Source organism: Erpetoichthys calabaricus, chromosome 2 (assembly GCF_900747795.2).
Source record: "Erpetoichthys calabaricus chromosome 2, fErpCal1.3, whole genome shotgun sequence".
In the NCBI taxonomy this organism is placed as follows: Eukaryota; Metazoa; Chordata; class Cladistia; order Polypteriformes; family Polypteridae; genus Erpetoichthys; species Erpetoichthys calabaricus.
The window spans coordinates 19,413,172-19,541,563 of NC_041395.2; the positions used below are offsets into that span (position 1 = coordinate 19,413,172).

Consider the following 128,392-nt stretch of genomic DNA (forward strand, 5'->3'; position numbering starts at 1 on the left):
TCAGCTCGGACAGGAGTGTCGCTAACCGATCTGCGGTGCCTACTCGATTTACTGTTACGACCCTGCCCGATCTGCGTTTTTTTCTTTTGCGACATGAGTCCCCATCCGATTTGTCTCGCGCACGCTCTCTCTGCTTAATTAAAATTCATTTCACGACGCTGCCCGATTTGTTCAGCGCATGTCTAATGTTTTACGACACACGTCATTTGTCAGGTTTGGCTTGTACTTGCGAGTCATTTTTGTGTTGTCGTTTATCTCCGTATGTAAGTGGACTTGTTACTGGGAAAGATGGAAACTTTTGCATTTTATAACGTCTTGGAAGATGTGTCGCCTGAAAAATTTAACTCCATTCGAATGAAGAGGGAGCGAAATGAAATGTGACGTGTGTCTGAACTTTACAATGGACATGTACAGCTTTTTGTAAGTAAATAATTTTTAGTTGCAATACTTTGTAATCTCGTGGTTTAATTGTAAAAATCACAGCATTTTCCGTGTTTGAGTTAACGGATTAATGTAAGTATGTATGTCATTTATTAAGTAACACCCTATTAGCATTTGGTGGTGTGTTTCTTTTAACATTTGTCCACATTTTTTATCTTAAAGAGTGAACGGCGTGCTAATTATTAAGCAAAACAATGTAATCGAGGTGTCGAATTAGGAATAGAATTAGGAGAGCACGTCTGACACTCGACTGGTGTAAAGTGTGCCCTCCAAAGCCATCGGTATTTTTTATTATGTTGATATCGGATTACATCAATACTGTACAAGGGTATGTTGATGAAGGCTAAAGTACATAGGAGAATAGCACTAGAGTGTTGTGCCGTGTTAGCCATTATGAATGTAGAGAAAAGCCAAGCAATGTGACACCTTTTATTGGCTAACTAAAAAGATTACAATATGCAAGCTTTCGAGGGGCCTAAGTTGCCTCGAAAGCTTGCATATTGTAATCTTTTTAGTTAGCCAATAAAAGGTGTCATTTTGCTTGGCTTTTCTCTACATAGTTTTTGCTATTCTCCTAACTTATTACAAGAAAGAGGGATGTAGATAATAGCATTACAAATTGTTAATGAAGCAGCTCAGAATCTTACATGGTTTAATTATTTTAGTGTGTTTTCCGTTTTTAAAGGTATTTCTAGCATATTAATGTCCATACAGAAAGATGTAATAGAGGGTCTAACATTCTGAACTTTACACTTATGAGTAGGAAATTTATGAATCAAGGAAACCACAGTTACTGCATTTTCTAACATTTAGTATTCAAAATTGTATACAGAAGAAGAACAAGAATTAAACAGTGAGATATTGTTTTGTCATTCAAGATAGTAACAGAAATAAATCTTTATAAAACATTTTAGAATAGGAGCAGAAGTAAGAAATGTGAGAGGTGATTTGTCTTCATTTGTACAAAAACTACATTTTGGGGATAAGTTAATGTCATACTTATGAATTAATCTGTTAGTTGGCTACTATTTATTCATAATTTTGAAATGGATTTCTTTAACCTTGTTTGGTAGGAAAAACTTCTATGGCACAAAACACGCAATTTTAAAATGCATGTCCAAAGCAATCAGAGAAGTGTGGTGTGTGTCTGATGTGGCACAGTGACAGACTGGGCACTTGCTGTTGTCATTTGTCATTAGCTTATCGTTTAAGCTGTTGGTTTAGGAGGAGTACACACACACACACACACACACACACACATTTAACTGAATATAATGGAGAAGGCTTGCTCCTTAGAAATAACATTTCTTATTTCACAGGTGGCGCAGTGGTAGTGCTGCTGCTTTGCAGTAAGGAGACTGTGGAAGATTGTGGGTTCGCTTCCCGGTTCCTCCCTGTGTGGATAGCGCTTTGAGTACTGAGAAAAGCGCTATATAAATGTAATGAATTATTATTATTGCTGCAGTTAGAAAAACAATGCCCCTTTAATATATTTTTTTTTCTTGACCCAACAGGATGCCCAGTGGTAACCAGCCTACCATATGGCTCAACAGATGCCAGTGTACCTGAATACTGAGACACAATTGGATGTTCTTTTCTTCTGCTTTTAAGATTCCCAGTTTGGGATAATGTGCAGTTCATGTTAGATTTGCTATTTCTACAGGTAAGACTACTGCATAATTCCTGCAAAGCCTCCTCATATTTATTACTTGATCTGTAATATTTTGCTGCCTTGAATACTGTACTGTAAGTCTGCTCACTCTGTCCAGTAACTAACACGGCTTTTAAATTTTAGACAGGAAAGCCTCAGAGTGTGAATCCTCGCAAACACAGAGACTGAGGCACATCAGTACCAGCAGTCACAAAACGAGAATGTTGTTCCATTTTGTAAAATAACATTTATTTTCTTAAGTTACTGTGCTTTGTTGTTGGATTTTGAAAGAAGCAAGACTTAATTTTAACTTAAAACTAAGGCAGGAGAGAAAAACGAAGATGTTTTCATGCAAGTAATGACACCTAAGCAACAACGACAACATTTATTTATATAGCACATTTTCATAGAAAAAGTAGCTCAAAGTGCTTTACATAATGAAGAAAAGAAAAATAAAAGACAAAATACAAATTTAAAATAAGACAACTTAGTTAACATAGAAAAGGAGTAAGGTCGGATGGCCAGGGTGGACAGAAAAAAAAAAAAAAAAAAAACTCCAGAAAGCTGGAGAAAAAATAAAATCTGTAGGGGTTCCAGGCCACAAGACCACCCAGACCCCTCTGGGCATTCTACCTAACATAAATGAAATAGTCCTCTTTGTAGTTAGGGTTCTCACGGAGTCACTTGATGGTGATGGTCATACAAACTTCTGGCTTTTAATCCATCCATCATTGTTGGGACATCATGGTGCTTTGGGTAGATGGTGGTGGTTACGCCACCACCAAAAGGACACCGGAAAAGGAAACAGAAGAGAGAGTAGGGGTTAGTACAGCTTTTGAATGAATAGTTATTATAATGTATTGGATATACAGAGTATCAGGATTTAAATTACAGTGAAGTTATGAGAAGGCCATGTTAAAATAATGTGTTTTCAATAGATTTTTAAAGTGCTCCACTGTATCAGACTGGCGAATTCCTACTGGCAAGCTATTCCAGATTTTAGGTGCATAACAGCAGAAGGCCGCCCGCCTCGCCACTTTTAAGTTTTGCTCTTGGAATTCTAAGGAGACACTCAGTTGAGGATCTGAGGTTACGATTTGGAATATAAGGTGTCAGACATTCCGATATATAAGACAGGGCGAGATTATTTAAGGCTTTATAAACCATAAGCAGAATTTTAAAGTCAATTCTGAATGACACAGGTAACCAGTGTAGTGACATCAAAACTGGAGAAATGTGCTTGGATTTGCTTTTCCTAGTTAGGATTCTAGCAGCTGCATTCTGCACTAATTGCAAACAATTTACAGTATGTCTTTTTTGGGTAGTCCTGAGAGGAGTGCGTTACAGTAATCTAGCCGACTGAAAACAAACGCGTGAACTAATTTCTCTGCATCTTTCGATGATATAAGAGGTCTAACTTTTGCTATGTTTCTTATGTGAAAAAATGCTGTCCTAGTGATCTGATTAATATGCGATTTAAAACTCAGATTACAGTCAACGGTTACCCCTAAGCTTTTTACCTCCGTTTTGATCTTTAATCCTAATGTATCCAGTTTATTTCTAATAGCCTCATTGTATCCATTATTGCCAATCACTAAGATTTCGGTTTTCTCTTTATTTAATTTGAGAAAGTTACTATTCATCCATTCTGAGATACAGGTTAGACATTGTGTTAGTGAATCAAGAGATTCGGGGTCATCAGGTGCTATTGATAAATACAGTTGTGTGTCATCAGCATAGCTGTGGCAGCTCACGTTATGTCCCGAGATAATCTGACCTAATGGAAGCTTGTAGATTGAGAAGAGCAGCGGACCCAGGATAGAGCCTTGTGGAACACCATATAGGATATCATGTGTCTTTGAATTATAATTACCACAACTAACAAAGAATTTTCTCCCTGCCAGGTAGGATTCAAACCAATTTAAGACACTGCCAGAGAGGCCCACCCATTGAAGGCGATTTCTAAGAATATTATGATCAATGGTGTCAAATGCGGCACTCCGATCTAAGAGGATGAGTACAGATAAATGGCCTCTGTCTGTATTTACCCGCAAGTCATTTACTACTTTAACGAGTGCAGTTTCTGTGCTGTGATTTGTTCTAAAACCTGACTGAAATTTATCAAGAATAGCATGTTTATTGAGGTGCTCATTTAACTGCATAATGACTGCCTTCTCTAGAATTTTACTTAAGAAAGGCAGGTTAGAGATGGGTCTATAATTTTCAAGAGCAGAGGGGTCGAGATTATTTTTCTTAAGTAGGGGTTTAACTACCGCAGTCTTAAGACAGTCTGGGAAGACCCCCGTATCTAATGACGAATTTAATATGTCAAGAACATTATCAATTAGCACGCCCGATACTTCTTTGAAAAAATTTGTTGGTATTGGGTTAAGGGCACAGGTGGAGGGTTTCATTTGAGAAATTATTTTATGTAAATCAGGTAAATCTATCCTAGTGAAAGACTTTAATTTGTTTATTATGGGGTACAGGGGTTTAGGAGGATCCTTAGTGTTGGGGAGATAAACTATGTTATTTCTAATATCATTAATTTTTTGATTGAAGAATACAGCGATAGCCTTACAGGTTTTACTGGAAGTACTTAGGAGGCATTCTTTTGAGTTACCTGGGTTTAACAGACGATCAATCGTCGAGAATAAGACTCTGGGATTACTAGCATTGTTATTTATAATCTTAGAGAAATAGCAGCGCCTCTCAAGACGGACTGTGTTATTGTATTCTGTAAGTTTAACTTTTAATATTTCATAGTCAATAGTTAGTTTAGTTTTCCTCCATTTACGCTCAGCTCTACGGCATGTTCTCTTTAAATCAGACACTCTTTGGGTCTTCCATGGTATAACAATGCTAGAAGATTTTTTAACTGTCTTTTCAGGTGCAACTAAGTCAACAGCAGCTCTCACTTAACACTTTAGTATTAATGAGCACAGCACATTAGAACTTCAGATATACAGAGATTATAACACAATGTCTACTGTATGCGTAATGTACAAGAAAAAAAATGATGCTATATATAATGAAAACTAGCAAAATACCCACGCTTCGCAGTGGAGAAGTAGTGTGTTAAAGAGGTTATGTAAACATATATCTACATATACATATATATACATATACACATATCTACATATACACATATATACATACATATACACATCCACATATACATATATATACATATACAAATTTACACATCTACATATACAGTATATATACATATGTACATATATATATATATATTATATATATATATATATATATATATATATATATATACACATATAAATATATACATATCTACATATATATACATATGCAAATATATATTTAAATATAGACACACATACATACATACATACATACATTCACATATACATATATATATGGTTGAAAATAGTTTACTGTCAAATAAATGCAAAGAGTACGCGACACGTGTTTCACCCTCGTTATGGGCTCATCAGGCGTACAAACTCCACTGTACTCCCTCTCGGGAATCGAACCTCGGACGTCAGCGCCAGAGGCGATGCCCCTAACGTTGCGCCACGGCGTGTGGTTCGTTTATATATATTATATATATATATATATATATATATATATATAGCAAAATACCCGCGCTTCGCAGCGGAGAAGTAGTGTGTTAAAGAGGTTATGTAAACATATATATACATATACATATATACACATATCTACATATATATATATACATATATACACATATCAACATATATATACGCATACATATACACATATACATAAACACACACATATACATCCATCCATCCATCCATCCTCTTCATATATACATACAGTGGGTACGGAAAGTATTCAGACCCCCTTCAATTTTTCACTCTTTGTCATATTGCAGCCATTTGCTAAAATCATTTAAATTAATTTTTTTCCTCATTAATGTACACACAGCACCCCATATTGACAGACAAAAAAAAGAATTTTTGAAATTGTTGCAGATTTATTAAAAAAGAAAAACTGAAATATCACATGGTCCTAAGTATTCAGACCCTTTGCTCAGTATTTAGTAGAAGCACCCTTTGGAGCTAATACAGCCATGAGTCTTCTTGGGAAAGATGCAACAAGTTTTTCACACCTGGATTTGGGGATCCTCTGCCATTCCTCCTTGCAGATCCTCTCCAGTTCTGTCAGGTTGGATGGTAAACGTTGGTGGACAGCCATTTTTAGGTCTCTCAAGAGATGCTCAATTGGGTTTAAGTCAGGGCTCTGGCTGGGCCATTCAAGAACAGTCACAGAGTTGTTGTGAAGCCACTCCTTCGTTATTTTAGCTGTGTGCTTAGGGTCATTGTCTTGTTGGAAGGTAAACCTTCGGCCCAGTCTGAGGTCCTTAGCACTCTGGAGAAGGTTTTTGTCCAGGATATCCCTGTACTTGGCCGCATTCATCTTTCCCTCGATTGCAACCAGTCGTCCTGTCCCTGCGCTGAAAAACACCCCTACAGCATGATGCTGCCACCGCCATGCTTCACTGTGGGGACTGTATTGGACAAGTGATGAGCAGTGCCTGGTTGTCTCCACACATACCGCTTAGAATTAAGGCCAAAAAGTTCTATCTTGGTCTCATCAGACCAGAGAATCTTATTTCTCACCATCTCAGAGTCCTTCAGGTGTCTTTTAGCAAACTCCATGCGGGCTGTCATGTGTCTTGCACGGAGGTATGTATGGAGACAACCAGGCACTGCTCATCACTTGTCCAATACAGTCCCCACAGTGAAGCATGGCGGTGGCAGCATCATGCTGTAGGGGTGTTTTTCAGCTGCAGGGACAGGACGACTGGTTGCAATCGAGGGAAAGACGAATGCGGCCAAGTACAGGGATATCCTGGACAAAAACCTTCTCCAGAGTGCTAAGGACCTCAGACTGGGCCGAAAGTTTACCTTCCAACAAGACAATGACCCTAAGCACACAGCTAAAATAACGAAGGAGTGGCTTCACAACAACTCTGTGACTGTTCTTGAATGGCCCAGCCAGAGCCCTGACTTAAACCCAATTGAGCATCTCTGGAGAGACCTAAAAATGGCTGTCCACCAACGTTTACCATCCAACTTGACAGAACTGGAGAGGATCTGCAAGGAGGAATGGCAGAGGATCCCCAAATCCAGGTGTGACAAACTTGTTGCATCTTTCCCAAGAAGACTCATGGCTGTATTAGCTCAAAAGGGTGCTTCTACTAAATACCGAGCAAAGGGTCTGAATACTTAGGACCATGTGATGTGATATTTCAGTTTTTCTTTTTTAATAAATCTGCAACAATTTCAAAAATTCTTTTTTTGTCTGTCAATATGGGGTGCTGTGTGTACATTAATGAGGGAAAAAAAATAATTTAAATGATTTTAGCAAATGGCTGCAATATGACAAAGATTGAAAAATTGAAGGGGGTCTGAAGACTTTCCGTACCCACTGTATATACATAGTGCGTTGTAACACGGGCTGTGATTGTTACATGGGAGGGAGACGACAAATCACAGCTTCCCGCTTTCTAATCGGGCCTGTGATTGGTGCTTTGACGGATGCCCAGATCCCACAGTATGTCCCCTTAGGAGAGGCGTTAGGCAAGTGTAATTGAATAGCGGTGCTGCAGGTTTAGCTTTACACCTGTTTTTAAGGCTTATTGACTGAAAGGGGCTTTCATGAAAAAACATAGGGCTTTGCTACAGGATACACCCTCCACAAGTTAAGGAAGTAAAAATAAAGGTATATATTTCTGTTTTATTTAAACCTTTTAAGTTTGTATGCGGGCGGCATGGAGGCGCAGTGAAAGGTGCCAGTTAGGAGACCCAGGTTCGCTTCCCTGCGTGGAGTTTGAATGTTCTCCCCGTGTCTGTCTGGGTTTCCTCCCACAGTCCAAAGACATGCAGGTTAGGTGCATTGGCGATTCTAAATTGTCCCTGGTGTGTGGGTGTGTGTGGGTGGGTGTGTGCGCCCTGCGGTGGGCTGGCACCTTGCCCGGGGTTTGTTTCCTGCCTTGTGCCCTGTGTTGGAAGGGATTGGCTCCTGTATTTAGGATATAGCGGGTTGGATAATGGATGGATGGACATTTGTATGCATACCCCTATTTGCCCGTTTTCTTTTTTTTTCTTTCTTCAGTAATATTTCAGCAAACCCGGAGCTTGTCAGTTCAAATCCTGGTACTGACACCACTGTGTGACCCTGAGGAAGTCACTTCACCTGCTTGTGCTGCAAAAAACAAAAGTAATGTAACAAATTGTACCTCAGATGTTGCAAGTTGCTGGAATAAAGGCATAAGTCAAATAGATAAATATGTATTATACACATAGGAACTATTCATTTATTTTCAGTTAAGTCATCTGCAGCAAACCTTTAGAAATGAGGGTTTCTCCTTTTTAGATGGATGCAAACTGTTTCTTCTTCATTGAGGTTTTGTCTTGGAGAGCTTTTTTCATTTCATTGAAAATTGCCTTCACTCGAGTGATCACTTTGAGCTGACTTGCTGGCCAACCATAAGCGTTACCTCGTAGGTAACCACCCACTCACTTCACTCCCTTACGGGAATCGAACCTCTGACATAGGTAACGCTTATGGTTGGCCAGCAAGTCAGGTAACATCAGCCACGGTGGCTTCAGTTGTGAGAAGCAGATCATAGAGTGGTTGAAAATAGTTTACTGTCAAATAATGCAAAGAGTACGCGACACGTGTTTCCCCCTTATTCTTGGCTCATCAGGCGTACACACTCTCACTGCACTCGCTTACGGTAATCGAACCTCGGACGTCAGCGCTAGATGGGCTTCGCAGCGGTGAAGTATTGCTTTTAAATGTTAATTAAGAAGAAAAGAACACCTTTTTAAATTAAGTCTTAAAAAGAGGTGTAAAGATATTGACAATAAGCTACGCAAACCCACCAAGACATGCAATCGTTTAAATCAAGGCGCGAGTCGAAAAACACCATCCCATACTATTAGTTAACGATTAACACATTTCTATATGTATTGTAAGCATACAATACAACTGATAATATGTTGCGCTTATTTATCTGGTGTACCGACATTTTTGCGCGTTTAACGGCTGAAATCTAACGTGGTTTTTGCCCTTCAGAATGAAAACAGTTAGCATTTACCTTTTTAATAAAAGGCGAGCTTTTAAGCCTGAGAAATCACCCCGTAAATGCACACGTTTAATTGCACATATGTTAATATGTATGCTTACACAGTATTAAAAGACACTCAAAAATTAATGTCATTTACCTTCGTTCCCGCGTTTGACTCGTGCTGTAAATCTCTTCCTTGTTTTTAGTTCACGTGATTACGTAGGAGGCGTGATGACGCGATACGTGACTCCGCCTCCTCCATTAGAGTATATGGACAAAAAACAGGTTCCAGTTATGACCATTACGCGTAGAATTTCGAAATGAAACCTGCCTAACTTTTGTAAGTAAACTGTAAGGAATGAGCCTGCCAAATTTCAGCCTTCCACCTACACGGGAAGTTGGAGAATTAGTGATGAGTGAGTCAGTCAGTGAGGGCTTTGCCTTTTATTAATTAGTATAGATTAAGTTGGGGTTCTTTCAAAAATCCAACAAAAACCACAGTAATTAAAAATATTATTAGTTGGACTTTACTCTAAGCAGGCCTTTATCTATTGTGATGGTTTACTTTGAATTATTATTATTAGTATTATTATTATTACTTTGGTAATAATTGATCTACAGGTGAACCATGAAAGGAGGCAGCACAAGAAGTAGAGTACACTTGATTAATGTTTGAACTCCGTGAGTGAATATCGTGTATCTACTGTGTTTATGTTTTTAACAGTTACAGTGAAGTAGAAGAGTCCGGTCATGTTATGGGGCAGCAGTTAAAGAAGAAGGACGGAGAGATGTGTGCCATGTTGAAGTAGCGGTTGGTCCTCCTGCCCGCTCTTCTAGAATCCTCCATCTAAACCTTTGTTCTGATCTGCTGTGCCTTTGCCAAGTGATCACGAGGTATTGGTCTATTTTGTTTTTTTTCTTCTGAAAACTGTCTCGGTCTCATTACACTGGCTACCTGTCTCACACAGAATTGATCTGAAGGTTCTTTTAAATAATTAGAAGGCTTTGAGTATTTTAGACCCTGCCTGTATTTTGGAGTGTCTGCTCCCAACATTTCTTTTCTTAAACGTTGCTTTGCTTTTTATTCCAAGATCAACCGTAAAAACCGGCAGCTTTCTGTACTCCTGCAACAAACTCTGGAATGCTTTGCCAATAGAGAAGTGCCAGGCTACAAATGTCAAGCATTTCAAAAATCTTCAACAAGCCCACTTTTCTAATTTGTCTTTTTCTTAATTACTTGCATTGGTTGTACAGTAATCCCTCGCTATATCGCGCTTCGCCCTTCGCGGCTTCACTCCATCGCGGATTTTATATGTAAGCATATTTAAATATATATCGCGGATTTTTCGCTGCTTCGCGGGTTTCTGAGGACAATGGGTCTTTTAATTTCTGGTACATGCTTCCTCAGTTGGTTTGCCCAGTTGATTTCATACAAGGGATGCTATTGGCAGATGGCTGAGAAGCTACCCAGCTTACTTTTCTTTCTCTCTCTCTTGCGCTATCTGTGATCCTGACGTAGGGGGTGTGAGCAGGGGGGCTGTTCGCACTCCTAGACGATACGGATGCTCGTCTAAAAATGCTGAAAGATTATCTTCACGTTGCTACCTTCTGTGTGCAGCTTTTAAGTATGCTGCACGGTGCTTCGCATACTTAAAAGCTCAAAGGGCACATATTGATTTTTTTATCTGTCTCTCTCTGCTCCTGACGGAGGGGGTGTGAGCTACCGCCTTCAACAGCTTTGTGCCGCGGTGCTTCGCATACTTAAAAGCAAACAGCCCTATTGATTTATTTGCTCCTTTGAAGAGGAAGATATGTTTGCATTCTTTTAATTGTGAGACTGAACTGTCATCTCTGTCTTGTCATGGAGCACAGTTTAAACTTTTGAAAAAGAGACAAATGTTTGTTTGCAATGTTTGAATAACGTTCCTATCTCTCTACAACCTCCTGTGTTTCTGCGCAAATCTGTGACCCAAGCATGACAATATAAAAATAACCATATAAACATATGGTTTCTACTTCGCGGATTTTCTTATTTCGCGGGTGGCTCTGGAACGCAACCCCCGCGATGGAGGAGGGATTACTGTAATAGATTAGAAATGGTACTGTGTACACTTTGTAAGCTCTGCATTGGGCACTAACTTCTGCTGTTTTTCTCTGTTGTCTTTTTCTTTTTGTTTATTGCAATGGTGCCCTCCACCATCTGTTGCATCAACTCCAACTGCCTGTGATGCTGGAGAGAAGAAAAGTTCACAAGATGTCCTAAAATGGAATTGTGATTGGACTGAGACGGCCACAATTATGTGTGCTGGGATGTGCAGAGAGGGCTGTGTAGGCTTTGGCTTGGGACCCCCAGAGGTTTATTATCTCCAGTATCCTTGAAGACTGCAAGTTTGTCTTTGTCCCCAGCCATTTGACCAGGCAGTGTATTTATTACAAAGGACAAGGACCCCATCCATTTGCTTCTTATTTACTTTTATAATGCCTTCAATTTTCTTTGTAACTATGTTTTTGAAGAGCAAGTTGAGCTACACTTGTAAGAAAAGGTGATATAGAAATATTATTACTGAACAAATGTTAACGGGCAGGTCAGGAAAAATGTCATTTTAAATAGAACACATTTTTAATGGAATATTGCTGCATAACAACTCTTTGACTCTGAGTAGCATCTTGTACATAAAGCTAAAATAGCATTTTTCCTTTTTTGACAAATTTAATGATTCACTTTTACTGCGTTCAAAGCTTTGGCTAACATTTTTTTTAAAGATCTGTAAATATATTTGTGTTGTCCTTCCCTAATAGCTTTTAAAACCTCTGCATTGTTGGCCATTTTCATTGTATTTGTGTTCTAGTTAAATGCATTTACCTTTTATACATCTTTATTATTAATGAATTTTCTACTGATACACACACACACACACACACACACACATTATATATTATAATAATTTGTGTGGATAATTTTTTTTTTGACAAACATTGTTCACAGATATTTCACTGTTGTTATTTTTAAACATACCATTTGTTTATTCAATAAAAAATGTATGAAAATGTATTGTATTTCCTTTTTATTAAAAAAGTTATAAAAATGAACTGGCTCTGTATCAATATGGGTGAATAAAACCAATGACATGAGAGGAGTCTGCACACAAACAACGGTGTGTTATGTTGATTAAACTTGTAAGAAAGAATATCACTGCCCTCTGTCCACATGGTGTTCATCATAAACTGAACTATTTCATGCTTAAATTCTGTTTAAATTCTGCTCAGTTACTGGAGAATATTTTATTTTACAGCTGTTAAATTCAGATCAGTTTTATTGTCTTAATAGGTAAGTTTGGTTTTTTGGGGGGTTTTACAGAGACACTTTGAAACAACATTAAAATCACATCACTAACAAACATATTACAAATATGAACTATAGCAGCAAGCAACTTCATCCATTCATCCATTTTCCAACCCGCTGAATCCGAACACAGGGTCACGGGGGTCTGCTGGAGCCAATCCCAGCCAACACAGGGCACAAGGCAGGAAACAATCCTGGGCAGGGTGCCAACCCACCGCAGGACACACACACACACACCCACACACCAAGCACACACTAGGGCCAATTTAGAATCGCCAATCCACCTAACCTGCATGTCTTTGGACTGTGGGAGGAAACCCACGCAGACATGGGGAGAACATGCAAACTCCACGCAGGGAGGACTTACTGTAAAAAAATTATATAGACTGATTCAAGTGATAACAGCTCACACACTTAATTTAAATCTGTGGATATCAAGTTGAACTTCTTTGTAAGATTAATAGCCGTTGGAATAAATGAGGATTTGAACCGGTGGCTTTATACTCTTGATTTCTTCAGCATCTGACCTGATTGCACAACTGAGAATGAATTAAAGAATTTTAACAAGTGGACTGTCACTGTTAACAATAAGGGGGACAGTCAGCACAATGCCATGCAACAGTGTTAATTCTTTTCTTTAGTTGAGAAATGGCCATTTATTTCTATAAAACTGGTTGGCAACATTAGGTTTTGTAAACATGATGCCTTAAAACAAATGGCAATTTTATTAATAATAATTAATGTCTAAAGATATTTTCAAACAAACACAATTTGCTCATAAGAGGGAAATTGCAACAATAGATCAAAATGGAAAGGAAACTTTATATGATTTATTACGTGAGTGGGAAAATAAAAACACTACATACTTCATATAGTATATACATATATAGATATATAGTACCTGCCAAATAATATAAATAGTACACAGTGTGTGTTTCGCCCTAATTGGGGCTTATCAGGTGTGCACACCTAAGCTTCCTCTTACGGCGATTGAACATTGGACATCAATGTTACGCCACAAAAGCTGCTTCGTTTATTTTGCAGGATGAATATTTTCATCATGGTCAACTAATGTGGAACTAAAATGAATAAACTGTAATGTCAAGTTGTACTGCATGCACAGTTGTCGCTATCCGATCTGCGTGCCTACCCAATTTGCGCGCGCAGGCGCATTGAAAGCCTAACATGCCGTAAAGTGTTCACGCATGCGTTAAACAGAGCACCGTAAAGTGTGCAGCACCGTACGCACCTTTCAATACGCACGCGCACGCAGATCGTGCCAGCAACGGAAACCAGGTAGTGACACACACCGCATGCGCTTAATAATAAAAAACATTAAAAACAAAAAAATCCACTTTACGGTACGGCCTGATCGGAACTGTGCATCGGGTAGCGTCAAGGAGTGCACCACCTTCACCGGAAATTTCGTCTGTCTCCCGCAGAACCTCCCGATGGTCTTCACCGAGGTACATGCACAGGACAAAGTGAGTTATTTTAAAAGGGTTTTCTTTTAACTCCCCGGCACGTACCTCGTGATGGTCGTTAGTCTCTAGAGGCTCCTTTCTCCCCATGTGGCCGCTCCTCAGCTCATCCCGAGTGTCAAGCGTGACGAATTCAGATCTTCCGCTGGCGCGGTCTCTCTGTTTGATCCTCTTCTTCCCCATAACGGACTTGGCGAAGATGGGTTCTAGCGCTGTTGCTGCGTGTCCGGACGTTTATTTTATTTGAACTACAACGTGCGCAAAGCACTCTCCTCTCCGCAATACTCATATAAATCACAATAACCAATCAATAAACAATCCTCCACTCTCCCAGACACTTAGCCACCCTACCTCCCAGCTCAGCTCCCCGTCTGGGATTTCCCATAGTCCTTTTATAGTCCTTGACCCGGAAGTGTTTCACCCTCTCTGTCCACGTGACCTGGAACACTTCCGGGTCAGATAAAAACTCTTCTTCACCCCGGAAGCATGTTATTCTTCCTGTTGCTATGACTATGATGTACTTCCGGGTTATAGGGCACGTAATTGTCTCTGGGCCTTCCTGCAGCGTCCCCCGGAGGTTCCCATGATATCCAGCAGAGCTGTGATGAAAAATCGAGCTCCAGCCTCACTGGGCCACATGTTTTGGGCCTGCACTAAATTAACATAATTTTGGATCAAAATCTTTAAATGCCTTTCAGACAGCCTTGGGGTCACAATCCCTCCTATCTCACTAACAGCGGTGTCTGGTGGGCTCACAGAGGGGCTTAAAGTGGAGAAGGACAAACAAACGGGAATGGCCTTTACTACACTGTTGGCACAGACTTATCTTGCTCAACTGGAAGAATCCTAACTCTTCTCTTTTAACTCAGTGGGGCAACTGATGTTTTATATTATTTGAAATTGGAAAAAATCAATTTCTCACTTAGAGGATCTGTGCAGAACTTTTTCAAAACCTAGCAGGATCTAATAACATTTTAGAATAAGCTTTTATATTGGGGAAAAGACTCCTTCCTGTCTTTACTACTCTCAATAGTTTTACTCAGGCTGTTGGCCTTCCTCTCTTTCTCATAGGTGGAAATTGATTTCATTTTAGTTTTGTTAAGTTTGACTTGATTGTATGGAATGTTATATGCTTTTAATGAATTCAATAAAAGATCAAAAAATAATTAAATCTCTCTGTTATAAAAGAAAATCTTGAGATGAGGCAAGACTATTGCCAAGAGATTTTATCAAACCCCGCTCTCCTCTCAACCATTTATGGTTAACGCCTGCGGTCCTCTCACCTCTCATTCGTGTGAATGGTTTTCTCAGACTCAGTTCTTGCGCTCTCAGCTCTTATAAATTTTTACATTTTCCTCACTTTAAGTTTCCAATTAAAAAAGATGTATTATGTTCAAATCTTATTGAAGAATTTGATTACGAAGAGTTATCAACAGAAGAAATGAGTACACGGGCAATCCTAGCACCGAGAAACAATGAAGTCAAATGAATTAACGCGAAAATTGTCAATTGGTTACACGGCAAATTGGTTAAATGTGTATCAATAGACTCTGCTGAAACAGTTGGTGGTGATGGTGCGGAAGATGAAAACATCAACTTACAATATCATGAAGAATATCTACAACCATTAACATCAAACCGGCCGAATTACTGTTGAAAGAAGGATGTATCGTAATGTTATTGTGTAATTTATGTCTTAGTGATGGGCTGTGCAATAGGACAAGATTAGTTGTATTAAAAATTGGTCGAACAATTCTGACTTGCAAAATTTTAACAGGCGACAAGAAAGGTAATGTAGTACATCTTCAGGGGATAACATTAGACACCAAAGGAGATCTTGATATGCCATTCATATTAAAACGTTTACAGTTTCCCGTTAGAATAGCTTTTGCAGAGACAATTAACAAATCACAGAGACAAACACTCGAAAAAGCTGGTTTATTTATTAGAGAGAAAGAAACGAAATTCACTCACGGGCAGTCAAACGTTGCATTGTCACGATGTAAGTCCAAACACGGAATCAAAATTCAATGCGATATTGATGAAAAGTTAATTCCAAATATTGTTTTTACTGAAGTTTTACAGTAAAAGTGTAAGTTTCAAAAATAGGTGCGTGTTAATTTCAAAGCCAAACGGAACGAAAATGTTTAACGCAACAAATACCTGTAATGCAACATGAAACATAATTTTCTTTCAATTTATTACTTTTTAATATTTTTTACTATGGTTAATTACTTGCTGTAATGTAAAATAGTTAGTTCTATTATGCGTATGTAACAATTCCCATGAAAATAACAATCTGTTTAAATTGTACATCCACTTCCCCATACGCGAGAGGCCAGCGCATAACGCCTGCACAGGAGTTGGCAATGAAGCGAGCAGGGGGCAGAGCCCCATAGTAAATAAAAATAATAATTTGTGCACATTTTACTTCATTTTTTTTAGATTTATCATTTGTTTAGGGGGTTACTTGTGCCCTGATGTTCAATTCTAACATCAGTTTTCTGTTTTAGTGCTTACTTTTGCTTTTCTAAAACATTTTGTGTTATTTTTACCTCCATTTTGTTTATTAAAGATGGTGGCCAGTTTGTCTTCTCACTATAAAGGCAGCCCCCAGATTGTTCAGTGTGTGCCCTCAGAGAAGGAAAAGATCATCCTTATGGTTAGGACCACATCCCAATCCAAGTTTGCAAATTTAAAACCCTTTTGCTGTTCCTTTGCATGTCAAAAGTCTTCTCATAGCCAACGTCCTGTCTGGTTTTTGATTCTCGTTTTCGTTTCAGTAATTGTGCAGCTGATCTCCCGGTCTTGATCTCTATTTTGTTTTTGACTGCATCTCTTCTCCAGATTATTCGAAGAAATCTTTCTTGCTAATTTGTTAGTATAACCAGAATGATTTGCCTGCTTATATCGGAGATGTTCCATCAGTATCAGCTTTTCAAGCCCGGCTTGAGACTTGCGACTTTAGTCTGGTGTACCCTGACTAGAGCTGCTTAGTCATTTGTACAAAAAGTAGTGTTAGTAACCCTTCTTTGCTCTGTCTCTCTTCTCCATATCCTACTATAACTCTTGGTGCCTGTGGGAACCAAATTTTGTATTAACATTTTTTATGTTCTGTTATTTTGAAGATATGTTCAATTTAATTTTGTAGTTCAAGATTAGTTTATGTATTAAGACTACAGCTAGACAATGATTCAGTTTTAATGGGGTATTGTTTCTTTATGAAGGGGTGCTGGGTTGCAGAGGTTAATGGGAACTAAGACGTTATCGTAGGTTTTGTGTGTGGATTAATTGAGCTGTGGAAACACACGGTTTTCTTACCGTGTCGGTCTTGAGTTTGTTTCATTTATAACTGTGGAACTATGTAATATGGAAAATAAACGTTGTTTGATTTACAAAACAATGTAGAGGATTAATGAGGAACGCCAAGGACCATACACACGTAAGTTCCTGCCATAGCCACACATTCTGCTCTACTGTACTGCCAAGCTGTTCTCCTGCCCCTGGAAAAGACACCCGAGATACTGGGAGCCTTAAAATCATTGGATGGAAAGATTCTGTCGTCAGATCGGACAGCCCAGCACAGACTCTACTGCATAATGACCAGCATTGGGTGGGTAGAGTTGGGGTTAGATCATTTTTATAACTCTTGGACTGAGGCTCACAAGACCTTGTAAATGTTTTTAAAAAGCAATTATTGTTGTAAAGGACACGGCTAGTTGTCCTGAACGTATCGTTGAAAGGGTGCCATAAGATTATGATATAACAAAGGCGCTCTGTGCGGATTTTTGTCTTTCTGCTTTAAAGTATGCTGACGCTACTCTGGACCGCAGGCTCTGACCTTGAGTCTAAACACCATAAAGATATCCCGTTACTAAGATTTAAGAACATGTGCTTGCCTGAGATTTGCATGTGTATTATCGTAGTATTTCCTTCTACTTACCCTTTACCTGTTCTCTCAAGGGCAAGTGTTCTCGTCAAGTTTGTTATCGGGTTGGTCTACTGTTGCACTTTAAGATGAACACACACATACAGTGGTACCTCAGTATACATCCTTAATCCGTTCCAGATCCTTTGACTTATACCAAACAGGACATACAGTATACCAAACAAATTTTTCCCATAAGAAATAAAGGGAAAATGATTAATCCATTCCCATGAAAAAAAATCCTATTGTTATTGGCATATTATACATTGATGGGATTGTATAAAATTATTTAAACATTGCTTAATACTAACATACATAAATACAAAAGCAATTAGATGAAATAAATTAAAATTTAACCTCACTTTACTTTTTAATAACGTCTTTGTTTTTCACAATCGTAGATACCGTCGTTCTCGGCATACGGTATGCAGCAGCCATTTCCCAGATACGCATGCCACCTTCATACTTTGCAACAATCAATTCAAATTTACACGAAAAAATGCAAAATCATGTGAAAATTCATATTGAGTTATAGCGCGGGTTGTTCACTGAATGCTAGCAACTGGCGTACTGATGCTCGTGGGCAGTCGTGGCTTTGACTCGAGAGAGATAAACAAGGGTAGCACGCAGTGTTCTAGCACGCGAGTCATATTCCAAACAAAGGTCGTATTCCAAGCAATATTTTTCGCTTCCAAACATGACGTATACCAAGTTGGACTTATTGCAAAGTGGACATATACCGAAGTACCACTGTACATAGATATACGCATACACATAGACCCTAACCACAACAGTGCCCCATGAATGACACACACACACTGATTAACCTTAGCACTTTAAACCACACAAGTGCTTTAGGAATAACTCAGCCAGTCATTCACCACGTCAAGGGACTTACTTATTATCGGCACGAACAACATACAATGTTTTAATAATATCTCAGACCTAAATATTACCTTTGGTCTACAAGAATACATTTAAACATAGCACATAGACTCAGCACTCTTGACTATAGGCCATTTATCAGCCAAGAATACCTTCTTTACGTCCTGTTTCCTACTATTGAGTGGAGCTCTCACCCTCAGCTTTAATAAACCTCGCAGTACAGAGGTAATGGCAAATCTCCGGCTGCACTAGGTGCTCAAAGAAATGTAACTTATTATTTCAATCACACTAAAGACATTAAGACAAAGCATAGAAAGTTAAAAGCAGCGTGGTATTTATTACAGGAGTAATAATAATGCCACTGAAACAAAGAATAATAGAAGATAGGACCGATAGAAAAGTCTGGATATATATAGTCTTTAGAAAAAGCTTACGAAAAAAGTAGAAATGAAAAGGATGACTGTCCCAGGGCGGTGTTTGATTTAGCAATCGATGTTCATGATGCTTTTCTGAGAACCAGGGACGTCTTCGTCCGTTCTTCTTTCTCTCTCCTTCCTTACGTCCTTACTTTCCCTACTCACTCCTCAGACGAGGCATATTTATTCTAAAATTGTACCAGGGGGTTTTGCAAGATGTGATTGATAGATATTCTGATTGGCTGGCTGTTAATATGAAGAATTAATTCACTGTCCGTTTTCCCAAACAATAAAACCTTTTATGTTCTCTGAGGTGTCGGTAGATCTTCCTTTCCCAGGCTGTAAAATAATTAGGCATTGGCTCAGTCTTCCTTTCCCAGGCTATAAAGTAATTGAGCCACCAGCATGTCTTCCTTTCTATGTTGGAACAGCTGTTTTAAAAGTGAGGTGTAAGGCAGCGGTTCTCAAACTGTGGGGCGCGCCCCTAAGTAATAAAAAAGGGGGTGCGAATGTTGCCATATGTGGCGTAATTTCGCTATTCGTAGTGAAATTGTAAACTTGTAGCGGTGTATTGGCAGCAAAAAATATAGGAATACATTTTATTAGGGTTTCAAAAAAACGTTAGGGGGGCGCGATTAAAACTGTTATGAAAACTCAGGTTGCAAATACTTAAAGGTTGAGAAACGCTGGTGTAAGGGAAGAAAACCTGATTTGATTTGTCCTAAATGTAGTTCAGCTGTTGTCTTGTCTTGAACAAAATATAATAGAAAATTAAACCAAAATGTACAGATTTTGTACCCCACAACAGCATGCCATCAGCTATATGTTAATCATGCTCTTGTACATTCATATCTGTTGTGGCCACTAGGGGGCATATCAGAGGCTCTAAAATAACTCATAAATATTCATGAGCAGGGCGGAGCTTCAAACTAAAAACACAATGGAAATGAAAAGCCGTAAAAGCAGTTTTGGAACAAACTGAAAGTGAACCAATGTTCAAATCGAGCTATAGTGATGATGATGATGATGATAATGTGAATTGGTTATCAGACATTGACACGGACAGTGGAACTAATGCATGATACAGTAGTACTGTATGACCAAACCGGCCTGATATGCCCGGTGAATCTGATTGCATGAAGCTTCCGCATAGTGCGTCAGTAGCTGTGTGTGAAAATGACAAAATAATTGCAATCAACTGCAAGGACAAACAAGACGTTAGCCTCCTAAGCACTGGTCACAATGCAGCAACTGTCAACGTTCATGTCAGAGGAAATGTGGAAAAGGCGAAGCCTTATGCTGTGGTAGAGTACAACACAAGGGGCACATTGACTATAAGGATCAGGCTCGAAAATTCTACTCTCTCATCTGCAAACATCAGAAAAAAAGTGTGCAAAGAAACACGAGTATGGTGTCACGATTACAACATTGGCCTGTGTGTTGGCAACTGGATATAAACATTATCACCAAAAGGGTGTGTTGTAAATCCCCATTAGTACAGTAGTAGACACCAGACAGTCCTCTCCTACTGCATTTATGTTGACATCTTGGTATTTACACGTAATAACATTTTTTTCCTGTTAAAAAAAAATGAAACATGTTTGGCTCATTTTCCCTGGATAAACATAACGCTAAGGAGGTTAATAAATCTGACTTAAAAACAGACTCCTAGCACTTAGAGTGGCATACAAAAGTATTCAATCCTCTTGAAAGTCATCATGATGTTGTGCATGATAAAAGCATGTGTCCACATATTTATCCATTCGGTATTTACAATATGAACTCTTATGTTGTCACAATACATTTCCAAAATCCAAGTAAAACATATTCTGTAGAAATGTAACTGAAGAAGAAAAACTCCAAAGTTGATGTTTGCCTAAGTATTCAAAGCCTACACATTCATACTTTGTTGAGAAGCCTTTTGCTGCACTAACTGTCTTCATTCTTTTGGGTGTGTAAGTATGTCCCAGTTTTGTTCACGAGTGATTCTTCCACATTCTTCTTTGCAGAATTGATCGAGACCCTCTAGTTTGGTGGGCTGGCACCTCTAGACAGCAGTTTTCAAATAGTGTTAAAGATCCGCAATAGAGTTAAGATCAGGGCTTTGACTTGGCCATTCCAGAACATTCACCTTTCTGTCACTGAGCCATTCCAGTGCCACTTTGGCCTCATGCTGAGGGTCCTTGTCATGTTGAAAGATGAATCTTCTGCTGAGTTGTACTAAGTTCTCCTGTGTGGTATTGGTGTCCCTTCAACTCTGACAAGATTCCCAGTCCCAGCACATGAAAAGCTTCCCCATAGCCTGATGCTGCCACCACCATATTTCACTTCAGGTCTGGTGTTTCTTGAGGCCTGGGCAGTGTTAGTTTTACCCCACACACACCTCTTTGAAGTCTGGACAGATAGTTCTTTTTGGGTCTCATCTGTCCATAAAACCTTCTCATGCTTTGTGGCAAATGCCACACGTGCTTTTATGTGGACCTTCTTAAGGAATGACTTCTTTGCCGCCCTCCCGTAGACGCCTGTTTTATGAAGAGCTCTTGAAATTGTGGACCCCTGCACCTTCACTCCAGTTTCAGCCAAAGAGCATTGCAAGCTTTTGAGGGTGACGTTTGGATTTTTAATCACCTCTCCCACCAGTCGACGTCTTGCTCTGATGTTTAGTTTTGATGGACGGCCTGTTCTAGTAAGAGTCGGGGTGCTGCGATGACCCTTCCACTTTCTTATGATGGATCCAACGGTGTGTAACGGGACAGTCACAATCTTCAATATTTCTTTGTCGCCATTTCCTGCCTTGTGCATTTCAAGGACTTTGTTTCTCACATCAGCAGATGCTCATTGGTCTTCATTTTTGCAGTGATTGTCCGACAGAGACATAGAAAGGACTCACAAGTAGGACCTCATTATGTTTGACTGGCAAATGACTGTCATGTTTGTGTCATTTGCGATTCATTTGTCATTTGTGTAGACCTGGAGCTTCCAAAGCACAGAGCTTTAAATACTTAGGCAAATACAAACTTTGGAGTTCTTCTTCAGTTAAATATCTACAGAAAATGTTTTACTTGAACTTTGTATCGTTACAGCATAAGATTCCACATTAAAAACACTGAATGGATAAATATGTGGACAGACCTTTAATCATGCTGAAGATTATGATAAGTTCCAAGGGGATTGAATACTTTTGCATGCCACTCTAAGTGCTAGGACTCTCTTTTTAAGTCAGATTTCATGTACTGGTTGGATAATTATAAGTAAATATTTTCCACCTCGCTGGTCGGCAAAGATTTTTTGTCTTCTGCTGGTCCACAAGTCAAAAAGGTTGAAAACCGCTGATGTAAAGAGCTCAATTCTTCTGCTGTAAAATTGTTAGGTGTGCAGCTGACCAAACACTGGCACCTATTTACTAGGCGAGTATCGTCAAACTGATGGAATGAGCCGCCCCAAGTGTAAACGTGTTTTGTTCGCTGATAGTACGGTCATTTTGCATCACAGTCAGTGTGCAATCTCAAGATGGTAGTGTCATAGGAGGCTGTGGGACAAACCCAGCCGGGACACCTGGAAGGACCAGGAGGTGGTTTATACGTCCCCTGGGCCACGAGGGGGAAACTGCCCTGGATCGGGAGAGGACCACGGCAGAGGAGCTAGGAGGCTCAAGCCCATTGGGGCCCATGGCCACCACCAGGAGCCCGGGAAACATGCACTTCCATCACACCTGGGAAGGTGGAGGAAGATCCTTCCAGCGATGCCCGGAGTGCTTCCGGGTGCAAGGGCAGCACTTCTGCCACACCAGGAAGTGCTGCCAGAAGAGTGTCATCAGGCACCTGGAGCACATCTGGGTGAGAATAAAAGGGGCCGCCTCCCTACAATCAGGGAGCTGGAGTCGGGAGCGGGAGCAGGACGAAGCTCCCGGGAGGAGAGGAAAGGCGGCCCACGGACATTTGGACGAGAGACCCGTGGAGAGGGAGATTGGTGCTGGGGGCACTGTGTGACGTGTGGGACTTTTGCATTCAATAAACGTGCGTTTTATGTAAAGTGCTGGTGTTAGCCAGATGGCGTTCGGAACCCGAGCTCACAGTAGGTACAGGGTGGGCCATGGAAAAGTAGCCCACCTCCAATTCCAGTGAAATGCCCCCCACTTGACTCACGAAACACCACTTCACAACCAGAAAATTGGCGTTTGGTGCGCCGTGTCAGGAACACGACTAGTGGGCATCAATTTTCTTCACATCAGCTGTGAATACCGCAGTTTACCTGGACATCTTTGAACAATTTTACGACCAACTAATACCAGAAGAAAATAATGTACTGCTTTTTCCAACAAGATAGGGCAACATGCCACACCTCACTCGACTCACTGTGGCACAGGCTCATAAACTGTTTACAGAGAAGCAAACTGTGAGCAAGGGGTTATGGCCACCATGTTCCCCGGACTTGTCCACATGCGATTTTTATCTGTGGGGAAAATTTAAAGCAGAAAGTGTACGCCAACAATCCACATACCCTGGATGAACTCATGGAAAACATCCCGAACGCTATCCGCAGTATCACCGTGGACGAGCTGACGGGCCCAAAGGTGCATAGCCGTGAACGGGGACCACTTTCAGCATCTGTTGTACCTTGTGGGTAAGTGAATAAAAACAATCCACTTGCTCGAGCATGTTGTCATACTATCGCCGGAGGCGGGCTACTTTTTCGTGGCCCACCCTGTATAAAGAGGGCTTAAGGGACAGAGTGACATGGACACAAGAAGAACATGCAAACACCAAGGTCAGGGCTCTGTAGCTGCAAAGAAGCAGAACCCTTTGCAACGCCACCTCAAGTAAAATTACCTCCAGTTAAAAGTGAAACTGAAATAAATGAAATTTATTTATATTCGCTTAACATTTGAAATGAGTTCTCGCTAAAACGCAACATTTGCTTACTCACATTTTAAGGAACTTGTTTTAGCACCGAATTTGGTTTGTTCTGCTTCTTGATTTATTGCTGCTGTTCATTCCAGTTGAAGACACTGAAAACCATAATCTTTTAATAAAATGATATAAAATTGTCATATTAGTGTTTCCTAAAGAAATAAAAATGAAGTCCATTATAGAAAAACAATTAAATGCTGCTGGTACAGGTAATAAAAATGTATGCTTTTATGGTACACCTTTCGCTTCTAAATCTTCATCTTTTGGCTTTTCCCGTAGTTTAACATACACATCAAACACTTCCGGGTTTTCCTGGGCAAACAATTCCGGTGTGTTCTTTTGGAGCCAATCCGAAGAGCGCATTTGTTGCTTCAGAATTTCAATCAGATTGTCTAATCCTGACGACGCTGGCTGGGACTGGCAGGACACCTGCATGATGTCGTCTGCGCCGCTACCGAGTATGTGGTCAAAGGTGGGAAGTGCAGTGTGTTTGGTGTCCTCCGACGGGCTCAGCCAACTCCTGTCCTCGGACGTGCAGGACTTCAGTCTACCGTCTGTCTGCCTGCTTCTCTTTGGGTCTTCCGTCTGATTATTCCTCTTTAGATCTTTGGTTAGATCGTTTTTCCTCAGTTCTTCCAAGGCTTTCCGAAGCCTCTGCATTCCTAAATGGGCAAAGAAAAATAAAAAGACAATTTGAGAATGTTGCGAATTTTGTAAGGAAAAAGATGTCATAATCTATTCTGCCTAATTTTGAAAACCATACTATACCATCATTATGCAACATTCGGTATTAAAGGTCTTGAAGGGCACAGTACTGACATTTTTCTGTTGTAGTGTACCTTGTGCTCTGAGTCCCAAGGGGGACCACCCCACCAAACCCCTTTCTTCAAAGCAGTATTTGTATATTAGCATGATCAAACTCGAAACTCCAAAGGGGAATCTATATATATATAATTCACTAAGCAGCCGAACATGGCAGGCAAGACGCAAGACAGAGCCCTGCCCACCAACAATTCACTAAGCAGCCAACCATGGCACGCAATACAGAGACCATGGGATACTCACGACAGAGCCACGCCCACCAACTCACACAGCACCGCCCACCAACTCTAAGACCATGGGATACGCACGAAAGAGCCCCGCCCGCCAACTCTAACCCTCCTCCAGGGACACTACGACAAACTCAACACAGAACAGAAACACGCTGTTGACAGTGTTTTACACGCTACATACAGCGATTCCCATCCCCGACAAACATGCTTCTTCTTAGATGGTCCTGCAGGACCAGGGAAAACCTTTGTCTACAAAACCCTGATTCATACCATCAGAGCTAGGGGAGACATTCCTACAACCGTATCATCTACAGGTTTAGCTGCAACATTGTTACCGGGTGGAAGAACTGCACATTCCGTTTTTAAAATACCGTTGAGGCTAAATACTACTTCCACATGCAACATCAAACCTACCTCGCCACACGCTCAACATCTTCTGCAATCCAAATTGATAATATGGGACGAGGCGCTAATGACACATGCATACGCATTCCAGGCAGCTGACAGGTTATTACGTGACCTCACGGGTGACACACAGCCATTTGGAGGCAAAACAATACTATTGGGTGGAGATTTCCGACAAATTCTCCCATTTCGCAACATGGCTCCTCGATGTTGGAGACGGGACAAACGGAACACCTGTGACATTGCCTTCACATTGTTTTCCTTTTATTTCCGATCCCGTTCAACAACTACAGTGCATCCGGAAAGTATTCACAGCACATCACTTTTTCCACATTTTGTTATGTTACAGCCTTATTCCAAAATGGATTAAATTCATTTTTTTCCTCAGAATTCTACACACAACACCCCATAATGACAACGTGAAAAAAGTTTACTTGAGATTTTTGCAAATTTATTAAAAATAAAAAAATTGAGAAAGCACATGTACATAAGTATTCACAGCCTTTGCCATGAAGCTCAAAATTGAGCTCAGGTGCATCCTGTTTCCCCTGATCATCCTTGAGATGTTTCTGCAGCTTAATTGGAGTCCACCTGTGGTAAATTCAGTTGGTTGGACATGATTTGGAAAGGCACACACCTGTCTATATAAGGTCCCACAGTTGACAGTTCATGTCAGAGCACAAACCAAGCATGAAGTCAAAGGAATTGTCTGTAGACCTCCAAGACAGGATTGTCTTGAGGCACAAATCTGGGGAAGGTTTCAGAAAAATTTCTGCTGCTTTGAAGGTCCCAATGAGCACAGTGGCCGCCATCATCCGTAAGTGGAAGAAGTTCGAAACCACCAGGCCATCGAAACTGAGTGATCGGGGGAGAAGGGCCTTAGTCAGGGAGGTGACCAAGAACCCGATGGTCACTCTGTCAGAGCTCCAGAGGTCCTCTGTGGAGAGAGGAGAACCTTCCAGAAGGACAACCATCTCTGCAGCAATCCACCAATCAGGCCTGTATGGTAGAGTGGCCAGACGGAAGCCACTCCTTAGTAAAAGGCACATGGCAGCCCGCCTGGAGTTTGTAAAAAGGCACCTGAAGGACTCTCAGACCATGAGAAAGAAAATTAATTCTCTGGTCTGATGAGACAAAGATTGAACTCTTTGGTGTGAATGCCAGGCGTCACGTTTGGAGGAAACCTGGCACAATCCCTACAGTGAAGCATGGTGGTGGCAGCATCATGTTGTGGGGATGTTTTTCAGTGGCAGGGACTGGGAGACTAGTCAGGATAAAGGGAAAGATGACTGCAGCAATGTACAGAGACATCCTGGATGAAAACCTGCTCCAGAGCACTCTTGACCTCAGACTGGGGTGACGGTTCATCTTTCAGCAGGACAACAACCCTAAGCACACAGCCAAGATATCAAAGGAGTGCCTTCAGGACAACTCTGTGAATGTCCTTGAGTGGCCCAGCCAGAGCCCAGACTTGAATCTGATTGAACATCTCTGGAGAGATCTTAAAATGGCTGTGCACCGACGCTTCCCATCCAACCTGATGGAGCTTGAGAGGTGCTGCAAAGAGGAATCGGCGAAACTGGCCAAGGATAGGTGTGCCAAGCTTGTGGCATCATATTCAAAAAGACTTGAGGCTGTAATTGCTGCCAAAGGTGCATCGACAAAGTATTGAGCAAAGGCTGTGAATACTTATGTACATGTGCTTTCTCAGTTTTTTTATTTTTAATAAATTTGCAAAAACCTCAAGTAAACTTTTTTCATGTTGTCATTATGGGGTGTTGTGTGTAGAATTCTGAGGAAAAAAATGAATTTAATCCATTTTGGAATAAGGCTGTAACATAACAAAATGTGGAAAAAGTGATGCGCTGTAAATACTTTCTGGATGCACTGTATATGGCGACATCGACTTCTCAACTGTCACTCTGGAACAACTCAGCACACGAGGTATAATCGTGTGTGCTACAGTCCACATGCACCTCTGAGCCACGTTGACTTTCATTGTTCTTTTCGGTTTCGGCTGCTTTTCTATATATAATTCACCAAGTCGCCCGACCATGGGATACGCACGCACGCAAGACAGAGCCCCGCCTGCCAACTCTAACCCCCCTCCTGCGTCCACCCTCGCTCTCGAGGCATGAGCAGGCAGTGCGCATGGGGTATGCACGACAGAGCATTGTTCTTAGTCACGGAAGCATAGTCATACAGTCTGCTCAACAATACGCTGACTACATGAATACTTCTGGAGTTTATGGTGGAGAGGCAGAAATTGTGGCAATGTCCCAAATTCTTCCAGCTACTATCACCATTCACCTCCGAGATATCCCTGACCCCATCAAATTCAAATTTGCCTTTTACTTTTAAACGCAGACAATTTCCTGTTAGATTGGCCTTTGCCATGACAATTAATAAAGCGCAGGGCCAAACTTTCAAAAAGGTATGCCTGTATCTGCCAAACCCAGTTTTCTGTCACGGACAATTGTATGTTGCTCTCTCCAGAGTTCCATCTTTTCATTCACTCACAGTCGTATCCTCAAACCCACCCCATTTGGACAACTGTGTCTTTCAGGAAGTGTTCACCCATCAATACATAATTATGCGGCGTATGCTACGCCGCGGGTTGGCTAGTTCAATATAATATACAAATAACAGCTCACTGAAAACTCTGAGGGGGGACCTGAGAAGGACATGTTCTCCCAGAAGCCATAAACTGTAGGAGAGATAGCAGATCCAGCATTGTGAGAATCTCTTCATTGTACGTCTCTCCTTGTTGCTAAGGCCCAATGGCCTTTGAGCTTGGACAGACCCCAGTGGCATAGCTAGGGGTGGGCGGTCCACCCCGGGCAGCACATTTTTGGGACCAGCATTATTGCCCAAAAGTCTCAGCGCAATTTGTGTGTAAGCAGCAGATTTCGGAAAAATATCACTCATGAATGAAAAAAGCAAAACTCTCTGATTTTTATCCACAAATGCTTCAAAAATTATTTTCAGACTGTCCTTCTGTGACGGCATCAGAAATTCATGAGGCAATAACAAAAATAAACATAAACATTACACCGATAAGAACTTCTAGAAAGATAAACAACTCATTTACAATTTATAATTTTGTTTCGTTATCAATCCGAATGCATGCTTGCTCTGTGCTGAAAACATTCCCACCTATCACTTGTACAGTACACTGGTTCTGGTTTTCGCAGCGTAATTATATTAAACTAATAATTAGAACACGGCTCATCAGTGCGTCTATACTATATTCTTGTCTAGTTGATGCTTATAAATAATTATATGTGAAAAATTATTGCTGTTTCTCTATATATAAAAAAATCTATGCAAAATGTATCTTAATTTTTCTCTATACGTCATTTTAATTTTCTATTTAAATAGGTTAAAATATTCAGATATGTTGGAGGGCGGCAAATTAAAGTCCCACCCTGTCCCGAGCGAATGTGAATTTCCCCTTGGGATTAATAAAGTATCTATCTATCTGTCAAACTCGAGCTACGCCACTGACAGACCCTGGAGGAATTGGGGGGATAGTGCAGCATTCACCTCCGAATCTTGGCTAGAAGAATGTGGCCGTCCATTTGGTCAAAACAGTTGGGAGCAGAGGAGGCTGAAGTTACCCGTAAGTTGGTTCATTATTATTATGGCACTGGTACAGAGGTGAAAAATCTTATATCAGTACTCCAATTTTAGTACCCCAACACTAGTGGGTACACAGGTAAGCAAACCATCTTTTGTTAAATTCAAAACAAAAAAAGAGAAAGTTGAGGTCGAGAAATCAGAAATCAAGCTTGACAAATAGACCCTAACAAAATTCCTTCAGAAAATTAAGCACAACCCACACATTCTAAAGCTCGGATAACGAGCACGTCACGCTGCCATCTTAAATCAGGCGAATCCATGACGTCACTCACAGCAGTGCTACCAGCCACAAGGAATCGACACCATCACGTCTATTAAGGATACGTGAATAAAACACACGATTCGCGGTAAGTGTGAAGCTACTGTAAATGCTAGCACAAAATGTTGGCGGACAATATTATTATCATAACGGGGTAACATAAAATAAAATTTAAAAAGTTTCAAAAAGTATAAATACACGCAGCTCTCAAGTTACAAATGACTTCTTCTCTTGCCTCCTTTTCTTAACCCAATTCTGTGCACACAGCTGATTCAGAAAGCATTCAGACCTCCTCACTTTTTTACATATTTTGTTATGTCAAAATTTGTAAGAGCCATTTCCTAGTTATGTAAGAATCATAAATATTTTACTAGATGACAATGCATAATCTATGGGAGGTTCCTAAAACTCCCATAAGTTGAGTAGAATTGGTATATTCTTGCTATTTCTATCTCCTTTAACTAAACATTATTCTTCAGTTAGTGACCAGCCTTGCCATATGTAAGGCGTAGAGGGCACAAGGTTTTAAACTGTGACCGTGCCTATGTGCCTACGGGCCTATGGACCTTTTGAGTGTGTGAAGTAACTCGTGCTTATTTAAGTGCTGTGCCGTACGTTTAAAGCGTACAGAAGAAGAAGCTAAGAATCGTTAAGTATAGAAGAAGAAATAAAGAACTTTTAAGTACAGAAATAATTAAAGTTTCTCAAGAAAAGCTAAGTTTAGAGAAGATACATTTTCCCTTTTTTTTTGCCTTTCATTCTACGTGTGTAACTACTTTTTTCTTTATTCTTGTGTGGATTATTTGCTTTTAACTTTCACTAAATATTTTTAAAACAAACTTTTGGACTGAGAGATTTCTTTCAGCACGCGTTTTACCCGTGCTTAATCTCGCCGTATACTTCGGCGGCTACAACATTATTTCAATTCATTTTCCCTCGTCAAGCAACACTCACTAATCAAAGATGACAAAGTGAAAACAGGATTTTAGGAATTTCTGCAAATTTCTTAAAAATAAAAATTGGGAGGGCTGTTCTGCACCTAAAATCTGGAATAGCTGACCGATAGAAGTTCACCAGGCTAATATGGTGGAGCACTTTAAAAAACTGCTAAGAACTCATTACTTTAACGTGGCTTTCTCATAGCTTCATTTTAGTGTAACTCTTGATATTCTGTGTATGCATTCATCACTTTTATCATGGCTCTAAAATAGGTACTAACCCCCCACTTTCTCTGCTGTTCTTTTTCTGGTTTTCTGTGGTGGTGATCTGCGCCACCACCACCTGATCAGGGCACCGTGATGTCCTTACACTGATGGATTAAAGACCAGAAGTCCACATGACCGTCATCATCAAGTTCTTCCGTGTGAACCCTGAATACAATGATGACTGATTGAGGTCATTGATGTGAGGTAGAATACTTAGAGGGGCCGGGTGGTCTCGTGGCCTTGGAACCAATGTTCCCTCTAAGCTAAGCGCATGAGCGATCGCTCACACGAATTCAGAGCGTCGCTCATACTTCCCGCACGATCGCTCATTCCAACGGCGTCGCTCGTACTTATCGCACGATCGCTCACTCCGACCGTCGGAGTTGGTGCTCATAAATTTTTGGCTTAAACAAAATGTCGCTCATAAACAATGTTTTTTGCTCACTATATGCTACTCCTTAGAGGGAACATTGCTTGGAACCCCTGCAGATTTTTTAAATTTTTTTTCCAGCCCACTGAAGTTTTTTTTTTGTTTTTTCTGTCCTCCCTGGCCTCACTTTATTCTGTGTTAATTAGTATTGCCTAATTTTTATATTTTTTCTTTTTCTTTCTTCATCTTGTAAGGCACTTTGAGCTACACCATTTGTATGAAAACGTGCTCTAGAAATAAATGTTGTTGTTGTTGTCATCTCATATTACACTCTCATTATTTCTTCCAATGAAGGCAACACCAAGTCATTGTTTTCACTACTTAATAATATCACACAACCCCCAGATTCTTTACCTTCTCACCTTTACTCAACTGAATTTTGCAATTCTCTTATGTCCTTTTTTAATGAAAAAATCCACAAGATTCACCAGTCTCTCTGTACGGATTCCTCCAGTCCTTCATTTAATAATAATAAATAATAATTCATTACATTTATGTAGAGCTTTTTTCAGTACTCAAAGCGCTATCCACACAGGGAGGAACCGGGAAGCGAACCCACAATCATTTGAATTTCACCCACCAACTCACTCATTTTCCTCTTTTCAGCTTCCTACTTTCTCAGAAATCTCAGCTCTTGTCTGTAAGTCTAAGCCATCCACCTGTCAACTGGACCCCCCCACCCCAGTTCTTGGTCAAAGCCTGCCTCCCCTCTCTGGTCCCCCTTATCTCTGCTATAATCCACTCTTCACTACTGGTACTGTTCCTTCATCTTTTAAAACTGCTGCAATAACCTCAATACTGAAAAAACCTGGTACCGATCCGACTAATTTCAGTAATTTCCGTCCTATTTCTAATCTACCCTTCATTTCCAAAATTCTTGAAAAAATAGCGGCTATCCAACTTCAGTCTCATTTAACTCAAAGTAATCTGTATGAACAGTTCCAGTCTGGTTTTCATCCCCTCCACAGTACAGAAACGGCACTTATAAAAATGACTAATGACCTCCTTATGGCAGCTGATTCTGGTTTAATTCCTATTCTCATCCTCCTTGATCTGAGTGCAGCCTTTGACACTATTTGTCACACTACTCTTCTCAATTGATTATCTTCGATTGGCGTGACCCACACTCCACTAGACTGGTTCAGATCCTACCTCTCAGGCCGCACTCAGTTCATTCAGCTTAAAACTTTCACATCCCAACGCACCTCTGTTACTTCAGGTGGGCTCTGTCCTGGGGACCCTCCTTTTCATTATTTACCTCCTTCCCCTTGGTAATATCTTTCGTAAATATAACATTAGCTTCCACTGTTAGGCTGATGACACCCAGCTCTATCTCACTAGCAAACCTACTGCTTCCTTTCCACCCTCCTCACTTATTGATTGCATAGCAGAAATGAAATCCTGGTTTTCTTCAAATTTTCTTAAATTAAATAACAAGTGACAACACTGAGGTTCTCCTCATTGGTACAAAATCATCATTATCCAGATCATTTTTCATTTGTTATTGATAATTCGTCTGTCTCCCCTTCCCCACAGGTGTCATCATTGACAGTACTTTATCCTTTCAGTCCCACATCAATAACATCTCCCAGTCTGCATATTTCCACCTGCGTAACATTAATCGTACTGCCCCCCCCCCCACCCCACTGCTATCCTTGTTCATAGCCTTGTCACTTCTCATCTGGATTATTGCAATTCCCTTTTCTTTGGTCTTTCTCACAAATCTCTTTATAAGCTTCAACTGGTCCAGAACTCCCTCTGTCCACCATGTCACTCCCGTTTTACAGCAGCTTCATTGGCTTCCAGTTCAGTTCCGCATTCAGTTCAAAATTCTCCTACTAACTTTTATGGCCCTCCACAACCTCACCCCTCCATATCTGCCTGACCTCCTCCATGTTGCCATTCCCTCCCGTATGTAGCCTTAGATCCTCTTCCTCCAGCCACATGACTGTCCCCTTCATCCATCTTACCACCAGCTCTGGAACTCATTACCATCTGAGTTTAGAAATACTGAATCATTTTCACTTTTCAAATCTAAACTTAAAACTCATTTGTTTAAGACTGCTTTTTCTTTTTGATTACAATTGCTCTGTCTGATTTTAATTTTTGTATTTTAGTTTTGCTTTTAATCTGTGTTTTATCTATTGTTCGGTGTCCTTCAGAGTTTAGAAAGGCGCCTACAAATAAAAAATAAATTAAAAAAAATAAAAATAAAATGTATTATAACAGGCTTAAGTTTCGAGTTTGGTGTTTTTCCATCCAGCCATTTTAGCTCACGACCCATCTTCAAGAAACTGTGACACACACACAGAGACAGACAGACACACACCCATCATCGAGATATCAATGATTTTGTTACCAGGGGACCCTAAAACGTCGAGATCAGTCGAAAACCAGAGAGAGACATTTTTGATGAATTTAAAGCTTTCACTCCCCCCATAGATGATATGTTATGGTGGGGGTGGGGACAAAACAAAAAAACAGTGAAGCAAAATTAATGTACTTTATATCACACAACAGTACTAGGGTGTTGTACCATGTTAGCCATTATGAATGTAGAGAAGAGACAAGCAAAATGACACCTTTTATTGGCTAACTAAAAAGATTACAATATGAAAGCTTTCGAGGCAACTCAGGCCCCTTCTTCAGGCATTGATTTACATCGATTTGCATTGATTACTTTGATTACATCCTACCTGAAGAAGGGGCCTGAGTTGCCTCGAAAGCTTTCATATTGTAATCTTTTTAGTTAGCCAATAAAAGGTGTCATTTTGCTTGGCCTATCACACAACACAAATAGTTTAAACTAAACTAAACCAAGGGTATGTATGTGAACCCTATGTTTAAACATCATACAATGTTTGATAATGTCACAGTACCTCATAGAGCTAGATGAGACAACATGATGGGGTGAAAAGAAATCACTAACTGAGGACTGATGCCTCAGCAGACACGCCCCGATTTGTCATGGCCGGGACGTGTGCTTAGGAAACTTGGAGTTCCAGCAGGCTGCCAACTGACCTGTGACTGAGTCTAATGTGCCTGCTCCCCAGCAACAATACGCCACACAAGTCCATGAAAGCACAAAATGATTAAAAATGGTGACAAAGTACATAGTATGCACCGTGAACAGCATCACAGCTTCACCATCAGCGACAATTATTACACACTTATCCAGGCCAAAACTTCAGCAGTTTGTTTTATTCATAACTTAAAAAAAAACAGAAATTGCTAGATGAAAGTTAAGTGAAATTCAGTTCAGTTTCATGTATTCAGCTGCATCTAAAGAATAGATAGATAGATAGATAGATAGATAGATAGATAGATAGATAGATAGATAGATAGATAGATAGATAGATAGATAGATAGATAGATAGATAGATAGATAGATAGATAGATAGATAGATAGATAGATAGATAGATAGATAGATAGATAGATAGATAGATAGATAGATAGATAGATAGATAGATAGATAGATAGATAGATAGATAGATAGATAGATAGATAGATAGATAGGCAAAAGGCACTATATAGTCATTGACCCAACCCAGACTAATGTGGAGGCCCGTGTAAAAATAAACAAAAAAGCTTTATTTTCTTCATCTGTGCACTACTTCCTCGTACCCACAGACACAACACAGGTCGCAAAGCACACCAAAGCAAAAAAACACACTCTTCTTCCTTCACTCCTCCTAGGCAGCTTCGTCCTTCTCATTCCGACTCTGGCGCCCTGAGTAGTGGCTACAGGCTCCTCGTATAGCCCACTCAGAAGTGCTTCAGGTGGCAATTAACCTAAATTAGGCTGCCCTTCCAGGTGTGGCTACGTTCCCACCCACATGGGCTCAGGAAGCCTTGCACTCCCCCTGGCGGTGGCCACGGAGCCCAACAGGGATGAGCTCCGGTGTTTCCAAATATTGACTCCGATGCAACCCAGGGGGGCTGCCACTTCCGGGGGACATAGTGTGCATCCCATGACTGCTCCCCCGGATCCAGTGTCGAAGGAGCATCCAAGCCGGGCATGGGACCCGGCAATCCGCCACGATAGATAGATAGATAGATAGATAGATAGATAGATAGAGATAGATAGATAGATAGATAGATAGATAGATAGATAGATAGATAGATAGATAGATAGATAGATAGATAGATAGATAGATAGATAGATAGATAGATAGATAGAGTGGAAGGTACTATATAATAGATAGATAGATAGATAGATAGATAGATAGATAGATAGATAGATAGATAGATAGATAGATAGATAGATAGATAGAGAGATAGAGTGGAAGGTACTATATAATAGATAGATAGATAGATAGATAGATAGATAGATAGATAGATAGATAGATAGATAGATAGATAGATAGATAATAGTGTCCAAGGGGAAATATGGCTTTTTACAGAAGCTCAATACATACTTACATAAGTATACAGTATATACATATACTATGGTCTGTACACACCCCACAATAACTAAAAACAAATGAAAAAGAAAGAATAGAAAACTTCTGATTTGGCAGTCCCAGTCACAGTGAGGCACTATACAGGTGTATTACCATTGATATAAAGGAGCCCCCGTAGTGTTTTTTGACACACTTCTGCTGAATGATTAAAAGACTGAAAGTCCTCAGTGTCAGTGTGTCACAGATACGATGTGAAGCTTTGTTCATAATGGCACTCAGTTTTTGATTTAATTCACTCCTTTGCTACGACCTCCAGGGGGTCCGGGGATTGTCCAATAAGTGAACCTGCCCTTTTAATTAGCATGTTGATTCGGTGGGCCAATCTTGAAGTGATGTTACCAGCCCAGCACGCCACAGACTGGCCATTACAGAGATGATGTGAAAGATATCACTACCCACAGTCTGCTAAGGAAGAAGAGCCTGCTCTGCTCTTTCTTATATACTTTCTCTACCTTATGGGAAAAAATAACACAATTTATGACACAGAATGGGTCAGAATGGAGGCAAAAAATGAGCTTACTTCGTATATAGAAGGCTATGTCTATATGGCTTTCTGGTTCCAATTTTTTCTCACTATTTCATTTTCTATAAGGTTTTTGAATTTTTTTTTTTAGAAGGGAAGGTGGGGAGAATTTCTATACTACAATACCTTATAAACAGTGGTAAGTCTGTGAGATTTGAGGCATTCTGACAGAGGCTACACATTCTTCTTCTTTTTCTTCTTTTGGCTGCTCCCGTTAGGGGTTGTCACAGCAGATCATCTTCTTCTTCCATATCGTCCTGTCCCATCCATCTTGTTCTGTCACACCCATCACCTACATGTCCTCTCTCATCACATCCATAAACCTTCTCTTAGGCCTTCCTCTTTTCCTCTTGCCTGGCAGCTCTATCCTTAGCATCCTTCTCCCAATATACCCAGCATCCCTCCTCTGCACATGTCCAAACCAACGCAATCTCTGACTTTGTCTCCCAACCGTCCAACTTGAGCTGACCCTCTAATGTCCTCATTTCTAATCCTGTCCATCCTTGTCACACCCAATGCAAATCTTAGCATATTTAACTCTACCACCTCCAGCTCTGTCTCCTGTGTCACCATCTCCAACCCATATAACATAACTGGTCTCACTACCATCCTGTAGACCTTCCCTTTGACTCTTATTGATACCCGTCTGTCACAAATCACTCCCTGACACTCTTCTCCGCCCTGCCTGCACTCTCTTCTTCACCTCTCTTCCATAATCCCCCGTTACTCTGCTACTGTTGATCCCAAGTATTTAAACTCATCCACCTTTGCCAGCTCTACTCCATGCATCATCTTCACCATTCCACTGACCTCCCTCTCATTCACACACATGTATTCTCTCTTGTTCCTACTGACCTTCATTCCTCTCCTCTCTAGAACATATCTGCACCTCTCCAGGGTCTCCTCAACCTGCTCCCTTCTATCGCTACAGATCACAACGTCATCAGCAAACATCATAGTCCACAAGGACTCCTGTCTAATCTCGTCTGCCAACCTGTCCATCACCATTGCAAATAAGAAAGGGCTCAGAGCTGATCCCTGATGTACTCCCACCTCCACCTTGAAAGCATCCGTCACATGACAAAACATGGTCAAAACAAATAACTAGGCAAGAAGGGGCCTTGGTCGGGGAGGTAACGGAGAACCCAATGGTTACTCTGAGACCGCTTCAGAAATCCAGTGCTGGAAACACGACCATCTCAGCAGCACTCCGTTAATCTGGCATTATTGCAAATTTGCCTGACAGAAGTCACTCTTTAGTATAAGGGATATGAAGACATTTAGAGAGCACGAGAAAATAAAAGATGCTCTGGTCTGATGACAAAAAAAATTGAAGTCCAAGCACTATGTTTGGTGAAGACCAGGCACTGCTGATCATGAGACTAATAACATCCCTGTGGTGAAACATGATGGTGGCAGCATCATGCTAGATGGGTGCTTCTCAGCAGCATGGACAGGCACACTTGTCTGAGTTGACAAAAGTATGAATGTACTCAACTACAGAGGGGTCCTCGAAGAAAAGCTGTTCCAGAGTACATCTCCCTCTAGGTTGAGATGACGGTTCACATTTCAGCTCAACAAGTAGCCCAATGCATTCAGCCAAGACAACACTGGATTGGCTTCAGGACAAGTTCCTGAGTGGCCCAGCCAAATCTCAGACTTAAACCCCAAAGAACATCTGTGAAGAGACCTGAAGATGGCAGTTTACAGACACTTCCCATCCAATCCATATTACTAACCGAGAATGGTAAACCGGATATGGACGCAGGTACATGCCCATGGATGCAGGAGACATAGTGCGCAGGCGCCACACAAAAAAAGAGGAATCAGCCCCCCGCCCCAGAGTTGAACGGGAGAGACTACGAACGACACAGCCACACAAACAAGAGGAGTCAGCGCCATGCCCCCAGAGTGAAACGGGGACAGACTACGGAGTCCACAAAGGTTCACAAATCAAACCCGAGATAGTACGTAAAGAGGTAACGATACAGCCACACAAAAAAGAGGATACAGCCCCCCGCCCAGAGTAAAACGGGGACAGACTACAGAGTCCACAAAAGTCCACAACACACTGCATAATCAAACCCGAGATGGTACGGAAAGCACAGGCACCTACAACGTGCTATACACCGCCAACAACGGAAGAGCTCAACTAACAGAAATAAGAAATAAAGCAACAAGCCCAGAGAATACGGAACCCTAAACGTCCACACCACACAGCAGAGGCAAACCCGACATAGTACGGAAGGTGCAGGTGCCTACATCGCGCATCTAAAACACCGCAGGCAAAACCCAGAGATGGTGCAGAAGCCCCAAAGACCTGGACTCCACAGCATATGTGAAACATATTACAGTAATACAATATTATAAGTACTCACAGAAACAACAAACACAAGAAGCGTCCACATCCCGCCCCACAGTCAAACCGGAGAGAGTACGGAGTCCCCACACGTCCACAAAACACAGCATAGTCAAACCCGAGATACCCATGCATGCAGGGAGACATGGTGCGCAGGCGGCTACAGTGCGATCCTCCGAGGACGAAGGAGACACAGCTCAAAAACGAAAGAGCTCACCTAACGTGGATAAGAAATGAGGCAACGCGCCCATAGGTGATGACACAGCCAAACAAAAACAAGAATTCAGCCCCCCCGCAACAGAGTGAAACAGGACAGACTACAGAGTCCACAAAATTCCACAACACACAGCATAATCAAACCCGAGATAGTACGAAAAGCGCAGCCGCCTACAACGTGCTATATACCGCCTACAATGAAAGAGCTCAACTAACAGAAATAAGAAATAAAGCAACAAGCCCAGAGAATACAGAACCCTAAATGTCCACAACACACAGCAGAGTCAAACCCGACATAGTACGGAAGCTGCAGGCGCCTACAACGCGCGTCTAAAAACACTGCAGGCAAAACCCGAAGATGGTGCAGAAGCCCCACAGACCCCGGACTCCACCAGCATATGTGAATCACATTACAGTAATACAATATTATACGTACTCACAGAAACAACAAAACACAGGAGGCGTCAGCATCCCACCCCCACATTCAAACCGGAGAGAGTACGGAGTCCCCAAACGTCCAAAACACACAGCATAGTCACACCCAACATAGTACGGAGGGCGCATGCGCCTACAACGACACACTACACAGCATAATCAACCCGACATAGTACGGAAGGTGCAGGCGCCTACAACGCGCGCTCTAACACACCGCAGGCAAAAACCCGAGATGGTGCAGAAGCCCCGAGGATCGGACTCCACTGCATATGTGAATCACATTCCAGTGATACAAGAAGTACTCACAGACATACATATGTCCTCACAGAAAGAACAAACACAAGAGGCTTCGGCATCCCGCCCCACACTCAAACCATAGAGAGTACGAGGACCCCAAAACGTCCACAAAACACAGCATACTCAAACCCGAGATAATACGGAGGGCGCATGATACATATGTAACAATTACCAAGAATGACAATAATCTCTTTTCAACTGTATTTCGGCTTACCCACGACCAGGGGTTGGCGCGTGAGCGAAGCGAGCAGGGGGCGGAGCCCCCCTAGTTTAACAGAGATGGAGATGGAACTGCCAGGGAGAATGGGATAAACTGCCCAAATCCGTGTGTACAAAAGCTTGTACAGACTTACCCAAGGAGCCTCAAAGCTGGAATTGCTGCCAAAGGGGCTTCTACAAAGTACTGAATTAAGGGTATGAACTCTTACATGAATGAGAGATGACTTGTGTAAGGGGAACCTTAAGGTATGCAGAAAGTGAAGGGGTCTGCATACCTTTGTGGTTCCACTCTGTTTTACTCCTTCACATATCTGAACAGGCACTCCCAGGGTCAAAACAGAACCACAGTCCAAGTCAATGAAAGGCCGGGAGAGTTGCAACGAGGGTGGAAACAGGCCATTGTGTTAGTGGGTTACACAAGCAAGCATACATTTTTTAACCTGTTTTAATACGTTGTATTCAACTGTGGACATGCCTCGTTCTTACCTAACTGAAGACGGTAGGTCTTGTCCGCAAAGACAATTCGGAACCATCCTGGCTGGCAGCAGTCAAAGGCTTTTCCACAGCTGAGCAAAATCTTGTTATTTAGAAAATGTCGCCACAAAGCAATCTCCTCTTCGGCTGTTTCTTCTTTGAGAAACTAAAATACAAGACAAGACTGAGTGAAGCAAGACACTGCTTGGCACTTTAGTTGAAAGTCTCCTGCACAAGTACAAGGGGTGTCGAGAGAAGAATAAAAGGGAGTTATGACAATCGCTGCGTCTGAAGTGCAAGTCCAGACCTGAGACTCATGTTGATCAACAAAATGTGTTTTTCATAGCAAAGTTGTTGGATTCACCTCTGACCTTGTTTGCCAAATTCTTCCCAGAAAATCTGCTGTGCGATTGGCTTAGATGCACATCACACATGAGATCACATGAAAGATCACACATGATGCTTTCTGAGGCCAATTTTACATCTCTGAGCTGTAGCAGACATGTTGGATAGGGATACCACTGCCCGATTGACGCTACCTGCGCAGTTCACATTGCAGATGTGCAAAACTTCCACGTATCCATATTGTTAAGAGTACTCCACCTCACACCTTATGGCACTGCTCAATCTGCTACACACGTGTGTAAATAATTTACAGTTGTAAATGCCAAGATAGTTGGACTTGCATCCCGACCAATAGGAAGGAAAGTTCCCTACCTGAAGGGGAGGCCACAGATGAATGGACAGGCATCCCAGCCACGTTTCCCTGCAGTACCTTTCCTGGCTGGGAAGAAATGGAGGGACAAGAAAGAATTGTCTCTCTGGGGGGCTATTTAATCCCCTACTACACTAAGTGACAGCTTCCCTCAAGTGGAGCTCCCATTCATACTCCTGCAGGGCACCCTGGGTAAATGTAGTCTTGGTGAGCAGCCTAGTCGGGGTGTGTGGGGTTCACCAGAGGGGGCTGTAAGAAAGGTGCACACTTGGAAAGAGGTTCTGCCTGATCCGAAAGTGTTTCAACACTGTAGTCATTTGACACCTGGAAGTATTCCTGGGTCAGGAATAAAAAATGAGTTGAGTTGGGAGGAGGTGGACAAAGCTTGCCTGGAGGAGAGAAGGAGGATTTATTGTGGAGAGAAGTCTGTGTTTTGAAGGATCATTACCTGTATATGGTATTAGGTACTTGTGTGTGGAGTCTGGGGCTTTGGGTGCCCCCTAGTGTTCACACACTGTATACAGATCTTGTGTGATGTCATTACCCACTTGCTACTCCAGCCAGATTTGCAGTATTTTCATGTGAGGGGTACATTAGCTGGCCATAATGAGAATAGTATATAAATAAGTCATTGTTCTACACACAGTAGATACACTGTGTGTTGTGTCTTCACTGTTGGATTAAGAGTCTTCTGCTCCTCAATAGGTAGCACAGGTCAGGTAGTGACAGGGACAACCCATCCCCAAGTATACAGGGTGCCCACAAAAACACTCCTTGATTTTAAATGCTTACAAAATCAAAACTTATTGGAATATGTTTATAAATAAGATAAACTGGATGTGTTAAGAAACTGGTTGATTCCACAACTTACTGAGGTAGGTGACTACCTTTTTCAACAAGATGGGGCACCACCACACAGGCATCTAGCTGTCCGTAATTTTCTCTCAATGAGCGCCTGCCAAACAGACGGATTGGTCACGCTGGACAAAATGACCAGGTGTTCCTCAAGAGGCCCCTCGAGATCACCGGACATTGCTGTTAGTGACTTTTTCCTTTGGGAGTATGTGAAAGACAAGAGTGTACGTACCTCCACTACCTGCAAAAATATGGATGATCTGCAGGAACGCATCACTGAAGCTATAAACGCGATCACGCCAGATATGCTTTGGAGAGTCTGGTCTGAGCTCGATTATCGTATTGATGTTTGCTGAGTAACAGGTGGGGCGCACATCAAGTGTATGTAATCAACAGATACCATATGAAAGTTTATGAGTTGATGAAACTGTAGCCTCAAAGGTGAAAGAATATTCCAATAAATTTTGGTTTTGTAACCAATTAAAATCAAGGAGTGTTTTTGTGGTCACCCTGTATAACACTGATCCCATGAATCACAGGAACTGTGGGTGTTAGTTAGTTATAGTGATTGAACCTCAAGAGATAAAGGACTTGGAGAACTGTGGATTCATAGTATGATTATATTTCGAGGAAGCACAGTAGTGCAGTGCTGCCCCACAGATCGGGGTGTCATTTTGGCTAAAATAATTGGTCCAACAGATGTTTCCCTAGTCCTCATGGACACTTAAAAGGCCTTCGTACTTTTATAATCCACTCAAAACTAGTTCAGTTTCTCCTTCCTCATTGACTGAGTTCCATGAAATTCATGAATACTGTATATTTTCTAATCTAATCCGAACCTGAATCTAATCCGCATTCAGTTTTTGGTGATTTCTTAAATGAAAAAAAGTTAGTTCATGGTTCTAAGCCACACCTTTCCTTCATCCGCCCCTTGCCAGCTCACGCCACAAGCGCACTCCTGTTGATTGCGTGAGTTCTTCTGTTGCACACCTGTTCATGTACTCGACTCTGCCAGTCTCCCATCACCTCTCCATCACGTGGTTTCTGACTCTTTTTATTTTTAATTCCTTTCCTTTCAGCCGAAAGACCCTAACCCCAAGAGGTGTAATAGCTAATAGTGCAAATATATTGTCCTTACGGCACATACAGCTCTCGACCGCGAATCTAATCCGCACACAATTCTAATCTGTATCTGATTTTTTTAGCCCTCTGAAGCTGTAAAAAGGGAGCGGATTAGATTCGAAAATATACAGTACCAGTAACGGCGCACTGCACGATAACGTGCAGTGAATACACTTGTCCTGAGCATTTCCTAGTTTTCATCCTCTTTCTCTGTATGTTTAGAATTCATTTGCTCAGAGGTTGATGTGTTTGCTGCTTCTCAAAACGGACTCGTCCGGGTTTGAACCTGCGAAGTTTTGATTACCAGGCAACAGCGGATACCGTTACTCACCGAAACGGTCGTAGCAAATGCATGTCAATGTCGTACCCTAACGCAGGTTCTTTTTCTGCAGTTATAGTCTTGAATAGAAGCGCACTTGTTCCGTTATGTTTGTACCTTTTGTGAAAGTGTTTATTTGATATTTGAACTTCAGGCTTCACATATTATACACTTCATGTCTACATTTTGTCAATTATTACTAAAACATGAAAAACGTTTCTGTTTTAACGATGTGTTTACATAAACATGAAATGCATGTGTTCTAAATAATGATATAGTATTTATAAAAGGAGTCATTTTGCCTGACTTCTCACTCTATACATCTCTAAGCAACTGACACGCAGGTAAACAGACTTGAGCTGAGAAAACTGCTCAACTGTGTGAACTCGATGATAATAAAACATGTCAGATGTACCTTTCGAAAATCTGTCCAAATGAAGAATCCAGCTGGGCGATCGAGGAAGGGGATGTCGAGTGCCTTCAGCTCATTTACGACGTACTGATGTGCTGCTTTCAGTCGGCCGCGGTTAGTCGGCAGGTAGACCTGATTGATCCAATCTATAGGAAAGAGACATCTCTGTTATAATGGTACTGTGAATGAAACTAACTCTATGACATCCATCCATCTTCATCTGCTTACAATTGCAGTTCATACTGCCAGTAAGGGACATAAGGCAGGAGTCAAGACAGGACAGGATGCCAGCTCACACACACACACACGCACACACGCACACACACACTAGGCCAGTTTAGAGTTGCCCATCAACTTAACAGAATGTCTTTGGATATTTAAAGGGCACTGCTTTGAAAAGGATGTCCAGTCCATTGTGGGGCACACAAATATTCAAACATGGAAACAGGACTGAATAAATGCAAAAGCTTAACAGAGCCTAAAAGAGTGAGGTTGAGGGTGGGCAGTGGAGGGGGTCTTTCAGCTATGTCAAAAAATAAATAAATAAATACACCTTTAAAGTTTTGTGATGTACTTCTGTACTGATGTACAGAAGAACCAATCATTATCCAAAATAATGTGGACCAATGCTACCTTGGAAAACGTAAAACTCAAACAAATCCAGACCTAGATAGGTCTCCTGCCACAGGGACGATGACGTCCAACACCGCAAAAACAATTACAGTTTGTAACTGATCACAACTTATCAGACCCCTGGAGATTTTTAAAACCAAACTCAAGAGCATATTCCTTCTACTCATCAATGTATCATTGCTACACAAGAATTTATTTTTTTATAGATAATAATTTCTTGCCTACGATTAAATCTTGTAAGTACGACGCTATTGTTATTTCTGACCACGCTCCTCTGATCATGGTGCTAAAATCACAATGCCCCACATACTTATGTCACAGATGCCATCTTAACCCACCTTTATTAACAGACAAGAACTGTACAGAATTTATATCCAAGCAAATCGAGTTTTTTTTAGAGACAAATACATCCTCGGAGGTTTCTACAGGAATACTCTGAGAAACTCTGAAGGCTTTCTTAAGAGGACAGATTATCTCATATCTTACCCACAAAAATAAATTGGAAACCAAGAAGGTATCAGAGCTAAATCAGTGAAATTTCCAGAATAGATCAAGAACATACCAGGTGTCCAAATGAAGTACTTCATAGGAAAAGACAGGCTTTGCATTCAGAACTCAGCCTCTTAACAAGTAAAGGACATTATTACTTTGAAAACGGAGAGAGAAAGCTAACAATATCTTAGCTCAACAAATCCACAAGCAGGAAGCTCGCAATGCAATCCCAACACAAACGGAGACAAAGCCATTGATCATAAAAAAAATAATGCACACATTTAGAGACTACTGTAAGTCCTTATATTCTACCGAGCTTTCTGGATGCATTACAGATACCACAACTAGATACTCTCAGTGCAGAGGAATTGGATAAACCTCTGGCACTAACAGAATTACTAGATGCTGTAAACTCAGTTCGGAGTGGGAAAGCAGCAGGCCCTGATGGCTACCCTGCCGAATTTTATAAAAAATTCTCAATTACGTTAGCTCCCCTTTTATTAGCAACATTTACAGAAGTTAGAGACAATAAAATTCTACCTCAAACTTTTCGTCAAGCTCTACTTATCGTCTTTCCTGCGCAAAATAAGGACTTATTACAATGTGCATCATACAGACCAATCTCACTTTGAACAACAATGGAAAGATATTTTCTAAAGTCCTAGCTAGAAGGATTGAGAAAGTGCTTCCTTCAGTAAAAGTACCAACCGAAACCCCCTTACTCTAGATTCCTGGGTACGCTGCGCCATCGTGCAACATTACACAACACTTCCCTCCTGATAGTTGTGATATTTCAACCTCATCGCAGCCAATAACTACAAAACCATCCATCTTACTGTAGCCTCCCAGGTGTGCCGTGGAATTGCATCACATTACACACAACTTCTCTCTTGCTAGTCGTCCACATCACATCGAAGCAGTAAGTTGTTACCCATGAAGTGCTGATCGTGTTGAAGCAATATGTGTACAGTATTCACAGCAAAGCTTTTATGAATTACTGTACAAGAAAAACAGTGTATTGCACTTACGCCTACTTTATACTTAACGTGTCCACGTGCGGCAAATATAGGGTCAGATTTGGGGACTGGTTGGAGCATTTGGTGTTTTTGCCGCTCGCTGCGCACAGACATTTTTCTAACTACGTGACACAGTGAATGTGTATCCAAAATGGTGAATTTCAAGGAGAGGCCTTTGGGTGGCAGAATAATGAATGAAGAGGCTGCATATGATACAAGAGGTCATCAAAATGCAAGGAAGACACACAACATTTGAAATGCATCTGCTCATCATGTGGGTCCCCTACTCACGAGAATATTACACCTGTACCGCTTTTGGTCATTAGGTCTGACACTCCACCTTCTCCTCTTCTTCCTCTTAAAAGTCAGTAATATCAGGCACAACTCTTCTTCCATCAGCAGTGTCTCACATCCTCCGCTATGCGACACTGACCAAAAACTATCACTTATTGACTAGGTGAATATCAAGGTGCCAATCGAACGGGCCGTAACAAGTATAGATGCATTTTGGTCACTCACTGTGCATACGTTTTGTGTGCCAGCTTCACGCAGTAAGTATAAACCAGGTTTTACAGGTTCACCTCACACAATGTGGAGCCCTCTGATAATTGGAGTCCTTCTGTACTTAAAAGTTTAAAAAACCAAACTTGCAGAACTTAAATTTAAAGAACCAATAAAATGCTTGTAGTTTGACTCAGTGGTTCTCAAAGTGTAGGGCAAGAGGGAAATTCTTAGAGGGCATGTGAAGTGCCTCAAGTCATCTACGAAAGCATACAAAGCAGCGGGTATAAGGGCACACAGTGCTTAGGTGGCACCTCCTTATTTTATCCATCCATCCATCCTCTTCCACTTATTCGAGATCAAGTCGCAGGGGCAGCAGCTTGAGCAGAGATGCCCAGACTTCCCTCTCCTCTGCCACTTCTACTAGCACTTCCGGGGAATCCCGAGGCGTTCCCAGGCCAGCCAAGAGACATAGTCCCTCCAGGGTGTCCTGGGTCTTCCCCGGGGCCTCCTCCCCGGTTAGACGTGCCCAGAACACCACACCAGGGAGGCATCCTGATCAGATGCCCAAGCCACCTCACCTTTCGGCAACCGAGGGTCGGAACGCCAGAGTTCCCGCCTTCGGCCACCACCCACATCTCATTGCACCCGACCCCTATGGCCTCTCTTGCGGGTGGTGGGCCCTCCTCGGTAAGGTCTATTCAGGCTGGACTTTCCCCTTAGAGATAGGTGGAGTAGTTCAGTTATCCGGAGAGGAACTCGGAGTAGAGTCGCTGCTCCTCCGCATTGAGAGGAGTCAGATGAGGTGGCTCGGGCATCTAATCAGGATGCCTCCTGGACGCCTCCCTGGTGAGGTGTTCCGGGCACGTCTAACCGGGAGGAGGCCCTGGTGAAGACCCAGGACATGCTGGAGGGACTATGCCTCTTGGCTGGCCTGGGAACGCCTTGGGATTCTCCTGGAAGAGCTAGAAGTAGTGACCGGGGAGAGGGAAGTCTGGGCATCTCTGCTCAAGTTGCTGCCCCCGTGACCAGATCTTGGATAAGCGGAAGAGGATGGATGGATGGATGGATGGAAAACCAATTAAAACAACAATTCAAATAACAGGAAAACAAGTAGAACTGTGCACATTAGTATCAGCTGTCCTGCAGTTCTTCAGTGTTGTGTGTGACTGATGGACCCGTCCGGCTCATAGAGCCTCTGAATCCGCACTTGTCAGATGTTACCCCATTCCTGTGGAAGGGCCTAATTAAGTTGCTGGCCTTTGGCAGGCAGAGGGTCACATATCAGAATGTTGGGCAGGTGAAAATTGGTCTTTGGCATTAGAATCAGGAGAGAAGGCAAACCCAAGGTAGCTCCTGTACACTACAGAAGCCATCAGGGGCCTGCCACTGTTCTGATGAAAGGTCAGATGCCTAAGAGCTGCAAGAAGAGGACCTCTGACAAGCCAGCAGCATGGAACTTGCTTTTGATTGTCACTTGAGAGTGACCAGGTCATGGATGGTCATCTGTCCTGCTGGTATTCTGAAACCCTGACAGTGGAGCAGCTTAAAACAGTGAGCAGGAACACTGGCACATGATATGCCTGCAAGCCCATAGGCTATGAAATGTTATGGAATTGACTTGCTGTGTCTGACAGCCTTTTTAAAGGTGGCCTGATCAGAAGTTACTCCATCTGGACCCCCTTGGGTAGAAGTGCATCTGATGAGCGTTAGCCTCATTGCAAAAGGTGGATTGTTATTCAAAGAAAGGGTTTGAAACTAACTAGTACAGAAACGGCACTAACGTGGGGTTGTAAATGACATTCTGATATCCTATGATGAAGGAAACTCCACTGTAATTATGTTGTTAGACTTAAGTGCACCATTTGACACCATTGACCATTCTATTTTACTGCACAGACTAGAAAATGATGTTGGGTTTACAGGCACTGTGCTTGCTTGGTTTAGTTCTTATTTATCAAATCGATTCCAATATGTACAGAAATGTGCTGACAGTACTCCATCATTATACACAGAAGTTCAATATGGTGTCCCGCAGGGCTCAGTACTGGGACCTTTACTGTTTTCACTTTACATGCTTCCACTGGGATCTACCATTAGGAAACATAATGTTAATTTTCACTCGTATGCAGATGACACCCAGTTATACCTTTCATTTAGATCAAATGAAGTTTTTCCGATGTTGTCTTTAATTAGTTGTGTTAATGAATTAAAGGAGTGGATGGATGAGAACTACTTGTCTTTAAAAACAGATAAAACAGAGATGTTAATGATATAAGGTAATGATGCTGATTTAACTCAGTTGGAATCACCATTAATTTTACTGAATCAGCCCGCAATTCAGGAGTTATCATGGAGTCTAGCATGTCATTTAAAGCGCACATTACAAAATTGTCCAAATCATGTTTCTTCCATCTTAAGAATATTGGGAAATGAATGTACTTTCTAAATAAGCAGGATTCTGAGAAATTAAGTCATGCATTTATTTCTAATAGGATTGACTACTGCAATGCGGTGTTCACTGGATGTTCAAGCTGTTCTTTATACATCCTCCAGTTAATCCAAAATGCTGCTGCAAGAATTATTTACAAGAACAAGAAAATCCGAACACATAACTCCAGTTCTTAAATCCTTACACTGGCTCCCGGTTAAGTTTAGGGCAGATTTCAAAATCCTCCTTTCAACATATAAAGCCTTAAATGGCCAAGGTCCGGCTTACTTGTCTGAACTTACAAACCAGAGCGCACATTAAGATCTCAAGATGCCGGTCTCCTTGTGATTCCAAGGATTAATAAAATAACAATGAGAGGTCGAGTTTTTAGTTACAGGGCCCCTAAACTGTGGAGTGGTCTGCCTGCTACTATAAGAGATGCCCCTTCGGTCTCAGCTTTCAAATCCCGACTGAAGACTCACTACTTCAGTTTAGCCCACCCTGACTAGAGCTGCTGATTAACTGTACAGACTGCATCTCTGTTGTTAGTCATTAGCACTAAAACATAAGTAACATGATAGTTATAATTTGTTTCTAACCCTCACCTATTCTGTTTCTTTTCTCCATACTCAAATGTGGCACTTGGTGCCACTGCCCACCTGCCAAGTTGTTTTGCCTACCTAAGGTAAAGTCATATCTGATGGTGGATCGCAGGAATCGTTGGGGCAGAGGGGTCCTTTTATCGGACTGGCTGGCCCAGCGCTGTCTCAGCTGTGGAATGGCCAATTGGGGGAGACACCTTGATGGCCGAGGTCTCCAGAACTCTCTAACAATTCCAAATCCTAATGTGCGATATCATCTACTGCTGAATTCCTCTCCATAAATGTTTCTTTTTTATGTCAGAATATATTTATACTGAGCTGGTGAGTAGAAGTGTGCTTGAAAAGAATAAACTGAATTAACTTTTCATTTATTTTATGAATACAGTGCCTTGTGAAAGTATTCATCCCCCCTCAGGGGGTTGTCCTGTTTTAAAATGGATATTCATTTGGATTTTATGTAATGGACTTATATGGACTATACAGTCCAAGTTGCTCAAGTGGAATGAGAATAAAATACCTTGTATATATGAGGGGTGCTCAAATATAAACAGGAATTTATGAGCTACACTTTATTTATTGAAAACTATGAAACGACTTACACACTATTTTTCTATGTAGTCTCCTGCCACTGTAATTCACTTGTTCCAGCGCCAAGGAAGCTTCTTAACCCCAGAAGAGTAGAAGTCTTGTGACTGCATGTTGATCCATTCTTGCACAGCGTCAATAACCTGCTCATTCAATTTGAATTTCTTCCTTACTAAAAATTCCTTAAGTGGACCAAAGAGATGATATTCCCTCTCTGAATGACTTGCACCAATTCTACACTCTAGATGGAGAGAGACACTCATCCGCAAACTGATTTTTAAGTCTCGAATAAATCTGAAAGACTCCTTCATTTGTCGAACATTTAATAATAATTCACTGCGCAAAACTACTGTGTACCTCCTGCTCTGACATGTTGATTACAACTGACTTGGGGGGGGGGGGGGGGGGGGAGCAGCAGCATTACTAACGAAGAGTTCAAACATGCATGTGTTTGTCCAATGGGTCAGGTCTACCTTATACTATTTATAAAATAAGAGCTTGAAAATTCCTCTTTATATACAGTCATATGAAAAAGTGTGGGAACCCCTCTTAATTCTTTGGATTTTTGTTTCTCATTGGCTAAGCTTTCAAAGTAGCAACTTCCTTTTAATATATGACATGCCTTATGGAAACAGTAGGATTTCAGCAGTGACATTAAGTGTATTGGATTAACAGAAAATATGCAATATGCAGCATAACAAAATTAGACAGATGCATACATTTGGGCACCCCAACAGAGATATGACATCAATACTTAGTTGAGGCCTCCTTTTGGCCTCTAGACACTGTCCTCCTATAGCCTTTGATGAGTGTCTGATTCTGGATGGAGGTATTTTTGACCGGGGCGGCACGGTGGCGCAGTGGGTAGCGCTGCTGCCTTGCAGTTGGGAGACCTGGGGACCTGGGTTCGCTTCCCGGGTCCCTCCCTGCGTGGAGTTTGCATGTTCTCCCCCGTGTCTGCGTGGGTTTCCTCCGGGCGTCCGGGTTTCCTCCCACAGTACAAAGACATGCAGGTTAGGGTGGATTGGCGAGTCTAAATTGGCCCTAGTGTGTGCTTTGGTGTGTGGGTGTGTTTTGTGTGTGTCCTGCGGTGGGTTGGCACCCTGCCCAGGATTGGTTCCTGCCTTGTGCCCTGTGTTGGCAGGGATTAGCTCCAGCAGACCCCCGGTGACCCTGTGTTCGGATTTCAGCGGGTTGGAAAATGGATGGATGGATGGTATTTTTTGACCATCTCTTCATACAAAATCTCTCCAGTTCAGTTCAACTTGATGGCTGCCGAGCATGGACAGCCTGCTTCATATCATCTCATAGATCCCATGCAATGAATGAAATTCTTTATGAACAAGTCTATCAGTGTCGACAAAAAACGTGACTATTACCTTCTGTTTAAAAACACCCACAATAGCACAGAGAACAAAAAATCATCCAAATCTCTTGCAATTCTAGAAAAAAACATCAGATATACGCACTCAGTCAAGCTCATCACTATGCCATTCGGCAGACTGATTAATCAGACTGTTGGCATATGATGCCCAGCGGAATATTCAAGAAGTATGTCCTACTCTCATGGTATGGACCGATTCTGGGAACTTTTGGTTTCCCCCCGTCTTAGAAAATGCGACTGACACCCTCTCCCATTATTGGTTCCTGCCCTGTACCAGTGCTGCCAGGCTAGACTCTGGACCCACAAGCGAGGCTATACATGGAGCGGGACAATGGACAGATGGAGGAGGTTCAAATGTTTTAAATAAACGTCTTTAAAGTGAGATTGTGATCGGACTTAGCTTACCTCTGTCATGAAGTAGTTGGGCTGCCTGGTGCTGAGTGGTTCCAGGAATCCCATGAAAGACAGCTAATGGCTCCAAAGCTCCAATCACATCTTGGTTTTCTGTATAAAGACAGGCAACGCGCATGCCACAAACAGCAAAATCCTACAAAAAAATCAATCACGATTAGTTTTACTAATTACTAATTTACTATTAACTAGTAACAATCAGTTTTTTTACCAATACAGAAAGTCATATATGACTTGTGAAGGTAGGCAGGGTGTAGAGACACACTGCAGGAGTTTTCTTGTGCCATCTGGGAGCTGGTCGGGACCACTGCCTGGCCGGGAATCCAAGCTGCCATTTGGCTGTGTATGTGGGACAAACATCTAAAACACATGCAACACGTACACCAGAACATCGCAATGCACATAGGCACATACAAGTTCAACTGGACACACGTTTAATGAGCTGGGACACAGTACAGGTATAATTCAGGGCTAATCCTAAAAGTTCCAGAACGTTTTTTAACCAGATTGTTTAACGGAATCTTGGAAAGTGAGAGGATGACTGAGGAGTGGAGAAGAAGTGTACTGGTGCCGATATTTAAGAACTGGGGAATGTGCACGACTGTAGTAACTGCAGGGGGATAAAATTGATGAGCCACAGCATGAAGTTATGGGAAAGAGTAGTGGAAGCTAGGTTAAGAAGTGAGGTGATGATTAGTGAGCAGCATTACAGTTTAATGACAAGAAAAAGCACCACAGATGCGATGTTTGCCCTGAGAATGTTGATGGAGAAGTTTAGAGAAGGCCAGAAGGAGTTGCATTGCGTCTTTGTGGACTTGGAGAAAGCATATGACAGAATACCTCGAGAGGAGCTATGGTATTGTATGAGGAAGTCAGGAGTGGCACAGAAGTATGTAAAGAACTCTAAAGTGTGACAGTGGTGAGGTCTGCGGTAGGAGTGACGGAGGTGGGATTACATCAGGGATTGGTTCTGAGCCCTTTCTTATTTGCAATGGTGATGGACAGGTTGACAGATGAGATTAGACAGGAGTCCCTGTGGACTATGATGTTTGCTGATGACATTGTGATTTGTAGTGAGAGTAGGGAGCAGGTTGAGGAGACCCTGGAGAGGTGCAGATATGTTCTAGAGAGGAGAGGAATGAAGGTCAGTAGGAACAAGAGAGAATACATGTGTGTGAATGAGAGGGAGGTCAGTGGAATGGTGAAGATGATGCATGGAGTAGAGCTGGCAAAGGTGGATGAGTTTAAATACTTGGGATCAACAGTACAGAGTAACGGGGATTGTGGAAGAGAGGTGAAGAAGAGAGTGCAGGCAGGGCGGAGAAGAGTGTCAGGAGTGATTTGTGACAGACGGGAAGAGTGAAATGTTCTATGTTATATGGATTTGAGACGGTGGCACTGACCAGAAAGCAGGAGACAGAGCTGGTGGTGGCAGAGTTAAAGATGCTAAGATTTGCATTGGGTGTGACGAGGATGGACAGGATTAGAAATGAGGACATTAGAGGGTCAGCTCAAGTTGGACGTTTGGGAGACAAAGTCAGAGAGGCGAGATTGCATTGGTTTGGACATGTGCAGAGGAGAGATGCTGAGTATATTGGGAGAAGGATGTTAAGGACAGAGCTGCCAGGGAAGAGGACAAGAGGAGGTTTATGGATGTGGTAAGAGAGGAAATGCAGGTGCTGAGTGTCACAGAACAAGATGACGAGGACAGAAAGATATGGAGGAAGATGATCTGCTGTGGCAACCCCTAATGGGAGCAGCCGAAAGAAGAAGACGACTAAAAGTTCCAGAAAGCTCGCTGAATCATGGCTATCAATCTAAAATGCAATTAAAAGACATTTGGACATGAACCCAGCATATGTAGGCTTAATAAGAAGAAAATCCACATATTAAATAAGTCTTTATGACCAACACTTTCTGAACCCCACCTTATTAATACTCCCCTTACCATTTTCTCATTTGCTATATATTGCCTTTGATTCCTGTATGTCTAATCATTTTCCTCTGATTATGAATTCTGGTAGGAGTTGAAAGCTAAGGAATTAAAAACTATTTTAAGATACATGACTCATCTTCTCCCTTTGTATATTTCCAACTATACAGTACATACATACACAAATACATTATACATATAAATGAAGTTATGTGTAATAAAGTGGAATGACACAGGGAAAGAGTATTGAACACATGAAGAAAAGGAGGTGCAAAAAGGTTGTGGAATGCCAAGAAACAGCTGACATCTGTCAGTATTTAGAATTCAATCCTGATAGCCCCCCATTAGTGCCAATGATTATGAGCTGGTGTGGTCCTAATTGATGGCCTATAAAAAGGTTTCTCATTACCAAGGAGTCACACAAGAAGTATCTCATGATGGGTAGAAGCAAAGAGCTCTCTCAAGACCTTAGCAACCTTATTGTTGCAAAGCATACTGATGGCACCGGTGACCTTCTGAATGATCCAGTGAGCACCATGTGGATTAATTACTTGGGTTGTTACTGACATCTGGTGTAAATTTCATGTTAATAGCCCCATTACAAATATATTTACTGAGAAAAACGTTAACACGTTCAATACGTATTTTCCCCGCACAACACATAATATTTCACCCTGTTTGGTGTATGCACCTCTGCTCCTCTTTATGGGGATCGAAATTCAGACGTCAGCGCCTGAGGCGAAAGTTCTGATGTTGTGCCACAGCGGCTGGTTCGCTTACTTGCCAGGGTGAAGATCAGAGTAATACATTCACAGGTCTGAATGAGGACCGCAAAAGGTGCTTTCGCATTGCATGAAAATGCACATAATATCAAATAATAGTCAGTGGGGCGAACTCTCAAATCGACCCCTCACTTAAAGGACCACTCATTTGTAAAAAGAAGGGTTACAGGCAGGTACAGGTTACAGGGCTCGGGTCATATAAAGATAAAATAATTATCACTCAACCCTTCAGACTGTACCTCTACAATACATAATATTCTGTCCCTGGCCTACTTTCTCCTCTGCTCACCAGTCCCCCTCAATCCCTCCCCCAAGGATACTGGTGGCTTTTCCTCCTCTTTCTCCACTTCACACTGGACTCCAAGCTCACCAGGCTTCTTTTAAAGTGTGACCCTTGACTGCTTCCGGGGTCGCGGCCAATTGGCTGACCATTGGTTCCAGGCCAGGTGCTCCTGTATTTGGCAGTAACCTGGGATTAGCTTCATGCTGTTCCCTTGTGGCTGAGAGGACTAATAGGTGTTCTCTAGTTCTCCTTTGGCCGCCTCCACTTCTCCATACAGGATGGGATCTCGAATCTCCAGACCTCTCTTTTGCGTTCCATCCGGGCAGTGGTCCCGACCAGCTCCCAAAGGGCAGTTTGGATTCCCAGCCAGGCTGGGCATGCATTGCATTATATACTGTATACTGTGTTACGTGTCTCTGCTGCAGATTTCCGGCCTTTGGCATTAGAAAGGACAGTTTGAAAAATGTTTGTTGGTTTTATGTGCTATTCTGATGCCCGATTTGCAGAGAATTTGCGCTGTCCTTTCTGATGCACCGTGATGATAAGGAAGGGTGTGCCAGGTGGAATGGGAGTTCAGGTTGGAGTCGATTCTTTGCCTAGGTCCGTGGTGTCTCCTGTGTAAGCATTGTGTTATAAATGTTTTGGGGTAGGTGTTTGATGTGAGCAGATGGAAAAGATAGCGTCATTCAATCTTTTTGTTTCCTTTGTCTTACAATGGATGTTGAATCTTCTGAATAACTCCATTTTTGTGATGAGGGATGATTGCTAGAAAAGTATAATATTTTGTCCATGTAACATTCCTTGCAATAAACACTTGTAATCAGAGTGCCGTTGCTTGCTATTTCAGTGGAGATGTCCAGGAAATTATGATACCTTGGTTCATTTCCCCTTCCTTAGTGAAATGGACTGCAGGGAATATTGAGTTGATGTGTCTGTGGAATTCATTCAACAGGTCATTTTTGATATGATGAATGTGTTGTTGACACAGCGTATCCAAAGTTTTTGTGTGAACTTAGTTAGAGTTTCATGTGTAATGAATTAATTAGTGGTTTTTCTTAGCAATACTTCTAGATATTACTTTTGTTTTGTCTGATAAATTACCATTTGACCCAAACATTTTAATACCATAGGGTTTTCTTTACTTTCTTTATGCTTGTTCACCAAGAAGACAGATATAGAGATGTGATCATTACCTTGGTCATTCCCCACATCACATGAGTCCTCTGTGGGTCAGGAAGTCTGCAGCAAAGAAAACAAAAACAAAACAATTATATCTATATATTAAAATGTGATGACTTTTAGAATTCATTTTAAAATTTTACTTGCACAAATAAGATACCAGTTCAGCCAACATATTAATGGGAAGACGGTGTAGAACTACAGGAGACCACTTCAGCCACCTGAGCGGGACTGCTAACTCTGTCTTCTTCTTCTTCTTTTAGCTACTCACATTAGGGGTTGCCACAGCGGATCATCTTCTTCCATATCTTCCAGTCCTCTCCATCTTGTTCTGTCACACCCATCACCTGCATGTCCTCCTTCACCACATCCATAAACCTTCTCTTAGGCCTTACTTTTCTCCTCTTACCTGGCAGCTCTATCCTTAGCACCCTTCTCCCAATATACCCAGCATCTCTCCTCTGCACATGTCCAAACCAACAGAATCTCACCTCTCTGACTTTGTTTCCCATCCTTCCAACCTGAGGTCACCCTCTAATGTCCTCATTTCTAATCCTGTCCATCCTCGTCACACCCAATGCAAATCTTAGCATCTTGAACTCTGCCACCTCCAGTTCTGTGTCCTGCTTTCTGGTCAGTGCCACCGCCTGACTGACTGACTGACTGTCCTATTATATATTTCCCTCTATAGAGAGAGCTACTTTGTTGACTCATGAGATAAAAGACCAGTTTTCCTGGTATGGAATTTTGCTGATGATATTGTGTTGCGTAGTACCAGAAAAGAGGAAATGGAGAGGACACTGGAAGAATGGTGAAGGCGTTGGAAGATGGAGAGTTGAAGATAAATTGGAAGAGGAAGACTGAATACCTGAGACTCAATGATGATCAAGATTCAGAATTTAGCCTGCAGGGGGAGCTCTTGAAAAGAGTGGACATGCAAATATCTGGGATCTGCAGCTGCTCAACATGTAAAGTTAGATCCAGAGATAACCCACAGAATTCATAGAACAATTGTAAGAAGGCATCAGTAGTATTGTGTGATTGAAGAATCAAGGTAAGGCTTAAAGGTTAGGTTTTTAGGACAGTGGTAAGACCAGCAATGATGTATTTAGCTGAGGGGTGGGCAGTAAAGGGAGCGCAGGAGGAGAAGAAATTAGATGTGGCAGAAATGAGAATGTGGAGTTATAAAAAAAGGACAGAATAAGAAATGAGACAATCAGAGGTACAGCAAAAGTGGTAGAGACCTCTAAGAAAGTACAGGAGGTGGTATGGACATGTGATGATGACAGACTTTGAATATGTGGGCAAAGACTGATGGGAATGGAAGTAAAGGGGAAGAGAAAGCAAAGGAGGCCAAAGTGGAGGTGGAGGTACTAAGTAAAAGGGTGTTACTCGGGAGGTGGTGCAGGACCAAGGTGTATGGAAAGGGTTGGTCAGGCAGGTTGACCATACACAGAAGTGGGAAGAGACAAATATACAAAGCTATGAGGAAAAATCAAGAAATAAAGGCAATTTGAAAATTACGCAGTAGCCGCAACAGATAGAAGCTGATGGAATACAACACGTTCGCAATGGCTTATGTGTAGTTCAAACACGCACGGTACAGAGCTCTGCCGCTAGTCTGTTTCAAGCCAAGATCAAATGAATGGGGATGCTCTACTGCAGGATTGCACCATTGTTGAACAACACACCATAGTGAGATTTCTTTGGGCAGAGGGAGTGAAACCTGCCGAAACTCACCAAAGGATGTTGGCTTGTGCAGATTAGTAAGCTGTTTGGGTACCCATCATGCACAAATAGCATGTTGCAGATCCATAGCTGATATCCAAATGTGCAGCAACAGTAGACAACGTGATCCATCGGTCTTCTCTGATAAAGGCAACTGTCATGCCAATGTGTGTGTGATGTTGATGGTCAACCAGATTGAGCTTCATTGGTTACACGTGTTCTTCCTGCTTAAAACCTTTCTACCCATTCATTAACTTTTCATCGAGTCTTGCCGTTTTCACTTCCTTACAGAGCCAACATTCTTTGGCAGATAGAAGCCCACTTGGAGTTTACAAAAAAAGCACCTAAATGACTCTCAGACTATGAGAAAGAGGACTCCCTAGTTTAATGAAACCAAGATTGAAATGTTTGCCCCAATTCTAAGTATCACATCTGGAGGAAATTCAGGCGGTGAAGCGCAGTGGTGACAGCATCACGCAGTGGGGATGATTTTCAGCAGCTGGAACTGGGAGATTAAACAGGATTGAGGGAAATCTGAATGAAGCAAAGTGCAGAGATATCCTTCAATAAAACTTGGTGCGGAGTGCTCTGGACCTCAGACTGCACTGAAAGATCATCTTCTAAGAGGACAGTGACTATAGGCCCAAAACTAGGACAGCACAGGTGTGGCTTAGGGACAACTCTAGGAGTGTCCTTGAGTGGTCCAGGCCAAGACTCAGACTTGAACCCAACTGAACAGGAGAGAATGAAATTAGCGGTCCTCCAGTGGTCTCCATCCAACCTGACAGATCTGAAGGGGATTTACAGAGAAGAATGGCAGAAAATCCCCAAACCCAGGTGTGTGAAGCTTTTTGCATCAAACCCAAAATGACTTCAGACCAATGTTCCCTCTAAGATGAGCGCGTGAGCAATCGCTCACACGAATTCAGAGCGTCGCTCATACTTCCCGCACGATCGCTCGTTCCGACGGCGTCGCTCGTACTTATCGCACGATTGCTCACTCCGACCGTCGGAGTTGGTGCTCATAAATTTTTGGCTTAAACAAAATGTCGCTCATAAACAATGTTTTTTGCTCACTATATGCTACTCCTTAGAGGGAACATTGCTTCAGACTGTAATCCGGGTCATTGAAAAGTACAGAGAGAAGGATCGGAATCCTTATGTCAATGTGGTATTTCAGTTTTTCATTTTTAAATCAAATTGTAAAATTTCTAAAATTCAATTTTCACTTTGTCATTTCATATTTTCACCGTTATCACTTGTGTCAATGCCTGAGCATCTTCTGTCATGCCGCCAACACAAAGAAGGAGCCTTCCCTCCTTTAAAAACCAAATATTTAAATCAGGATTGAGATGTGAACATACTTCAGTTAGTGGAATAAAGTAAGAAGATTCTGTGTGTGGGCGGCACGGTGGCACAGTGGGTAGCGCTGCTACCTCGCAGTTAGGAGACCTGGGTTCGCTTCCCAGGTCCTCCCTGCGTGGAGTTTGCATGTTCTCCCCGTATCTGCGTGGGTTTCCTCCGGGCGCTCCGGTTTCCTCCACAGTCCAAAGACAAGCAGGTTAGGTGGATTGGCGATTCTAAATTGGCCCTAGTGTGTGCTTGGTGTGTGGGTGTGTTTGTGTGTGTCCTGCGGTGGGTTGGCACCCTGCCCAGGATTGGTTCCTGCCTTGTGCCCTGTGTTGGGTGGGATTGGCTCCAGCAGACCCCCGTGACCCTGTGTTCGGATTCAGTGGGTTGGAACATGGATGGATGGACTGGACTCTGTGTGTGGAGCAGGGGGTTCCTAACCGAGGGTAAATTTCGCCTACTCGGGCACATCAAGAAGTCACAGAGATCTCGATCAGTTCCCAAAGACAACATGAGACTTCAGCTCTTTCAAAGACTGCACCAAGAATATTCAAAGTTGTAGGTGAAAAGCAAGAAAAAGCATCTTTTTGACTGACGTATTCTCATCGACTCAGTGTGTTTAGTTCTGGTATATCAATATCTGCTCATTTTAAAAATAAGTGAGCAAGCATTTATTACATACTATTACTATTATTTTTGTCATTTGAACTTAAATAATGCTAAAAACAGTATCTAAACATTTCCCCTTTGTCGATCACTTTATTAAGGTAGAAAACTAAACTTAAATTATTGAAAAGTTGCCATGGGGTGCACAAGTCGAAAAAGGCAGAAAAACCCTGGTGTACACAAATGATATACAGTATCCATATTACTAAACGAGAATGGTAAACCGGATATGGACGCAGGGACCTGCCCGTGGACGCAAAAGACATACTGCGCAAGTGCCACACAAAGCCCCCCCCCCCCCCCCCCAGAGTGAAACGGGAGAGACTACGCACGTGTGCAGGCGCCACACAAAGCCCCCCCCCAGAGCAAAACGGGAGAGACTACGAACCGTCATAGTAGGAAACAAAGTAAAACGTCATAAAGAGGTTAAAGAACAGGGACAAACACATGGAGAGCAGGTTACAGAACAAAGCCCCCCTGCCCAGAGTAAAACGAGAGAGACTACGAACCGTCTGACATGCCACAAGCAGGATAAAGCGAGGTCAGAAATAAAACACAGACTAGGAAACAAAGTCAAACTTTATAAAGGGATTAAAGAACGGGGACGAACACATGGAGAGCGGGTTACAGATGATGAAAACTGGAATGCAACAGCTTCAAAAAAACCTAGGCACGAAACACATGCACACCGAGATACAGAATATAAAGGCAGAAACAACGACAGTTAAACGTCCACACCACACAGCGGGGGCGGACCCGGAAGGTGCAGGCGCCTACATCGTGCGTCAGAAGGCGCGGTAAAGTACAAAAGGCAAAGGCACCTACACAGCATGATAAAAACCGACATAATACGGCAGGCGCAGGCGTCGCCGCCATATTGGTGAGTGGCACTAATGCGTGGTGATAGCGCAGGAGGAGACATAGTAAAACAAGAGGAGTCAACGCCCCCGCCCCAGAGTGAAACGGGACACAGTACGGAGTCCACAAAGGTTCATACATCAAACCCGAGATGGTACGGATACACGTCTGAAACCGCGGAAGCAAAACTGACAGATCTAATGAACGTGGACGCCTACAACGCGCGTCTCAAACTGCGTAGGCAAAGCAGGCACGGATTCAACATGACACAGCTCCAGTAACCGAGATACAAACACGCGCCTGCCTGGATATAATTAATGAACACAGGCGCCTACAACGTGCATGATGCATTATTAACAGTACGATAAACATCACAGTATCGCAAACAAATGAAAATTATTAGTTGAAAAAGGGAAAATATATTCACCACGGACCAGGTGTCATTGAAACAAAAGCAGAATAAAGCGAGATCAGAAATGAAAGACAAGAGTAGAAAGCAAAGTAAAACGTCATAAACAGGTTAAACTACGGGGCCAAACACATGGACAGCAGTTTACAGATAATGAAGACCGGAATTCAAAAGCTTCAAAAAAAAAAAAAAAAAGCTTGACTCCTCGATCCTCACACGTGGCTGCCCATCGGGCGCGGGTTCAAAACGCCGGGGGGTAGGCGAGCGAAGCGAGCAAGGGGGCGGAGCCCCCTTGTAATATAAATAAAACATAAGGCATTAGAGAATAGGGCAACTTACCTCTGTAATGAAAAATAATCTATGCATATATCAGCATGAGGTTAACCTCCACTTATTTTCCCTTTTTATACCTGTACCCCTGTGGCCTAGAATTAGAATAAGGCCACTGTCCCTATTGAGTGTTGTAAAAAGTGGCTAATGGAAGCTGGCATCAGGCAGGTTATAAACATGTCTACTCCAATACTCCTTTGGGGGTGGGTGCAATCAGGGCTGGTGCCACCTTTAAGGTGAATTAGGCCTTCGCCTAGGGCGCAGCTCATAAGGGGAGGGAATAAACCCAGTCGCACAGGTTAGTTACTGAACAGTCGGTTGGCACACTAATAATCTTGGCCTAGGGCACAAAATCCCCAAGGACAATGGCCATTAAACCAAGATAGGAAATTCAAATAATCAGTTTGCTAGGCTAAAGTGTTCAACCAAGGTAAGCAATGGAGATGTTTTTCATCTGAGATAAAAGAACTGAACTTACTTGTTGGAACTTAATACACTGTGAAAGGTGGCATCCTCATCAAATACAGAGAGCATATAAATCTCATCCACAAAGGCATGAAGTTTATGTCTGTAATTAAAAGCAAAATATACAAACTATATTATTATGATTATCCATCAATCCATCCATCCATTTTCATAACATGCTTATGCAGGGCATAGTCACAGGGCAGCTGGGGCATATCCCAACAAGCATTGGGTGCAAGGCAGGAAACAATCCCTGGGCAGTGCCAGTCTGTTAATATTTTTAATAATATACAGTATAGCAGATACCTTATGATTATACTATGCACAATCAAATACAATATTAATGCACTATACCAGTAACAGTCCACTTGTTTTTAGATGTTGTCAAATGTACTAGAAGCCTGCTTAGACTAAACAAAGAGAATCATGGGAGATGATTTTAGACTTTGTCTGCTTCTTCTTAGTTCTGAAGCCATGCTTGACTTCAGCTAACTCTGCCTACCCCTGCCAAGTCACATGTACTATTAAAGATGGAATTTGCAATACGAAGTCCACTTTAACTATTTTTCATGTTGCACTTTGGTGGTCCACATATGTGTTGTATTCATGGGAGTCATTGTGCATTTAAAAAAATTAACTCAGATCTTGCAAGACTCCTTGGATAAAGCTATTAATCAAACATAAAATGAGAAATAATAAATTAACTCCGTTGGGGAAAATCTAGTCAGTTTCAAAAGGGTAGTCGCTGGTAGAAAATCCAGCCAGACTCTTAATTAAGGTGTTCAAACAGCGGACCAGATTATCAATTGCATTATTGGGGAGATGGCATAATGACAGATGCTAAAGTTCCCCTGCAACCCTGCTGAGGATGAAGTGGCTTTAGAAGATGTATGAATGGATGGATGGATGGCAGGCATGACAACAGTTTGATACCTGCAGACTATATCATAAGGAGCAAGCGGTTTCATCCATCTGTCATGGAAATACTTGCAAACCACAGGGGCTAGAACCTTGATCTTGGTCTTAATGGAAAATTTATGATGTCATATGCAATGGTGAAGCCAACAATTTGGGTAGTTAATGGGGTTTGCAAAGTTTCTGGGATTCACATGCTGGTTGAGAGGGTGACATGGCAGAAAGGAAAAGAACTGCAGCAACATCTGCTGAGCATGCAGCACATTGCTGAGACTATTCATAGGCAGAAGAAAATAAATGCAGGACCATCTAATGAGTGTCAAGTATGGTATGCAGAATGCATGTACGACAAACAGAGACCAGTAAATGCACAAACTGACCTGTGCTCCTGTTCATTGTTTAAATGATCAAAAAATGTAGTGCTGCATACTGCGATGGCTCTAAAAAGAACTCCAGCAGTGACGTCCTCTGGGCATCAAGCCAAACTCAGGAGGTGCTTCAGTAAAGAAGAACAATGGGTGGTAAGCCTGAATATATTGTTGTTGAGCAGCTGGCTAATACTATGGCTCATCAACATGCCAGATACTGGATACTCCATGATACAGAAGGCAAGAGCGACAATGACAGAAATGTATGGCGACAAATGAGAAGACTGTCACATACTCACAACTTCCACCCAAATGCAAATATTGTTTTTACATCCTAACATCAATGTTTGGTTAAGAACAGCACTACTAACAAAAGTTAGATCAGCAATGTACTTTGTGGGGTGGTATTGTAGAGTACATACTGAAAGCAAATGTTTGGCCAAAATGGAAATGTCTAGCTTGTTCTATATCAGGTCAGGTCAGGTCAGGTCAGGTTGGGGAACATGAACTGGTACAGCGCATTGCCGCACCCACCACACAACAAAACAGCTCGGGATCCTTGTTGGCAACACCCCCAGGCAGACACGCGGTCCAGTCCCCACCCTCCAGAAATGACCCTCTATCTGCCACAGCCAGCATGTTATGTGGGCGTCCCCTTGGCCTGGTCCAGCCACTCAAGTTCTCAACAATGATCACCCTCGGGGAAACGTGCCACATGGCCGTACTGCCGTAACTGACGCTCCCTCACAGTGCAGGTCATGTGCCTCATTCAGGATTCCGTGAGCAACACAAAGTCATGTCAGAGGTACCCAAGGATTCTCTGAAGAGACACAATACCAAAGGACTGATACGATCCACCTTTATTTGATGACCAGAGGTCCACATGTTTCCAAGTACCAGATAAGTTAAGGAAACAGTCGCGTGTATCGAGTAACGTAGAAAACATGATTACAGCAACTGTTTCATGAATCTAGCATCCTGTGTAGTGATAGGTGATTTGCGAACAATTTGATCTTTTTGAAAAATGAATTTTATTGAATCATATGAATAAATTCATGAACACAAACAAATTGATTCAGTGGTCCTGAACAGGAGAGCTAAAGTGCATGCGTGTCCTGTGTGATGCTGTCAGAATTTAGAAGAAACAAAGAAAGAATTTAGGGGTAACTGTTGACTGTGACCTGAATTTTAAATCGCATATTAATCAGATTACTGGGGACAGCATTTTTTCACTTAAGAAATATAGCAAAAGTTAGACCTCTTATATCATTGAAAGATGCTGAGAAATGAGTTCACACTTTTGTTTTCTGTCGACTAGATTACTGTAACGCACTCCTCTCAGGACTACCCAAAAAAGACATCAATCGATTGCAACGAGTGCAGAATGGAGCTGCTAGAAACTAGGAAAAGAAAATCCGAGCACATCTCTCCAGTTCTGATGTCACTACACTGGTTACCTGTGTCATTCAGAATTGACTTTAAAATACTGCTTATGGTTTACAAAGCCTTCAATAATCTCGGAATGCCTGTCACCTTCCACTCCAAATCATAACCTTAGATCTTCAAATGAGTGTCTGCTTAGAATTCCAAGAGATAAACTTAAAAGAAGTGGTGAGGCGGGCGGCCTTCTGCTGTTATGCATCTAAAATCTGGAATAGCCTGCCAATAGGAATTTGCCAGGCTGATACGGTGGAGCACTTTAAAAAACTGCTGAAAACACGTTACTTTAACATGGCTTTCTAACAACTTCATTTTAGTTTAACCCTGATGCTCTGTATATTCAATTAATTATCATTACTATTCATGGTGGCTCTAAAATCCGTACTAACCCCTACTCTCTCTGCTGCTCTTTTTCCGGTTTTCTGTGGTGGTGATCTGCGTCACCACCACCTAATCAAAGCACCGTGATGTCCCTACATTGATGGATTAAAGACCAGAAGTCCATGTGACCATCATCATCAAGTCCTTCCATTAAAACCCTGAATACAATGAGGACTGATCATTGATGTTAAGTAGAATGCCCAGAGTGGGCTGGGTGGTCTCATGGCCTGGAACCCCGGCAGATTTTATTTTTTTCTCCAGCTGTTTTTTGTTTTTTCTGTCCTCCCTGGCCATCAGACCTTACTTTTATTCTATGTTAATTAGTGTTCTCTTATTTTAATTCTTACTTTTATCTTTTTTCTCTTTCTTCATCATGTAAACCACTTTGAGCTACATTATTTGTATGAAAATGTGCTATGGAAATAAATGTTGTTGTTGTTGTCAGCATCTGTTGTTTAAGCGCATGCACAAGAATCACCTGAATCAGGAGTCTTCACTCGTTTGATTCGTGAATGGGTCACTACCTGAGAACCAGTCTAACGAGTCTCATTCATTTGATTCATAAACAAATCGTTAGAGTTGCACAATTCTCATTCATTTGACACTGTAACAAAACATCTTACTTTCACTGTGCATCTGAAATGTGTTACAATGCTTTGTGAACGGAAACCAGAGAATGGTTTATGAATTATTATATTAAACAGTGTATATAATCTACATATATAAAATCCCTGTGTGCGTCCAGGTGTCCGTGTGTGGGTGTCTTCTGATGAAGTGCGCATGCGCGGGGCACGGTGCGATGCGTGATATTACTGTCAGAGAAAGTTAGAGGGCGTTTTACGGAAATACAAACCAGTATTACTGCGAGAGGAAATTAAAGGTACACAATACAGTGACGCATATTACAGCCACATACAAGCCAGTATTACTGTCAGAGGAGATTAAAGGCATATTACCGACGTGCACGCCTGTATTACCGCCAGAGAAAATTAAAGGCATATTACGGACGTACAAGCCAGCGGACGTACAAGATGGTATCCTTCAATAAGGGCGCGCACAGGTATCCTTCAATAAGGGCGCGCACAAAAAGGTGAGCCTCAAAAGGGCGACCTCAATTGGGCGCAGCGAATAAAGGCGCGCGTAAATAAAGATCTGCACCTTTGTTGCTCTTCACATATTCCAGAGCCATTTGAACTAATTTATCTACGAACGCCTTTATTCGCCGCGCTCATTTGAGGTTGCCCTTTTGAAGCTCGCCTTTTTGTGCGCGCCCTTATTGAATAGAGCCGTACAAGACAGTATTACTGTCACAGAAAATTAAAGACACACAATACACGGTGGCAGCCCACGAAGAACGGTCAGCTCAGCAAGTAAACATCAACAAAAGAAAGGCTGAAAGAAAGAAAAATACGAGCAACAAAAAGAATGAGGTCAAAGTCCCTTGCCATTTAATATAGACTGTACCTACTAATCTTTATGCACTACTGTTCTAGCGCCTGTTATTGTAATGGGCTAAATGACTAGTTATATATAAATTAATAAACAATGATATTATTTATATACACATATACATATATATCAAATTCATCTGTGTTGCGATCAGAGGGCACCGGACTACCACTCCCCTGCTTCCCACATATCCAGACTCTAAAATGAATCATTTTAATTAAACAGGTGGTCTGAAGTCAGTATATGGAGTGGGAGAGCATGGGAATCATGAGGTTACTGGAAAGAGGTGTGTGGTGCTCCCGATATCTTTGCAAAAGAACAAGGGTCCAAGTCTTTAGAGGCCTTGTACCTACTGTTTTGGTATATGGCTACAAGACATGGATGCTATTCAATGAGCTGAGACAAAGACTGGACTCTAATGGTATGGTGTCTCTTCAGAAAATCCTTAGGTACCGCTGATTTGAATCTGTGGAGTCCGGAATGAGGCACATTGTGGGGGAGCGTCAGTTACAGCACTACGGCCATGTGGCGCGATTCCCAAAGGGTGATCCAGCTCACAGGATCCCCATTGTTGAGGATGTTAATGTACATGATTTCATATGGGTAGTCCTCCCAGATGTGCTAAGTGACTGGCGATTTCAAATTATCTGTGGTCTGAGTGTGAAACTGGGTGTGTTTGTCTTTGACTGGGTCCTGTATTGGCCACCCATGCCCATTGCTGCCAGATTAAGAAGATCTTAAACTTCTGAAGATTAAAATGAGGCTTCTAGCACATAAATAAAGCAAACAAAAATGTGGACACAAATTGAATAAAAAGCAACAGCCAAACCAAACAAACCTCTTCGCAAACTCAAGGAACTGCATCATCTCTGCTGGGGTGTAGATTTCTCCCAGGGGATTATGGGGGTTTATGAAGACTACAGCTTTGACATGGATGCCCTGTAGGGAAATAAAAGTTCATAAGCACAATGTCAGAAAAAAAATATGCTGCTCCTACAGTTAAATCATTCAGTGCAAGCCTCGAGAGATATATGGAGGATCTCCCATCCATCAAGTTTCCCACAGTCTACTGCTGATGATAATAGTCCACCCTTCTATCCTTTTGCTGAACTGACGTAATCCAGTTTGAGATGCATGGAGAGCTGAAGTCTATCATGAAAGAAATGGGTACAAGATAGAGACAGACACTAGATAAGGGTGTCCATTCATTGCACACTCCATGGTGTGGTTTACTGGGACCTTTCAAATGAAGATATAGGATCCTTGGCATGAATTGACAGAGAAAATGTGCTCCATACAGACCGAAAAAATTAAAAGTTTGTCCTATAGGACTTGTTTATTGAAATCAGTATTCACAAATTATAAACTTTATCACAGTCCATAAGGATTAGCCTCATTGGTTCCCATTGTAATGTTCGTGTTGCCACATCTTAGTTTCTAATGTAGGACTCACAGGGCAAGAGTCCATACCAGTATCAAACCCCCTCGTGATATCATCCAGCTACTCTCAACATAGATGGTTGAAGTATCATTTTCCATGTACCTGTATGGATTAGTCTGTTGACCAACCAATCTCTGTTCACGGTGTGGATTGTGAACCCTATTCATCATCATTTTAGGATTACTAACACAAGACCACCTTCTTCTTCTTTCGGCTGCTCCCGTTTTGGGTTGCCACAGCAGATCATCTGTTTCCATATTTTCCTGTCCTTGTCATCTTGCTCTGTCACACCCATCACCGGCATGTCCTCTCTCACCACATCCATAAACCTTCACTTAGGCCTTCCTCTTTTCCTCTTCCCTGGCAGCTCTATCCTTAGCACCCTTCTCCCAATATACTCAGCATCTCTCCTCTGCACATGTCCAAACCAACGCAATCTCGCCTCTCTGACTTTGTCTCCAAACCGTCCAAATTGAGCTGACCCTCTAATGTCCTCATTTCTAATCCTGTCCATCTTAATCACACCCAATGCAAATCTTAGCATTTTTAACTCTGCCACCTCCAGCTCTGTCTCCTGCTTTCTGGTAGCTGGTCTCACTACCGTCCTGTAGACCTTCCCTTTCACTCTTGCTGATACCCGTCTGTCACAAATCACTCCTGACACTCTTCTCTACCCATTCCACCCTGACTGCACTCTCTTCTTCACTTCTCTTCCACAATCCCCATTACTCTGTACTATTGATCCCAAGTATTTAAATTCATCCACCTTCGCCAACTCTACTCCCTGTATCCTCACCATTCCACTGATCTCCCTCTCATTCACATACATGTATTCTGTCTTGTCCTACTGACCTTCATTCCTCTCACCTCAAGAGCAGATCTCCACCTCTCCAGGGTCTCCTCAACCTGGTCCCTACTCTCGTTACTAACACAAAACCACCATAAATCCAATATGGTTTAGAAACAGTACACTACAAACAATACTTTCAGTACATATTCAGACCACATTTTGTTATGTTCCAGCCCTAAAATCATTCAAGTTCATTTTTTTTCTATCATCAAGTAACACTCAATACCCCAGAATGCCAAAGCAAACACAGGATTTTACTCATTTTTGCAAATCACATGGATACAAGTATCCAGACTCTTTACTACGATACTTGAGATTCGGCTCAGGTGCATCGCTTTCTATTGATCATCACTGAGATGTTTCTAAGCCTTGTTTGGAGTCACCTAAATTGATTGGACTGATTAGGGAAGGTACACACCTGTCTATAGAAGGTCCCCCAGTTGAGCAAAAAACTAAGCCATGAAGTCAAAGGGATTGCTTAGATGCAGGACTGTGTGCGGCACACATCTGGGGAGGTCTATAAAAAATTTGCAGCAGCACTGAAGGTCCACGAGAGCACAGTTGGATACATTATTTCCTAAATAGAAGACATTTGGAGCAACCATGACTCTTCCAAGAGCTGGTCTTCAGGCTGAAGTGAGCAATCGGGGGAAAATGGGCTTTGGTAAGTGAGGTAACCAAGGACCCAATAACCACTCTAGCTGAGCTCCAAAAGAATCTGTGTGGAGATGTGAGAAACTCTCAGAAGGGCAGCCACCACTGTCAACACTCCACCGATCTGATAGAGAGGGCAGACAGAAGCTTCTCCTCAGTAAAAGACACACAGAAGTCAACTTGAAGTTTGCAAAAAGGTATCAACAGGATTCTTAGACTGTGAGAAACAAGATTCTCTGGTCTGATGAACCCACAATTAGCATCATATCTGGAGAACACCTGTGCAATACCACTCCAAAGGTGAAGCATGTTGATGGCAGCATTAGGGACTGGGAGACTCGACTGGGATGAAGGGAAACTGAACTAGCAATCTTTATATATAATCTTCATTTGGATCTTGATCTTTGTTTGTCCGCGAATTCATGTTCCTCTGACATTGCCTTGTGTGGTGTTCCTGCTGTGTTCAGTAGAGGGCAGTAGTGATGGAGGAGAGGAAGTGACGGGGAGGATCATTGGATGAGGTTGGAGTGTGGTGATTAAAGAGGATTGAACTAAAGGAGACTACATGCTGTTTGTACTGGCTGAATACACAACACCTTGGTTGTTACTTTTGTTTACAAACATTGTCGATACCACTCTGTGTTTAGATCTGGCGTCGACACCACTCTTTGTGTTTAGATCTGGCGTCGACACCGTGCTTTGTGTTTAGATATGGCGTCGACACCTGCTTCGTTGTCGACTGTGGTTTTTTGTGTTTCTATCGACCGTCGTTGGAAGCACTTCGTCCAAATCGAATGTTCACCCCACTTCTTGGAGTCGGCAGTCAGAGTATACAAGTCGGACACACTTCTGTGATTTTCCATCAGTCGGCGTTTGGAGTTCAAGAAAGAAGCATTGGTCCTTCCTTACTCTTTGGATTGCCACAAAGCAACCTGCGAGATTGGAGAAAGGTTGAGAAGAGATCGTGAGAGGAAACGACAACCTCGTGAAAACGAGACGGACTGTGAACGGAGAGAAGCAGAAATGCTCCTCCACCACCACATAATTACTATTCGGACAGTGATTCCGAGTAGGCCGTTCCTATCGAATCAATGTCCAAGGGTTTTGTAATTTTGTTTCCCTTATAAAAAATCATAATGCTGTGCGACGAAGGGCCCAGTTCACGACTGGCAGCCACGTTTAAACAGGGAGCCCTTCACAGACAACTTTAACACGCGCAACGTAGTTGGGCGCACATGGCTAGTTACTATATAAAAACACGAATATACAAATATTTACAAAAACCCTCCCTTGCCCCTAAACAATAAATAGAAACACGGAATACAAATACAAGCGCAGATAGTTAAATACAGCAATTGAAATATGGTGATAAATAAGTCCAATGTTAATAAAGTCCGGCGGTATTGATACTGGCTGTAATGTTATTGTGCGCCTTCCCGAAAACAAAACGACCTCCCCGTGAAAGTCCTGGCAATGGCTGGGATGAATCCGAACCCCGGGGTTCCTCGGTGCTGGCTGTCGAGATGATGAATCGAATGTTGAAAAAAGCAAGCGGTGGAATAAAGCAATGATCGGCAGTGATGAGTTGGTAAATGAATGGCTAAATTGTCTTCTTTTCCTCCTCAATTTTTCTCCTCTTTGTTCTGCTCTGCCTTTCGGTTCTCTTTTTTAACTCTTTGAGGGCTGAATATAGTTTCTGGAACGTTATGTTTTCTCACAGAAAACAACATGAAACCTCTGTTGCTGCATGCTGGTGGGCTGCCAGTTAGGCTCTCTTCACGTGGCTGGGACAGCAGTAATGATCACGGTTTGCAGTGCATTACAATCTGGTTTCTACCTCTTATCATTGTTAAGTGACAGTCCTCCTTGTCGAACATTGTCAGTACCACGTGTGGCAACGGCGGCTGGGGGTGGCACCAAGCCGGGACGCCCAGGAGGACAGGAGGAGGGCTCATGCCTCCTCTGGACCACGAGGGGGGCGACTGCCCTGGTTTCTTTGGAGGCCACAGAGGTACAGAGCTGAGAAGCTCAACCCTGTAGGGGGCCCGTGGTCACCGCCAGGGGGGCGCCCCAGTGCCTGGAGAGCCCTGGACCTCAGCACTTCGAGAAGACTGGGGGACACCCGGAGGGCTTCCGGGAGGCACAGCCGGCACTTCCGGCCACACCAGGGGAGTGTCCGCGGAGGAATGTCGGGAAGCACCTGGGGAGCCCATCCGGGCGTGTATAAAAGGGGCCGCCTCCCTGCAAACGATGACTGGAGTCGGGTGGAAGTGGACAAGAGTTGTGTTGGAGAGGAGTGGAGGTGGCCTGAAGGAAAGAGGCACTGGAAAGAGAGGCCTGGATTTTGGGGGATTGGTGCAGGAGGCATTGGGGTTTGTGCAACAATGAACCTTGTAAATATGTATAATAATAATATGTTGGATGAAAATACGATGTCCGTCTGTCTGTGTCCGGGCTGCTTCTCACACACTGACCACGATTACCTGGGGACCAATCAGCTGAAGCTGTAATCTCTCTCATTCGTTTTAGATCACTTGTATCAAAATCGAGAGTCCGACAAGACATCGTCCAGTTCAGAGATATTAGGCCAAAACGTTGCTCACGGAGCATTTTGCTTTACGTTATTCACTTTGATTTCTCAACTAGATGTCGGTGCCATTTTGATGGTGTTGGCGTCCTTGCTATTCTCATTGAGCACTGGGAAATCTCGGTCAATCCCTGTCTAGCAACGAGAGTCCAAACTAAAACGTAATGGTTGGTTTTGTCACAGTTTACAGTTGATTACCATCCTCACCTCCTTTTTGACAAAAGTTGACATCAGCCCTGAAAGAGTTAAATACGCAATGTCCCGGATGTATCAGGTGAGTTTGACAAAGTAATTTCCGTCTCTGCGGTCTGCGGTCTCTTCTCCATCATCCTTCCCCTTTTCCTTTACGGGGGACAACATTCACTGACGCACATATAACGGACAGTAAACGGGACGACGTAACGAAACGTACTCAGCACAAACACAGAATACCTATTATTATGTAGCCCCGCTACAACTGAAATCTTCCAAGGAGATGAATAGTTTCTATCTGCACTCTAATAATGTAAAACTGTTTCAGGCAATTACCTCCAGCGTAGCTTCCTCTAAAGCTTTCTCCATCTTTTCTACCGTTACTGAAATGGCCGTTCATCAGTAGCACTCATCTGGAGAAAATAAAAAGAAAAGAAAACACAAGCAGCTGTCATTAAGGTGGAGTGGTTGGGTGGCTCTGAGGCTAAGGGTCGGCATTGGTATCTGGAAGGGGTCCTACTGCGCTGGGCCCTTAACCTGAAAATTGCCCCAGAGGCGCAGTACGATGGTTGACCCTGCACTCTGACCCCCATTAAATTACAGTATCTGGAGTTTGCAAAACTGGAATTGCTTACTAAGGTTATTTCAGATATTTTATTTAGTCACATTAACACAAGAAGAGATTCGATCCGTCTTCCCTTTTGTGTCAACAGACAAAAAGTGGATAAAGACACAATGATACAAATTTCACAAAAGTAGGCACATTTATATCATTTAAACACAATTGCACTTTAGCAGGTGACAAAGGTCTCTCTAAGGTACATTCACCACACTCATGAAAGCCATCTCTCCACTCCTAAAGATTAGTATCCTCTTTGTGGGTAGCCATTTGGTTTCTTACAAAGCCATATGGCAATGGGAAAAACTATTTCGAGATCTTCAAAGTGATTGACCTCCATGATTTCCTGCTGCATTTAAAGGGGAGCTGTAATCAGCTGACATGATCCTTAATTTTTTTTTGTGACTCCTCTCTTGGCACATGCATATCAAGTCATCCATGTCAGCACTAAAATTTTGGCTGCAAAAAGATGAAGGTGAAGTCTTTAGAGTCCTGGTGCTTCCTATCTTGCTCTATGGTTGTGAGATATGGATGTTATCCAGTGACCTGAGATGAAGACTGGACTCCTTCAGTACTGTGTCTCTACAGGGAGTCCTTGGGTACCGCTGGTTTGACTTTGTGTTGCTCATGGAGTCACGAATGAGGCACATTACCTGCATTGTGAGGGAGCGTCAGTTACTGCACTACGGCCATGTGGCACGATTCTCCAAGGGTGATCTCGCTCACAGGATCCTCATTGTTGACCAGGCTGAGGGGAGGCCCATATAACACCTGGCTGTGCCAGATAGAGGGTCATTTCTGGAGGGGGAAACTGGACTGCATGTCTACCTGGGGGTTGCCAACCAAGATCCCAAGCTGTTTTGTCGTGTGGTGGGTGCAACAAAGCGCTGTACCAGTGCATGTTTCCCAACCTGAGCTGGTCTGGTCACCTGATGTTGCTTGTCAACATTCTGGTTTGTCAGTCTACTAAACCAACTAATGGACACCTAGAAGTAAAGACAGATTGTGTTAAGAGGGGTCCAGAAATTGATGGGAGACTGGAACTACAGCTGCAGAAGGAGACGATGTCCTGGTGGGTATAGCAGACCACCAGCGGGGAGTGGTATTCCCCAAATGTGCAGACATCCAAGATCTGTTTATCAAAAACTGTTACTGGTGGGAGTTTGTAGAAATTCCCCAGTTAGACAGGGGCAGCAGACTGTTGACCCCCATATGGGGCATGTAACCCGGCCTGTTTAATATCCATGCTTTGTTACCCTGCTGTGTTTATTGTCTTCCTTGTGCCCACCATACTGACTAACCACAAGTTGTCCATTTCACTTTGCAGGGTCAATTTTTACTACAATCAATTGAAAGCCCAGACAGTTGACCTCCATTGAATTAATTCCATGACTTCTAAAACCAATTGGCTGTGATGAAGATTTAGGGGTGAATACTTATGCAATCAATTGAATTTGTTTTTTTGTTTAAATATATATTTGTAATTAATTGAAACCACTCGGCAGAAATGTGTTTTCACTTTACCATTAAAGCGTATTTTATGTTGATAAGTATTAAAAAAGTCAGCTTAATTCCAAAGTTTAACAATAAAATGTGAAAACTTCCATCCATCCATTTTCCAACCCGCTGAATCCGAACACAGTGTCACGGGGGTCTGCTGGAGCCAATACCAGACAACACAGGGCACAAGGCAGGAACCAATCCTGGGCAGGGTGCCAACCCACCGCAGATGTGAAAACTTCCAAAGGGGTATATACTTTTTTATAGGTTGTCGTACATAGCTGGGGGTCAGACCCGGCCGGGACGCCTGGAAGGACTAGGTGGTGGCACATTTGTCCTCCAGGCCACGAGGGGGCAACCGCCCTGGAGCAGAAGAGGCCCACGGAAGGAGAGCAGGGAGGCTCAAGACCGTTGGGGCCTCTGGTCTCCGCCAGGGGGCGCCCAAAGTCCCATGGAGCCCGGGACTTATTAACTTCCGCCACAACCAATGGAGGACGATCCTTCCAGGGTCACCCGGAGTGCTTCCGGGTGCTCTCCCGATGCTTCCGCCACACCAGGACGTGATGTCATGGAGAGCAGCTAGAGCTCATCCGGGTGAGGATAAGAGGGGGCCGCCTCCCTTCAATCAATGAGCTGGAGTCGGGAGCAGGAGCAGGACGAAGCTCCTGGAGAGAGTGTACAGGTGGCCCAGGGACAAGGAGAGAGAAGGCCCAGGAGAAGGGAGACTGGGGCTAGACGCATACTTGTGCGGGACTGACTTGTGTGTTGTGTGGAAGACAAACAAAGGTATTGTGGATTAAGATGTGGTCTCCGGGCAATTATCACAAGGTGCTCTACACTAAAATCTTGACGATGGATCGGTCACAGTCACCTCAAATCGATTACGAGCCTGTAGGTGACATGATGTCACTGTATCTGCCAAGCAAAGGTGACAGGCCTGTGGCCACAGCAACTGGAGCACCGCAAGAACTAACCCAACGTACAGGGTGAGCCAAAAAGAAGGACCACATATCAAGCGTCTATTCTACAAAAACGCTACAACATAAATACATTTCATTACGACACAAGAAAGGGGATACAAAATGGATTTTTTTTCCCACTGTGTTTTACAAATGATGTCTTCAAGGTGGTGGCCATCATTAGTGATACACTCTTTGAGACAATTTCTGAACGCTCACATGACTCGTTTCGGCCATTTCAAGGGGAATAGTGGTGATTTTGTGGCGAGTAACGTCCTTGAGGACTTCAAGGTTTTGAGGTCGGCGTGTGTATACCTTCGACTTGTGAGAGCCCCACGAGGAGAAATCGCACAGAGCGAGATCAGGTGAACGTGAAGGCCAACCGACATCACCGTGCAGAGAATGATCAGCTTCCCCGGAAACATCTCCTGCAAAACTTTGCATGGATCTCCGCGCAGGCCGTATGAGCTGTTGCTCCAGGCATCCACCACATCCAGTTCTTCCAGTTGGGGCCGCAAAAAGTTCTCTTAGCATTTCAATGTAACGTCCTGAAGTGACAGTAACTGTGGCTCCCACCTACTCATAAAAGTAAGGGCCTACAATGGCAAATTCTGCAACGGTGCACCAAACTGTAATAAGTGTGCTCACTGTACAGGGGTCTCTGATGAAGTTCACGATGGTTGGTTTCAGCCCAATAGCAAAAGTTTTTCTTATTTATGCAACCATTCAAATGGAAATGTGCCTCGTCGCTGATGTCACATGACGATGGCATCTCGGATGAACGGTTTGCAGAATGTCCGTTCACAACTCTCTACGGCTCTCCCAGTCTCTCTCAGTGAGTTCCCGCACTACCATCACTTTTTGTGGATGGAAATTAAGGTCCTCATGCGAAATCAAAGACGTGTTGGAAATGCCTAAGACAGAAGCGCGCTGAACATCTAGGAGACTGCAAAACTGATGTCCTTACAGCTTGGATGTTTTCAGGCGTTCATACAGTCCGAGGACGGTCTGGAGATTTTCTGTTCAATGTTGTACCCATCTGTCTAAATTTAGCCACCCACTGAAGAATTGTTTTAACGTTAGGAGGAAACACTGAAGTGCGTTCAGAAGGTGTGTTGCGTAGTGATGATGGATTCGTTGTTTCTGAAGAACGCTTTCACAGCGAAAGTACGGTGCGCACCTGATTAAGACATGTTGCCACTTGAAAACTACAAGGGAGCTCTTATCAAAGGACCCCCCACTACCCCGACCCAACTCATGCAATGACCTTGAGAAATGTGGTACTTCATTTTGGCTCACCCTGTACAATGTGAGGTCCTGCAACTGCACTTTTTGTCAGGCCTGAATAATCGGAGGGGAGACTAGGAATAGATTGAACTCTTCTGAATTTCTAGAAAATCTCTCTACTTTCCTTTATTTAAAAATAAAAATGAAGTCCCGTACAAAATGACACCCCTTTTTTGTATCTAGCATAAAAAGAATAATGAAAACCTGTGAATGAGTTCAAGGAAGCCAGAGGGTAGCTCAGTAGTTAGTGCTGCTGAGCACTAAGGGCCCAAGGGTGAGACTTGAATCCCATGTTCGGTCATTGTCTACACCAGGGGGTCACCAAGTCTGGTCCTGGAGGACCACCAGTGGCTGCAGGTTTTCATTCTAACCCTTTTGTTATTGAGTGCCCTGTTTGTGCTGCTAATTAACTTCTTGTGAATTCACTTAAATTGAAATGCTTTTTTAAGATTTGTTCCCCTGAATTTCTTCATTGTTCCTCTGAATTGCTTCATTTCTTTCCTTAAATGGCACCCAAACACAAATGAAATGTGAAGTGAGGGAGCCAACAGAAGACCAACTAAGTCAGGGCCTCAAACTCCAACCAATTTCACTCCAACCAGCTGCTTAATGAGGTGCTGAGTCTTGTCGTTCATTAAACTCGTTCTTTAATTCTGTGGCTTGTTGATGCTCTCATTGTGTAATAGCAGACATTTCCCAAATTGTTGATTTGCACTTTTCTAAGAGCCCCGTTAAAATTTTTGGGGGACCTGAGCAGATCAACATTCCTGAGACCTTCATCGTTCTTTATTTTCAGATATTGTATGATGGACACCAGTTGCTTTGGCTCATTTTGTATCTTGTTATTGTTTGGCTGCTAATTAAGGAAAAAGAAACAATTAAGGGGTCTGAGTCGTCAAGAGCAAGTCAATTAAAATTAGTTCAAAAGAAGTTAATTAGCAACAAAAACAGGTCACTCATTAAGAAAAGGTGGTTAGAATGAAAACCTACAGCCACAGTGGTCCTCCAGGACCAGACTTGACGACCCCCCTGGTCTGCACCACAGCTGTCAAACTCCGGTCCTGAGTGGTTGTAGGTTTTCATTCTAACCATCTCCTTCATTACTGACCTGATTTTCTTCTTCTTCTTCTTTCGGCTGCTCCCGTTAGGGGTCGCCACAGCGGATCATCTTGTTCCATATCTTTCTGTCCTCATCACCTTGCTCTGTCACACCCATCACCTGAATGTCTCCTCTAACCACATCCACAGACCTTCTCTTAGGCCTTCCTCTTCTCCTCTTCCTGGCAGTTCTATCCTTAGCACCCTTCTCCCAATATACTCTGCATCTCTCCTCTGCACATGTCCAAACCAACGCAATCTCGCCTCTCTGACTTGTCTCCCAACCATCCAACTTGAGCTGACCCTCTAATGTCCTCATTTTCTAATCCTGTCCATCTTCATCACACCCTATGCAAATCTTAGCATCTTTAACTCTGACACCTCCAGCTCTGTCTCCTGCTTTCTGGTAGCTGGTCTCACTACCGTCCTGTAGACCTTCCCTTTCACTCTTGCTGATACCCGTCTGTCACAAATCACTCCTGACACTCTTCTCCACTCATTCCACCCTGCCTGCACTCTCTTTTTCACTTCTCTTCCACAATCCCCATTACTCTGTACTGTTGATCCCAAGTATTTAAACTCATCCACCTTCGCCAACTCTACTCCCTGAATCATCCTCACCATTCCACTGACCTCCCTCTCATTCACACACATGTATTCTGTCTTGTTCCTACTGACCATCATTCCTCTCCTCTCTAGAGCATATCTCCACCTCTCCAGGGTCTCCTCAACCTGCTCCCTACTCTCGGTACACATCACAATGTCATCAGCAAACATCATAGTCCACGGGGACTCCTGTCTAATCTCGTCTGCCGACCTGTCCATCGCCATTGCAAATAAGAAAGGGCTCAGAGCCAATCCCTGATGTAATCCCACCACCTTCTTAAACACCTCCGTCACTCCTACCGCAGACCTCACCACTGTCACACTTCCCTCGTACATATCCTGTACAACTCTTGCGTACTTCTCTGCCACTCCTGACTTCCTCATACAATACCACAGCTCCTCTCGAGGCATCCTGTCATATACTTTCTCCAGGTCCCAGGACGCAATGCAACTCCTTCTGGCCTTCTGTCTACTTCTCCATCAACATCCTCAGAGCAAACATTGCATCTCTGGTGCTCTCTCGTGGCATGAAACCATAACCATGTTTTTGCTGCTAATTATTTTCTTTTGCCATAGTTTTAATTAACTTGACTCAGGCCTCTTACTTATTTCTTTTTCTATAATTAGCAACCGAACAATAATAAGACACAAAATGAGCCACCACATGACCAGCTCACCTTTACTCATCACACAATATCTGAAAATAAAGAAAGGTGATGGTCTCGGTAAGATTAATCTCTCAGGTCACAAAATCATGTTGAAAAAAAAAAAAAAACAGAAAAAGCAACAGATTTGGAAACAGAATGAGAGCAGCAACAAGCCATGGAATTAAATAACGGGCTTAATTAACAGCAAGAATCGGCCTCTCATTAAGAAACTGGTTGGAATGAAATTGGTTGGAGTTTGAAATCCCAGTTTAGCTGGTCACAAGCTGTTGGCTCGTTTCACGTCTCATTTCTGCTTGGCTGTCATTTAATGAAGAAAGGAATCAATTCAGAGGACTGAATCCTTAAAAACAAGGAGGGCTATTAAAATGAAGGGAAATTGAGTGAATTAGCAGTGAAAATTGGTCACTGATTAGGAAAAGGGTCAGAATGAAAACCTGAGGCCACTGCGACCCACCAGGCCCGGAGTTCGACACCCCTGGTCTACACAGTCTTTTCATATACTAACTATGTCTGTCTGGGGTTTCTAATCCAAATACTCAACTTTCCAATATACCCAAATGCCACGGTGCTAAGATAATTGGTGACTGTGAACTGACACGGTATAAGAGACTCTTCGGTTCCTTGTGTGTTCCTGATGATCCCGTGACAGACTCTGACCCCACTATAACCCTGAGTGAGTTTAGGCGTGGATGGGTGGATTGACATTCCCTGCAGACACAGACATACAAACATGGTGAGGACATAAACCTGTTAATGAAACGTCCACATTTAAATATGGTGAAGCAGGTTCACTTCCTGAACAGCTAACAAATCAAGTACCTCACTCTCAAGATGGACATGGACCGTCCTGACGTTGCTGTACAGGAAAACGTCACGAGCAATCGCCCCATATGACGGTGTCGGAATAAGGATTGCATCTGAAAAAAAAAGGTGACAATGCAAAGAAAGTATTAGCTAAACTGCAAACACTGAAGTATCCGGTTGAACACGTGAAGACTATTTATTAAAACACCTGCTTATTCAAACAATGATCTAATGATCTAATCATGTGGCAGCAGCAGAGTGCCTACAATCCCACAGATACAGGGCAGGTGCTTCAGTTAATGTTCACATCAAACACCAGAATGGGGACAAAATGGGCATGTAGTGATATTGACTGAGTTTACTCAGAATGGTGCAAAAAAACAAAAGCATCCAGGGAGTGGCAGTTTTAAGGACAGAAATGCCATGATGATGGGAGAGGCCAGAGGAGGAAGACCAGACTGGTTTGAGTTGACAGAAAAGTTATGGTAACTCAGGTATCCACTCTGCACAACTGTGGTGAGCAAAAAAGGCATCTCAGTATGCACAACACGTCAAACCTTGAGGCGGATGGGCTACGATGGCAGAAGACCACTTCGGTTTTCACTCCGTCAGCCAAGGACAGAAAGCCGAAGGTGCAGTGGGTACCACAACTGGACAGACTGACAACTGGAGAAACATAACTTCCCAGCGGTTCATTCTCAATTTCATGCATCAGGCCGCCCCCTCACAGACTTGACAAAGAACAGAACAAACGGTTGTATTGTCTGGAGCGATGCCAGTGACAGAGCTTTCTCAGAACACGCTGATATTCTATATGGTGTTCTCTCCAGGGTCCGCTGCTCTTTTCGATTTACATGCTTCCGTTTGGCCAGATTATCTAAAGGCATAACGTGAACTACCACAGCTATGCTGATGACACACAGCTGTACTTATCAATAGAGCCTGACGACCCCGACACTCTTGTCTCACTGACCTCAATGTCTTACTTGTGTTTCTGAATGGCTGAGTAGTAATTTTCTCAAACTAAAACAAGGAGAAAACAGATTTTAGTGATTAGCAAAAATGGATATAATGAGGGTATTAGGGCGGCACAGTGGCCAAGTGGTAGCGCTGCTGCCTCGCAGTTAGGAAACCTGGGTTCACTTCCCGGGTCCTCCCTGCATGGAGTCTGCATGTTCTCCCCGTGTCTGCGTGGGTGCCCTCCCACAGTCTGAAGACATGCAAGTTAGGTGCATTGGCGATTCTAAATTGCCCCTAGTGTGTGCTTGGTGTGTGTGCGCCCTGCGGGGGGCTGGCGCCCAGGATTTGTTCCTGCCTTGCGCCCTGTGATGGGATTGGCTCCAGCAGACCCCCGTGACCCTGTAGTTAGGATATGGCGGGTTGGATAATGGATGGATGAATCTTTGCTTTTTCATTTTTGATATAGAATTTCTGATTTTGGTTTTAATCTGACGTTTACCTATTTGAGTAAAAATAGAATAAATGACACCTAAATGCAAAACTTGCATAAGCATTTTTACTAAAATTCTGTGCAGCAGACTCTACTTGCAAACTAAAGCATTGTTGTCAAAATAATAATTTTTAAATGAGAAAAACTGCATAAATACCTTCAGGATCGCAGATGACAGCAGCAACAGCGCTGAACGTAGACGTGCAGCCATTCAGCACCACCACCTGCCAAAAAGAGGGCAAAATCAGAAAACAGCACATGCCCACATACTGTATACACTGCACGGTATGCATTTAATTAGACAAATAAATGTTCCTTCATTATTATGAGGTTTTTGGCTGACGTCTGTGTCCAACAGGACTTACCAGGGCAGGATATACTGCAGTGTGACAGTTTACACTTCTACAGTTGGGAGTGCAGGTTGGCTCGGGGTCACACTAGGAGTCTGGAGCATTGGTGCCCTTATGGCTGAAGGTCCAGGACCTTAACCGCTACACCACACTGCCTGCCCAATAGAAAGTGTTCCGCTCTTTTGGTTCAGGAAGCTCCTGGGGATTTGGACTGCGGCTGAAGACGGTGGTGGGTCACCTCTAAAAGGTTCCATTGACTACTATGTAGGGAAGCGTCAGGGATATGAAATTTTCATTATTATAGATTATAGATACTTCCCATCCAATCCAACATAGACTGATAAGGTCTGCCAGGAAGAGTGGAATAAACTGCCCAAATCCAAGGGTGCAAAGCTTCTAGAGTTTTACAAATGAAGACTGGAAGCTGGAATTGCTACCAAAGGGGCTTCTACAAAGTGCTGAATTAAGGGTCTCAATGCTTACATGAATAAGAAATTTCAGTTTTTGACTTTTAATTTATTTGTAAACTTCTCTGAAATCATGTTTTTTCACTTTGTCTTAATTGATCATCGATTGTAGATTGAAGAGCAAAAATGGCAACATTATTCATTTAAAATTAAATCTACAAAACATAATAAAATGTGCAGAAATTGAAGGGATCTGAGTATGTGAAGACTAGATTACTGTGACGCTCTCCTCTCAGGACCACCCAAAAAAGACATCAATCAATTGCAACGAGTGCAGAATGCAGCTGCTGGAGTCTTAACTAGGAAAAGAAAATCCAAGCACATCACCCCAGTCCTAGCGTCACTACACTGGTTACCTGTGCCATTTAGAATTGACTTTAAAATACAGGGTGGTCCAGATCTAATTATGCAATTATTGCATTGCATTGCATTAAAAGTTGCATAGTTAGATCTGGACCACCCTATACTGCTGATGGTTTACAAAGCCTTCAATAATCTGCTCCATCTTATATCTCAGAATGCCTCTCACCTTACACTCCAAATCGTAACCTTAGATCTTCAAATGAGGGTCTGCTTAGAATTCCAAGAACTAAACTTAACATAAGTGGTGAGGCGGCGTTCTGCTGTTATGCACCTCAGGCTGATACGGTGGAGCACTTTAAAACACTGCTGAAAACTCATTAGTTTCTCATAGCTTCATCTTAGTTTAATCCTGATGCTCTGTATATTCAATTAATTATCATAATTATTCATGATGGCTCCACAATCCATACTAACCCCTACTTTTTCTTCTGTTCTTTTTCTGGTTTTCTGTGGTGCTGATCTGTGCCACCACCACCTGATCAAAGCACCGTGATGTCCCTACATTGATGGATTAAAGGCCAGAAGTCCACATGACCGTCGTCATCACGTTCTTCCATGAGAACCCTGAATACAATGAGGACTGATTGAGGTCATTGATGTTAGGTAGAGTGCCTAGAGGCGGCTGGGTGGTCTCGTGGCCTCTGAACCCCTGCAGATTTTGTTTTTTTTTTCTCCAGACCTTACTTTTATTCTATGTTAATTAGTGTTCCCTAATTTTAATTCTTATTTATTTTGCCTTTTTGCTCTTTCTTCATCATGTAAAGCACTTTGAGCTACCTTATTTGTATGAAAATGTGCTATAGAAATAAATGTTCTTGTCGTACTGTGGAGGAGGTAGATTTGCTCAGGGTCACACTGTGACGTCAAGAATATTCAATGAAACATGCAGACTGAAATGGAACAAACGTGAAAAAAATATGACAATCATAAAAGGAATGGTCATGGAAATATAAAGAGAGCGGTTACTCACATTTTCCACCTTTAGGGGGCTGGGTGCCTTGCAATAGTAGGAGAGGAACCTGGCGACCTCTTCTCGAAGGCTGGAATGAAAACCACAAGGTCAGTAGTGAAAGCTCGCTGGCAGGAGTGGGAATGGTGCTCTGACCATCAAGTGACTGAAACGTTCATTTCAAAAACTGAAAACTGACCAAGCACAATGCTGTATGCCATACCCAATTTGGAGACGTCTTGTTTTCTGTGTTTCCCCATCGAAGGATACGCTCTATAGAACAAATCATAAATCTTACCACACAGTGCCTTCAGAAAGTATTCACACCCCTCCAGTTTTTTCACATTTTGCTACATTACATTACATTTAAATTCACTTTTCCCTGAAAAAAGCAGCATACAATAACTCAGAGTCAAACCAATGGTCCCCAAGAGACACAGTACCAAAGGAGTGTGGTGTTCGTCTCAGGTCACTAGATAGCATCGATGTCTCAGGACCATATCAGAGGTCATTAAAGGCCTGGATCTTTGGTTTTTATCAGGAGATTCACAAGCCCAGACACTCAGACTCCTCTCTCAGTCTCTCGAGCGCCCCGATCAGAGCCTTCATTGACTCTGTGAAGATCACAGCATCGTAAGCAAAGTCAAGATCCGTGAATCTCTCTTCACCAACAGATGCCCCACGGCCGCGCCCAACACCCAATGGGCAGAGTAGGAGTAGAACACACCCCTGACGAATGTATACACTACTAGTCAAAAGTTTAAGAAAACACTGAAGAGGAGACTTTCTGTCCAGTCTGCAGTAGTCCACAGCCGGTATTTTCAAGGCCCTGTTTTGTCCTTTAACTCTTTTAGTGCGGATGTCGACTTGTGTCGACAGGAGGGGTTGAGCTGTTAATGGTGACAAAACTCACTGTTACGCTAAAGGTATTCCCTCTCAGTTTGGAGGAATGTTAGACTCATTGACTCGCCATCTAATCCTTGCGTGTGCGTGAGTTACGAAATGTAAACAAAGGCAAGATGGCATCAACATCTCACGAGAAAGCGAAGTGAGTACAGGAAACAAAATACTCAGCAGACGATGTTTTGCACAGAGTTAGACTCTGATGCCGATGCACCTACGGCAAGGTTCATGTGGGAGGAATACCCAGACGTTGATCCGTGGGAGCCAAACTGGCTACCGGACTTCACAAGACGGCATGGCTTGCTGTTGGACACGACAGATCACCAGCCGCTGGACTACTTCAGGCTGCTCTCTCCTGATGCTGCTTTTCAGCTACTGTCAGACGAGACAAACAGGTATGCAGAGGAATTTTTTTGAATCGCAGGCTGCGCTTGCACCGCATTCTCGTTTTTCAAAGTGGAAACCCACAACAAAAGACGAGATGAAGGACTTTGTGGCCTTATAAATAGAGATTGGACTGGACTGGCGATATAACTTCAGGGAGCATTGGTCCAAATGTGCTTTGTCCCCTGGTGGCTTTGGACAGGTTATGCCGCGTGATGATAGGTACGTGCCGCTGCAAAGTTTTATTCACTTCTTTGATAACCAGAACCAAATCCCAAGGCGTGAGACAGGCTATAACGTCATGCATAAAGTGCAGCCCCTGCTTGACATTGTGGAACCAACATGTAAAAAATTTGATCAGCCTGGCCGTGATTTGTCTGTGGATGAATCTATGATAAAATAAAAGGAACGCCTTTTTTTCCGCCAGTATATGCCAGACAAGCCCACAAAGTATGGCATAAAGGATTTTGTACTGGCAGAAGCAAACTCTGGTTTCTGCCTGAAAGTAATTACATATACAGGAAAAAAGAAAGAACTGTCCCTTGACAAGTCAGGTTGTGCTGGAGCTGCTTCAGGGCTATGAACATTTGGGTCATGTTGTGTACATGGACAATTTTTATACATGCCCAGAATTGTTCATAGAGATACAGAGCAGGGGAATTGGAGCTTGTGGCACAGTGAGGGTGAACAGGATACACAAGCCAGAAAGGCTGAAGAGGAAAAGAGGTGACAATACAGTTTTCATGCAGGCAGATAACTTGGTGGCAGTGGCATGGCACGATGTCAAACCGGTGACTTGTCTCTCTACTGTACACACTAACAACATATGTGAGAAAGTGCAGCAACAGACAATTAAAAAGGAAACACCAGTGCAACACGTATTGTCAGCAGTGCAATGTGGCAATGCATGCAATTGGCTGTTTTGAGCGAGATCAGACTTTGCAGGACTTTGCTGTGTAACATGCATGTGATCCATCCATCCATCCATCCGTCCATCCTCTTCCACTTATCCGAGATCGGGTCGTGGGGGCAGCAGCTTGAGCAGAGATGCCCAGACTTCCCTCTCCCCGGCCACTTCTTCTAGCTCTTCTGGGAGAATCCCGAGGCATTCCCAGGCCAGCCGGGAGACATAGTCCCTCCAGCGTGTCCTGGGTCTTTCCCGGGGCCTCCTCCCAGTTGGACGTGCCCGGAACACCTCACCAGGGAGGCGTCCAGGAGGCATCCTGATCAGATGCCCGAGCCACCTCATCTGACTCCTCTCGATGCGGAGGAGCAGCGGCTCTACTCTGAGCTCCTCCCGGATGACTGAGCTTCTCACCCTATCTTTAAGGGAGAGCCCAGACACCCTGCGGAGGAAACTCATTCAGCCGCTTGTATTCGCAATCTCGTTCTTTCGGTCACTACCCATAGCTCATGACCATAGGTGAGGGTAGGAACATAGATCGACTGGTAAATTGAGAGCTTTGCCTTACGGCTCAGCTCCTTTTTCACCACGACAGACCGATGCAGAGCCCGCATCACTGCGGATGCCGCACCGATCCGCCTGTCGATCTCACGCTCCATTCTTCCCTCACTTGTGAACAAGACCCCGAGATGCTTGAACTCCTCCGCTTGAGGCAGGATCTCACTACCAACCTTTTCCGGCTGAGGACCATGGTCTCGGATTTGGAGGTGCTGATTCCCATCCCAGCCGCTTCACACTCAGCTGCGAAACCGATCCACATATGTGATATGTATGTGAAATCATATATATTATGCAGGCTCATACAACATGCAAGACAGTAACATTTGTCAAAAGTAAATATTTTTTTCACTTGATTTGATGTATTAAACCATTGCTTTGTGTTCTTTTTTTAAAAAAAGTTTGTTTTTGGAAAAATATTCAGCCCTGGGAGAACAGAAACAAAAAAAATTAGCCCTAAAAGAGTTAAGGAATGGCTTTCTTCCTGCCACTCGCCCTGTCAAGCCTGTAGCACAAAGTCTCCTCTTCCCAGTAGAGACTGACACTTGTGTTTATTGACCTGCACTGTTGTGCTGTGAGGCGCCTGTGATCACACAAGCTGGTGACTCTCAGAAACGTGTCTTCTCATTGGGTTGGGACTTTTTGCAGTTTCTCTAAATGAAAGGCCTACACTTCTAAGGGTAATAATACTCTGTCTTGTTTCATTTGTTAATTGCTGTTTTCTTGCCATTATCACTGCAATATTGTCCAAGTAGTACCACAGAGGGAGTAGTAACACAGTCTGTTCCAACTCTGCTTTAAGACAGACTGAGGGTTTTTAAGGAATCAACAGAAGTTGGGACACCTGTGCAAATTGTGTGCTTCAACTTGCAAGGCTTCATTGACTTGAACTGCTGCAGAACATCAGTAGGTTGTAACCCATTAGTTGTTCCCAGAAGAAGGCCCATTTGAAATATTCTGAAATTTCAGATTTTTCAGTTTTTGCTAACCTAAAGTTTAAAGTTAAATCTCTGGCGGTTAACTGCTTACCTTTTTACCATTTTAGGTCATTCAACTGAATAAAATTTGAAGAAAAATTGGAAACCACAAGGTGTTCTAAAACTTATGACCCACTAGTGTAGGAAAAGCAAATGTTGTCAGGAACACAAACTTAAGGAGGTAGCATAATGGCTCTGGTGATGGTCAGTTATCCACTGAACCAGGGGTTGGCACTGGGTGCTAATGCCTTCTCTCTTCCTCCCTCTGCAGAACAGAACATTGACGGCCATTCCATCGCTGATGCCACTTCCATTGTCTGCAGTGGCGTAGCTAGAGTTTTTGTCACCTGCGGCAGAGCTTGAATTTACCAGATCCCCAACACACTTACAAAATAAAACATAATACGTATTGTGAGGGATGGCCGGCCAAATATTCTGGTCCACACCTCCAGGCTGCCAGATGGAGCTCTCCCAGCAGCATGGGACGTCCCCAAATTCCAGCAGGGCATTATGGACATTGTAGTTGTTATAAACAACCCTGCTGGATACCATGGCTTACAGAAGGCTACGTGCCCTACAACCCAGAAGTGTGTCATGGTCACATGACCGGAAGGAACGACGTGCTTCCGGGTTGAAGAAAAGGACTTTTAATCTGACCCAGAAGTGATGAGGACTTATGGATTGTTGGGATGGAACCACTTCTGGGTCAGGGACTATAAAGGACTCTGGGACACCCCAGACGAGTGAGCTGAGCTGGGTGGAAGGGTGGCAACGCGTCTGGGAGTAGAGGATTGATTATTGTAGTGTGTATTGGTGATTATTTATGAGTATTGTGGAGAGAAGGGTGCTTGGTGCACATTATTATTATAAAATAAATAACAATTGGATTATCATCTGGTGTCTGACGTCTGATCTGAGGGTTCAAGGGGACGACAGTGCCTCTATCTTTCACAGAATCAAACGTAAAAATAAAAATGATGAAAATGTTAATCACATTATTCATTACGACTGAGATATTTCCATAATGCCCCTTCATTCTTTTTTCACACTTCTTTCCTCACCTTTTTCTTTTTTCTAAAAGCAGCACCGCTCTCTTTTGTTCAATTCATCTTGAGATTGAGAGAATAATAAAATATTAACTTTTTCAGGGCGGATGTCGACTTTTGTTAAAATTTAAGGGTAGGGGATGGTAATCAGCCATAAACAGTGACAAAACTCAGTTATGTCCAGTCACATGCCATCCAGTTTAAGAGTTAATGGTCGCGATTCCTCAAAAGTTGACCAACGTGTCTCCTCTCACTTAAGAGCGGAGTTTTAACTGTGAATTTGATTACAGAAGCTGAGCGCTCCTAGACATTTTAAAGAGATAAGTTGCGCAGTTCTACTGCCACTCCAGGGGTGGGCACTGTGTTCTAATGCCGCTCTCTATTCCACCCTCTGCAGACCCGTTGATTGACAGCCCTGACATCGACTTCTGGTGATCAACCACCTGGACCCGCCTCTTCCTATGCCTTAAACCGGAAGCTCCACCATCTCGGGACAGTTCTGTTTTGAACTCACGTCTGCGGAGACAACTCCACGATAATTAGGGTTTTTTTGTTGATAACGGGGAAACCAATTATACAGGGCAACCAGGCTGGTACCCCAATTCTTTATTTGTGCCCTCGATTTCTATTACACTGTCTATTTTGATATACTTTGATGGCTTAGTTATCATTTCAGTGTGACACTCCATTTTCAAAGAGTGACAAAGTAGTAGGCCAAGATCCTTACAAACACTCGGCATACACCGCCTTGCAACACCGTAGACATCTATCTGTACCCAGATAAGGCCCACATAAGGTCAGCACACAAGGCCAAGAGAGAAGCCTTCAGAGAATTAGGGCCAAGAAAGCTACCTCCCCGAAACTAACCCTAACTGGATGCCTACAGGGCCAGAGGAGCCTGGAGGACGAGGATCAAACATCACGTCCCAATGGACTAACCCAACTCTACAGCCCACAGAGGCCACATGGGGGACTGGATAAGGACAGCAAATAAACCCCTACCACTAAGGAAGCTATCCGCCATCTGCAACCACCTTGCAATACCGTAGACATTCAGGAGGTGCGCTATATGTCCAGTATAATTATGGTACAGTGCATCAAGAAAGTATTCACAGCGCATCACTTTTTCCACATTTTGTTATGTTACAGCCTTATTCCAGAATGGATTAAATTCATTTTTTTCCTCAGAATTCTACACACAACACCCCATAATGACAACGTGAAAAAAGTTTACTTGAGGTTTTTGCAAATTTATTAAAAATAAAAAAACGGAGAAATCCCATGTCCATAAGTATTCACAGCCTTTGCTCAATACTTTGTCGATGCACCTTTGGCAGCAATTCCAGCCTCAAGTCTTTTTGAATATGATGCCACAAGCTTGGCACACCTATCCTTGGCCAGTTTCGCCCATTCCTCTTTGCAGCACCTCTCAAGCTCCATCAGGTTGGATGGGAAGCGTCGGTGCACAGCCATTTTAAGATCTCTCCAGAGATGTTCAATCGGATTCAAGTCTGGGCTCTGGCTGGGCCACTCAAGGACATTCACAGAGTTGTCCTGAAGCCACTCCTTTGATATCTTGGCTGTGTGCTTAGGGTCGTTGTCCTGCTGAAAGATGAACCGTCACCCCAGTCTGAGGTCAAGAGCGCTCTGGAGCAGGTTTTCATCCAAGATGTCTCTTTACATTGCTGCAGTCATCTTTCCTTTTATCCTGACTAGTCTCCCAGTCCCTGTCACTGAAAAACATCCCCACAGCATGATGCTGCCACCACCATGCTTCACTGTAGGGATGGTATTGGCCTGGTGATGAGCGGTGCCTGGTTTCCTCCAAACGTGACGCCTGGCATTCACACCAAAGAGATCAATTTGTGTCTCATCAGACCACAGAATTTTCTTTCTCATGGTCTGAGAGTCCTTCAGGTGCCTTTTGGCAAACTCCAGGTGGGCTGCCATTTGCCTTTTACTAAGGAGTGGCTTCCGTCTGGCCACTCTACCATACAGGTCTGATTGGTGGATTGCTGCAGAGATGGTTGTCCTTCTGGAAGGATCTCCTCTCTCCACAGAGAACCTCTGGAGCTCTGACAGAGTGACCATCAGGTTCTTGGTCACCTCCCTGACTAAGGCCCTTCTCCCCCGATCGCTCAGTTTAGATGGCCGGCCAGCTCTAGGAAGAGTCCTGGTGGTTTCGAACTTCTTCCACTTACGGATGATGGAGGCCACTGTGCTCATTAGGACCTTCAAAGCAGCAGACATTTTTCTGTAACCTTCCCCAGATTTGTGCCTTAAGACAATCCTGTCTCGGAGGTCTACAGACAATTCCTTTGACTTCATGCTTGGTTTGTGCTCTGACATGAACTGTGGGACCTTCTATAGACAGGTGTGTGCCTTTCCAAATCATGTCCAATCAACTGAATTTACCACAGGTGGACTCCAATTAAGTCGCAGAATCATCTCAAGGATGATCAGGGGAAACAGGATGCACCTGAGCTCAATTTTGAGCTTCATGGCAAAGGCTGTGAATACTTAAGTACATGTGCTTTCTCAATTTTTTTATTTTTAATAAATTTGCAAAAACCTTTAAGTAAACTTTTTTCACGTTGTCATTATGGGGTGTTGTGTGTAGAATTCTGAGGAAAAAAATTAATTTAATCCATTTTGGAATAAGGCTGTAACATAACAAAATGTGGAAAAAGTGATGCGCTGTGAATACTTTCCGGATGCACTGTAGATGATGTGGTAGATGATGTGACGCATTCAAGATGGCCTATTGAGCCAGTGGTGGGATCAGCTGTATAACCTCCATAAAGTTCCTTGTCATGATACAAATCAGAGATGATTAATGACTGGATTAGTCTGCTACTTACAAACTGTGCCCTTTCCAGTCTCCATACTGAAGCAACGGAGGGTCAATCTGGAACATATCCGACTGTGTTAACTGAAAAAAAAAAAATGAAAGAATGTCATGAAATCCACACAAAGCAACACAACGTCATGTCCATAATCAAGAACAGCCGTGTATGGCCTAACTCTCAGAGCTCAGTACATCAACTGAGTGCCACATGGGGTCCAGGATAAGGTACCAAAATGATCTCAAAAGCAGCAAAATTACATTTTTCTTTTCTCCAAATAAAACAAATTAGAGATGGATGAAGAAAGAGGGACATCAAACAGACGATAAGCTCAATACTTGATGCCCAGCAGAGCCTGCCGTCACAGGACATGGCCTCCCTGCTGGCTTCCCCAATTTCCCCATCCACTCACGTCCATTATATTTGGAGCGTCAGCATTGAGTGCTGAGTGCCAGCTGCTTTTAAAGTCCATCTTGGGGGGTTTGTCCCACAGTCACACAGTTGTGGGCATCAGTCATTAACTCACTCTGCCATCTAGTGGCCATGTGGAGGAGCTGCACTCCAGAGAAGTTTTAAAAGGGAACTAAACACCCTTCTTCAAGTGAATACAGTAATCCCTTGCTACTTCGCGGTTCACTTTTCGCGGATTCACGACTTCGCAGATTTTATATGTAAGCATATCTAAATATATAACGCGGATTTTTTGCTGCTTCGCGGGTTTCTGCGGACAATGGGTCCTTTTATTTCTGGTACATGCTTCCTCAGTTGGTTTGCCCAGTTGATTTCATACAAGAGATGCTATTGGTGGATGGCTGAGAAGCTACCTAATCAGAGCACGCAGTTAAGTTCCTGTGTGCTGCTGATTGGCTCAGCGACGGAGTGCTGCATTAACCAGGAAGTCTCATCTCACTCATTCAGCATTAACGTGCTCCTGCTACTGCGTTCAGGGGATCATCACCTTCATCGTCATCATTTTTACTGCACAGCATATTCATCACCATCATCACGTCATATATAGCTACGTGTACTTCGCTATACAGTAAGTGTAAACTTATCTACCGATTTCATATTGCTTAGCAGTTGTCCCTGTTATTAATAGAGTAAAGGGTGGGTTGTAAACAATACAGGGAGGGTTTAAAAACGTCCAAATACACGTTAAATAATTAAATAAATATGGTGTCCCTACTTCGCGGATATTCATTTATCGTGGTCGGCCTTGGAACCTATCTCCCGCGATAAGTGAGGGATTACTGTACTCCATCAAAAAATGATAATTTTTTTATGTGTTACTCAGCCCACTTAGCCTATGCAGTTTGTAGTGACGGACAAGAAAAATTCTGACTCTCATGTTTTCATACAGACTAGAATAAGTGGTGATCAGCATTAGACATAATGATCAGTGTCAAAAACATCCGTGAGAAAATCTCATGCAACTGAAGTTGTGAAGTCCACATGTCAAGACGCCCAGTCGTATGCTCACAATGTGCAAAAGCGTGTAATGACTTTGCTAAAATATTGTTAAATAAATACCAACGAAAAATTTAATTAGTCCGCAAACAGGAAGCTCCTTCACATGGGATCACACTTTTCAATTGAAGACAGGACTCCGGACCAGTGGTTTTTATACTTTTTCTTTTGCCCACATCCCAATATTGCCCTTTTTCTGTGTATGACAGCCACTGACCATCATTATCCTTCCTCTTAAAGAATCGCTGCCGACAGTCATCTCCAGGAGGGGTTCTGGTGAACTTTCCCCCTTTGGAGAATCAATGCTGACAGTTGTCTCCAGGGGTGAGTGGGTTCCATTGGAGTATCTTCCCCATCAGTCAACCCTCTCTCCTTGGAGAATCAATGTCAATAATGACTCATTCTGGGGATGAAGGGGGTCTCCATGGGAGAAACACCACCAACAGTCAACCCAAAACCCTTGGAGACTCACCAACATGGGTCATTAGTGGAACAATGGTGTTTTGTTTAAGAACCTATGCTCTAGAGCAGGGGTTCTCAACGTCAGTCCTGGGGTCCCCCTGTGGCTTCAGCTTCATAATCAGTGACAACACCTGATAACAATGATCTCAATTAATTAGCTGGGATTTTTTTCTCTTCTCTCATTCTACATTAAGAAAGCACAGCAGCATGTTTATTACATTTATAAGACATTTAGGAATATTTCCATTTTTGCCATAGATTTAAATGCTTAACTCTCTTTTGTTGATTTCATTATATTTTGCCCTTTCTCTGTGCCATTTGCTCCCTTCATTGTGTCTTAATAATGACAACCAGCAGAGCACAGCAGCCAGGCAAACAACACGGAATAATCAAAGGCTGCAACTACTTTAGCGTTAGACCCACTAATTAGTAAATAATGGATTAACGAAACAATTAGAACACCCGACAAAAAACAAAATGAAAATCAAGATGAAAATATATTATATATATACATACATATACAGTGCATCCGGAAAGTATTCACAGTGCATCACTTTTTCCACATTTTGTTATGTTACAGCCTTATTCCAAAATGGATTAAATTCATTTTTTTCCTCAGAATTCTACACACAACACCCCATAATGACAACGTGAAAAAAGTTTACTTGAGGTTTTTCCAAATTTATTAAAAATAAAAAAATTGAGAAAGCACATGTACATAAGTATTCACAGCCTTTGCCGTGAAGCTCGAAATTGAGCTCAGGTTCATGCTGTTTCCCCTGATCATCCTTGAGATGTTTCTGCAGCTTCATTGGAGTCCACCTGTGGTAAATTCAGTTGACTGGACATGATTTGGAAAGGCACACACCTGTCTATATAAGGTCCCACAGTTGACAGTTCATGTCAGAGCACAAACCAAGCATGAAGTCAAAGGAATTGTCTGTAGACCTCTGAGACAGGATTGTTTTAAGGCACAAATCTGGGGAAGGTTACAGAAAAATGTCTGCTGCTTTGAAGGTCCCAATGAGCACAGTGGCCTCCATCATCTATAAATAGAAGTTTGAAACCACCAGGACTCTTCCTAGAGCTGGCCGGCCATCTAAACTGAGCGATCGGGGGAGAAGGGCCTTAGTCAGGGAGGTGACCAAAAACCCGATGGTCACTCTGTCAGAGCTCCAGAGGTCCTCTGTGGAGAGAGGAGAACCTTCCAGAAGGACAACCATCTCTGCAGCAATCCACCAATCAGGCCTGTATGGTAGAGTGGCCAGACGGAAGCCACTCCTTAGTAAAAGGCACATGGCAGCCCGCCTGGAGTTTGCCAAAAGGCACCTGAAGGACTCTCAGACCATGAGAAAGAAAATTCTCTGGTCTGATGAGACAAAGATTGAACTCTTTGGTGTGAATGCCAGGCGTCACGTTTGGAGGAAACCAGGCACCGCTCATCACCAGGCCAATACCATCCCTTCATTGAAGCATGGTGGTGGCAGCATCATGCTGTGGAGATTGGGAATCAGCGGCAAGAACTGGGACACTAGTCAGGATAAAGGGAAAGATGACTGCAGCAATGTACAGAGACATCCTGGATGAAAACCTGCACCAGAGTGCTCTTGACCTCAGACTGGGATGACGGTTCATCTTTCAGCAGGACAACGACCCTAAGCACACAGCCAAGATATCAAAGGAGTGGCTTCAGGACAACTCTGTGAATGTCCTTGAGTGGCCCAGCCAGAGCCCAGACTTGAATCCGATTGAACATCTCTGGAGAGATCTTAAAATGGCTGTGCACCGACGCTTCCCATCCAACCTGATGGAGCTTGTGAGGTGCTGCAAAAAGGAATGGGCGAAACTGGCCAAGGATAGGTGTGCCAAGCTTGTGGCATCATATTCAAAAAGTCTTGAGGCTGTAATTGCTGCCAAAGGTGCATCGACAAAGTATTGAGCAAAGGCTGTGAATACTTATGTACATGGGATTTCTCAGTTTTTTTATTTTTAATAAATTTGCAAAAACCTCAAGTAAACTTTTTTCATGTTGTCATTGTGGGGTGTTGTGTGTAGAATTCTGAGGAAAAAAATGAATTTAATCCATTCTGGAATAAGGCTGTAACATAACAAAATGTGGAAAAAGTGATGCGCTGTGAATACTTTCCGGATGCACTGTATATACATATATATATATATATATATATATATATATATATATATATATATATATATATATATATATATATATATATATATATACATCCCCCGGGCCACGAGGGGGCAACCGCCCTGGTTACTGTGGGGACCATGGGAATGGAGCGTGGAGGCTCAACCCCACTGGGGCTCGTGGCCACCACCAGGGAGCACCCCGAGCTTCATAGAGCATGGGATGTCTGCACTTCCACCACACCTGGGAGTCCTGGCAGAGGAACTTCTAGGGATGCCCAGAGTGCTTCCGGGTGCTCATGCAGCACTTCCACCACACGAGGAAGTGCTGTCGGAAGGATGTCAGAGAGCACCTGGAGCACATCCGGGTGAATATAAAAGGGGCCGCCTTCCTACAGTCGGAGAGCCGGAGTCGGGTGGAAGAAGGCAACGCTCGGGAGTGAGGAGGAAAGGCGACCCAAGGAGGACCATTGAGAGGCCCAAGAACTGAAGGGTGATTGGTGCAGGGGCACTGTGTGTGTGTGTGGGACTTTTAACACAAAATAAACGTGTTTTATAGAACTGCCAGTGTCTGTTTGATGGTGTTCGGGCTACCTCTCACTAATATATATATATATATATATATTATATGGCAAATAACAGTTCACTTAATTAGCCCAGGAGTCCAACTAAAAATAGAAGCTCATTGGAACAAAATCCTGCAACCACAATGGGCCCACAGGACCGACGTTGAGATCCCCTGCTGTAGAGCAATGAATGAGAGGGAGAGGTGGGTCTTCGATTCAAAAGATCGACACCATGAGAAGGGGCTTCCTGTTTGTGGACTAGGTTTATTTTCCAGAGATATATAAAATGCTAAGACATGATTACTCATGAACTACATCAGGCTAGAACTTTGATCTCAATCTTAATAGAAAACTTATGACCTGATACATTTTACAAATTTAAACAAAATTTGGTAACAGCAACAATGGCAAAGAGACCAGTGGTCATAAGTTTACAGCAAAATTATCACAAAACCAAGTGATAACCGGTATAACGTCAGGGAAAAGAAGTAGAACAGTAACATTTTCTGACCGGCAAGCAAATAGCAGAAGCCCGTTACGTGGCAAAGAACGATAAAGGATATGAAGACAAGACTCTGAAGCACATAGACAAGCAAGAAGTACGCCTGAATATGGTGTGGATATGTTGTGGAATTTCAAAAAATTTTAAGTAGTAGCCACTTTACTGGTGCTTAGAAAAGTTTACGGGAATTAAATCATGGTCCCCACAAACCATCTAATGATAATCCCCCAGGATTCATAGATAAGTTTATCATTTTTACTGATCATTGATCATCAAACTTTATTATATGTAAATAAAGGACGGTAATGTGACCTGTGGCCATGTGTTTACAGCAAAGTGATTAAAAAACCAAGTTATAACCACCATAATGCCAGAAAAAAAGGAAGAGAGTAGCAACATCTGCTTACCATCTAGCACATCACAGAAGGCAATTAAGTGACAAAGAAGACAAGATGTTGAAAAACACAGACAAGCAAGAAGTAATCCTGAATACGGACTGACTGAGCAACAGACAAACATGGTGGATCATGGGAGTAAAAGTCAATGTCCAGGATACAGAAGGCAAGAATGAGAAAGAAACAGAAGTGCATGGTGACAATCCAGAAGATCGTCAAAACAGTCGCAACTTCAGACTATATGAAAGCATTACCTTTACATCCTTAGATTGATGTTTCTTTGAATGCCACTACTTAGCAAACGTACATCAGCGATGTGATTAGTGTCAAGCTATATTTTTTTAAGGGTGAAAAGTAAAGAATGTGATGCCAAAATACAGAAGTTCAGCTTGTACCACCAGAAGTAATAAAATATGTTAAAACTCCTTAAAACGATTTAAAAAAACATAACAAGTATCAAAGGCTCCCTATCTTTAACTCAATATTTATTTGCACTTTGTTTTAGGACTGTAGGTCCACGTCCTTCACTAGATTAACAATATTTCAGCATAAATTACCTGCGCTTTGCACCTTGTGAGCATACAACTTGATGTCTTGACATGTGGACTATGTGACACGATTAACCTGAGATTTGTGTCACAGATGTTTTGGATATTGTTTGCAATTGTCCAGTTCTGGTGACCATAGGCGCCCGTTCTTTCAGAGTTGTTGTTTAACTTTTTTAGGGCTAATCATTTTGTTTTTGTTCCTTTTGTCCCAGTTTTCTAGAAAGCAAACAAAGCAGTGGTGTCACACATAAATCAACATAAACCTCTTCTTTATGACAAAGGTCACTCTGTTTTATGCTCCACGAGCCCCTACAGTATGTAAGTTCACATACTTATAACATACCTGTGTGGCTCATCAGTCATAGGCTTGCAATGGCTGGTAATGCGTAATGCCCGCTAGCACACCGCGTTGTGTGGTGAAGTCCCACTGCCAGTTTGTCCCCCACAGATCAATGTCACTGTGGTCCTCCTAGGTGAGCATTGCCATTGGTGTGTCATCTTGGGACTGATCAGCAGGTACCAGACTTTCATTCTTTTGATCTCCAGATCACTTGCATCAGAATCGGAGTTTGATAAGTCAGAGTCTGATTGACCAATAATGCACAATAAATACATAACTAAATAACGTGCACAGGGAATTTGCTTTGTGCAGTCACTTCACTCTCTCGCCCATTCTAGACGTCGTTTACGCAGCTCCTGCACACGCAAGGCATCAACGTCAGGGTCTACCTATCACGTAACAGTGAGTTTAACTGAAATGTAAAGCTTTTATCGTCCTCTGCCTCTGGATGTCAACTTTAGTCGACATGCGTCCTAAAAAAGTTAATCTCACGTTTAAACGGAGAATGGACATAACATTTCTCTTAGCCATAACGACAAACTCCATGGAATAAGTAAAATATAAAAATACTGTACATCACTGTTGAGTGGAGTATTCCTTCAAAGGTAGCAAGGTGACCTGAAATCTTGATTAGGCCGCAAGGGTCCTGTCTGTACCAGTGGGAAGGCATCTGCAGTTTTTGTTACTGTTAACCATGGAATGTCTGGTGGAGACTTCACCTTGGGGTACAAGGAATGACCACCCACCAAAAAGGTGCATCTGTGTGTGTGTGTGGGTATACCACACAGTGAGAGTGTGTCCAGCCTGTCCAAGTTAGTGTGCAAATCATTCCTTCTGCTAACACAGATTTTCAAATTCTACCTCTGCAGCCTTTCGCGGGGTCTTTTCCCCGGGTACAGTTTTAACAGGGCTTAGGAAAAAAAATCCCTTTGAAAATCCATCCATCCATCCATTATACAACCCGCTCTATCCTAACTACAGGGTCATGGGGGTCTGCTGGAGCCAATCCCAGCCAGCACAGGGCGCAAGGTAGGAAACAAACCCCGGGCAGGGCACCAGCCGACCACAGCCCTTTGAAAATTGTTATTAAAATGACTATTTTCAAACAAAAATATATTTAGAAACAGTAATCATGTCTGCCAATGGTGAATGCGGTCACAAAGGAGTTTGACGGACCACACTGCAGCACTGACTGCTCAGACTTAAATATTCTTAGGGAATTCAAGGAACAACTTGTTCAAAATGTACTTTGGACAGACATTTTTATAGGCAGGGCCTTCCACCTCACCCGTTTAGACAGCAGGTCAAAGCACAGCTTGTTCTCACTGGTTCCCAAGTTAATAATACCCTAAAAGAGAAAAAAAAGAGTAAAGGTAGGTTAAGTAAGTCACACACATGAGCTCCATAAAATCACAGACAGGCATCGGAGGATTTCAACTTGCTGAACCTAATCGTCCCAGTACAGAACCACGGTGGGCCTTCACTTACCCCAGCAGGAACCAGTACTTGGTGGTGGACCATCTGCTCAATACACACACACACACAGACACACACAGACACGGGGTAGATTTAGAGGGACCAGTCATCATAAGCTGCATGCCTTTGGGTTGTTGGTGAACAGGCAAACTCCACCCGGACTAAGGCTGCTCGATCTTTTTTGTTTTCTACTTAAGAGTTGCAGCTCTAGCTATCAACAAGCTAAGTGGGCTACACAATAAGAAATCAACATGTTTCCCTGAAAAGAATGCCAAAGGTTAGGTTTTCACAGAAAAAGAAAATATTTGTGATGAGTAATTGTGATGATTTGTGATCAATGTTTGTCATTTAATCATTTTTGAGACCAATCACATATAATTAAATGGTAAGGTCTGCCAGACTATCACACGATTACTCACCAACTACCGGGGCTAGAAATCGAAAGCTTATTGTAAGAACCATTTTCTAGTATTATAAGATTCATAAATGTTTTACTAGATGACAATGCATAATCTATGGGTGGTTCCTATAACCCCCATAAGTAGAATTGAATTGGTATATTCTTGCCATTTCTAATAGCTTTGACTAAACATTATTCTTCAGTTAGTGACAAGCCTTGCCATGTGTAAGGTGTAGAGGGCACAAGGTTTTAAACTGTGCCCGTGCCTGAGGGGCTACAGGCCTTCTGAATGTGTGAAGTAACATGTCAGAAAATAACACTTATTTAAGTGTTGAGCCGTACGCGTATAGTGTACAGAAGAAGAAACTAAAAATCTTTAAGTATAGTAGAAGAAGTAAAGGACTTTTAAGTACACACTTTTGTCTACACAGGTGGCGCAGTGATAGTCCTGCTGCTTTGCAGTAAGAAGATTGTGGGTTCACTTCTCGGTTCCACCCTGTGTGGATAGCGCTTTGAGTACTGAGAAAAGCGCTATATAAATGTAATGAATTATCATTATTACTACAGAAATAACTAAAGTTTCGCAAGAAAAGCTAAGTTTAGAGAAGATACATTTTTTCATTTTTTTTGCCTTTTATTCTACGTGTGTAACTACATTTTTTCTTTTATTCTTGTGTGGATTATTTGCTTTTAACTTTCACTAAATATTTTTAAAACAAGCTTTTGGACTGAGAGATTTCTTTCGGCGCGCGTTTTACCCGTGCTTGATCTCACCTTATACTTCAGTGCTAAAACATAAGTAGCCGCCGAGGGTCTACATGCCTCACTACTTCTTCATTAAAAACAAAAAATCACCAATAACGAAGAGCACCGAAGAGAGAGAAACTGGAAAACCTTTTGACACTCAGTAAGAACAAAACTGACCCCCAGCCCTCTAATTAACTTGATGACTGCTAACTCGTAGTGGGACCTCTATAGACGGACAGCACCTACGAGTTATCTCGTTAACCGTCTTCAGGGCTCTGGCACCAAACATGAACACGTTAGTGGGCTAACACGTATAAAGAGAGGATACTGGGGGTCTAAATTAAGAATGGAAAAATCAGCTTGGCGTCACAGCACAGAATATTTCACTTTCAGTTAGTTTTTCACATTAGCAATATTTTGGATAACACTTATTTGTCACAAAAATAATCCATAGATGCAGAACCTGTATATCTCTCAATGATTTGAGTCGCACCACGACGCAGTTCAAATGGAAACTGCAACATGCGGTTTTACGAGATCTGATGCGTTAGGCTCAATCGAGTTATCGAGCAGTTGGCGTGCACAGGGAATTTTTTACTGCTTGTGCCAACTATGAGGTAATTCAAATAAGAGTTTTGTTTCTCTTAGAAAAAACATTTTTATAGAAAGTTTTGCTCAATAACAAAATGCATTTAAATAGTATATTAAAATAATACCATCATTTTATATTGGTGTCAGGAAGAAATGTACTTGTTTTTAGTTTGGCAGTCAACTTGTTAAAAAATGATTTACTCAAACAGCTTTCCAAGTAAAACTCTTAAATTTTCATAAATAATAAATGTTCATATTATTGAGGTCTCTGATATGGAAACTAATTCCTGCCACCCAAAAAAAATGTATTTTATAACAATGATTGCATTATTTCACAAAAGAATTATATTATTTGACAATAATCATTGCATTATTTCACAAAAGCATTGGATTATTTCACAAAAGAATATTATTATTTCACAATAATCATTGCCTTATTTAAATCCCGGAAATTAGTATACAGGTAGGATTTGTCATCAATAATTAAATGGAAATCATTTTGCGAGTTTTGTGACCAATTACAGAAAATTGCAAGAAGACGCTTTAGCACAACTACTTAAATGGACTACAAATCCCAGTAACCCCGGGAGTACTGTCTCATTGAATAGCTTCAATGGATGAAACAAGATGAAGGCACTAGTTTTAAAAGTGAGTAACAAGAAGCCGGCAGGAACTCGGGCAGTGGTGTATTTTTGTTACTGGTCAACTGGATTACGGTTTTCTCCAGCTTTATGATCTGGCCCTGTGTCCATTTGTTCGAGTGATTTTGTCTGGGTTGGGAGACATCTTCATCTGGGAGAAAATTACAAATGTTCACATCCACTGGGCATCACGGTAAGACAAAACCTTACACGACTTTCAGTAGGCTGTTCACAGGGGATTTAATTTCAGGACTACACCACCATCATCGGCAGAACTGGAGCGTGTTGTGAGTGTTTTATCGTTTTCCTCATTTTCTTTTTTATCTGTAATAGCAATCATTTTTGTTCTTTACTACCATAAATATAAACACTAATCTGTTATAGTAAGTTACATTTTGTAAGAAGTTACAGTTCAGAACTGTTGAATTATGCACTCTGTCTGGGGGACGCCACACCGCTTTGTCACGTGACTGGCTTACACGGTGATAATTCTATTTCATATTCTCATAACTTTTTCCATCTTTTTTAATGAAATAAATTTGAATACACAGTAATCATGGACCCAAAACATATTCATGGATTTTCACATTCGCGGACCCCTGCGAGTCGCAAGGGATAACTGCATTAAAAAGCATGAGATGAGATTTTAGAAACATCTGTACGAAAAAAAATGAATCTCCAAATCTGCTAGATGGTGAACTAAATCTCATCAGTTCAAAGAATCCACCTCCGGGACAAGCATGTGTTTTTCACCAAAGGTCGGCCATATGCCAGATGTACATATCATGTGTTGTATTATTAGAACAGTATAATGAAACTTAAGGGCAGGGAAAAAAAAGCCAGTAACACGTCCAGTTATGAGAGCAAGTAGTTACAGAGCCATTACCTATAAATCTGTTTAATGTACGGTAAACTGAGAGACAGGATATGATGGCTAGAATGACATGTTTGTTTTAGACTACTGACTACATCTCAGATTTGTTACAAAATGTACAAGCCTTCAAATAAATGTCAAACTTTGTGTGGTCGTGTTGCAGCTCTTTTTACTTTCTCGTATACAAAGTACAAGGAAAGTATTGTAATCGTCCTAAAATTCGATGTCGAGATTTTGATGAATCTCAACGTTTTAGACCTCCCCGACTTTCTCATATACAAAGTATAGGGAAAGTATTGTAAACATCCAAACATTCAATGTCAAAATTTTGATAAATCTCAACATTTTAGACCTCACTGACTTTCTCAAATACAAAGTATGGGGAAAGTATTGGAATCCTCCAAAAATTCGATGTAGAGATTTTGATGAATCTTGACGTTTTAGATCTCCCTGACTTTCTTGTATATGCGAAGTATAGGGAAAGTATTGGAATCGCCCAAAAGTTTGATGTCGAGATATTGATGAATCTCAACGTTTTAGACCTCCCTGATTTTCTCGAATAAGAAGTATGGGGAAAGTATTGGAATCCTCGAAAAATTCCATTCCAAGATTTTAATGAATGTCGACGTTTTATACCTCCCCGAGTCCGAAAATACCATTTTTGGAATTATGTCTGTGTGTCTGACTGTATGTATATGTAACTTGAGTATGGTTTCACGTAGGTCAACCAAATTTTGAATGCAAGCATTAGGTACAAAACGTAGATTTCTATCAACTTTTAAGCTATTTACGCTAACTGGAAATGGTAGTTTACCTTTTATTCATGCAGCTGCAGAGTCTGATTGATTCAACTTTACTTTTATAATAAGTGTTCTATATATTATTAATTTGATTTGATTTGTTGTTAATGGTTCTTTAATGTACATAATATAAAAATATAATCATTGTCCTGCGGTTTACTCCTCAAATATCCATCCCCATATCTGAGTATGAGAGACAGGCTCCCAATTTTATTTAAACACCATTATAAACTGTGCATTCAGATGGTATTGAGACCCTCTTACCGCCCACTTTATTGTGTTGTAGATTTAATTTAAATGGATACATTTGCGATTTTTGCATGTCAGTCTACACGCAATAACCAATAATGGCATAGGGAACAGATCATTTCAGAAAGGAAATCAGTAGATATGAAAGACACCAGATCACAGAAAGAAATATATGAAAGATGAAGCATTGCAAAAGATTAATATGTGGATAGTTACAGTGGATTCAAAAAGTGTTCCAACTCTTTCACTTTCTGCACATTTTATTGTCTCATAAGTTTAATTTTTAAATTTGCCATTTTTGCCCACTACTCTTTACTCAGTAAGCCATGCGGACATGTTTTCCGAACGGTTTGCAAATTTATTAAAAATCAAAAAAAAAAAATTCAGGCCCTTTGCTGTGGCACTCCACATTGTGCTCAGGCCCGTCCGGTATGATTTAATTACATTTTGAGATGCATCCATGGAGTCCATCTGTGGCCAACTGAACTGATTAGACATCATTAAGTAAGGTACGTGTGTAGCTGTGTAGAGAGGGTTCACAATTCATACTGCATGACAGGACAAAACCCAAACCATGAAGTCCAAAGAACTCTCTGTAGACCTCTGCAATCAAATTGTAGTGAGGCAGAGATCACGGGAAGGGGACAGTGCCATTTATAAAGCTCTGAGTGTTCCCCCGGAGCACAGTGGCCTCAGTAATTTGTGCAAGTACCACCAGGCCTCTTCCTAGAGTTGGCCATCTGGGTAAACTGGTTAACTGAGCAAGAAGGGCCTTAGCCAGGGAACGCACTGGAGAGATTCTGAAAAACTGGAAAATGACAAATATCATCCCATTATATAAAAAGGGTGACAGGGCAGATCCAAGTAGCTGTAGCTGTAGCTGTAGCCAAGTAGCTGTGATGTAACATGCATCACAGGAAAATTAATGGAAGGAATTATTAAGGATAAGATTGAGCAACACCTGGCAAGTACAGGAGTTTAACTGAGCAGTCAGCATGGGCTCAGAAGAGGGAGGTCGTGTTTTACTAACATGCTGGAATTCTATGAGGAGGCAACAAAAGGATACAATCAGAGTGGAGCAGATGATGTGATTTATCTGGATTTTCAGAAAGCATTTTATAAGGTGCCACATGAGAGGGTGGGCATCAAACAAAAAGAAGTAGGAGTTCAGGGTGTGGTAAGTAGATAGGTGATGGTGTGAGGAACTCATCAGAATTGGCTGATGTTAAGAGTGGTACAAGCTGGTTAAGTTTGCGGATGATACCAAGATAGGTGGATTACATGATAATTTGGTATCCATTATATTATCACAGAAGGACGTGGACAGCAGAGAGACTAGGCAGATTTGTGGCAGATGAAATTTAATGTCAGTAAATGTAAACAACTACACATAGGAAGTAAAAATGTGAGGTTTGAATACGCAATCGAGAGTACATCTTATGAGAAGGATTTAGGAGTCGTAGTGGACTCTAAGCTATCGACTTCCAGACAGTGTTCAGAAGCCATTAAGAAGACTAACAGAATGTCAGGTTATATAGCGCCTTGATGTGTGGAGTACAAGTCACAGGAGGTTCTGCTCAAGGTGCTTTATAACACACTGGTGAGGCATCATCTGGAGTCCTGGGTGCAGTTTGGGTCTCCAGGCTACAAAAAGGACATAACAGCACTAGAGAAGGTCCAGAGAAGAGTGACTAGGCTGATTTCAGGGCTACAGGGGATGAGTTATGAGGAAAGATTAAAAGAGCTGAGCCTTTACAGTTTAAGCAAAAGAAGATTAAGAGGAGACCTGACTGAAGTGTTTAAAATGATGAAGGGAATTAGTCCAGTGGATCGAGACGGTGACTTTAAAATGAGTTCCTCAAGAACACGGGGACACAGTTGGAAACTTGTTAAGAGTAAATTTTGCACAAACATTAGGAAGTTTTTCTTTACACAAAGAACGATAGACACTTGGAATAAGCGACCAAGTAGTGTGGTAGACAGTAAGACTTTAGGGACTTTCAAAACTCGACTTGATGTTATTTTGGAAGAATTAAGTGGATAGGTCTGGCGAGCTTTGTTGGGCTGAATGGCCTGTTCTCGTGTAGAGTGTTCTAATGTGATTAGGTACCCAATGGTCACTGCAGCAGTGCTTCAGAAGTCTCTGCTGAGTTTGGAGAACCTGTCAGAAGGAGGACCATCTCAGCTAGGCACTCCATCAATCAGGTGTTTATGGTACAGCAGCCAGACAGAAGCCACTCTGGAGTAAAAGTCACCTCACTACAGAACTCTGAGAGCTTGAGGGAAAAAAGATCCTCTAGTCTGATGAGACAAAAATTGAACTCTTTGTGCAGAACTCACAAGTGCTACATCTGGTGAAGACCAGGCACTGCTCATCACCTGCCTAATACCACCCCTATGGTGGAGTATAGTGGTGAAGGCATCATACAACGTTGGTGTAGGGACAGGTAGACTGGTCAGAACTGAAGGAAGGATGAACGTGGACAATTACAGAGGACCTTGAAGAAAACCTGTGCAAGAGTGCACACCAACTCAGACTGGAGTGATGGTTCACCTTCCAAGCACTGACAATGACCCAAAGCACAGAGCCAAGACAAGGCTGAAGCAGTTTCAGGACAAGACTCGGACTGTCCTTGAGTGGCCCAGCCAAAGCCCCCCACTAAGACCCCAGAGAACACGTATGGACAGACCTGAAGGTGGCAGTTTACAGACACTTCCTATTCAGTCTAATGGAGTTTGAGAAGATCTGCCAGGAACAATGGGATGGATGGATGGATGGATGGATGGATGGATGGATGGATGGATGGATGATTAATAAAGGATAAACTGCCTGCAAAGCTTGTACAGACTAAATCAAGATGACCTGAACTTGGAATTGCTTCCAAAGAGGCTTCTACAAAATATGGAATAAAACAGGGAGTCCCCAACTCTGGTCCTGGAGGGCACCAGTGGCTATAGGTTTTCATTCTAACCCTTTTCTTAATTAGTGATCTGTTTTTGCTCCTAATTAACTCCTTTTGCATTCATTTTAAGTGACTTGCTCTTGAAGACTCAGACCCCTTGTTTCTTTTTCCTTAATTAGCAGCCAAACAATCATGAGACACAAAATAAGCCAAAACATGAGCAGCAAACTGTGTCTATCATACAATATCTGAAAATAAAAAAGGTGAAGGTCTCAGGAATGTTCATCTGCTTATGTCACCTAAACATTTCAATAGTGCACTTAGAAAAGAGAACATCAAGAGCAGCAACAAGCCATGGAATTAAAGAACGAGTTTAATTAACAACAAGAATCGGCGCCTAATTAAGCAACTGGTTGGAGTTTGAGGCTCTGACTTAGTTGGTCTTCTGTTGGCTCCCTCACTTCCCATTTCATTTCTGTTTGGGTGCCATTTAAGGAAAGAAATGAAGCAATTCATAGAAACAAATCTTCAAAAATAAGTCAATTAAAATTAATTCAAAAGAAGTTAATTAGCAGCAAAAACAGGTCACTAATTAAGAAAAGGGTTAGAATGAGAACCTGCAGCTACCGAGGCCCTCCAGGATGGAGTTGGGGACCCCCTGCTTTATTCCATATTTTTGTAGAAGGCTCTTTGGCAGCAATTCCAAGTTCAGGTCTTCTTGATTTGAGTCTCTACACAATTTGCAGGCAGTTTATCCCACTGCAGCCCTCCAGGACCGGAGTTGTGGACCCTGGGAATAAAGGGTCTGAATACTTCCAAGGCATGAGAGGCTTCAGTTTCTGATTTTGAATAGACTTCTGAACCTTTTTAAAAACGTGTTTTTGCTTTGCCATTATGGGGTATTCAGTGTAGATCGATGGGCAAAAATGGTGAATGTTATCAGCTTAAAATGAAATGCATAACACAATAACGTGTGCAGAACGTGAAGGCATCTGAACCCTTTCTGAATGCACTGTTTAGCCAAGTAGCTACCATAATTGTTTCCATGTTTCTCCTGCTGGACCCATGATTTGACCGTGGCTTCAGGGGCACAGATTGAGTTAATGGCAGGATAGAACCATCACACCTACAGATTACAGCCCACCTCCTTACCCACCAAGAGGCTACCATTAGGCTAAAACCCTCAGATAATTATCACCAAATGCCAAAAGCTGGTATGTTCATAAACACATTATCTAAGGTGGCACTTGATTCACTTACGGTGGGGTTCTTGTCCTCATCGTGCTTGTCTTTGCTATACATGACGAAGCCCTCCTGAAGAATGTCTTCATAGTCACGGAGCAGGTTTCCACGTCTCGACAAGTATGGACTCGGCTTCTGGGTATCAGCTCCAGCCCAGCTGTGTCCCCCAATGTCCTCTTCCTCCCTCCTGGCTCGACCAAAGTGAGGGGACGACACGGAGCTCGAGTCGGGCCGGAGTGCACTCACCATGTGAGCAAAGACACTGAACATGCGGAATTCATGCTGCCGTTCCATCTCAGCCCGCCGCTGATCCAGCTGGGCCCGCCGCTCCTCGGCCTCCGCCTCCCGTTGAAGGCGACACTCTTCCAAAGCCAAGAAACGCTCTTCGGCTGCCCGCTGCGAGCTGAGGAAGCGCACTAGAGCTTCGTCCAGACTCTCCCTCGGCCGGCCTGCTTTCCGCCGCTTGCGAAGTCGTGGGATCGTTCCTAGGGATGAGCCTAGTGGGGCACCTGTGCCACCTGCAGGTCCTGCCCCCGATGAGCATGCCACATTCCTATCACTAAAACCTGGAAGGGGAAACAGCAAGAATAACATTTATTAGAAGTCCAGCTCTGTAACATCATGGCAGTCAAGACCTGCTGATGGCTCATGCAAAAACAAGATACATTGTTGTGCATCTGAGCTTTTAGTCACAAGGATTATATTTTTAATTGTAATTTAAACTGCTGAAATTGTGTTTTGTTGTTAATAATTTTTAACATTTCACCGATGACTAGAGTTAATCTGCGAAATTCGCCTTAGTGTGTTTCACAGTGAATGTGTCGGGTTTGCCGGTGACCTTATTCGCCAAATTTTTTCACAGTGCCCCATGATGCCTTGTGACTGCTGATTAGTTTTTGAGCCAAATCGTACAAGAGAAGGAGGCACTCTAGAGGGACCCTTAAATACCGTAATTCTGCAATTAATTATGAATTCTTCTAGTCAATTGCTATCGTAATGATCTATTTTATGACCAGAAAGATCAGCATCAGAGTGGTAAATAATTACTGAAATGTGCTACAATAGTTTGGGTAACTTGATTCCTAAGGCACAAAGCCTACTGACGCTCACTTCTGAATTTTTTAAGCTCAGAACTGAACTTTAGGAATGCCAGTGTCAGGATGATCAGGGTTGAATTTTAGGGTCTCATAGCGTTTTCCTATAGTGGAAGCCATTTTGCATACTGTTGTTAGGGTTGTGCACTGTGTTTCTTGGGGCGTGGTCCCGGGGGGTCGTGACCTCGAATCCACCAGCAGACGGGATAAAAGGTCATTGAGCTTTATGCAATCTGCGGATAAATCCTTCCAAACCCTTACGGCATTCTCTATGAGATTCATTTTCATGTCTTACCTCGTTTTTGATGTCTTGCCTGAATTCTCACTGTGATTTTTTAATCTTGTTTGGGTTTCAGTCACTTCGTTTTTATTTAATTCTGTTTGTTTGGGAGGCAGTGTGGTGTAGTGGTCAAGGCTTTGGACATCAAACTCTTAAGGTTGTGGGTTCAAATCCCAGTACTGACAACACTGTGTGACCCTCAGCAAGTCACTTGACCTGCCTGTCCTCCAACTAAAAAAACAAAAGAAAAGGAACCAATTGTATCATAAATGTTGTAAGATGCTAATATAATCCTTGTGACAAAAAAGCTCAGATACACAATGATGCATCTTGTTTTTGCATGAGCCATCACCAGGGGCTTCATGCATAATGCTGTGTGTAGAATTCACACTAAAACCAGGCGGATGGACAAAAGTGGAAATGTGCGTACACACAAAAAAATTCAGTTGCACAAAACTGTGCGTAAGCCAACTTCCACACACTTCCGCTACATAAATCCCAGTCAGCGTGAAAAGTGATACTTGTGCACACGTCTTAGGAACCAAGTTACCTGCCTTATCTCGATTCTGTGGGTGCCATCTAAGCGCACTCATTGATAACTCATAGCCTTTGACCTTTACACTCGGCTTCTGCTGACACTTCTGCTAAGTTGAATACGACCTGAGAACAGACCTAAAAATAAAATGCATTGAATGCAGTGGATTTGCATTTCTATATACATATATATATATATTATATATTGTGGTGCCTGGCGGGCGTTCATGCACGGCCGGGACGCCCAGGAGGACCGGAGGAGGGCTTGTGGATCCTCCGGAACACGAGGGAGCATCCTCCCTGGTAGCTGTGGGGACCATGGGTACAGAACTTGGAAGCTCATCCCTGTAGGGGCCCGTGGTCACCACCAGGGGGCGCCCCAATGCCTTGGGAGTGTTGGACCTCAGTACTTCCGCCACACCGGATTTGCTTCTGTGGCACCTCACTGCACTGCTGTGTGTCTGCTGTTGCCCCGGCAACGGACAAACAACCTTTCACAGACGCGGCAATTGCTCTTCGGGACGCACTTCAGCATGACGTTCCCATTGGGTGGGGGGGATCTCAAAAGAGTTCAGAAACCTCACAATATGAAGAAGAAGAAAAGGATGATTCGGCTTCTGATTGATAACTGTTCTGCCCACAACACGCTTCCCTAATGTTCGCGTTGAATTCCTCCCACCCAATTGCACAGCAGTGCTTCAGCCATTGGATTTGGGCATCATTCGCACCCTGAAAGTGTATCACCGCAAGAAAATGCTGTCAGCATAACTTATAGACAGGAGAAGATTAAAATTAATGCGAAAGAAGCTATTGAAATGATTGCAAACGCTTGGACGCAAGAATCTCATTATAACGAAATTTTCATTACAAAGAAATATTTTTTAGGTCCCTGGAAGTTCGTTGTAACAGAATTTTACCTGTATATATGTATATATAAAATTCTTTTCACGTTTGAAACGGAAATTACGTATGATAGATAGATTGATTGGATTGATTGATTGATTGATTGATTGATTGATTGATTGATTGATTGATTGATTGATTGATTGATTGATTGATTGATTGATTGATTGATTGATTGATTGATTTGATTGATTGATTGATTGATTGATTGATTGATTGATTGATTGATTGATTGATTGATAGATAGATAGATAGATAGATAGATAGATAGATAGATAGATAGATAGATAGATAGATAGATAGATAGATAGATAGATAGATAGATAGATAGATAGATAGATAGATAGATAGATTCATTGCATTCGTAGTCTGAGTCCCGACCTGATCGTATGGGTGGTTACCTACCAGGTAACGCTTGTGGTTGGTCTGCCATTCGGCAAACATCCACCACGGGGCCCTCTTCAGTTGTGAGAAGCAGACTATGGAATGTTGCATAGTTTACTGTCAAATAATGCAAAGAGTATGCGACACGTGTTTCGCCCTTATTTTGGGCTCATCAGGCGTACACACTCTACTGCTCCCCTTGCGGGGATCAAACCACGGACATAATCAGATCGGGACTCCGATCTACAGGCTGTCAAATAAACAAACTACATGCTGTGGCACAGTGTAAAGGGACTTCATCTTTGCGACACTTCGCATATTTAAAAGCCTGAACAGCACCTGTCCTTTTTGGCTCTTTGCTTTGTGTCTCTCTCCTCCTTCTGACATCCTCTGCTCCTGTTTGGGGGTCCCGCTCCTGACGTGCACCACTATGATGAGGAAGATGTTTTTGCATTCTTTTAATTGAGAGATAGAACTGTCAGCTCTGTCTTACTTTTGAAAGAGACATATGTTTGTTTGAAGTGTTTGAATATAGTTCCTGTCTCTACAATCTCCTTTGTTTCTGTGCAAATCTGTGACCCAAGTGTGACAATTTCTAAATATATACATATCTATATCTATCTATCTATATATATCTACACACACCAGCCCACCTGCGCTACGCGCCAGCAACTTCACATCTCTGTCGCTCACGTATGTGGATTTCATTTTCACCAAACAACAAATCTTTTAATTCTCGTGGATACGCCTCTTCATTGGGAGGCAACACTACTTTTCCCTGATGGCAACATGAATTAGATGATCTACAAGTCTCTGACTTAAAGTTTAAATCCAAACAATATCTACATACCTCTGTCATATCACCTATGTCCATATATTCGATCTCTTTTCGCTTTTACCTTTTCATCAATATCGCATTGAATTTTGGTCCCGTGTTTGGAGTTACATCGTGATAACGCGCCATATGAGTGAATTTCATTTCTTTCTCTCTACATGAACTGTGTCCGACAATAGCATTCACACAAGTGAGAAATGATTAAACCTTGTACGTGGTTGTAAATGTTTTAGATGTGGGCAGGACTTTTCCAAATCTCTTTGCATAAAGTCTTGTCTCACGGGGCTTGAAATTTTCTCTTGCGGGATTTCACTTTCACCAAACAACAAATCTTTTAATTCTCACGGATACGCCTCTTCATCTATATTACTAAACGACAGTTTAATTTATGCACGGACGGTGGACGCACCGAGGCGCATGCGCACAGCGCCACGGCGCCCCAGGGTCAAACCCAGCGGCTTCTCAGAGTCAGTAGGTGGCATCCAAACAACACAACCTGTAAACTAAACTTGCTCTAATCCACTGTGCCAGCAGTCAGTGTGGCATATTTGGATCACATGATGGTAATTCAGTATTAAAAGTAAGTTGAAGTATGATTCCTAACAGTAAACGACGTCTACCTAACGACACAGCCACAGAACAACAAAGACGAGACCGCATAGATAAAAACAATAAACGGAGGCTCCTACAACGCGCTTCAAAAACACCAGACGCAAAGAAGTCACGGCTCCACAATGAAAGAGCTCAACTAACAGAAATACAAAAACGAGCCCGTATGGATAGACACAATGAACGATGGCGCCCACAACGCGCTTCTGCAACAGCACAGGCAAAGGAGTCACGGCTCCAAAAAGAAAGAGCTCAACGAATAGTAATACAAAAACGAGCCCGTATGGCTACAACCTGTAAACTAAGCCTGAGGTACAGCGCGCACACCAGGTTGTACAGTATATATGCACAGATGCCAGAGGCAACAGGCAAGTTGTTCACACTACCACCGCTGCCAAAACGAGACAGCATGGATAAAAACAATACACGAAGGCGCCTACAACGCAATTCTGAAACACGCCTCATGAATAGCAGAATCGTACGTCAACATCGCCGCCATACTGTGAGTGGCACTGCTGTGGAGTGAAGTGGACGCACCCACCCTCCATGATATTTCATCCCTCCAAATATCGGAGGGAACAGAAAGTGATTACCATTCTTGGATTTGCGATTCTTTCGAGAATCGCGGGGTTACTGGTTGGGAAGAAACACTACTTTCCCTGATGGCAACATGAATTAGACGATCTACAAATCTCCAGCTTAAAGTTTAAATCTGAACAATATATTCGATCTCTTTTCCCTGTTTTGTTATATCACTGAATAATAATTTCTGTTTGTTTACAATAATGCGATCTTTACTATCATTTTTTTGCGACTTTCGAATTTTAGTACTTTTATTATCTCTAACCTGCTCTGGATGTGTATCGCGCCAGCATTTTTGAATTCTTTACGCCGTTCTACTTTGTCATCTACTCTTTTTTTGTCTTTTATTTCCGACCCCGGCCACGGTTAAATCTCTTGGCACAAAGTCTCGTCTCGCAGGACATGAAAGTGTCTCTCTGAGATGGCAGAATTTTTTTATTACAATATATAAAATCCAACATCTGTCTGTCTGTATGTCTGTCCACTTTTCACGAGAGAACTCCTTAACGGATTTAAATCGTGTTTTTTTCTATAATTTGCTTGAACATTCCAGTTGATTTTGCGACTTCTGTCATCGCGCTAAGTATCAGAGTTCGCTTGCAGTACCAATTTATCTGCGCAAATCCGAAAGAGACGCAGCGAGCCGCGGGGAGGAGGGCAGGGCCCTCCTCACTCATGTGCCAGCCTCCATTCGAGTTGCTCTGCCTCTCGCCACATGTTGGAGTGCACCTTACCTCCGCTTAGCTAGTGATACCTGTTTGTTTAGGAGACATATCATCTAAAGATTGTTAAGGAATAACATTTGACGTTTATGAGAGAGAGAGAGATCAGAGCTACGTGTGTTTTAGAGGGCTGCTGCTGATTGGCAGAGATATCACGGCCATGTGCGTTTCTCCCCACGTGAGGGATGCTCTCCCGTCAGAGCTGAACACGATCAGATACAGTGCCAACATCTGATATTGGACCGTACCTTCCTTCCACTTGGCCAGGATTACATTTTTTTTAATTGATGTTTAAAGTTTGTCCTGTTTCATCACTACTACGTGGATGAAGCCGCGGAGGACAGCTAGTATATATATATATATATATATATATATATATATATATATATAAAAATATTTAAATAGTCTGCCCTCAGCTATTTTCACATTATCAAATCTGCGTGGGTTTCCTCCGGGCGCTCCGGTTTCCTCCCACAGTCCAAAGACATGCAGGTTAGGTGGATTGGCGATTCTAAATTGGCCCTAGTGTGTGCTTGGTGTGTGAGTGTGTTTGTGTGTGTCCTGCGGTGGGTTGGCACCCTGCCCGGGATTGGTTCCTGCCTTGTGCCCTGTGTTGGCTGGGATTGGCTCCAGCAGACCCTTCGTGACCCTGTGTTCGGATTCAGCAGGTTGGAAAATGGATGGATGGATGGAAATCTGGTCCCTTTTAGGTTTTGACACCCCTGCCACAATGCTGCACATCCTCTCTGTGACACACAAAACACTGAGGACTTGGAGCCAACCAATTATTTAGCGAAGTGTGTGAAGAAACACAACTGGGGGGCTCCTTACGTGCCAACAGTAATACACCTGCATTAGTGCCTCATGGGGACTGGCACTGCCACATCACAGGTTTTCTCTTTTTAATTTTCTTGCTTTATAGTCATTTTGGTGTGTGTTCATACTAAAGTGTGTCTGTGTGTGTATATTTATTTACTTCTCTAACTATTACATATTTAAAGAGCTTCTGAAAAAAAGCCAAATTTCACCTCCTGGCAACAAATAAAAGTTCTATCTTTCTAAATTGCCCACCACTACCTGGTCATTCAGGCCCCCTAATCAGCCCTTGTCTCTGATTGGCTATCTCTCTCACCACTTCAGCACTTTAGACCACAAGAAATTGCTAAAGAAGGCCAAGCTGAGGGTTATTAATAACATTCTAATAGTGAGATAAATTGCCTTGTGCCCAGTGTTGGCTGGGATTGGCTCCAGCAGACCCCCGTGACCCTGTGTTCGGATTCAGCGGGTTGGAAAATGGATGGATGGACGGATAGTAAGATAAATTACAGAATTCTGCACAACATCTAGGGGTCTAGTGGAGATGTGCCCATACCACCTGCACGTCAGAACAGGTCATCCCCCTGAAGCTAAGCGTATTCAGGCCTGGCCAGTACTTGAATAAGAGGAGACGATTTAGGAAAAGCTTGAGAGGTGTGGGTGAGACCAGTAGGGGGCGATAACCCGGTGGTCTGAATGTCGATCGCAAGGGGACATCATGTTGTAAAAATGGTGCCATAAACACTGAGGCCCTGACTCTCTGTGGTCATAAAAGATACCTGGTCATTCTTCATAAAGAGTAGGGTGTATGCCGATGTCCTGACTAAATTGCCCACCACGGTCTGGTCATTCTGACCCCCTAATCATCCCCTGTCTCTGATTGGCTCTCTCTCTCTCAACACTTCACCACCTAACAGCCAATGTGTGGTGAGCGCACTGGCACAATAACGGCTGCCGTCACATCATCCAGGTGGGTGCGAAACATTAGTGGGACTTGAAGAGGCTCCCCTCTGTCTAAGTGCTTTGAGTTGTGAGAAAAGCAGTAAATAAATATAAAGAATTATTAATCTATCTTATTGCTATATTAATTGCCACACATTTATAATTGATTTCTTGATCACTTTTGTCATTTATTTTTTTTTCTCCAAAGAACTCTAAATCTACTTGTTTGTTCTTCAATGTCTTCAGTTCCTATATTTTAGCAGTCTCCTTACCTCGCTTACGATTATGCCCAGCAAAACTATCCATCCATCCATCTTCCAACCCGCTGAATCCGAACACAGGGTCACGGGGGTCTGCTGGAGCCAATCCCAGCCAACACAGGGCACAAGGCAGGAACCAATCCCGGGCAGGGTGCCAACCCACCGCAGGACACACACAAACACACCCACACACCAAGCACACACTAGGGCCAAGTTAGAATCGCCAATCCACCTAATCTGCATGTCTTTGGACTGTGGGAGGAAACTGGAGCACCCGGAGGAAACCCACGCAGACACGGGGAGAACATGCAAACTCCACGCAGGGAGGACCCGGGAAGCGAACCCAAGTCCCCAGGTGTCCCAACTGCGAGGCAGCAGCGCTACTCACTGCCCTACCGTGCCGCCCCCAGCAAAACTAAGGAACTGGTTATTGGCTTTCAGTGCTCCAAAGAGCCTCTATGTCCAGTCACTCTTCAAGGAGTGGAAGTAGAGGTGGGGCAGTCTAGCAAGTAATAGGGGGTCCGTATCAGTGACAGAGGAACTGTATAAGAAAGGGCAGAGCAGACTTGTCTTCCTTAACGTGGGACGTGACATCCTTCACATCTTCTATTACGCTGTGCTGTCCTGAGTTGGTAACATCACTTTAAGATAAGCCCACCGAATCAACAAGCTAAGTTAAAGGGGACAAACTTAGGACTCCCTGGAGGTCATAGTAAAGGAGTGAATTAAAACTAAACTGAGTGCCGTTATGAACAACACTGCACATCCTCTCTCTGACACAGCAACACTGAGGACTTTCAGCCAATGAATTACTCAGCAGAAGTGTGTCAAGAAACACAATGGGGGGCTCTAACATACCAGCAGCAATACGTTGGTATAGCGCATCACTGGGAATGGGTCTGCCAAGTCCGAACTTTGCTTTCTTTTTTGAATTGTCTTCTTTTTTAGACATTGCAGTATATTATATATATATATATATATATATTTATAAATATATATATATTTATAAGTCTGAATCACAATCTGATTATATGGATGGTTACCTATCAGGTAACGCTTGTGGTCGGTCAACCAGTCTGCAAACATCCACCACGTCCTCTCAGTTGTGACAAATAGGCAGACTCGATTTATCCAGAAAAACACTTTGTCTTTACTCTTTCCATAATGGTGGTAGTTTTGTACATTCAAGTAATACACACAACCACTACAAACGCCAATATTCAAATTAAGCCTCTCCCCTTTGGTCCGGGGTGCATACACCAGGCAGCATTGGTAGGCAAACTCAATCGCCATTGAAATTTAAACTTCACTAAAATTAAAACTCCCCCACACTATGCGACTCTTCCCCCTTGGGATTAATAAAGTATCTATCTATCTAAAACACTCCCATTGCCAAATGCTACAAAGCAAAATTAAGCACTACTGTTTGAAAGCCAACATAAAATAAATCATAATTAACAGTCTTAGCTTAAGTGTAGCGCCGCAGAGCCTCTTGGGACTTCAGTGCCGTCCGTCGCTACGATATATATATAAATATATCAATTTATGCATCTATCTGTTTATTTATTCATTCATTTAAAGAGCTTCTTCGATGACAAATAAAGCACTATGTAATTCATGTATAATCTTGATCATTTGCGCTCTATTTCTAAAATCAAATCTTCCCTATTAGCCAATTTCCCACACAACGCGGGCAAGGCAGCAACTTTTTGAAACTTTCTTTCAGTTATTCATTCAAGAGACCAGCAAACGGACAGCGTTTCACCTGAAAGTTCTGATAAATGATCCGCTCTTTCTGTAAATGTTGAAATGCTGATGCCTCTCGATCTTTTTTCCGGACGCTTGAACCCGTTTCTGTATACCCGAGTATAATCCTCAAACTGCACTGTCTTATCTCTGTATCCTCTTATCATATACTGTACTTTGAATGAACGCCTCGGCATCGGAGGAGCGAATTCTATTGGTCGGAGATTTACGTAGCCTCCCCTTCGCCCCGCCTACCTGTGGGTGAGATCCCGACGTCCGCTGAGCCGTCCTCTCGCATTCCCGCTGCGGACATGTCCTGCTGCTCCAGCCCGAGCTCTCTGACTCCCTCGGGTTCGTCTCCGGAGCCGACGTGGTACATGAGCTCGGGCGGCGGCTCGGGAGTCAGGCCCGGCTCATCCGAGTCAATTTCCTCGCACTTGATCTCCGTCATCTCGCCGGCTTTCGGGGGGTGCCCAAAAATGAAGGCGCCAGACGGTGGTGAGCCAAAGGCAGAGAGGTGTGGAGCGTGCAGGTGGTAGCCCTCTATGCCCACGGCGCCCTGCAGCACTTGCTGGGCGATCACACTGCCCCCGAGGGAGCCGTAAGAAAGCGACGGGCGGTTGGTGAGCACCCGGTCCATCACCTCGTAAAACTTCCATGCGCGCCCGCCCCGCACGATCTTCTGGTTGTCTTTGATGCGCCGGTACTCGAGCTTCATCTTCTTGATCTTCTCCCGGCACTGGTCCCCGGTGCGGTGGATGCCCTTTTCTCGCAGCACCTCAGCGATGCGATTAAACACGTGCTGGTTCCGCAGGCAGCTCTCCAGTTCCATCTGCACCGAGTCGTTCGCCCAAAGCTGCAGAAGCTCCACCACCTCCGGGTCCGACCAGTTGCTGCCCCGTTCATACTTCTTACCCCTGAAATCCATTTGCAGGGTCACCTAGCCTTGGCAGTTGCATAAAGGCTGAAACGAAAGGAGGGTGAGAAAGTTTGTGAGTGACTGGGGACATTGGGGACAGCAAGGCAGCCACGCCTACAAAAAAGACAAGAGACACAAGACGGCGCAGCGTTAGAATTACCTCTCGAGTTATCCCGAGACACATCGCCGTGGCACCCCGACTGTCACTCACGGGTTTGTGTTGCTCGCTTTGTTTGTCCTGGTGGGCAGTGAGCTGCCAGACGACGAAATTCGCTTCATACCACTCCAGTGTCAACCTGAATTAGCGGTCGGGTTCGCCCAGCCCGGACTGACCCGGGTCAGCCAGCAGTGCCGCTCTGCTGCCGATCGCTTTTCTTACAAAGTCTGCTAATATGTACAGATCGTGTTTTAATGGCACAGGCAATAAAATGGAAGAGAAAGGGCGTAAATTTTACATCCGGGTTGACGGCACATGCGTGCTGTCCTTATTCCGGGATAACTTTGGTCCGTGTCAGTCATTCGGCACAGGCGAGGGGGGGTTATGAGGGTGCGGTAAAGAGACGGCTAAAGCGGCGCGGCGCCAAACATCACGACTGAGAACGGCACGTTGGCGCCCTCTGCCGACAGAGACTGGAGCTTGTGATTTAAAACGCGTCAAAATCCGACCGCCACCCCGTTTAAGCAGTTTGTGTCGGTGACAACTCGAGGGCTTTGAAGTATCTTCGCATAGTTGTTGACCTCATAGAACAATAACAGATAACAAATCTCACAGTAGTTAGCCTGTTCTTTTTAGTTTTCTTTCTTTTTTTCATAATTCTTTTGTGTATATTAGAACAGGGGTTCTCAAACTTTTTCAGTCCTGGGACCCCTTTACAAGCCATACAATATTCGCGGACCCCTGATGCGGCCGGATTTGTCAACCCAAATTATAATAGCATAGCCACAGGCATAAAGTGTAAACTTCTTTTATCTGAAGTCGACTTTATAAAATAAATCATTCTTTGTAGTCATATCATAACAACACTAACTATTGACAGTCAATGATACAGTGTCATACGACAGTCACAGGACTAAAGCCTGCTTAGCAAAAACAAAAAATGCAGAACTACAATATTTAATGCTTAATACTCATACTGCATAACTACAATACAACATTGTTCATTCAATAATGGAGAGTAAGACTATTAATTTTACGGCTCCCTACCAGTGGTAAACGTTTTAATTATTTAATATGCTCAAATGTAATACAATTACATTAGACTCTAATACTCATAGAAACTAATGAGATGTGTGGGCTTGCTTTTGTCGGCAGAGAAGGTCTATCCTTGGTGAGATTTTTGATAGACACACTCGAATGTCATCTTCCACCTGGAGATGTGATCTAAACTTAGATTTTATCACAGCTAATGCTGAGAACGATGCTTCGCACTGGTAGGTAGTTGCAAATGGGACCAGCACAGTCAATGCTCTCTCAGCTAAAAGCGTATACTCGTTCCTAACGTTGCACCAAAACGCGGTCAGTGTTTGTTCTTGAAATGTAAGTTTGAGACTTCTGTCACTAGACAATTCAGCCAACTGTTCTTCTTCCTTCCCGGTCAAGTTGGTAAGCTGACAACTGAATGGATTTCTGATCCAGTCATAATCTGCAATGTTATCTGTTGGAAAGTACCTGTCAAAGTATTCTTCCATCGCCGACAAATGGTCAAAGATATCTGTTGCCAAGTTATCAATGGCCATATTGTTTTCATTCAGAAATTCAGTTAACAGTTCAAACATATCACAGCTTTTATTTTGTACTCGTGTCTTCCATATTCTCAACTTTTTCTTGAAGGCAGTTATCTTGTCTGTTGTTTTCAACACGCTTGAATCTCTGCCTTGCAGTGATGTGTTAAGTGCATTAAGTTGACAAAAGATATCAGCCAGGTAAGCCAATTTTGCAAGCCATACATTATCTGAAACAAACTTCACCAGCTCTGAGTTTTTGTCCATCAAAAATGATGCCAGTTCACTGCGAAGCTCGAAGACACGTTGAAGTACCTTTCCGCGTGACAACCAGCGAACCTCTGTGTGTAGCAGCAGATGTCGATGATCTGAGCCGCTTTCTTCGCACAGTGCAGCAAACAGTCGTCCATTCAACGGTCTGCACTTTATCCAATTAACTAGTTTAATGCATGTATTTAGCACTTCACCGAAGGATTCATTTAAATTCTTACTAGCAAGATGAATCATGCAATGTGTGGAAATAATATTCGGAGAAACAGTTCGTACGCGTGCAACAACCCCACTTTTATGACCTGTCATTGCTGCAGCTCCGTCCGTACAAATTCCAATACAGCTGGACCACTCAAGCTTGTTAGCAATGAAGAAATCATTTAGCATTGCAAATAAATCTTCACCTGTCGTTCTAAGTGGCACAGGTTTGCAGAACAGAAAGTCCTCGACCACATCATTGTCAAAGCAATATCGGCAATCCTCCGAATACCGGTCCCAAATTATTTAACAACTGTTTTCCTATCGAGTGGACAATATTTAGGAGCGGGAGCAATATGGTTAGTTATAACCAGCTTACTTATTTAAAAATATCGGTTGCATCATGACATCTGACAAGATAATAATGGCTGTATGACGTGAAGTCGAAACATGTGATGTTGTTTGAGGGTCTGACCAGCTGGGACACCATAGTGAATTATAATAACTACTTTTACCATTAAGAGACGTTGCAGCTGTTGTGCTGGAATTAATACAAAATATTGGAAATACATCTTATTGTCTTGCAATAAATATTTTTTCGCGGCTTTCAGTGTAGTATTGTCCACTCGATAGGAAAACAGTTGTTAAATAATTTGGGACCGGTATTCGGAGGATTGCCGCAATATCTAACGTAGACGAGTAACTGCGCTTGGCCTGCAATATCGGTACTTTCGTCCAACTGTATGGCAAATGTACTGCTTTGTAGGCGCTCAACCAATTGTAATTGGATGTCATTGGACATGTCGCAAATTCGCCTTCTGATGGTATCGTTTGATACTGGTATAGACAGTAATTTTCGGCTGCTTTCTTTTCCTAACATTATCTCGCATATTTCTAAAGCCGCTGGCATAATCAAACTCTCCGCAACCGTGTGTGCTTTTTTTGCTCTAAGCTATTCGCATTGCCATAATATACGAAGCCTTAAGAGCTTTTTCATTTACTGTTGTCGCAGTGCTAATAATTTTCTGCTGATTTGCATACACTTCTGCTCGACGTTTGAAGAAATCAACGGGTTTGTCTTTTAGTTCAGGGGTAGGCAACGTCGGTCCTGGAGTGCCACAGTATGTGCAGGTTTTTGTTCCAACCCAGTTCCTTAACGAGAACTCAATTATTGCTGATGAAGCACATATTGCTTAAGTGACATTTTAATGCTTCATTTTAGTGGTCTCGCTTGTTAAGGTTCTCCAACCTTAATTGCTTATTTCAATCTTAAACTGCTGCATTCAGTGTTTTAATTGCTCCTTATTAGCAATAAGATGTAAAAGACAAAGCAGCCAGCAGTTCTCCAGCTAGCTTTTTTCCAATTACATCTGTGTGTGTTCATCATGCACGGTTTGATTTAATAAAACACTTAATAGAAAAATGTGACAGACTGAAAATGATCTGTTTTAGGCTTCAAATCATTTGGATGATATCCTTGGAAAGGAAAAAAATCTACGATATAAAAGCCTTACATTGCACAGACTAACAAGCCATAAAATTAAATAAGGTCTGAGATTGGCAATGATTGGTTTCTAATTAAGCAATTGGGTTGGAATGAAAACCTGTAGCCACTGCGGCTCACCAGGACCGACATTGCCTACCCCTGTTTTACATCTTATTGCTAATAAGGAGCAATTAAAACACTGAATGCAGCAGTTTAAGATTGAAATAAGCAATTAAGGTTGGAGAACCTTAACAAGCGAGACCACTAAAATGAAGCATTAAAATGTCACTTAAGCAATATGTGCTTCATCAGCAATAATTGAGTTCTCGTTAAGGAACTGGGTTGGAACAAAAACCTGCACATACTGTGGCACTCCAGGACCGACGTTGCCTACCCCTGTTTTAGTTCATTATGCTTTGTTACAAGATAGCGCTTCAGTTTAGCAGGTTTCAAACTTTCGTTCGATAACACGTTTAAACAAATGACACATTGTGGCTGATCACTGTTGTCTTTGTACGGTATAAATCCGAATTGTAAATATTCAGGATCATATTTACGTAATTTTGCCTTACGCGGTGCGGACTCTCTTTCGGCATCATGTCTCAGTTCATCGCCACTATTTCCATTACCCCCGTGCTCTTCTTCAGATATCCGCTTACGCTTCAAATATTTATCCATACGTTAGTTGGGCGTACGAAAAACAATTTAACAAGCAAGAATTACCACTGTATAACTTAATAATTAATCATAAACTGTGCCCTGCCTGGGGTTTGTTTTCTGCCTTGCGCCCTGTGTTGGCTGGGATTGGCTCCAGCAGACCCCTGTGACCCTGTGGTTAGGATATAGCGTGTTGGATAATGGATGGATGTGCACGATTACAGGCTGCGTCTCTAATGACGTCATCATAGAATAGTTCGTAATAGACATATATATATATATATATATATATATATATATATATATATATATATATATATATATAGAATATAGATAGATAGATAGATAAACAGTAGTGAGGGGCGAGTTGATTATTATTCGCATTATCCGATTGGATAAAATGGCGTTTAGCGAAGAAGTTATTAATTGTAAGCAATTTTCACCCTTTCTGCGGACCCCCTACGGTCGTCTCGCGGACCACAGTTTGAGAACCGCTGTATTAGAATATTTATTTGTTGGGCTTCTGTAAAAAGCTGGGTTGGTGGGCATCGGGCTCCATTTGGGCTTCGGTTGTCTGTCTGTCTGTCTATAATCTTTGTTATATCGTCTCTTTCATATCTATATATGACGATGACAGATTGATAAAGTAGATGGTGTTTTTTAGGTCCCAATACAACTAATCACAACGAAATATCGATATAAAATCGCGCAACTCTCAACATCCATCCATCCATTTTCCAACCCGCTGAATCCGAACACAGGGTCATGGGGGTCTGCTGGAGCCAATCCCAGGGCACGAACCAATCCTGGGCAGGGTGCCAACCCACCGCAGGACACACACAAACACCAAGCACACACTAGGGCCAATTTAGAATCGCCAATCCACCTAACCTGCATGTCTTTGGACTGTAGGAGGAAACCCGAGCGCCCGGAGGAAACCCACGCAGACACGGGGAGAACATGCAAACTCCACGCAGGGAGGACCCGGGAAGTGAACCCAGATCCCCAGATCTCCCAACTGCGAAGCAGCAGTGCTACCCACTGCGCCACCGTGCCGCCGCAACTCTCAACATTTCAAAGCAAATGTTTTCATCAGGAAAACAAAATCTCTGACAGGGCCACCATTGTCTGCACGTTGAAGATTTTTTTAAATATCATTCAACTTTAAAATACATTAGTAATACAATTTATCTATTAATATAGCATACAAGTATTAAAAATAAAATAAATTATAATTTACATACAGTTGTCATGACAGCTAAACTATTAAGTAAACGGTATAGATTTACATTATAAACTATCAAGGAAAGAGCTGAGAACCGTTCGTTTTAACTGGTTTGTGGTTTTGCTGTTTTTTCTTAATGTTGTTTCTAACATTTTAAATAACCATAAAAAGTACAATACACTTTAGACTTATGTATATGATATTTACCACGGAAGGAAAGAATACTGACTGTATTTTCTATCATGTTAATAATAATTCTTTGCATTTATATTGCGCTTTTCTCACTACTCAAAGCGCTCAGCAATTTCAGGTTAAGGGCTTCGCTCAAGGGCCCAACAGAGCAGAATCTCTACTGCCGTTTACGGGATTCGAACCGGCAACCTTCCGATTGCTAGTGCAGATCCTGAGCCTTAGAGCCACCACTCCATGTTATCTCCTGACTATCTAAATAGAAAAAATAACTATAATTAAACAGATTGAGGTATATATTTGTCATTTCGAAAATAATAAAAAAAATATAACAACTTTATCAGTCTATCATATAGTGCCTTTCCTATCTATCTATCTATCTATCTATCTTATAGTGCATTTCACATCTATCATATAGTGCCTTTCCTATCTATCTATCTATCTATCTATCTATCTATCTATCTATCTATCTATCTATCTATCTATCTATCTATCTATCTTATAGTGCATTTCACATCTATCATATAGTGCCTTTCCTATCTATCTATCTATCTATCTATCTATCTATCTATCTATCTATCTATCTATCTATCTATCTATCTATCTATCTATCTATCTATCTATCTATCTAAACAGGAGGAGGAGAGAATGAAGGCAAAACTGAGTGCCATTATGAATACTGCGGCACTTCTCTCTCTAACACCGCCAACACTGAGGACTTTCAGCCAGCGAATTATTCATGAGAAGTGTGCCCAGTCAGAGGTCTTTCTTTCTAGTTATTCTGGCGTGTATTTATTTATTTATTTAGCTTCTGTAAAAAAACAAATATTCCCCTTGGGAACAAATAAAGGGCTCATCTTCTTCATCATCCTACCTATGAATGAATTGATTAACAGTTGGCTGACAGTTATTTGTGATTATGAAATGAACCTCTTTATTCTCGTTTCCAGTTCATGTAGCGCGCTCATCTAACACCGCCCTGTAAGTACGTTAGAGCAGCGGTTCTCAACCTTTTGAGATTCAAGGACCACTTAAAAAATGTGTGTCTCAGCCACGGACCACTACTGATAATTTTTAAAATACAGTACATGCAATTCAGGCTTTGCTCGCGGACCACCAGGCAAATGTCCGCGGACCACCACAGGTTGAGAACCGCTGCGTTAGAGAGCAGCCGTTTGTTTTGAAGTTTGTAGACACTTTTTTTTTTTTATGAAACGCACACAAGTCCAACTCGTTGGCCAGGTGTCTGTCAATCATTGTATCTATCCAATCAAATTAGTGAACTGCTTTGTCAGTCATGGCTATATACACCAATCGCTTTGCGAGGATTTAGCCTGCGTGTTCTACTCGTGTCATCAGGATCCGAAACAAAATGCCAGCCGTGCCGCTCCGTCACCTCCTCCTGCCTTTTCATTTGAACGCAGTTTTCAAAAGGGTCAAGTTGGACTCTCCTCGCATTATTTATTGGACATACTTGCATTTTTTATCTTCGACATCTTAAGACTAAACAGGCAGCTGGGCGTCTTGACATGCTGAGCCGCCTGGATTACCCGGTTTGAGGGCACGCGAATGTCCTGTCGCTTTCCTAAGGCGGCGCCGTAGTCTTCAAAAGCCGTTTAAGGGAATTGCCGGTCCTCAGAGGGGGAAAGGAGCACACCTTTGAAAAGGCCGTCAGTCGTTGCGAGACTGCATCTTGCTGTTTATTTGCAGCTACTTTTTCGCTCGCAGCCATCCACTTATTCGCAATTTTGATGCGAACCAGCTCCTTATATCATGTTAACATTGATATATATGGATAACGTTTTTAATGGATAGCTATATACTGATTTGTGTCATTACCAAATAAGCAATGATTAAAAAATTAAATACTCCACCTTTTGATCGCATGTGAATTTTGTCCGGCGGGTGCATTGAGCAGATCGCTGGCACATATTGGCACACAACGAGGTTTATAAAGTCCTCTCCCGTTGGGCGGCTTTAATCCCCGCCGTCAGAGGCAGACAGACTTCTCTGTCCTGTGCTGCAGAAAGCCGTATTCCAGTAACAACAGAGACGTTTCGGAGCAGTGATTCCAGTAAAAGAAAAAAAATGCCCAGGCGCAAACCACACTCACCAAATGAAAGGTGCCAGAGTGGTTCTTCAGAGCGATGCCACATGGGAACCATTTTTGGTTCCTAAAAGAAACATCCACATGAAGGTCCCAGACAGAATCTTTATTTATTAAGATCCAGAACAGGCTCCATAAAGGTTCCTCCCTGTGTGGATAGCGCTTTGAGTACAGAGAAAAGCGCTATATAATTGTAATGAATTAATGAATTATTATTATAAAGTAAATGGCCATGAATAGATGGTAACAGATTTGTGAAATACCAGTAGGTCCTGACTTTAATAGGGACATTGCTGTATACAGTAATCCCTCATCTATCGCGGGGGTTACGTTCCAGAGCCCCCCGCGATAGGTGAAAATCCGCGAAGTAGCGACCTATATTTATTTTATTATTTATACATATTTTAAGGCTTTATAAATCCTTCCCACACTCTTATAAACCTTTCTCACTCTCTTGTTAACCTTTCCCACACTCTTATAAACACTTCCTATGCTCTTAAACACTTTCTACATTCTTAAACACCGCAGACCAACACTACACACTGCACGCAGCGATCAGACGTCAATGTGTCTGCACTCGCTTTGTGAAGGGGGGCAGCTGAAGTGACGCTGAGCAGAAATGGACTTTGTGCTGCTTCTGCCAAAATGCCTGCTTGTCGCACTGCGCGTTCGGAAGGAGGAGGAGTAATGGGGGTGTTTGAGGGCTGAACGCACGTTCGCTGAACCCCCCCCCCCGGAGGCGCAGTACGCTCCTGCCACTTCGCATTGTCAAGGGGGTGGGGAGCTGAATGAACGCTAAGGAGAAGTGGACTTTGTGCTGGCTTTGTGCTGCTTGTCGCTCTGCGTGTCAATAATTTAAAAGCCTGTACAATCAGACTTTTAGGTGTACATCACCTATTTTCCTGTCTCACTGTCTTGTCTTGCGTGAAGTTAAAATGTTTTATAATAGTGAGATGTTACTCATATCCTTAGCCCGACATCCACATATCATATGTGTTAACAAAGTGTGTTTTATAAGTTTACATGTGTTTAAAGAATGTGGGATGAGTATTTTAAGGCTTAAACTATAAAAACGTTTATTTATATGGTCTTTCTGGATTTTCTCCTGTTGCTGATGGGTCTGGAACATAACTTCCGCGATAGGCGGGCAATCACTTGTATTTAAAAACCCGCGAAGTCGTGAATACGCGAAAAGTGAACCGCGAAGTAGAGAGGGAATACTGTATGTACAGCAACACCAGTTAAGTCCATCCATCCATCCATCCATTTCCCAACCCGCTGAATCCGAACACAGGGTCACGGGGGTCTGCTGGAGCCAATCCCAGCCAACACAGGGCACAAGGCAGGAACCAATCCCGGGCAGGGTGCCAACCCACCGCAGGACACACACAAACACACCCACACACCAAGGCCAATTTAGAATCACCAGTCCACCTAACCTGCATGTCTTTGGACTGTGGGAGGAAACCCACGCAGACACGGGGAGAACATGCAAACTCCACGCAGGGAGGACCCGGGAAGCAAACCCAGGTCCCTAGATCTCCCAACTGCGAGGCAGCAGCGCTACCCACTGCACCACCGTGCCGCCCCCAGCTAAGTCCGGGATTTTTTAATCTGTTAGTGTTCTGTAGCCTACCCTAAATTCAAGATTTCTTTTTTCTACATTTTAGGAAGTTTTTCAAAACAAAAAGAAATAAACCCATATGCAAAGAACCTTTCCCAGAATGAAGTGGTGCTTTATCAAGCAATGCCACAACGGGGAACCACACAACCCCTAGTTGTAAAATATCTGATGCTAAGTGAACTCACGTACAATGAAATGTAGGATCTGTCCCCGTTTCACATCTCTCCATCCATCTTCTGACTCCACTTACTTACTGCCCCCGTTGTGTGGGCCACGGTGAGGTGCACAGGTGGTCGGGTGGCATCACTAATGTATCTAACGGCTCCTGCTACTTGAAATGACTGACTTTTCGTTTGTTATTCACCTTTGACTGCCCCATTTTTTTCTTCAGTGTGCTAATGATAAAACCCCCTTAGCTTATCCTAAATTAGGCATTTATTTTTAACAAACTGGCCACAGCCGGTCAGGATAGGCCCCCACCATTCAGCACAGGAACTCCGCATGGCTGCGTGTTGAGCCCTTTCCTTTACTCTCTCTGTATACATTTGACTACATACCAGCCCACAACACCAATGCCATTACTAAACTTGCAGACGATACCACAATAATGGGGCTGGAGACGAGTCTGCCCACCGGGAGGAGGTACAAAGACTGACAGACTGCGGCAGAGAGAATAACTTGATACTTAACACCAAAAAAACTAAAGAACTGATCACTGATTTCAAGAAGAAGCAGGATGACCACCAGCCACTGTATATAAACAGTGACAGAGTGGACAGAACCTCTAGTTTTATGTTTTTGGGTTCCACAATCTCGGAAGATCTCACATGGACTCGCTGGTTTAAAAGGCTCAACAGCAACTTTACTTCCTGAGAAATCTCCGGAAAGTTGACATGTCATAAAAGCTTCTGGTGTCTTTCTATTTTTGTTCCATTGAGAGTGTCCTGACTCGTGTGATACTTGTGTGGTACGGCAACAGCTCAGCAGCTGACAAAAAGGCTCAGCGGAGAATCATAAAAACAAATTACTAACACATCTTTGTCTACCTTGGAAGACATCTGCACCTCTCAACGTCTGTGGAAGACAGCCAGGATCATAAAGGACTTGTGGAGCAGCACACAAACTGTTTGGGGTCCATTAGAGTGCGGACCATAAGACTGTTCTACCCCAAAGCGATTACTACACTAAATTCTGTAATGAAATCACACGCCTCATAGAAATAATTGTGAAATATCATACAGTCCTGCCTGCGGTTCACGAACACAATCCGTTCCTGAAGGAATGAAGGAATGCATGCGACTGGTTTCTCCATACAGGAGGCGTCTTGAAGCTGTCATTACCAACA

The 128,392-nt window shown here is 42.6% G+C and overlaps 1 protein-coding gene and 2 long non-coding RNA genes across 4 annotated transcripts; 1 reads left to right on the top strand and 2 right to left on the bottom strand.

The window, feature by feature from the left end:
• The first annotated feature begins 32 nt into the window (after nt 1-32).
• LOC114645668 (uncharacterized) lies at nt 33-11,830 on the top strand. Of its 2 annotated transcripts, XR_003715158.2 has the most exons (4): nt 34-420; nt 1,956-2,104; nt 9,898-10,067; nt 11,415-11,830. It is a non-coding gene; the product is annotated as an uncharacterized LOC114645668 (long non-coding RNA). The 2 variants fall into 2 exon arrangements; XR_007934238.1 differs by lacking the exon at nt 11,415-11,830 and having other exon boundaries at nt 33-420; nt 9,898-10,354.
• A 12,240-nt stretch (nt 11,831-24,070) lies between these two features.
• LOC114645665 (1-aminocyclopropane-1-carboxylate synthase-like protein 1) lies at nt 24,071-118,053 on the bottom strand. The gene is given in 17 exon segments (XM_051923605.1): nt 24,071-24,798; nt 40,129-40,282; nt 43,543-43,685; nt 51,589-51,730; nt 55,786-55,831; nt 61,591-61,680; nt 66,969-67,069; nt 72,191-72,237; nt 72,240-72,267; nt 79,411-79,508; nt 81,003-81,069; nt 82,996-83,065; nt 90,608-90,678; nt 98,309-98,368; nt 106,962-107,509; nt 116,906-117,614; nt 117,730-118,053. Coding segments are annotated over 16 exon segments (2,772 nt in total). The 5' UTR covers nt 117,579-117,614; nt 117,730-118,053; the 3' UTR covers nt 24,071-24,364.
• LOC127526812 (uncharacterized) lies at nt 113,591-116,663 on the bottom strand. The gene is made up of 3 exons (XR_007934250.1): nt 115,321-116,663; nt 114,213-114,942; nt 113,591-114,104 (listed from the first exon to the last, which is right to left on the bottom strand). It is a non-coding gene; the product is annotated as an uncharacterized LOC127526812 (long non-coding RNA).
• Nucleotides 118,054-128,392: the final 10,339 nt, after the last annotated feature.